At 40.9% G+C, this 121,896-nt stretch overlaps 1 protein-coding gene across 1 annotated transcript; it reads left to right on the forward strand.

Moving 5' to 3' along the window:
- Window positions 1-36,412: 36,412 nt before the first annotated feature.
- Window positions 36,413-120,912, forward strand: ACVR1 (activin A receptor type 1). Its single transcript, XM_087710295.1, has 11 exons — window positions 36,413-36,862; window positions 64,655-64,820; window positions 85,245-85,318; window positions 94,971-95,231; window positions 97,097-97,314; window positions 105,156-105,255; window positions 107,524-107,670; window positions 110,847-111,122; window positions 112,852-113,049; window positions 117,244-117,374; window positions 119,268-120,912. Exons 2-11 carry the CDS (start codon window positions 64,777-64,779, stop codon window positions 119,400-119,402), a joined length of 1,584 nt encoding a protein of 527 aa, XP_087566421.1. The 5' UTR covers window positions 36,413-36,862; window positions 64,655-64,776; the 3' UTR covers window positions 119,403-120,912.
- The last annotated feature ends 984 nt before the right edge of the window (window positions 120,913-121,896 follow it).

Raw genomic sequence — 121,896 nt, forward strand, 5'->3', positions numbered from 1 at the left:
GTTCTGGGAGGATGGTACGGGCTATGGAGAGATTAGTTGTGGGGGGGGGGAGACGGTTATTTCTTTGTAGTCATCTGATTTTAGCACTCTCCCTGAGAGCTCCACATTCTGGATAGGGAGGACCAATTGGTTTGAAAGAAGGGTAAAAGAGCCCATTTATGTTAACACTAGCCGATAACCCAAGGTTGCCCTGGTATTTATTTATAGGGGGTAAATTTCCGGACCAAACATAATTTCTAATATTGGATTTTCCCCCTTACCAGAAGGAGCACCCTTGTGGAGTACTGTGAAGCTCTTATCGTGGCAACTCCACTGCGTTGTACAGTAGAATCCATTTTAAGGCACAACAGGCTGTATCTTAACAGAACACACACCTTGAGCGGTTTTAGGGGTGTGTTGCCCACACAGTATTTGTTTCCAGAGGGTAAGAAATCTCTGTACCAAGTTTGGTTGAAATTGCTCAAGGCGTTCCAGAGTTATGCTGGAACATACACACACATACACACATACATATATATTGAGCAGCCCTCTCTCAACAGAGGGGGAGGGATAAGACAACACTTATCTCCTTTCTACAAGGCAGTCCTTTCAGCAGTTCTATTCCATCTTCCTTTGCACTCTGATACAGGTGACCCTGAGGGTACAGATAAACCCCAAAGTGGCCTCAAGAACTCTCAGGAAGAGAGGGCTGCTTGAAGATAAATTGAAGATGCTACATCATGCCTTCCTGCCCACCAGAAACCATGGTGGCTTGTGTTTACCCTGGTGTGAATTGGAAGTCTGAATCTGCCCAGAGATGAAAAGCAGTTTACCTAAAATATAGTGAAATTGGCCCATATCAAAATTCTTAGTACAAAGGGGAGAAAGGGTTGGTGTGTGTGTTTGTGTATGTGTAATAAAATAAAGGCATCATTCTTGACTCTTACAATGGACATTCAAGAAGCACTGGACAAGGTTTTCAGCAGCAAGCAAGAATCAGAACGTGTACTGCAAGCTTGCTTTTACATCTGCAATAGTAAGTGTTTCCAAGCAGGTGTGCTTAACTCATTTGAAAGTCTTGCTTCATCCAGCTCAACTTCAGCCATCTATTTGTAGTCAAAGGTGTTTCTCCTCTAGGCTTGAGAGGATAGGAGTCAATATTTTCTCATTCCTAGTTGTTTGCACACCTGGAGAAAGTTGTGTCCAACAATTCCTTTACAGGTGGTGTGAGTCCACTGTTCTCAGTGGTTCTTGGTCCTAAAGAAGCAGCAACTCCTCCTTATCTAATTATGTCTTGGAGGTAGTCTTGACATACTGTATCCATATTAAATATTGTTGACTTTCTCTCAAAACTGGTCTCCAAACATTCTGATATCCACTAGCAGTCAAAAAGAAATATGGGTAATTGGTGTCAGATTTTTGTAGTCTGAAGACAATAACCCTGTTCTTCCACTTTTTAAATAATGTGATCAGATCTCTCCTTCACTGGACCCTTAATGGTTTTGTAAATAAAATATTGAGGTAATCTTGGTTAAAATCTTTAGGGCTAGGACTCCAAAACAGTTTTGTTGTCTTTCACTTTTGCACTGAAGAAGGAAAGGAAAAAAAGAGAGAGAGAGAAATGGGCCAACTATCAGGACATACTGGCCCAGTAAACAATACTTGGAATTATGTTGAAATAAGGTTCAGTTTGAAAATATGCTGTACTTGAATGAAAACATGTGCTGCTCTGGCACATAATGTTAAGCCATGACCAACTATGGTTACTTCTTCTTATTTGTTTCTATATCTAAACCCATTTTAAGAATGTTTTTACATTACAAACCATACTTACATAGCCTGTTTTTTTAATCTAGAATATTTGCACCATAATTAACCATGATAGATCAGACTAAAGAAATTCTTTGTCCTTCCTTCTATTTAAAATATTTTATTTTCATTTCCATAACATATAATCACATGTATATTATTACATAGACAATATCATGTTGTAAGAGAGGACAATATACATATGCAATCATACTACTTTAAAATCAAACCTGGAATAGTTCCCCCCTCCCCCCCACAACCTACCCCCCCCCCGACTTCCCATAACCCATACACGGTATAGATATTTAACAACCACAGTCTAAGATATATTGATACAAAATGAAAGTAAGAAATTAATAACCTCTTTACATTGAACTTAGCTCCTCCTTACTAAATTAACTATAAACAGTTCAAATCATTCCTAGTCTTAAGCATACGCTATCTGGAATTTCTTAGTTCCATATTTATTTTGTATATAATCGATCCATTTTTTCCGGTCTTGTTTGTATCTCTCATTTGAATGGTCTTTAAGATATGCAGATATTTTCGCCATCTCAGCTAAATTTGTGACTTTCAGTGTCCATTCTTGGATTGTAGGCAAATCTTCCTTCTTCCAGTATTGCGCCACCAACAGTCTTGCTGCCGTTATTAAATGCAAGATCAGATTAACCTCTACCACTGTACAATCAGTAATTATACCTAACAAAAATAACTGAGGAGTAAATTTTATCCTTTTTTCAAAGAATATTTTGTATAATCCACTATATTTTTATCCAACATGCCTTAACCTTTTGTCCTTCCTTCTAGACAGTGGGTTTATTTTCAATTATTCCATCTCCCTTCCTTTAAAAGGTTTAGGAGATAGGATTACCTATCAGTTTTTAGATATGTACCTTTATTTTATTTTTTCCCTCCTGTTTGACCATCAGTTATCTTAATCCTATTAACGTGTTACATGTTTAAACAACTGAATTTGTAGGAATAAAACCTTTCTATTGGGCAGTTCTGGAAACACATTCAGAAACTGAGGAATACACTGCTCTAATCCTACAGGGAACATAATGCACCTTACTTAGGAATTTGCCCTGCTTACCAATTGTTTTCTGGATTCAATTCAAAATGTTGATTTTGGATTTGGATTTGGATTTTATTCAATTTGTAGGCTGCCCTATTCCCCGAAGGGACTCAGGGCGGCTGAACAAAGCCAAGGGAGGGGAAATTGCAAAAAGTGAGACAAAGACAAACAAACAATACAAACAGTTTAAAAGCACAACAGACACAGCAAATTCGAGTGGGGGGGGGAACTCAACCCCAGGCTTGCTGGGTCAGCCAGGTCTTCACGGACGTCCGGAAGGCCTGAAGGGTGGAGAGGGTCCGAATCTCCACGGGGAGCTCGTTCCAAAGGGCCGGGGCAGCCACAGAGAAGGCCCTCCTCCGAGTAGTCGCCAGCCGACATTGGCCGGCAGATGGAATACGGAGGAGGCCTAATCTGTGGGATCAAATGGGTCTGTGGGAGGTAATCGGCAGAAGGTGGTCTCTCAAGTACCCAGGTCCAATACCATGTAGGGCTTTATAAGTAATTTTGTTTTTTGGGATGACGTAAAGGATAACCTGTGGCTAGGTCATACTAAGAAATGACTGTTCCCACATCTGCTTCATGAGCTCAGATGCCATCAAAGGTGTAGGCCTGCTTAGAGTTCCTTTATATATAGATAGTTCTCGCCTTATGACCACAACTGAGTCCAACATTTCTGTTCCTGAGTCATTTGTTAAGTAAATTTTGCCCCATTTTATGACCTTTCTTGTCACAGTTGTTAAGTGAATCACTGCAGTTGTTAAAGTTAGTCGCATGGTTGTTAAGTGAATCAGGCTTCCCCATGGACTTTGCTTGTCAGAAAGTCACAAAAGGGGATCATGTGACCCCAGGACGCTGCATAGGTACATGCCAGTTGCCAAGCATCTCAATTTTGATCACGTGATTATGGGGATGCTGTAAGTGTGAAAAACGGTCTTTTTTTCAGTCCTGTTGTAACTTCAAATGGTCGCTAAATGAACTGCTGTAAGTCAAGGACTACCTGTACTACATTAATGTTGAGCTGTGGATGAAATAAGGCAAGCTTTCACTGTGACTGAATTTTCTCTAATATGCTGTCTTGTCAGTTTGGGAAAAACGGATCGCTTGTTGAGAAAGCTTTTGGAGTCTATTTTAATCTTGTCTGTTGCTGCTATTTTGCTACCTTGCCTTTGTTGTACCTTCAGTTCTCTAGCTTTTGTGAGACTCTGTCTTCTGAGCAAGTTGCTTAAGATACAAACAAACAAAAAAAAATCCAAAATGGGATTTGGAAGTTCATATAACAAGGAGACAAATCACAATGGAGTTCAGGGGAACACAGTTACATTTGGCTACATATATAATTTGGGGCCGTGACCCGTCAAAAGCGCGGTCCACAAAAGCGCGCTTGACGAAAGCGCGCATTTGACGTCATCACAGCGCAACGAAAAAAATTAAAAATTGAAATAAAAATAAAATTAAAGCAAGCCGATTCACATAAAGGTAAGGGTTAGGTTTAGGGTTAGGATTAGGGTTAGGTTAAGGGTTAGGGTTAGGTTTAGAGCGTTAGGGTTACGTTTAGGGTTAGGTGAAGGGTTAGCGTTAGGTTTAGCGTTAGGTTAAGGGTTAGGTTTAGGGTTAGATTTAGGGTTAGGTGAAGGGTTAGGTTTAGGGTTAGGTTTAGGGTTAGGTTTAGGGTTAGGTTTAGGGTTAGGTTTGGGGTTAGGTTTGGGGAGGTTAGGGTAAGGTTTTCGCTTTATTTTTACATTTATCGATCACAGCGCGATGTTTTCATTGCGCTATGATGACGTCACGTACGCGCTTTCGTCGAGCGCGCTTTTGTCTACCGCGGTTTTGTGGTGGAACCATTTGGGGCTAGAGTTCCATAGATCTCTTGAATAACATCTCTCTTGAAAGAGATAGGTATCATATAGATATAAAGAAAATACTATCCTATGAGCTGATGGGTGGGCAACTTTTTTTCCAGTCATGGATGGTGCCAAATTTTGACAGTCTCCATTTCCAATTTTGTCAACAGACTGGTGAAGGAGCGATATGCCCTGTATATGACATTCACTTAAATATGAGCCAGCAGTGTGCAGCGGCAGCCAAAAATGCTAATACATTCCTTGGTCATATAAACAGAGGCATAGAATCAAAATAATGTGACGTATTAGTACTGCTTTATAAAACCTTAGTAAGAACACACCTGGAATACTGCATCCAGTTTTGGTCAACAATTTACAAAAAAGATGTTGAGACTCTGGAAAAAGCAATTAAGAGCCGAGGTGGCGCAGTGGTTAGGGTGCAGTACTGCAGGCCACTTCAGCTGACTGTTATCTGCAGTTCAAGCGGTTCTAATCTCACCGGCTCAAGGTTGACTCAGCCTTCCATCCTTCCGAGGTGGGTGAAATGAGGACCCAGACTGTGGGGCCGATATGCTGATTCTGTAAACCGCTTAGAGAGGGCTGAAAGCCCTATGAAACGGTATATAAATCTAACTGCTATTGCTATTGCTATTGCTATTGCTATTGCTATTGCTATTGCTATTGCTATTGCTATTGCTAATTAAGATGATTAAAGACTTGGAGACTAAAACATATGAAGAATGGTTGCAGGAATTGGATATGGCCACAAGTCCAGAGAAAAGAAGGACTAAGGGGTGACACGATAGCAGTATTTCAGTATTTGAGGGGCTGCCTCAAAGAAGAAGGAGGCAACTTATTTTCCAAAGCACCGGAGGGTAGGACAATGGTTGAAAACTAATCAAAAAGAGAAGCAAACTGGAATTAAGGAGAAACTTCCTAATAGTGAGAATAATTAACCAGTAGTTGTGGGTGCTTCCAGAAGTTGTGGGTCTCCATCACTGGAGGTTTTTAAGAAGAGACTGGACAGACATTTGTCTGAAATGGTTTAGAGTCTCCTTCTTGAGCAGGGGGTTGGACTAGAAAACCACCAAAGTCCATTCCAGCTCTATTCTGACAATATCCTATATGTCCAGAAAAGTGCAATCTGTGGATTAGCTACTTCTTTACTAGCTGAAAATAATATTACACCTCAGATAACAATCTTATGCTCAATGAATCAATAGTTTATTGTTGCTGCCTGAGAAGAAAACATCGAGCCAAAAACAAACATAGCCAGTGCTGTTTATTTGGTCCCTCCAGAACACTTACCCTAATTATCTCAACTAGTATTAAAAAAATTTCCATTAACTCGAGTACCCTCTGAACAGTCCAAAATGCTTTTGGGGGGAAAAAACACCTCCCCCTTGCTTGGAAGCAAGGGTGTATGTGCTTCAAGGATAACATAAATATTACAGGAGATGCATTTATATTCTCAAACTAATCCAGATGCTATAAAATTACTCCTCCTCAGGTCAGTGAGGGGTTTAAAAAGCCTGTGGTATGTGCCAAATGGACTGTACTGAAGTGAACACGCCCTGGAATGTTTCAAAGGAAAAGAGGAAAGAGAGATAAACGTAGCCTTTCAGCCTTTAGTTCCATTGTAATAACTGCTGACTTTCTCAGTTCTTCTGAAGGCCACCCACCAGGTGACCTGAGGAGAGGATAAACAGCTTATTTTACAAAAAGGTGTTTCTTAAGCAAACGGGCTTGTGATTGATCGGGTTCAAGCTCAAGAACTTTTGCAAGTGGCTTATCCTGCGAGTGTGCCAGTTATGAGTATTAATAACTATCTTAACTCCATAAATCAAAGCCATGCATCCCGACATATGCCTACACCCATGCCGTTAATAATCTTGTTTACCTCAGGTGCTTTTATTAGGGATTTCTGAGGTTTACATCCAAAGTAGGAAAGTTGTGTGATGTCAGGAGGACACCCTCAGGGCACTGCCTTTTACTGCAAAGCTTCCCAATTGCAGCAAGAAGCAAAACAAACTTGCAGCTGTCCAGATTCTACAGCAAAACAAAACAAAACGATCTTCTCAAGGTTGCAAAACCAGATTAGGCCAATTCTGTTGATCTGGGTATTATTCTGTTACTGATTAAACATATGGACATCAAGAATGAAAGAAAAAAACAGAACGCTTTTTGACTGCTTAAGGAATGTATCAGATTATTATTATCAAGTAACTAAGTATATTCCACTGTGGAATAGCGGTCACTATTTTGACACTAGTGAAAATCTCTTTCCGTCCAATTTCCAGTAATTGATTCTAAGCCTGCCTCTGAAATTAGAATAGAATAGAATAACAGAGTTGGAAGGGACCTTGGAGGTCTTCTCGTCCAACCCCCTGCTTAGGCAGGAAACCCTACACCACTTCAGACAAATGGCTATCCAAACATCTTCTTAAAAACTTCCAGTGTTGGAGCATTCACAACTTCTGGAGGCAAGTTGTTCCACTGATTAATTGTTCTAACTGTCAGGATATTTCTCCTTAGTTCTAAGTTGCTTCTCTCCTTGATTACATAGTTTCCACCCTTCTTGTTCTACCCTCAGGTGCTTTGGAGAATAGCTTGACTCCCTCTTCTTTGTGGCAGCCCCTGATCTCTAGAGAGACCAGCTCTCCTCTGTTTTTTGCCCAATAGTCTTTTTAAGACCAGCTCTAATGTTAGATAAATTAAAAACCTCAAGTAGTAGACTAATGTTTTTCAACCTTGGCAACTTTAAGAGTCATGGACTTCCATTCCCCAGCCAGCATATCTGGGGAATTCTGGGAGTGGAAGTCCTCTTAAATTTGGCTAAGGATGAGAAACCCTGCAGTAGACCCTTGTGCGCCTTTGAGAGATTTTCCTAGAGAGGCAAATACCATAGAATTCTTCGTGATGGCTGCACTCACTCTTGCTACCTTTAGATGTAGGAAGACCCTTATCCTATTACCAGCCCAACTGACTTCAGTACAAGATTGATCAAAATAGGATTTTTCTTCCCTTTCTTCAGGAAAGAAATATGGTCAGTTGGCTTAGTCCCTATTTAATTTATCCATGCTAAGTTCTCTTGGACCTTCCAGGTTTCTTACTCCCCTGTGGTCTGCCTTATATGCCCTACAAATAATCATTGTCTCTATTAAGTGACATTCCAAAGTGAACTCTGTATCTCAACCACAAACTAGGCCAGGGGTCGGCAACCTTAAACACTCAAAGAGCCACAAAGGTCCTAAACAGAAGCCCCCCGTTCACTTCTGGAGCCGACTGGAAGTCCAGTTCCCCTACCATAGAGTCCCCTCCTAGCGCAATGTCCCTTTTTCCTCTACCTGTCCTAACCAAAAGTCCTATCAATTGTGGAACCAACCGATGACAAGGAGCTGCAGCAGCAGAAGGTTGTTAGAGCAACATGCAGCTCCAGAGCCATGGGTTGCTGACTCCTGCGCTAGGCCAACTCATTTTGACTGACCATCTTGGTATGAATTGAAAAGATGAGCTAAAACAGTAAAAACCATCATTGGTTAATTTATTTGTGATTTACTAAGCTATTACGGAAACTCTCCGGGCGGAGTGGGCTAGTCAGCTTCTCAGCCTAATCAACCTCCCAGGGCTGTTGTGAGAAGAAAAAAACCCCCTAGGAAACAGAATATTGTGTGCACTGTTTTGACCCCCTGGTGGGAAATAGTATATAAATTTAAGAAAGAAAGAAAAATAATAACCATCAGTTTGCTAAGTATATAATAAGGAAAGAGCTTGCAGGATGCTTGGCTGAAATTGAAATATAAGATGCCATCCCCCATTATTTTGAGCTGGGAAATCAAAACAAAACAAGTAGTATAAGGCCTCAAGTATGCAAGTCTCAGTTAAAAAACAAACTACCTTAGTTCCCCTTGATACAAAACCCACCCACATGTGTGATGGGGTCCTGGTGCGTTGTGTTTTTGACCCCCACCAATACTAAACATGCTTCTTGGCCACAAAAAACCTGACCACTGCTCTCCCTATGCCTTTCACGTTCCCAGGGGCTTAAATATAGAGGTGGCCATGGTGGCAGCCTCTAAGTGTTCATAGTCCTAAGTGGCATCACATCTGAAATGAGCAATTAAAGTGACCTTTCTCCTCCGATTTGGTCCAGAGCTATTTTAATTTTAATTGAATATAGTGATAAATGTTAGAGACTGTTCCAGAATCCGGAGCTCAACGTGTGGTATTTCATCATAAGACAGTATCCAGATTTTTTAAAAAAATTAAAGCTTAAGAATTGCTAATGAGGCAAATGTTTGGGTTTTTTCTGGAATATGATGATGAGGGTAAGATTGATGCAATATAGATGAAGTGATATGGTATCAAGCTACCAACTCTATTCCTTTCACATTTTTAATTGGGATTTGTGACTTGTTTGGCATCTCACCTGGGATCAATAGATAGGACAATCATTCTTCATCATTTTCTCCTGGCTATGGCTAATACTAATTATCCTGGAGAACCACATAATGAATTCACAATTGACTTTAGTTGTGTTCAACCTGAAGGTGAGGTTGGATCAGGGGTGAAATGCTACCAGTTCAGACCAGTTAACCCAAACTGTAGTAAAAAATATTACTGGTTCAGGCAAACTGGTATTTCCGACGATCAGCTGTGACATGCGATTTATATTAGCTAGAATCGTTGAAATTTCTGCTTTCTAGCTAATTTAAATCATGTGGCACAGTGGATCCCCCCCCTCCTCCTGTTCTACTTACCTTTGCAGGCACGCTTGGTAGCAGGCTCCGCCTACCCACCTGGACATCATCACATCCCGTTTTTGATGTCTCCGCATGAACGGAAGATCCTGCGCATGCGCGCGCACACATTTGCGAACCAGTAGCGAAGGTAAGTTGATTTCACCCCTGGGTTGGATGAGGGTTTTTTTTTTTTTCATTTCTTTCAGGAACTGTATTGCAATTGTTGCCATGTGAATTGCAATTAGAATCTCAGCAGCAGTGCTGTTTTTTAGTACAATTGCTGTTTAGATTCTGTACTACGTGAGATTTCAGTTTTAATTTAATTTAAATCCCCCTTCTTTTGGTTATCTGAGTTCCCTCTTCTACATTTTTTCTTCCACATACTGGATCCTGATTTTTAAAGACAAATCAAACAAACAAATCAAACAAGAGTGCTGAGCCATAAATTAATCCCTCAGGGTAAAATGTGTTCTCCAGCAACACTTTTTCACTGAGACAATTTTTGTAAAAATGGAAAGAAAAAAAAAACAAAAACCCAAGGAATACATTTAATGCTATAAAAAGTTACTTATATTTAATATCTCTAATATTGCAGAGTTGAATAAAAGTTGAACAGAAAGCTTAAACTTCTTTTTCTATTTTTCAGTTCACGTTCTATCTCTACTGAACTGTTTAGGCTTAAAGCAATTTTCACAGCCAAGTACAATTTTAATTTAACACCATTCTCTTCTGATAAGCAAAACGGCTTTTCTAAACCATGCTAAAGTGCGCCATCTTGTGGTCAAATAAAAATTGCTATAATATGTTCATTCTGCAGAGTGAAGGACTTTCTTGCATTTTGAGAAATTCAACTGAATAATTTTAGTTTTGTTTAGTTTACTTTATTGTCATTGCACATCGTACAACGAAATTAAATGCCATCTTAAGTGCACATTATAACTATAAAAATAAAAACACAAACACACATAATGTCAATAAATGTACGTGTAGGTAATGAATTGTATTTTATGGTAGGTAATAGTAAAAGAGTTCTAAATCCTTGTAATTCCTTTGAGTACGGAAGAGCAAAACAATGTTGCACTGGTGGCTTCTTTAAATAAAGTGCAGTTTAACATGGGGAAAAAACCCTGCAATTTTTCAAAACCTAGTCTAGGAATAGAATGAACCCCCAAATAAAACATAGGTTGGATCACCTCCAGATTCTGTATATCATGATCTATTAGGACAACAACTTGGCTTGTGTTACTAAATGACTCAATGGCCATAAACGTCAAGGAAGTTCTTGAGTCAAGGAATTTGTGTTAGATAGAGCAGTACATGCCTGCCTGTATATGCTCAGACAGAGCCCCATTTAATTCAGTCTTGCTGTAAGCATATATCATCTTTCAGCCTAATGCTTTTGGGGTGAATTCCAAGTCAGATCTGAAAAGGAAAACTGCTGTCACAATTATTTCTTACCTCTGTTAATGAGCTTTAACTATTTTCAAAGTCTATTCCAAACACAGCTGCAAACATTGATTTTTTTCTCTTATCTATCCATACCACCCAGGACTGGATTCTTTCAGTATATAATTTAAATCCTATTCCATCAGTTCCAAGCTTTGTCTTTCATCTCCTCAATTCATCAAATGTCTTCTGTTATGTTTCCCTTCTCTGTGGTCTTCCTTTAACTTTCTTTTTTTTAAAAAAAAAAAGTGTGCCTATTATTTAGGCATTTCTTCCCCTCCTTTTAACCCCATACCAGGCTTCAAAGCATCTAATAAAGAATGAAGCATTAAAATCAGCAAAGAGCATTTATAAAAACAGCAGACATGAAAAGGGTTAGGAGCTATTTTATTCTTCTTGTCTGTTAGCAATTTCTTGCTTCTTTCAAGCTCCTGATAAATTTACCTCATTAAATACGCATAGATGGCAGCTATTTTTACAGACATCCTTACCAGTGGTGGGATTTACTTACCTTTCCTACCGGTTCGCAAATGTGAGCGCACGTGCCGTATCTGTACATGTGCACTGCCTTCTGCGCATGAGCAATGCTCGCGCATTACATCAGAGTGGGTGGGTGGAGCCTCCCGCAGCTGCCGCTACCAGTTCGCCTGAACTGGAGACAACCAGCTGAATACCAACTCTGATCCTTACCCATGGTTAAGTTAAGGATGGTTTCTCAGTAAAGCTAATTTTCTGGGCTTCTATGTCACACTGAACTAACCTAACTACATAAGACATTAAACCAAAATATGGAGGGCCAGCTTATGATTCAATATATTGTAAGAGCACAAAGTGTTGGGTTATACTTTGACTGAGGAGCCTGGCTGAAAAATGATCTGGACAAATATAGGAATTCATTTTCCACATCCTTTGATACAGGTAGTCCTCAACTTACAACCATTCATTTAGTGACCATTTGAAGTTACAATCGTGCTTTAAAAAATGACTTACGACCATGTTTCACACTCACAATTGTTGTAGCAACGCCATGGTCACATGATCAAAATTGAGATGCTTGGCAACTGGCATGTACTTATGCAGTGTCCTGGGGTCATGTGATTACCTTTCGTGACTTTCTGACAAGCAAAGTCCATGGGGAAGCCCGATTCACTTAACAACCGTGCTACTAACTTAACAACTGCAGAGATCCACTTAACAACTGTGGCAAAGAAGATCATAACATGGGGCAAAATGTCTTAACAAAATGTCTCACTTAGCAACATACATTTTGGGCTCAACTGTGGTCGTAAGTCAAGGACTACCTGTATGGTATTTGACCATCAGAGTCTATATTAAGTAAGCTCTTCTGCAAGCATTTTACTTCTTTGTTTCTTAGAGTAGTAATACCTACTGAGAAAATGTTAGGTGCACTGAAGAGTAATTAAACAGAGGGTGGTGTTGGCTAGGAGGAAAACCTTGTTGAACAAGCTTGCATTTATCAGATCTAGCTGTGCCTCTGTAAATAGGGACTATTAAATTACTGATAATTGCCAACTCTTTTTCCTTGAACATCACACAGCTTGGCTCCTACTACTACTTTTTAAAAGCAGCCTTTTAAAATTTTTTTTAAAAAATCCATCTAACTTTTGATAGCCTCTCTCTTCCAGAAAGCCAATCCTGCCTATGAGTCATGGATTAATGGTCTGTTAGGAACGTAACAGTGGTGGGTTGCAGACGTTACACCCGGGTACGGGCATACCAGTGCCTGCTGGGAGCAACAGGTACCGTTCCGGTACGGTGCTCTGGAGGGCCCACCCACCCACCCGTCCTCCTTACCTGTATTTGCGCTCTTTGGTGCTTCTGCGCACGGAGCGTATGGCGCCTGCATGATGTTCCACCGAGCAGCTGGAGCATTGCGGAGGCATCGCAGGAGGTACAGATGCATGCGCGTGCTGCGTGTGTGCGTGTACTGTGCGTGTGTGCATGCTGCACGCGTGCTGTGCGCATTCATGTGGTGGACGCCGGGCCCCATTGCACCGTACCGGTTGCAACGGGATCCAGAACGCACCACTGGAACATAACAATGCTGTACACCCTGTTGGAGCAGGGCTAGGAAGGACCAGAGCAAAGGGATAAACTGGTCAGCCACCCCCAACAGACGAGTCCCTATTCATAGGTGAAAGAGGTCTGTTCAATCCAGCTGAGGGGTCTTTGGTGCTCTCTGAATTTGGTTGCACACCTTTCATTACTCAAACTAGGTAACACCATCAGTGCTAGCTCAACCAAGCTCAGAGAATACCAAAGACGTCTCATTTCAACCTTGAGTTACAAATATTCTCCTTTATTGGTTAAATCCAGCTTGCAGATGTATCTTTTTTTAAAGCAGTTACTAAATATTCCATGCAGATATGAAAAGAAAAATTAATTTAAAAACCAATATGTACCAGCTAAGAGTAGATCATCCTGTCAGTTCACACTGTATTAATTAAGCAAGTGTCACTGTGGTTCCCATGGGAGAAAATGAGAAAGAAATATAGAACATTGATATGTTGGTAAAAAAAATAAAAAATAAAAAACTTGGGGAGAAAAAGGAATATAGAAGACAAATTCCCACTGCCTCTGTATTATAAAGCTGGCATTTGCAGAAGAGTGCCCAAAGGAAGCACAAATTACAAAATCCAACTTGGAGTAATTGGATTCTTGCCTTGTCTCAAACCAAATCAATAGCAATAGCACTCAGACTTATATACTGCTTCACAGTGCTTTGCTGTGCTCTCTAAGCGGTTTACAGAGTCAGCCTATTGCCCCCAACAATCTAGATCTTCATTTTACCCACCTCAGCAGGATGGAAGGCTGAGTCAACCTTGAACCTGGTGAGATTCAAACTGCCAAATTGCAGTCAGCCAGCAGTCAGCAGAAGTAGCCTGCAGTACTGCAGTCTAATCACTGTGCCATCACAGCTCTTAAAATCATGGCCTTTTCCTGAAAGACAATAAGCTCAAAATGCCCAAGGAGCTGCTGATACAGTTCTACAGAGGAATTATTGAGTCTGTCATCTGCACCTCCATAACTGTCTGGTTTGGTTCTGCAACCCAACAAGACAGACACAGACTTCAGAGGGTAATCAGAACTGCAGAAAAAACCTGTCTTCAATTGAGGGCCTATACACTGCACAAGTCAAAAAGAGGGATGTGAAAATATTTACAATAGCAATAGCAATAGCAGTTAGACTTATATACCGCTTCATAGGGCTTTCAGCCCTCTCTAAGCGGTTTACAGAGTCAGCATATTGCCCCCAACAACAATCCGGGTCCTCATTTTACCCACCTCGGAAGGATGGAAGGCTGAGTCAACCCTGAGCCGGTGAGATTTGAACAGCCGAACCGCAGAACTGCAGTCAGCTGAAGTAGCCTGCAGTGCTGCATTTAACCACTGCGCCACCTCGGCTCTACAGACCCATCGCATCCTGGACATAATTTTTTTCAACTCCTACCTTCAAAACGGTGCTATAGAGCACTGTACACCAAGACAACTAGACACAAGAACAGTTTTTTTCCAGAACGCCATCACTCTGCTAAACAAATAATTCTCTCACCCGTGTCCAACCATTCACTAAGGCTGCATTACAACTAATGTTAGTCGTCTCATCGTTTCTATCACCCATCTCCTCCCATTTATGACTGCAGGAATATAATTTTGTCGTTTGTATCCTTACAATTTATATTGATATTGCTTGTTTCTTGATTGCTTATTTGTACCCTATGACTGTCATTAAGTGTTGTGCCTTATGGTTCTTGACAAATGTATCTTGTCTTTTTATGTTCACTGAGAGCATATGCACCAAAGACATATTTCTTGTGTGTCCAATCACACTTGGCCAATAAAGAATTCTATTCTATTCTATTCTATTCTATTCCTAGGAAAAAAGGAACAACTGTTGTGATTAGAACTTTCTTAAAGATAATGATTATGCAACCACCCCAAAAGACAATTATCTTGGATTACAGGCCATATTTCAACAAAGAGTTCCTGACTTTTTTGAATGAGGCACATTACTTAGATCCATTCATAAATGTTGGATTTTGTTTTAATCATAATGTACTGCCTTCCTCCTGCACTTGATGACTGATGCTTCCTGCCTCTGCTCTTTTTCAATCAGCCTTTACCAAGTATGATTCAAAACTGTGACGCTTTCATCTAAACAGCTTGAGCATTCCTCCTGCATGTATCTGGATTGTCTCCAGAATCGAGGCTCTATGGCAGGACTTCTAGTAATGACGAAGAGATTCTTCTAGAAACATCCAACCACCACCATGCTGGCAAAACAGCAATAAAAACAAGGTCTACATTGCCTCCACAATGTGTGAATCACTAGCAAGGATATGGACCAGGTTTTTGTGCTTCTCACTATTGGCAAGCTGGTGTCATTTTCTATTTCAGTGCCTCAACCGTCTTTTAGACAACTGGTGACTATTGCTATTAATGTCTTTAGAGCGGTGGTGGCACAGTGGTTAGAATGCAGTATTGCAGGCTAACTCTGCCAACTGCCAGTAGTTCAATCTTGACAGGCTAAGGGTTGACTCAGCCTTCTATCCTGCCGAGGTCCGTAAAATGAGGATTCAGATTGTTGGGGGCAATATGCTGACTTTGTAAACCACTTAGAGAGGGATGTAAAGCACTGTGGAGGGGTATGTAAGTCTAAATGTTATTCCTTTAGTGTTGGACATATCATCTCCACCTACCAACTTGTTTTTTTCCATGATGTAGTATAGGAGAAGGATCACCTAGTGTCCTACTTTTTGCCTTTATTCTTTGTCTGCTGTGTATTTAAAAGGGTTAAAGTTGGCATAACCAAAGGCCCTTCAGTATTATTTCCAGTGGTTCTGGAAAGTTCTGTGCCTTTTGATAGATATAGATTGATCATATTAACTCCTCAACTTTTTAATATTTTTGCTTTGCTGTCCACCTCTTTCCTTGGTTTTTTCCTGTTGTGCCAAGTAACTGATTTTGAGGTTTATAAATAATAAATAAACAAACTATATTTTCTGCTAGCTGAGTTGAATAGCATCTATGCTTGCTCTGATTGAAAGTAGAGATTCACTGGGAGCACTCTGGATGCAAATTAAACTGGAAACTGCCCATAGAGATTTTCCATCACTTAGATCTCTGCAATGGCAGAGAATGTTTTTTTTTCATTTGTTCAGGCCTTTTAGACCTTTTTGAGTTTTAGACTTTTTCCTTATCATTCTGCTGAGTTCCTTTGTTAACAGATTATTCTTCAAAAGAATGTGTGGATTCTTAATTTTTTAAAGTCCTTGAAGTTAAGATGTTTCTGTTCACAAATGGTAACAGAATTCAAGTACCATTCAAAAATGGTACTTAGACATTTAATAAATTTTATGATTCATATTTCATATTTTTAACCACCCATTGGAGAGGGGCTCCAGGTGGTGAGGGGAGCCTGTACTGTACAATAAATACATTTTTAAATTAATGATATTTTTTTATATAATGTTCATTATCTACGCTTTGATATAGTTCATGCCCAGAGGTGGGTTGCTCCCAGTTCGGCCTGGTTCAGCCAAACTGGGAGTGAAATTCAGGCTGGGTCACAGAACCTGCAGCAACCAAGGCCTACCATGCCCTGGAATTGCTTCCCTCGCTGCCGCTGGGCCGCCACCATTTTGGTATTTAGCAACTACACATGTGCAGTTCACTGTAAATTGTTCTGCGCATGCGCAAAGAGCAATTTACATTGAACAGCGCACACATGTACAGCGCACATCCGGCATGCGAGCGAGTTGCGAACCGGTAGTAAAAGCGGCAGCAACCCACCCTTGATCATGCCATAGTTTATTACTAAAGCTACAAAGCCTTAAGCTGTGTTTACAAACCACAGTGGTTGGGTTATGCAATGTGCTAAGGCAAAACCCAGCAAACCACAGTACATCTTTGCCCAATATGGATGAACTCAGAAGTGCACATCAGTCTATAAACCCAACTACCTTTTCTTTCCTACTCAGATGTAGAAAAATATTGTCACCTGTGCTTAGGTGCCTGAATATAATTATGTAACTTTATCGGTCTTTGTGAGGCTGTTTGGATGAGTTATCAAAGTTTAAGACAGTCTTCCTGCTCTCCAGAAGCCACTTTAATCAGCTGCTAATATTGGTCATTTTTGTGATATGGGGGAGTAGCAGAAGAGAGGGGAGGAAATGAATGCTTTGGAACCAATGCTCTAGGCAGAAGGGAATTCATTTATTTAAAACTGAAGTCATAGGAAACACTCCCACCCACTGATGAGTCTAATCAGAAAAAAAGAGAAAAACACCAGAAAGAAGGTTGTATGGCTTGAACGCCTCCATTCGTACTGTATGTATTATTCCACTGCTACAACCAGCCAGCCACCTACAAACAGCCTAACGTATCTCAGTGGCTGGTGGCAACCATAGCAACTATTAGTTTAGGTATCAGTTTTTGTTCTCTGATTTCATCACCGTCAAATGGCTTAAAGGCAGTACCCATTCCTCATTTAAGATGTGTGTGCCTCACCTTGCTAAAAGCAGGAGGGAGGGAATGGCATCCAGTGGTCAGTCGCAGATCTGATCAAAAGCATTAGACCTCCGTTTCTGAGGTCTGGAGCCATAATAAAATGGCAACAGGTAGACAAAAAGTGAAACATAATTTGAATGATTAAAAATGTTCCATATTGTCTGTCTGTCTCTCTCCCTCTCCCACCCTCCCTCTCCCTCTCCTTCTCTCCCTCTCTCTATGCTTGTGTGTGTTTGTGTGTATATCTTTCTCTTTCTGTCTCTCTCACACACACAGGGAGATACCTGCTTCAGATTTTCGGACAAACACTTTTTCTGACTCCCACACCAGTTCTTGTCCCTCGGTTGACACTGCTTTCTTGATACACATGATTGCCATATTTTTTGGAGTATAAGACATACTGGAGTATAAGACCCACTAAGATTTTGAAGAGGTAAATTTTTTTTAAAAAGTTTTTGCCCTCTGCAAACCTCCCCAAAATGCCAGTTTTTCATGAAAACGGGCCTGTTTTTTCCCCAAAAAAGGGCATGTATAGCCCTTAGGAGGCTTGTAGAGGGCTGCTGAGGGGTGACCCCCGCAAAAGGAAGCAAAAAACGGTACATTTTTTGCAAAAATTGGCTCATTTTTTTGTCCCAAAAGGGGCATGGATAGCCCTTAGGAAGCTTATAGAGTCCTCTTGGGGGCTGGGTGTTTGTGTGAAAATTGAACAAAAAAAGGCCCTTTTTTGCTCATTTCTGCCCTCCCCACCCCCCAGGAGCTCTCTAAAAGCCTCCTAAAAGCTATGCACGGCCATTTTGGTGAAGGGGGCGGGGTTTTGGGAGGCAAAAAATGCTGCATTCAGTATATAAGATGCACCCAGATTTTCAGCCTCTTTTTTGAGGGAAAAAGGTGCGTCTTATTCTCTGAATAATAGTCTAGAGCAAGACACTTGTATGAAATAGTCCTATATTGCTGAATGTATATTTGTATAGATGGCTACACGAGCATTTCCATCCTCTCTGTTAGTAAAAACCACAAATGCTGGAAGGCCAGGATTGTTAAATGAGTTGTTCCTGATTTATTCAGTAGTTGTACTAGGAGGAGGAGGGTCAGCAAATATTTGACAAATGAATTTTGTCTGGTTCACACTTCTTCTTTGCCTCCCTGTTATTATCCTGTGGAAACCTAATCACTCATGAAACCATACTGGACAAGGCCTCCTGTGCTTAAACAAATTGTCACCTTTTCTCTTTTTTTGTATTTTTGGGTCACTGTTGACTCCTGGCAACTGCTTGGGCAAGTCTCTGAAGTTTCTTTGTCAGGGATTTTCAGAAGTGCTTTGCCATTGCCTCCTTCCTAGGGCTGAGAGATAGTGACTGGCTCAAGGTCACCCAGCTGGATCACGCAGGACAAGAACTCACCATCTTCCAGTTTCTAGCCTGCTGCCTTGACCATTATATTAAACTAGCTCTTAAATTATTGTTTCAAATTATTGAAGGTATTTTTGTTTTAAAAAACCCTTCAAATCTCTTTAGAATGTGTACTTTATAATATGGGGACTGGATTTGCTACATTGCTAGAACTGCTTGGGATGCTCTCTCAACCATGAAGAAAAGATGCTAATAGAGAAAGATAAACCCATTTTTGTTTTACAGAGATTTACATTCCTGGAAAAGCCACTAGGGAAAAAGATAGAGGGACCTTTTCATTCACATAGAATAAAAGCCAAGGATTTCTTAAAGATAAGAGAATGTGCCCTCAGGTATCCTGGAGACCCAAGATGAAAGGCTGCCACACTGCTTATCAGTTCCAGGAGCATATCCCCATATCATGCCAGTCAGAAGACAATCTTAACAACTTTAAGACCCATTGATGGCTTCAACTCCCAGAATGAGGGAGTTGAAGTCCACAAGCGTTAAAGTTGCCAAGTTTGGGAACTCCTCTTTTAGAACATGGAGCTCAGGGACAGGAGATGGTCCTGTCCCAAGAAAGAATTAATGTGTCTTTGGTCACTTTTTGTATCTTTGTGAAAACTTTCCCTCCCCAATAAATGCTTCTTGACGATTTAGCAGCAAATAGTTGCCCATTCTTGATTTGGGCATTGCAAAGTTCTGCTGAAGCTTCTCTCAGAAGAGCATCAGTTTAGGAATGTATCCTAAAATGAACTTTAAATGTATTTTTATAAAATGGTGAAAGCTAACCAGTGCTGGAATTCTCTGCAAGAGACTCATGTAAGAAATAATGAACTGTGAAGTGGTACTTTGTCTTCTGACTCAGCATTGCTTTGGAATTTGGAAGCATCATTTTTGGATAAAAAATAGGATTCAGTTCCTGACCATCTGTGGCTATTTAATATTCCATGTTGTTTTTGAGTAATGAGAGATAGCTTAGCAAAATGCCAGTATGTTTAATTATTAGCTTCCTGCCTACTTAAAACTTGCAGACCCTTTAATGCAAGTTGAATTACGCTTGAGTTGTAATGTACCGTGCAGGGTAAACACTTTAGGAATGTTTCTTTCACAGCAAGAAATGATATGTGATTAAAATAATTATTAAAGTAGCCATTGGTGTTGTTTAATGGGAAATTAGTTTAAGGAACGGATACTTCTGGGTGGGTAGCCCTAACGCTTCCAGCTAAAAAAGATACAAGCTGGTATTTGGGGATTTGTTTTTCTAAAGTAAATGGCTCATCTATTTATTTATTTCAAGGGACGCGGTGGCTCAGTGGCTAAGATGCTGAGATTGCTGATCAGAAAGGTTGGCAGTTTGGCAGTTCGAATCCCTAGCACCGCGTAGTGGAGTGAACTACCATTACTTGTCCCAGCTTCTGCCAACCTAGCAGTTCGAAAGCATGTAATAATGCAAGTAGAAAAATAGGAACCACCTTTGGTGGGAAGGTAACAGCATTCTGTGCTCCTTCGGCATTGAATCATGCTGGCCACATGACCAGAGATGTCTTCGGACAGCGCTGGCTCTTCGGCTTTGAAACGGAGATGAGCACCGCCCCTAGCGTTTGGAACAACTAGTAAATATGTGCGAGGGGAACCTTTACCTTTATTTATTTATTATTAGATTACATTACATGTGCTTTGAATTTAATACTAAGTGACAATTGCCTGCATTAATATAAAACATAATTCAAGGTTTAGGACTGGTTCTGTAGCACAATCCCCAAATGGTTTGGGGATTTGCAGACCAGTGCTACATGTGTGCAGGAGGAACTTTTTTGCCTTCAAATGCAACACTGTACACAGTCCAAAAAGCACTACAAAATGAAATGTCTATGTAGCCCATTTTGCAAATATGGTTGCTGTACATTCCACACGCACACACAGAGACACATACCACCTCCGAAAATGATGATTGGTGTAAGCTGTACTGAAGCATTATTATCTCGTATTAATTTATTAGCCTGTGTAAGCTTAGAGGACATGCTGGCTGGCGAATTTTGAGAGTTGAAATCCGCCCATCTTCAAGCTGCCAAGGTTGAGAAACATGGAGCTAGGACCAAAATTCATTCCCTGCCCTCCAAGTAACATGCAGTTTAAACAAAAACAACAGTATCCAGTTTTCAGCCCATTTGTCTCATGATATAAACCAGCTTCTTCCCTTGCTTTGTGAGATTTGGGGCACTATTTTATTTTAAAATTCTTTTTAGCCGTATTCCTGCATGCCATTTGTGTAAATCCTTTCTAAAAAAAACAACCTTGTGAAAAGTCAAGATAACTACTGAAATGTTAACTCTAATGTGAGATTTTTTAGAAAAAAATGGCAAAATACTTTGATACCTCACCTTCTATCAGTACATGGCATTTTTTCAGTTTGTTATATTAATTTACTAACTTAAAAAAACTCTATAATGTGGGGAAATAAAGCATCCCAATGTTGTTAGGTTTGCTGTTCTTGAACAGTGTGAAAAGTCTGCATGTCCAGAGTTTGCATAGCCACAAGTATGGGACATACATACTTACATATTTGTATAGGACATACCTGTATAAACCAGAAACAGACTTGGCATCACGATCTCTTGATTTTGTTAAAATCTTGGCTAGTTGCTACGTCCCTTGGGGAGAGGCCAGATGGGAGCCAGCAGGCAGCCTTATCACACTGTGTTGACAGAGTTAATGTCCTGACATTAATTGATCCCCTCTTCCTCAATTCTAGTGGATAACTCTTGGTTATACGCTTATTAGGCAGCTTACTTATGTTATGACAGTAATGAATGCTCCACAGAGGCATCTAAAAGGTCAAATTGAAGACAGATCACTCTAGGGAGCTTCGTACCATGTGGTTGCTCAAACCTGATGCCACATAATCAAATCAGGTGTTTTACTCAATTGAAACCATTCAGCCTAATCTTATATACAATATGTTTAATCAGAAGAATTGGAATTTGGCTTAGTTTGAAGTATTCACAATATTTGCTTTTATGAACTTGTGTCTGGGGAAGGCCTGTATGCATGTATCTATGTAGGGGTATGTGTGTGTGTGTGTGTGTGTGTGTGTGTGTGTGTATTTGAAGGATCAAATCTGTGTTTGCTACCTGAAAAGCTCCAAAATAATCTCTTTGATATAATCACATAATACTAAAAGTAATGGTAGCTGAGTAAGAGAATGTGTAAGTAAAAGAAAAGTCAAAGTCAAAGAAAAATAAAAATACTAAAAATAATGGTAGCTGAGTAAGAAAATTTGACCTTGAAAATAGAACATTGGGTTTTGTTTTATTTATTTTTCACATTATTTGATCGATGATCTCTGGAGAGCCAGGGATGGAGGTCATGCCTCCATCCTGGTACTCCTTGACCTCTCTGCGGCTTTCGATACTATTGACCATGGTATCCTTCTGCGACGACTGCGGGAGGTGGGGGTGGGAGGCACTGTTTTACGGTGGTTCTCCTCTTACCTCTCGGACAGGTCACAGTCGGTGTTGGTCGGAGGGCAGAGATCGACCCCTAGGCCCCTAACGTATGGGGTGCCACAGGGTTCGGTCCTGTCCCCCCTCCTCTTTAATATCTACATGAAACCGCTGGGTGAGATCATTCGACGGCACGGGATAAAATACCACCAGTATGCGGACGATACACAGCTGTATCTGTCCGCCCCGTGCCAACTCAATGAAGCGATTGACGTGATGTGCCAGGGCCTCGAGGCTGTTAGGGACTGGATGGGGGCTAACAAGCTTGTACTCAATCCAGATAAGACCGAGTGGCTGCTGTGCTTCCCTCCTACTAATTGGCCAAGTGTTCCATCTCTCAGGCTGGGGGGTCAAACAGTACGCCCCTCAGACAGGGTCCGCAACTTGGGAGTCCTCCTGGATCCACAGCTGACTTTTGAACACCATTTGTCAGCTGTGACCAGGGGGGCATTTGCCCAGGTTCGCCTGGTCCACCAGTTGCGTCCCTACCTGAACCGGGAGGCTCTCACAACAGTCACTCGTGCCCTTGTGACCTCCAGACTGGATTACTGCAACGTGCTCTACATGGGGCAGCCCTTGAAGAGTATTCGGTGACTCCAGCTTGTCCAGAATGCAGCCGCGCGAGCGATTGTGGGTGCGCCTCGGTTCACCCACATAACACCTATCCTCCGCGAGCTGCACTGGCTACCTGTTGATCTCCGGGCACGCTTCAAGGTGCTAGTTGTCACCTACAAAGCCCTTCATGGTATTGGACCTCGGTACTTGAGAGACCGCCTACTGCCAATTACCTCCACTAGACCAATTAGATCCCACAGACTAGGCCTCCTCCGAATTCCATCAGCCGGCCAGTGCCGACTGGCGACTACCCGGAGGAGAGCCTTCTCTGTGGCTGCTCCGACCCTCTGGAATGAACTCCCCGTGGAGATTCGTACCCTCACCACCCTCCAGGCCTTCCGCATAGCCCTTAAAACCTGGCTGTTCCGACAGGCCTGGGGCTAAAGACTTGCTGCCCCACTCGAATGGTATGATTGTTGTGCTTTTAACTATGTATGGTTTTTTATGTTTTTTGTAACTCTGTTTGTATTTCCCCTCCCTTTTGAGTTGTAAGCCGCCCTGAGTCCCTTCAGGGAAAAGGGCGGCATACAAATAAATTCAAATTCAAAATTCAAATTCAAATTATTTGATCTACAAATGTTCTTTCAATCCTTGGCTGTAAACTTAATAAATAAAGGAGCCACAAGACAAAAATATAATTGCCATAACACTGATTATTCTCATTTACCATGGGAGTTTTAATTGTTGATTTACTATTGTAAATCTGCTGGAAATCGTAGGCAGATTTAGGGTTAAACAAATGGAATCATTAAATAATCAGTAAACAAATTTTAGTCAGACACAGGCCCTTCCCTTCTACCCACAATCAAAAGAGCCTTTGTAGTTCTTAGTCAGCTGGAATTTACTTTTTAAAAAAAATTACGGTACGGTGCTGTCCAAACTTTTGTCTGCATACTTTCAGAGTGAAAAGCAAACAGGAGGAGTGGAGATATTTCTACAAGCTACTCCTTCACTGCACCTTACTTTCCTGGAGAACAATATATAGCTTAACTGTAAAACTGACATCTAGACTACAGTTAAGGCCTGTTACTGTAAAGCAAATCATACAAGCAAACTGTGGTTAACAGTAATTTCACCTATGGGCTTGTCTCAGGTAATGCAATAAGCACAGTCCTGAAATTTTGTTTGACATGTATAAGGCTGACTGACTTTACTGTGACTCTGGATGGCAGACATAATTAAAACAATTTAAAAATAACAAATAAAAGAACAACAGACATCCAGGAAAACACACACACACACAAGATGTGAAAAAACCCACACAGAAGGCCTGGGGGAAGAACCAGGATTTACAAGTTCTTTGGAGTAAGATCAGGACGCGAGCCAAATACATTGCAGGGATGATGTTTGATCCAGAGATCATGCAGTCAACAAAAAAGTTCTATTTCCTGGGTCCCATTAGATGATCATCATTTTAACCAACAGCATCATCACTATTGACAAACTACCAAATGGCTCTATATTATCTGCTGTTGTCCCTTGTCTTGCCAAGGGCGCTCAACACAAACACCAGGCCTCCGGAGCCTGGGGGAGGCAGTTTTCAGCCTCCCAGAGGCTGGAGGAAAGCCTCTGGAGCCTGGGGAAGGTGAAAACAGCCCCCCCCCCCGCCATGGTGCAGGAGGCCAACTAGGCCACACCCACCCAGCAACCGAGCAAAGAACCAGTTGCTGAAATTTTTGAAGCCCATCCCTGACATGCACCCTTTATTTTAAGTTTCTCAAGAAAGCTTATAGGGCTGTTTTGGAGTCCAAAGATACTCTGGGAAATAAGGCTGGTACTTGATTTGGTTTGTCAGGTACTCAGTTTTTTAAAAAAAAAAATGTAAAAAAGGAGGAAGAGGAGGGAATATGCTGAGTACCAAGAGCAATACACATCAGGTCTTGGAATTCCTACACAGCGCATCAGGATGCTAAGATTGAATTAATATTAGATACTACATTGTGCTTGTCTATATGTCACCAGTATGGTGTCCTTTTGCCTTTGTTAAATATGCTGATGCAGCCAGGCTACATAACTGAGAGATATTTATTGCAATTAAAATAACAATTCATCAAGTTAGCCACACAGTTACTCAGAGGTTGGCTCTTTCAGCAGAGTTCTTGGCTTATGATAGTAAGATTATTCTGCTGTGCTGACTTTTGGCATTCTGTAGTGCTTCTCTTAGTACCTTATTATGAGCTCACCTTCCCTGCGATTTAGCAATGTTATTTTCAATGGTCTCAATATACCATTCAGGAAGGGTTGCTTTGCACAATGGTCCTTATGAAAAAGGTGGCTCAGTGGCTAAAGACACTGAGGTTGTCAATCAGAAAGGTCAGTAGTTCAGCAGTTAGAATCCCTAGTGCTGCGTAATGGAGTGAGCTCCCATTACTTGCTCCTGCCAACCCATGAAAGCATGTAAAAGTGTAAGTAGTAAAATAGGTGGGAAGGTAACAGTGCTCCATGCACCTTCGGTGTTTAGTCATGCCAGCCACATGGCCATGGAGACATCTTCAGACAGCTGCTGGCTCTTCGGCTTTGAAATTGAGATGAGCACCATCCCTAGAGCCAGAAATGATTAGCACGTATGTGGGGAGGAACCTTTCCATTATGAAACAAATGACTACTTCCCCCTACTAGAACTCTAAAATATAACTATAAAAAGTTCTGGCAGTCCTGAATATTGTCCTGTACTATGTAAAAACTGGAGTCGCTCTAAAAGAGCCTAATACTGTGAACAATTGATGGCAAAAGAAGAAGGGGACGACATAGAATGAGATGGCTGGATGGAGTCACCGTAGCAATAGGCGTGAGCTTAAATGGACTCCAGGAGATGGTAGAGGACAGGAAGGTCTGGAGGAACATTGTCCATGAAATCGCCATGGGTTGGACATGACTTCACAACTAACAACAATAAAATGTAAGAACTGTTTTATTCACTCGTAGTTTAAACAGGACATACAAATGGGACCCTGAATACTTTCTCATACCTGAAGATGCTTCTCTTCTGATGTCTTGTCATCTGTAAACAGAGATGCAGGAAGGAATCTTGGCTGAGAGTCAGAGGTGAAGAACACTCCTTTTTCTGTAAAATAAGGGAGAGAATAGACTTAAACCGCAAATATAGTCCAGAATTGGTCATCCTTTAGATCAGGATTCTCCAACCTTGGCAACTTATGACTTGGCTGAGGAATTCTGGGAGTTGAAGTCCACAAGTCATAAAGTTGCCAAGATTGGAGAGCCCTGCTCTAGATGATGATGGATTGTAGTTTAATCATGTTTAGTTTAATCTCTCAAACCCACACCTGAACTAAATTGTTGCATAGGAGTCCCAGTTGTTAATGCTTGTTAATACTTGTACCTTGTTAGTACAATTGGTAAAAGTAATGGATGAATTCCAAAGAGATAGGTAAAAGATTTCCTTTTTTATAAGTTCTCTGCCTTAAAAAAAAATCCTGCAAGTAAAATAATTAGCACAAAAAGGAGAGAGCTGAACTAGAGCAGTTCTTCCAGGAAGAAACTTATTTGGATCTTCTAGCTTTGAATAACTATTCTCTTTATCAATTTTTGCAACAATTTGGGGCAGCATTTAGTAGTCAGCATGGATGGCTTGGCTTAATTTTGTGGTCCAAGCTTGTCTATCTGAGCAATTTCAGGTTTTCTTCTTAGAACAGAGTCAATTTGAAATGTTCCAAAAAGCCTGTTTTATCTTAAACTTGAAGCAAAATATATTTCCTGTTTTGTGGGCATGCCTAAAAAACGATTGCTGCTCAAATACAAGTCCTTTTGTCCGGGCAATTTGGAGGATTCATAAATCAACAATAACATATTCTTATGTTAATGATTTTACTTATTTTATCTTTTGAAGCTTAGACTCCCAGAAACAATAGTGCTGCATTGGGCGGGGGGGGGGGGAGGGGGAGGGAGAGACACACTGAACATAGTTGTTCTTAAACTTGCGTTCATCATTAACTATCTAGAAGCCCAACAGAGCTTCCAATGAAACGAACAGATGCTGCCTGACAGTTACACTCAGTGAATCTTGAGCAATATTAGGACAGGAGTAAATTAATTCACTTTTCACGATATGACTAAATTGGATGTTCTTTGCTGGCATAGATCAGAAGCAAATATGGCAATTAATTTGCATTCAGCTGTGCTCCTTGCCAGCAGGGCATTAATAATGTGTTTTAAAATGAACTTTGGAACCTAAATGATTTTGCTGTTTGAGGAGAAGATCAAGTGCAATGTTCAAATGCTAGATGGCAGAAGCGGTAGCCAAGGAAAGTATTTTCCCTAGCCAAATTGGAGGAGATATGAGTAGAAGTAAGCCAAAAGAATCAGTGATGTACAAACATCCCATGGTTAACTGGCTAGGTGGGGGAAATGCAGAATATATACAGGAACAAACAAGGTGAAGACAACTGCATTCTGGTCAATGCCCTCCCCCCCCCCCCGTTTCTTTTTGGGATTTGATTGTATATATCGTAACTGAAGGGACATGATGGCTCAGTGCCTAAGACGCTGAGCTTGTCAATCAGAAAGTCAGCAGTTCGAATTCCTAGCGCTGCGTAACGGAGTGAGCTCCCATTACTTGTCCCAGGTTCTGCCAACCTAGCAGTTCGAAAGCATGTAAAAAATGCAAGTAGAAAAATAGGAACCACCTTTGGTGGGAAGGTAACAGCACTCCGTGCACCTTTGGCATTTAATCATGCCAGCCACATGATCATGAAGAAGTCTTCTGACAGTGCTGGCTCTTTGGCTTAGAAATGGAGATGAGCACCACCTCCTAGAGCCAGAAATGACTAGCATGCATGTGCAGGGGAACTGTTACCTTTACCTTACCTTAACTGATGTGGGATGTAACAATCTGTACAATCTTGTACAATCTGCTCTTGGCAAGGTGAAGTGAGAGCATGCAACTTTCTTCCTGCCCAGATAAGTCAAACTCTGCCATGCTATCTTTCAAAGTGCCCTGAAAAATGCTTCTTTCCTATTACAGCTCTCCACCTCCATTTGTAGTAGCAAGCATTTGGGTGGGAGTGTTGTCATATTGAGCTGCACAAATCGTGACTCAGATGGTTCTAGGCAAAAAGTACTGTGCCCAAAAGTGACTCTCCCCAAATTTAACGCAATATGAATCTGAACTACTCACGAATATTCACATGACATGAACATGTTTTTAATTAAAAACAATTACCAAGAACACAATATGTTTACTATGTAAATTGAATGTTTCTTTCTTTCCCAACCTTACTTTCCAAGTACAGGTAGTCCTCGACTTACAACAGTTCACTTAGTGACCATTCAAAGTTACAACACCACTGAAAAATGTGACTTTTGACCATTTTAATTGGATTGTACTTACGACAATGGCTGTGCCCCAAGGTCATGTGATCACCTTTTGCAACCTGTTGACAAGCAAAGTCAATGGAGAAGCCAGATTCACTTAACAACCAGTTTACTAACTTATCAACTGCAGCTATTCACTTAACGATTGTGGCAAGAAAAGTCGTAAAATGGGGTATAACTCACTTAACAAATGAATTTGCTACTGAGATTGGAGGAAATACAGTAAGCTTCAATGCAGTGGAAACAAATGCCCGTCTCTTAGTTTTCTTGCCTTAATCTCCACTATCTAGAAGAGGGTATAGAGTAGGACTAGCAAATATATTTATATTTACTTCAACACTGAGGAGATAACATTCACAGAAATGATTGTTGGGGAAGGGGAGGGAGAAATAGGCAGGTATTTTGTGGTACAGTGGTAGAAAAAAACGACACAATTTAGCCAGTTTGTTAGTGAACTTTTGAAATACAGTTTCAGTTTCAGACACATTTTAATTTTGGATATCATGTTTTAGCAAACGTTTGACCCTTTTCCATAAAATGGCCTTGAAAATCCACACTCCATATTTCTCATTCAAGTTCCCCTTGTTTTGGTTTAACACTGATTGTGTCTCCAGTGACTGATATGGATAACTCCCAAATGTGTGATTACTCACTGCTGCACACATTTGGGGATTTTGTCAGTGATATGATCATCCCCAGGGCTTATTTTCACCATGCATCCAGTAAGTGGGATAAGTACTTCCTCTTAACTTCAACAAACGCCCCCCCCCCATTTGCAAAACAGAAAGGTGTAATAACTGATAAGGTTGTCTTGAAAACTAAGGAGATCAGTAAATAATTCACATTGTTTCATCATATCTGAATTAACAAAAGACCCTCCCAGTAGCAATGGGCCAAGGGCCAAATAGACACATTTTGTCCTGAGGTCTCAAGTAAGGATTGCAAAGGTAGATGAGTTTAGTCCCCACCCCCACCCTCTATATGTGCATAGCCATTATCTCAGCTTTTATAATGCAGACAACAACAGTAACACCTTCTTCCTGGAAGAATGGGGTTGATTAAGCATTTGTAAAGTGGATTATCTTCAAAGGATATTGGCAAGGCTGTGGGATCCCAGAGTTGTAATTTTGCATCACTTTTGTCATTGATTTTCCAAATGCTACAAAGGACTGCTGGCAAGAAGCAGATGCCCTCTTACAATTCACATCAAAATCTAAATGAGTTACATTCCAGGGATGTGCATATCACAAAAGTGCTCTGTGGCCAAGTTAAATCTCTCTCTGCAAAGTAACATAAAGAGCTCTTCGGAAAAAGCCTTTCATCAATTATGTAATCCTTTCTTGATGATTACCAACCCCCCTCCCGGCCTGCCAAAAGAAATCCCAAAACCACCAAGCTTCCCATTTTAATAATAAACTTTCTTTGTCAAAGAAAGGATTCCTGTCACTTTAAAAACAATCAGTGCCCTGCTCCAGAAAACCAGAACAAAACCCCCACAAAAAGTGAATTTGCAGTTTGGGCTAGGCTACAAGGGAAGCAGAAAGAAGCATCCATAAAGAAAATGTCTGCAGCTCAGAGAAGTCCTTTTTCCTCCTAAGCTTCTTTGAATTCGTTTGTTTGCTTTTCCTATTCTTCTTTTTCCTCAGAAATCTCCAAGGCTAACATGAGAAGAAATAGGTAAGAAATGGCAGCCTATGGGTTACACATTACTGCTCTTAATTCTGCAATGCCTTTGTTCCAAAACGAACTACCTCCCTCCCTCCCTCCCTCCCTCCCTGGCAAAATGTTCTGATGGATTTCTGATTGTTTTTGTACAACATATTGAAATGCAATGTATCAACATGGCAGCAAATCACACTATTCAGCCTTGGTCACAGGCTATTTTGGATGCTACAAAAGAGATATGAGAGAGAAAGAGAAGGGAAAGGAGGGAGTAAACTCTGTCAGATGTCAGCAAGTATGTTTGGCAGTCCTACTGGGCATCTTGCACTTTTTGGCAGTTTATAAGATGACAAGAAGCAGAAAGTGTGGTCATGATTGAACAAAAACATCACATTGTCTGTCTGCCTGTCTATCTTTCACATCTATCTACCTACCTACCTACCTACCTACCTACCTATCTATCTATCATCTATCTATCATCTATCTATCTATGTATCTATCTCTATCTATCTATCATCTACCTATCTACCTACCTACCTAATCATCTATCTATCTATCTATCTATCTATCTATCTATCTATCTATCTATCTATCTATCTTTCTTTCTTTCTTTCTTTCTTTCTTTCTATCCATTTTTCTTATTACGTTTTCATTAATTCAGCTGTCACAGAATGAAAGTCTACAGTAGAAGGTACTGATGGTTAGAGTTGTATCAATCTCAATGAATCTGGCCAATGTCTTTTTTTTTTTAAAAAAAAATAGATATTGGTCAATTTATCCCAAAGAATTGTATCTACCAGAAGATACACCATAATATTCCAGTACAAACTTGCATAAATGGTTAGATCCCTTAGAAAAAACTAATGATACTATTTTAATTACAACATTTCCAGTTGTACAGATTCTCGTATGTCCAGTAGATCACCTTCCTTTTTATTCTTTCCAACCCAATGCAATGTAGGTAGTGGTGGGCTACAATGTAACTTTCTCATGAATCCATCTAGTTGCCATAGGATAACTCTTCAAAAACTAAAAAGATTTGGACCATATTTTGTGTTGGAGGAGAAGCCAAGGGTGGGGGTGGAGTTTGAGGTTCAAAACTGATTGGGAATTGTCTTGGTGCTTGGGAGAAAAAAGCACTCCAGAAAAAAATCCCTCAAGGCATCCCTTTGGAAAAGGCTGCTGGGTGATGGCTGGGAATATTGCTGACTATTCCATCCTAAGACCCCCTTCCCTTCTGGTCACATGACCCAGAGAAGAATGCACACTCTGAATGCACACAAATAAGGAGAAAGAGGAGCACATACCTTGTTTATGCTGTTAGGATCTATAGGCCTGGCCATGTCTTTTCACATAAGTTGTATGGTTAATGATCAGTTTCAGCTGAAATCTAAAAAGATTGATACAATTTAATGTGAGAGGAAGACCAACTTGTTCCTGGAATGTTGACATCAGATCCGATTAAAATAATAAAAGCAGAAGGTGAGAGTAGCATTGTAGATATTTTCCACCATGAAGATTATACAAATAAGATCCTAAATCCTGTAGTTTTCTTGGCCAGATTTCTTCGATGGCCATTTCTTGTTTCATAGGGTTGAGAGAGAGGGACTAGTCCAAAGTCCTCTAGCTGGCTTTGTGCCTTAGGTACAATGAATTCATGGTCTTTTGGTTCCCCGCCTAATGCCTTAAGCACCCCACTAAACTGGCTCTGTAGGTTATTTCTCAGTTAAAAGATAATACATCTATTAGGGTAAGTCCAGATAATTGAACAAAACAAAAATCAAAACAGAGGCTTTGGAGAAAAATATCTTACAAGACACTGCATTAGCAGAACACAGTTGCCTTTCAAAATCCACTGTGAGATTTTGCTTACACCATTGTTTGCTTTTACCAAAGAATCATTAAAATGTTTACCCCTCCCTCCCCCACTTTCTTATCCTATTATCTCAGGAAACAGCTCTCTGCGGGAGCTTTTAGCTCTACACTTGAGATTTTCCACCATTCCTTTCTTTTATAGAACTCTGTACATTTCATTCATAAAATCCAATCTTTCATTCTAATCATGATAGATGCTCCTTATATCCTAGTAGTCTAAGGAGGTGTTGCTTCATACCATGAATTACCGAAAAGAGATGGAGTCTGTATGTTTTGCCATCTTTAGCAGAAATAGTATTCTTCAGGAATTATTTTTCTTTTGAGAAGAACTATTATTGGCAAATCAACTTGCACCATGGACCGTGAAGCAGCTCAGGAATAATTTACTATTAGTACAGTTTCTAAGAAACTAATTCAAGTGCTCTTAAGAGGCAGAATTCTTATTGAGTTTAGGAGTGCTAAAGCAAGAATTATTAAGTGGAGGCTATCTGATCTGATTGGGGGATACCAATTTTGAAAAAGCAAAGGGATGATCCAGTGAAGAACTTGCAACTTGGGTACAAAAAGGGAGACTTGGGTATAACACAGTTGTTCAATGAATGCATTGCAGTTTGTGCTTTTGGAACTGTTTAAAAATATACCTTGATGTGGTAAAGTCCTCTGTTTTGCACATAGAAGAACCAAGAAAATGAGTACTTGTTAGAAGTGATTCAGTTGCAAGTAATGTTCCATAATAAACTGAATTATCATAGGATCTTCTCACCCATGTGGTCATTGTACTTATTTTAATTGAAAGTTTGTTAAGTATACAACAAGCTCCCCCTCACCCCCACCCCACAATCTAGAGAATGGACAAAGGTATTATTTAAAATAGTATATTCCAGTCCTGGCAACTTTATTTTGTGTGGACTTCAGTTCCCAGAATTCCCTAGTGACATGGGCATTGCTAAGAATTTTAGGAATTGGAGCAAGTATGTCTTAAAGTTGCAATTAATGGGAAACATTGTCTGGAAGAGTTCATCACATAATGTTTTGCATATAATTTAATTGGGAGCAAGGGTTTGTAAGAGGACAAATGGACAAAATGACTGCACCGGAACCCTCTTTCCACCTTAGAGACTCAACTTTCTGGGGAAATTGGTCCTAGATTTAGAACAGGAGATATGTGTTGCAAAGACTATGTTGATGGTATTTAGCAGCAGTCCAATTTGGCAATCAGTTAGTTCTTCCAGAGTACAAAATGCTAGTGAGTAGCCTAGGTCTCTAGATGCAAAATGGGAGCAGGCCAAGGATGGGAATGGGGACTGGGAGATAAAATTAAGACTGCTGGCTTCTTCTGCTGGTCGGGCCTGATGACCTGTTTTTTGACTCTCTCCAGACAGCTCCCACTACTGAAGTGACAGCTGTCATGGGAGAGACTCAAAAAACAGGTCATCAGGCCCGACCAGCAGAAGAAGCCATTGGGTTATGAGAGCCTGCTAGAGCAGTCTGCTGGAGAGACTACTAAGAGCCACAGCAATGGAGGCAGAAGGAAGGAAGACCAGGTGACCCAGAGAATTGTATCAAGAAAAGGCAACCTATTAAAAAAAGCTTCTAATCTAGACCATCAGGAGTTAGCGTGGATGAAAGTCCATGAAGGGCAACCTGGCTGAGTAAAGGTATTGAAGTGCTCCAGATGGAAGGCACCAAGGCAAGTATCAGTAGCCTGGGCAGAGGGTTACCCAAATCCCAACCCTCACAGCCAAATGCTTTCAGTAGTCTGAAATGAGGGAAACTTTGGAAGGACTCAAAGTTCTGGTTACAGGAAAAGTGTCGAGCAACACCAGAGCAGTTCTGGCACAAATTGGCCAGTTGCAAAGAGCCAGCTGGCAGCAGAGAGCAGCTTCAATTCCAACAGCAGTAACTGCTGGTGGGGAAGACAGTTGGAGATGTGAGGCCAGAGGCCAGGAGAAAAGAACATAGGATAGGATAAAAATTGGAAAAAAACAGAGAACAAAGTTCTAAGATGGAATTGATATGTAGTAATGACAGGAACTATAGAGATTCTAGAAAGGAGGGGAAAAAGCCTACAGAAATTTTAGAGTAGGTAAACAGAAATCTTAGATTAACCAAGAATACTCTGTAAAATAAGGCATTCATCAAGAAAGTAGGATATACAGGTAATTCTCAATTTATAACCATTCATTTAGTGACCATTTGAAGTTACCACAGCACTAAAACGGCACCTACAACTGGTCCTTGCATTTATGAGCATTGCAACATCCCCATGGTCACATGATCAAAACTTGGGCATTAGAAGCCAACATGAATTTTCGATAGTTGCAGCACCCCGAGGTCATGTGATTGTCCTTTATGACCTTCTCAGACAGTATCCAATAAGCAAAGCCAATGGGGGAAGCTGGATTTGCTTAATGACCACATGATTCACTTAACAACTGTGATAAAAAAGGTTATAAAATTGGGCAAGACTCACTTAACAAGTAACTTGCTTAGCAACAGAAATTTTGGTCCCAATTGTGGTCATAGGTTGAGAACTCCCTATAAAATAGAGATATCAAAAGAAAAGAAAAATGAGGGTGCAGGTTCATTCTCCAAGCTTGTGGGTTGGTGTTTGAAAGTTTTGTTACCAGGCTACGTAACTTCTTCAGTGGCGTTTAAGCGATGTCAGTGTCAATGTTCTTCTGTTTATAACTTTGTGCCCTTTATAAACAGAAGCCCTTATAAACAAGAACACTGACACCCCCTAACTCTGCTGAACATGTTACCTAGCCTGGTAATGAAATGATCTGACCAACCCACAAGCTTGGAGAACGAACCTTCACCCTCATCCTACACCTGAGCTACAGCTATTCGCCACTATTGCAGAAAAAAAAGGTCTGAGGAAATAAACAGAAAAACAGTGAAACTACTGTGTAAGATTATAGGCAGAGTAAGTAAAGAGAATTGATAAGCAGAGTGATACATAATAATTGATGGGAATAATAGAATACTGTATACAGGAGAGGTAAGGGTAGCCTATGATATTAACAGAAAAAAATTTGTGTTTTCACTTTTATTTTCTTACATTCTTCTTATATGTTGAACATGTATGTCCTGTCTGCCTTTACATCATAGCTGAACCAATGACAATATCCCAAGAATTTATACGGATGAGGCTATGATACCACTATAAATCAGGACATATAAGAAAACCAGAGGAAATTCTGTAGAGAAGTATTTAATGGGAGAAAAAAAAAGACACCCGATTTTCAGAGTTACAATAAATGAAGTGTTATAATAAAAGACATTTACAGTATTAAGAAAGGGAAGAAAATTGATAGCCACTAAAATAGCTTAATCCCCTCAGGACTAAATGAAGACATTTAATATGGCAATTTGAATCCTGGATGTTTTTCCTCCCCCAACTTCTCCTAAGTATTTACCACAAGAAAATGGTTATCTGTACTTTTCCCCAGGCTTATTATTTTGTTCAGCCAGATATATTAAATTCATTCCCCCTTGAAAAATAGAACACTTTTTCATTGACTAAAAAAAAAAGCATTAACATTAAAACAGCTGTTTCTTTTCACGGCAAGTTTGCTAAGTAAGATAAAAGCATTGCCTAAAATAAACCTTTTATCTCTTGCTTTATTCTTAATTAGAAAAAGAGCAAAACTATGGAACTGTTGTAGAAATTGTGGGTTTGGATTGTTTTATATTAAAATGAAAATATAATAACAAAAAATGAAGCAAAAGATGTTTTGGAAACGTCAGTTTAATCAGCTTAGCTTTTTCATCCTTAAAGGTGGATGGTTCCCCCCACCCCTTTGTAGAAATACTGGCGTGAATCAGCTTTCGGTTCTTCTACAAGTTGAATAAAACACTCATTCTAAATGGGTCTTTTATATTTTCTGACCATAGTAAGTAATTTCAGGGATAAAATTACATCTATCATTAATATTGCTTGCTTCCCCCTCTCTCCCCCCCAAAACCCCCGTGCTTGGAGCTGTAACACAAGATTATTTCCTGCTAACATTTGAGTGAGTCTCTCCCCTCCTCACTCCCGCCATTTTCTGTTTGGGTTTTGAGTGCTTATACTCTTTTTTTCTTCTTCTGTTCAACACACATGAATTAGTAGGTTGTATGTTCACACTTTGGCAGGCAAAGCCCGAGTCCTAGGAGATGCTTTCTTGGAGTGAGACAGTCTGTCGCTCCCAAATAGGAGCAATAGGTCATGACTGGAAACAGAAGAGAAAGCGTGGGTAGATAGCTAGATAGATTCCAGATATCTTGAACGCAAGGGAGCCACAAGGGGCTTCGTGGAAAAGACCAGACCACGAGACAGACAGACACCCGAGCCTAAAAAGCACGCTGCTGCAAAATAGAAACACCCCCCCATCCCACGCGTGTGGGCGGGTCGCGTCGCGCGCGGAAGGGAGGGAGGATGCTGTGCCCCTTCGTCCCTGCAGGGGGCGGGGTGGGGCGGCTTTGCCGGCGCCTGGATTTGCGCCGGGAGGAAATGATGTGCCTGCCGCCTGGCTCATTCCAGCTCCTGAAGCCCATTGGCAGAAGAGGGAGCAGCCACTTCCTCCTCTCTCTCTCTCTCCGTCTCCCTCTCTCTCACTGCAGCTGGATTCCCGGCTGAGTAGCCCCACCTCCTTCTCCCCCCGCCGGAGTCTGTCTTGTCTCGGCTCGCCCGGCTGCTCTCTGGAACTTTGCGCTCGGCTCGCCTTCCCTTTTGCCAACTTTTTCCCCGCCGCCGCTCGACGAGAAGTTCTTCTCCCGCCTTGGCGAAGGGCGCCGCCGCCGCGGGAGAGCGCAGATCCCGCCAGAGGTGGGGAGGCGGCCCGCTGGGGAGATGCGGTCGGGGAGTGATTAGAGCGCGGGGCTCCTTCGTTTGGCCGCCGCCGCCTGCGCTGCAGCAACTTGGAGCGGAGCGGTGGTCGGCGCCGCTGCGGCAAAACCGGCGGAGGAGAAATTCTTGCTGCTGCTGCTGTTTCTGCTCCTCCTTTAACTGCGCCTGAAGCTCCCGCGCCGCCCGCTCGGTTGCTTTTGCCTTTGTCTGCTAGCAGTGCGAGAGGTGAGTGGATCTCCCTGTCTGGGAGAAGAATCGCCCTCTTGGCCGCCATCTGCCCCTCTCCCCTTCCAATGTTGGGCAGCTTTCTCTCTCCCCTGCGGGTCTTAAACGAGGAGGGGCTTTCTCCACCACCACCCTCTTCTTCTTCGGGACACAACCTGCCTTTCCAAACGGGGGGGAGGCGGTCGCTCGCTCGCTCGCTCGCTATTTTTGTGGTTTAACCTTGCTCTTTAATCCGTCTCCTCTCCGCCCACCTTTCTTGTCTGGACAGAGAATCTCCCCCCCTTTTAATATATATGGATCGTTTTTTTTTAAAATGCACACAGCGATCGGAAAGGGAATCCGTATGGGTTGCTCCAAAATAAAAAAAAATAAAAAACCAGCTCTCAGACATGGGCGTTTCGGACGTGCCTTTACAGTTCTCCCAGCCAAAAAAAAGCTGGTAAACTAATGCTGCATCTGTATGTCCAGAGGTGTCTTTGGAAAACTTAAGAGATGGAGAGATGGAAGGGGGGGGGGGGAAAGAGAGACATCTTTTAATCGCTTCAGGGAGGCTGCCTTCCCTGAAAGTGGGGGGGAAGGGGGGGAGGCTGTGTAGAAAGGAAAGAGAATCTGTATAAACTTTCCTTGGCTCCCTCTGGCTGGCTGGCTGCAGTCTTTAGGAGCATCAAAGGAAGGCAATGCCCACAGGGCAGCTGTGGTTACAGATGTTACTCATTACCCTGCCAAGTCTAAGCCCGCCCCTCTGTGCTGTAACTCTTGTAGGGGAAGAGGGGTTTTGCTTGGGGAAAGTCAGCTCTACGAAATGCAGAGGTGATGGATAGTTTTGATGGGAAAGAAGGAAGGAAGCCTTGTTACACAACACCTGTCTGGCTTGGTTTATGGACTTTCCCTGCACCTATAAAACCCCGGGGAAAGGAAGAAAAGTTGGGGCTGTTGTTTGTTTGCTTGGATTCTCATTTCTCTGTCTGGATATGCAATTGTCATTAAAAAAAGAAGAAAGAAAGTTGGAATGTGACTAGCAGACTTGGCTTACCCTCTCGTGAGGCTGACCAATTTTTGAAACAGCAGAGCCTATGAAGGACATTTAATCCGTTCTCTGAAGTTCGTTTTTTTGTTGAAATAGCCCTTTGTTGAAAGCCTTTTTGATTGCTGTCTTCGGGCTACAAACACATGCTTTTTCAACTTGTTAAAGAAATAACTATGCCAGCATGATGTTTTGGCAGAATCCTTTTCCAGCATTCCTTCATTTAAACTGAGATCTGAAATACTTTTGATCTCAAGAGAAATAACTGCGCAAGTCTATTCCAGATACTGTCATGGGGTTCTAAAGGCTTCCTAGTAGTGGGATTCACACATCAAGTAGTGCAAAGATGCAGAATGCTTGGGTTTAGTGGATGATAAGTATTCCCGGGGGGGGGGGGGCTCAGTGGCTCAGTAGTTAAAGATGATATTGAGTTTCTCAATGGGAAAGCTGCCAGTCTGGGTTCAAGACCTGAGTGCAGCATATGATGGGGTGAGTTCCTGTTACTTGCCTCAGCTCCTGCCCACCTAGTAGTAGCTTGAAAGCATGCAAATGCGAGCAGATTAATAGGTACCACTTTGGTGGGAAGATAACAAAATTCCGTGCACCTCAATGTATAGTCATGCTGGCCACTAGACCACGGAAAAGGCTTCCTGTACAGTGCTGGCTCCTTCAGCTAAGAAATGGTGATGGACACCACTCCCTAGAGTCAGATACAATTGGAGAGGGGGAAACCTTTACCTTTATACATCCATCCATTCTGGTTATAACTACTGCTTATAATGTATGATGTGAACAAGGACATTCAGTAAATGAGGGGTCCCCTCCCCTGACTGCTTTTTGGAATTGGCCCGTGCGAGTGGCTGGCTGGAGGATGTGCATGCAGCTCAACTTGTGCAAGCATTGGCCCGGCAGGCCCGCTGTTCATGCAAGTTCAGCTGCATGTGCATGCTGGCCTGCCATTCACACAAGGGCTGCATGCGTGTGCACTGGTGCACTGCTTGCACTCCCAGTTTCCCCCTCCCTGGGCTGCCATGCAGCAAAGGTTGGGGATCACTGAAGTAAACCATGGTTAAGTGCTCTGAGGTTAATGCACCATTGTTCATAGTAGCTAACAGTTTTGTGTAATGGTTAAGGCAGCAGACTTGAAACTGGTAGATGCATGAGTTCTAGACCTGCCTTCGGCCCAAAGCCAGCTCTCTCCAATAGGAAGGAGGCCATGGCAAGCCCCTTCTGAAATCTTGCCAAGGAAGTTTTCTAGGCAGTCGCTAGGAGTCAACACTGAAGACACAACATAAATTATGCATTGGCCACTAGCAGTTGATCTGCCTTTTCAGAAGAACATAAAATGTGTGTGCGTGCACATGTATATTTGTGGGAGTGTATTAATATTTACATGTTACTCCAAATGTTCCAGACACCTGGAATAAAAAAGCTTTCCCCCCCTCTAGTAGTCCATGTATTTGCATAGTAAACAGTGACTGATATGTTGTGGTATGTGTTCTTGGAAGCAACAGCTCCTTTTTGTCAAGCGCACTTCATGCTGACTTATAACAATTGTCTTCAAAACTACCAAGTTTGTATATACTTCATTATGCCATTATTTCTGCTCTACATTTCTTGTTTTGATTTTTAGAAGGGCTCACTAATTTTCTTTTTGCAAGTCTATATTTTAAAGAGCAGTGATAATCTCTAATTGAAAAGGAGAACTTGACATAGTTTATTTGTACGCTTTTCAAGTAGTTAGTCTTGAGCAGGGTGGATAAAAATAAATGATTTTTTTTTAAAAAATCAGATTTTTAAAATTTAAATTGGATTTTTTAAAATTTAAATTGGATTTTTAAAATCAAATTTATTTTAATAAAATGCTTTTGGAGTAAAAATCTATCTAAAGATAGTTTTCCATTTAAGATTCATTAATAATTTAGTTTATTCAGCATGAAATGGAGCTTAGTTATGTAGCATGAGGCTATATATTCTGCAATATTGGGACTGTTGGTGAGTCAACAACGGGTCAGAGGAGGAGCTGCTGCAGGACAGAGGTGACATTTGCTCTTTAAAAATTACAATTTAAATCAAGTTGATTTAAATCAAGCCTTTTTACTACTGATTTAAATCATGATCCACAAATAACATTTAACCTGTTTCCCCAGCAAATAAACATGGAAATGAGCATGGATGTTAGTATAACTCAGAGAAGCAACTGGCAGTCCCTCTTCCTTGTATATTATTCGGATTGTGATGCTCTAAATTTGAAACCAGTTTTATGTTCTGCAGTTTTAAGAAGTGCAGAACTGAGTATGCTCTAATAAACGTTACCACTTCTGTGGATTCATGTTTATGATTCCGAATTGGAAGTTCTGTTTTCATATAGCTGTCTATTTCAAGTCTTTTGTTAAGCCTCATGTTACTGGTCTTACCTGGACCTGCTTTCTTGAAGTTGTGGAAATGTTGAAAGGCTGGATTGCACAGCCATCAGTCTTGGTTAGTGCAAGTTTCAGTTGAGCAAAAGATTCTCCCCTTTGATTTGTACGGTGAGGTGTAGGAATTTAGGAAAGAAATTTAGGCTTGCTATGAATTAGGACTAGCCTCATATTTGGTTTCAGGGGAAATTGCTTTTCCTTTACTTGGGAAGTGAATAGAAGAAGTCTGTCTTTGGAAAGATGTCTCTCCAATATTGCTGTAGTACACTCTTAACACATTGGGAAGGCACCATTTTGGGTGAAGCCATTTGAGAGGAACATCTTTAGACACATAGAATTCAAATCTATATATACACGGAATGATCTAAGACCAACACACATACCTTCCCAAAACAAAGTGTATTCTGACCATTCTAAAAGTTATGAATTTCCATCAGTTCTGAATGTTTCTTTTTCTTTTCCATCTCTTGCTCTAGTTTAAAAGTGAGGGGAACATTATATTGACATAAACAATAAATAAATACTCTGTGTGTGTGTGTGTGTGTGTGTGTGTGTGTGTGTATGTAGGTGGAGGATATATAAAGTGCTCCTTACTCTTAGCATTGCTTTGTGTATGGTGGGAACACCATTAGCTTCTCCTGCAGCGCACATAGAACAAACATTCAGGTAAGCCAACAGTCTTTCTAGACAAAAAAAAAATGATAGCATACTGGGACATTCTTGTCTTCTATTCTTAGTGCAGAGGTGTCAAACTCAAGGTGCGCGGGGTGCTTAGATCTGGCCCACGGGGTTGCCCTGGAAACTATGAAGGACCGGCGAAAATGGAGCTTGGGAGGACTGCATGTGGCCCTCCTGAGCTCTGTTTTCGCTGCCAGAAAACATGCAGCCACGATGTGAGTGACACCCCCCCCCTTCCGAGATCAAACACAACCCTGATGTGGCCCTCAATGAAATCAAGTTTGACACCCCTGCCTTGGTGGCTTTCAAAAAGTTTGTCTAAAGCTGCTGCCTTTGCTAAATCCTTTAATGTGGCAATCAGTTGCTACGGGATATAATTTGAGTCTTTTACTTTGTAGGTTAATGGCTTTTATTTTATATATTTATTTTTGTATTTATGTGTTGGAACTAACTTGCTCAGAAAAGTTCTGAGTTTTTTGACTGATGGTTGAAGATCACATGACAAAAGAAAATACACATACAGATGTATATTATTTATATGCTGCATGTTTTCATTTGGGTTATGCTTACATAAAAGGAAAGTCAGCTAGTGCTAATAAGATGAATAATGTGAATTAAGATTCAAATTCCAAAACAACTAGCTGGAAGGTTTCAAGCACGGAACAAAAGAACCATATTCTGGAATTGTTGGGTCCTGAGTTCAGCTCAAATTGGGATATATTGTTCTATATTGCCTGGAGTGTTCCTATAGATTGTAGTTAGCTTCTGTTCTTAAAATTCCTCTAAGCTATGGAGACTTATAAGACCACATTAGCCAGTGAAATAGCAGAGCTGAGTTCTCTCCCTCCTGCTGCTACCATTTAAATGTGGCTGAGTAAAGAAAGGTTAGTAATGTGAGGGTGAGTTAACCCTACAGTAGGAGGTAGGTAAATTTTGGAAACAGGGAATTTAAGGGATCAAGGCTTATAATATAGTCTTTTTGTGTGTTCATTGTGTCTTTTTCAGATAGATTGTTATGAACTGTGCTTTACAGAAAAAGGATATCTGTGCTGGTAAACTTTCAGGCATTTGGGGTATACTGCTTTGTCTGAAGTTGTCTGTATTTGCTGAATGCAGAAATGTTATAGTGACTACGCATTAGGAAGAAAGTTATGGCCATGACAATTTTATCCCCCTGCTGTTAAATTGTGTGGGGGTTGTGCTGGAGTGATTCTATTATGTTTTCTTTTTGCTGGGCTAATTTCTGTGATTATTTGTGCAGACAGGCTATAAAAAGGTATATACTCAACTTGTTTACTTTAGGAACGTTTAAATATTTACAGTCTTTAAAAATAATAATCTTTCAGTCAATGTAGTTATAGTTTGAGCAGTAGACAGCAATTAGCATGGGCTACTATTTTGCTTACTTTTATGACCCAATGATGAAAAAATAAGGGGCTTATTTTGTGTTGCCATTGTTCCCTATGGCAGAGCACTTAAAATGTTTCAGGTTTTGTTATGTGGGATCACAAAGCACTTCAAAATGTTTCACTGAAACTTTCAAACTCCCTTGTTACAAGTTTCTACCAACACCAACACCACCCGCGCGCCATTTTATATACCTGTAGTGGGATTGCATATCATTGATTCCTTTGGCCTCTTCATTCTATCACCAGCAATAGCTAATTGAAAGGATTTCTTTGCACTTATGTAGTAATTGGTTTTGCTGAATCTGCATTCTAGGAATGTATTCTAGAGCACTTAGCGCTTTCAGTATATTGGAAAGTTCAAAGGTTTGCTCCTATTTCATAGTTAAGTTGACATATGCATTCTAATTTGAGCTATGAGAACTTGTATTTCTTTAAACTTTTCATTGTAGTTTGAGCTAGAGAGTAGTTGTAGTTATGGGTGTGTTGTGTATGGAGTATCTCTGAGGTTTATCTCTAGTCTTAATTTATGTGTACCAAAGTAGATTGGATTCAGGTTACTTTATAATTTGAAATTCATACTTTTTCAGAGGCTATTCTATTTTCCTATGGCACATGGTTTCTTATTTGAGTCTGTGTGCTCAAAAGCAGTGTGATGAGAAAATGGTGGTTATATTTTATCCCTCCTTTTATATACACACACACATACACACATGGGGGGGGAGATTAACTGTTCGGCAGAGCTGAAAGTTTGAAGAGCAAGGAGTTAGTGGGCACCACAAATTACAATTGTAAATCAGCTTGTGAACATGTGATTCCCACTGTCTCTTTACCTGACAATTATGTGGCCAGATCATCTAAATATTGGATGTGTGGGTTGACTATTTCACTTGCCATCTATAAATTGCTGTAAGTTAATTTTTAGAGTTATAGAGTTGGTCAAATTATATACAGCTCTCTAGAAGTTATTTTTCTTTGGAATAGAACATTTAACTTTCTTAAATGTGAATTTGGAAAATGACATTTTTAAAAAAAAAATGAAAAGGCCTCAACTAATTTCATTCTGAAGGTATTTTTCAGACAGTTATTGTGCATACATTGAAAACATATGGTGGGTATATGTGGATGGATTTGATATGCATGAAATTGAATTGTCAGAAAGTAGCTCCTTCAGGCTTTTAAATGATGACAACTCATTTAGGTAATCTTGTGAATACGTCCTTGATTATGGCATGAAAGTTCATTACGGCAAGCTCTATTTCATGCATGGAATGGAGAGGAGCTACATCTGAAGCCCTTAAATGGAAACAAACCTTACAATTCTTACAGATTTTTAAGTACTTTACTAATAAAAAACAGTTCTATTTAAACTAAATTGTGTTGTTGGAATTTATGGGACAAAATTTGTCCAAATTTGAAAAATGATCGCACTAAAATGTTCTCACGTCCTATCTCCAAATTACCCTTCCTGTCATCTTTGTCTATGCTCAGAATTATCTTGATCTACTGCTGCTTCTGTTGTTATTATTGACAGCCTTGTCACTGGCGGTTCCAGCTTTTTCATTCTTCCACAGGAGGCGAGATATGAATATAGTTCTGTAGAGTTTGAAACAAGAACATTCTCTTAGGGTATGGCAGTCTATACCAAAGCTTTATGTCATCACTGATAATTACTTAAGTAGTCTCAAGGAGACACACCTAGATTTGGTTCATGCTATGTTGATACATAAGGTTGTTCATTTGATTTTCATTTAGTACGTTGTGTGAATTCAGCCAATCATAAAACTATTCTTTGGGATGCAAACCATAGATTTGAATTATCTTGGAAGTTGATGTAAAAGTATAGACTGGTTCTTTAATCGATTAGGCATATTAAACAACATTTTTATACAAATTGGAATAAAGTAACATAAAACAAAACCACCTGTCCATATTTGCTAGGGCTGTTTAGCACAATAGAAATCTTATCAGAAAACTGAAATTAAAACAAGTTTTGTTGTTTTAGTTAAATATTGCTATGCAGTGTTTGGTTTGAAAAGATGTATGTTTGCCACAGTCTTACATCATGCTAACTCATGAATTGTTAAAGCCCTGAATCATTTCTGATTTGTTTTTCAGACTGAAAATAGTCATACTTTAGTTAGCCAGTTCCTAGTTTCTTCTTCACAGTTGCTCTTACCTTACATTTCTGGATTGGTTTGAACACAAAATCAAATCACAAGTAAGTAAAAAAACTGCAATGTAAGCCATGAGGTGTTACTTATATATATATATATATATAGTTTGTATCTATGTTAATTTGTACCTAAATCTATTTTGTGGTGTCTTACCTTTCTGATCCGATGGATGATTGATATTTCTGGATGTTATAGGTATATGAAAAAGGTGAAAGTGATACTGGCTTACCAGTGGCTGATTTGATATTTGTCAAGAAAATGACAAATTTAACAGGAAGTGGTTGTGTGGCCTCATCTCTTAATCATTTTCTCAATTCCCACCAAGAGTTACTACAGGCAGTTTCAGGAACTGCTTTGAGCAAGAAAGTAATGCCAGGTCTCAGCTTTCAATGCTGTTTTCATACTGAGAAGCTTATAAATGTCTGACTCATATACCTGAGCACAAACACTGAGGCCTCAGTTTTATTTGCTCTTTCACTCTTGAATTAAATGTTTTGAGTAGGAAAACCATGTTGCCTGCTTCAGGATTGCAGATCCTGCTTCAGAAAGGAAATTCTGCTGCATTTCTGGAATTGGTGGCTTCCTTTGGACTCTAGCTCTTGGCTCTTAGGATAGAAATCTGTAGAATCTAAAAATCAACTTCCAGTAGTTCATTTTCCCTTTTATTTTGATATGAAATTACCCAGTCTGTAGAGCATCTTCAGTACTTGCTTGAAATAAAAATGATATATATTTTAAAAAATATTCCTAAAAATATACAGTATCAGTTAAAATACCTAAGCAGTATGAAGGAAACCTTTAAAACTTATACCAAAGTGAGGTTTTTTTTCATTACTAAAACTTTTGTAGACGATATCGTTTTACCATTGTTTAAAAACTAAGGATGTGGTATATATTTTCTCTGAGATGCCATTATCCATAGGATTATTTTCAGTTATCACAAGCCTCCAGATTTGCCCAACTGGCAAAGTAGATTCCTCACTATAGTATCCAAGCATACTCTTCAAAGGCTGATTGCAATTCACGGCTATTTTTACATTTTAAAAATTCCGTTACCATTAAGCAGTTCTTTCGGCCAGGTGACTTTTTCAAAATTAATTTATTAATGTTCATCTGACTGTGCTATATTGATTTCTAATTCAGATTAAGATCTCAGGAGGCACTCCTTGTACAAACATATTCATCTAAATATTCGTACTCAAGAATAGTCTCTAATATTAATAATATCCTTTCATGGGATATGTGTGGCCTAGGCTTAATGTGTAGGTGGATTTGTCTGCATTGAGAATGTAGGTTGGAAAAGTTTGATTTGGTTGACAGTATACTAATTTTAACTATGGCTAGTGAATAAAGTAAAAATATCTGGGTACACCCAATATACTAAGCTGTAAGTAGTGGCTTATCAACTATAGTAGTTGACCTTAGATAAAATCCCAAATCCATCATGCCATGCAGTATTTGGCTGTGCTCTTTTGGGATGATGAGGTTTCTAGTACATCCAGTACATTTGAAAGGCACTGATTTGTGAAAAACTATAGTTGGACAAGAAGATGAGTGACATTTGGGTATATTTGATTGGCACATGACAACAAAAATAGAAAAACTACTTTTCATTTGATGTGAGCAGTTTAAATTGAAGAGATAAGCATCAGTGAGAAAGTTTTATTGTTCCCCTTACCTGTATGTAGAGGTACATTGTTCTCTCTTTTAAACTACTATCTCTAACTGGGGACTAATGCATCTGTTTATTACTCTAACTTGTCTTGTTTGCTTAGCTGGTTCTGGGGTACTGGATTTGAAAACCAGTCTGTCTGAATGCAGCTAATTAACAGGATTTAGCAAGGAAGAATCTTTTCTACAGGGCAAGGCAGGAATCTGGCTTATTTCAGGAAATGGAAATAATTTGGTGTAATGGTGAAGGCATAAGGCTAGAAACCAGGAGATTGTGAGTTCTCGTCCTGCCTTAGGCCCTGCTGGATAACTTTGGGCCAGTCACTCTTTCTTAGCCCAATTCACCTCACAAGATGGTGGTTGTGGGGAAAAGAAGTGATGAAAAGATGAAAAGAATATTAGGTATGCTCACTGCCTTGGGTTTTTTATAAAAACAATAAAGGGATTGGGGAAAAAAACTGTAAAAATATAGCTGGAGTTACTTGTGGAAAAAGCTTTGTCTTTGCTTTTTTTAAAAATATCAAAAGAAAAATGAAAACTCTGAATCCAGCTGAGTTGCTTTTCCATTCAAACGAGAAAAAAAACTCAGCTTTTTTCCTATCAACGTAATTAGAAAAGGAAAAATTTTCATCTAAGAACAATAAAATTACCTCCCCCCCCGCCCAAAAAAAAGCCAGGGTGAGTTTTAATCAACTTCATGAATTGTCAACTCCCCTTTCTCTTAATTTAAAGAGTTATGTGCAGCCATGCTAACTGGGATTAATTTATAGAAAACAATAAAGTAATTGTATTTTTGCAAGTGCTTTGGGGGCTTTTATGGTGAAAAATGTTTAGATATGGCAACCTGATGAACTAAAATGAGGTGACAATCTTTGATGTTGGTGTTTCTTTTGTGGCCTGATGGATACTGACTTAGATCACATAGTGTTAACATTGCACTGTTTTTAAACATCAACCGTTCAAAGATTTTATAGATCATATCAGATGCAGCCTTGAAATAGATTAAAGTTTCAATTTAAATGCAAACCACTTGTGGCGTAGGATGTTAAAAATAGGTCACCTGGACAGTCTTTTTCTGTAATGTTTAATCAAGATTCTGTCACATTTAATTTTTGTTATCTAAATTCTTCTACTTAGAAAAGAATGAGAATTTTTAAAAGTAGCCATGGATTTGTTTTAAATTTTGTTTTTTTCCTGGACAGTAGTGTCAAAACACTTTTTAAAATTTCTGTGTAAAATGGAATCAATTTTAGAATTCTTAGGGTAGAGTAGATTTTTAAACTTTTTAATTTTGTTCATATTGTTTTCTTTTTCCTTCTTCACAGATTTGATATATATTTTTAAAAAGATATTTGAGTTAGTCAGAAAGAACCTCCCAAGTGTTTTACAGGGAAATCTAAAGCAATCAGCACTGGAAACAGTGTATTGAGAAGGTACAGCACAGTAATTAAATATATCCTCTGCAGCAGGGTGTCAAACTCGATTTCATTGAGGGCCGCATCAGGGTTGCTCAGGGGGCTGGAGTGGACGTGGCCAGGATGGGCATGGCCAGCTCAACGTCATTTGTGTCAGGGGTGCATGTGGTGGCTCGAGTGCTCTACCAGTGAAAACAGGCTCCCGAGTTCTGTTTTCGGCTGACCCTCTGCCAGCGAAAACGGAGCTCAAGAGGGCCACCCACAGCCCCCCTGAGCTCCGTTTTTGCTGGCAGAGGCACCACAGGCCAGTCCTTTGCTGTTTCTAGGGCAGCCCTGCGGGCCAGATCTAATCACCCCGCGGGCCGAATCAGGTCCCGGGGCCTTGAATTTGACACCCCTGCTCTGCAGAACTGTATTTTGTGTTGCAAATGTGACTGCAGTACTGAATTTTGTGTTTTAAACTAAGACTAAATATTGGACCCCACTTTGAGAGAGTCCTTTTCTTTTAATTATAGCTTTGGCTCTAATAGCTGCTATGTTATATGGCAGAACTGTGCAGAGCAGTGTAGAAGTAGACTAAAAAGTGTGCTGAGGCATCGTTTTTTTGCGAATACAAACATGTTATTGTGTTGACGTTCGTTAATTTTGCTTCTATAGAGCTGAATTGGTGGTGAGAACAGGCCTGAAGGCCTTGTCTGAATTATAGCTATAAAAATGAGTCATGAGATCAAGTTTCAACACAGCTTTCTAGCTCTCTGCGGAGGCTGCTGCTGAGCAACTAAAATGTGTAGAGTCATAGAGCCTCTAAAGAGATTTGCTAAACTTTTTTTGTGCTGTGCGTGCACTTTCTTCCCACTTCAGTCTGTTGCAGCCGTCAATTGTATTATGTCTGGAACCCTTGGCTCTCTTTATAGTATGTTTATTCAGTTTAATCCTCTGAGCAGATTTAGAATCTAAGCGTATGCTATTAAAAGTGAATGGCAGGTACCTCAGAATTGATTGGGAAGTCTGAAATGAGGCGGGGCAAATGGGCTTTTAAGATGTACATAGGTCTTCTACCTCTTTTTTATTTTCCTTTTAAAGACTGCCCCTTTTACAGTAGAAACAATGATTCTTGTTGACTTTTTAAATTATTTCTGCAACCAAATAATTTGTAATGTGGAAAACATTCTGGTATTAATTTGAACATTTGACCTGAAGTCTGATTTACTGGATGTAATCTACTTGACTTTTAAAATAAAAAAAGCAAATATAGGCATGAATTATTTGTGCTCTTTGTACAGAAAACTGTGAAGGTAATGTTGGGAAAGGCCATGAAAAATTCATAATCCATGTTTGGACCTTAGTATCGTTTAGTTCTCCTCTGGAGTATCAGACCTTGACAGGCTATTTTGCAGGGCAGATCTTCCTGGAAGAAAACAAAAACAAACCATAACATCCTTCATCTGAAGATGCTCATTTGGATTAGACCTGATCCTTTTTTATAGTGGGCCAAGCAGCTATTCAAATCCACAAAGTTGGTTGGGTTGATAGTTCTGAATACTGGTCCTTTTTCTTTAGTGCTATTCTTGCTATTGTGTTTGCAAGTATTGAACCCAGTTATAAGCTCAGCAAACATGTGCCTGAAAAGGGTGCAATATTTTGACTATTTTGACTGTGTGCCTTGTTAGTATGAAAAAAAGCCTTCTCCCTGGATCAAACCTTTGCATGTGAAGGTGGTGATGTAAAAGAGAATGTCTTTTGTATTACAGTTGTCCTGGACAGATTGTCTCCTGATTGCTTTTAGATTTACAACTAGATTGGCAATTCTAAAAAAGGGAAGGGTTGGTTAAAATTATTCAAGATAAGAGTTGTTTTGTTCTGGATATAATGGAGAGAGAACAAGACAGAGAAAAAAGCCAAGAATATAAGTGGATTAGGGGGCAGGAGGGAGTGGAAGTTGTAGGATACATGTAGGAGATTAGTGGGGTATTCCTTACTGGGATATTGGCAGCAACTAAAGAGGGGTTTTAATACCATCAATCAAGTCATCCTTCTGAGTCATAAGGATACTGTTTTTCCTATCTGCTCATGTCAGCACCAGGAGACTGTTTTTGAGCACTTAGGTCATTGGCTTGCAATGTCTAATATTGTCACGTCTCACAAACCAAGGGTGACACATGAGTTACCGGTACTTCTGGGTAGCTTCTTTATTATTGTTTGCCTACAGACAGAATCTTGCCAGACTAAAAGAACTATCTGCACAATATAAACATTTTAGTTAACTCTAAACTGTATTTTGTGAACTACTAGGGGGAGTTGTCTTTGCTTCTTCTAGCCTACCATACATTCCAAAGTCGGCTGCCTCTTTGCCTTCTGAGAAGCAGTTTCTCCCTCCTAGGACTCCAGACTACATTCTACCGCAAGTAGGATACTTCTGTGTTGTTCAAAATCTCCATAAAACTGTGGAGAAATCCTTTGGAGTTTTGGAGTAAAATGCTATCATTATAGTGATTACACCCAGTTCTACAACTCTAGGTCATTAAATTCCAGGGAAACAATAAGAATCCTTGAATGGTGCTTAAATTCTGTAATCAGTTGGATGAAGGAGAACATTCCATAATTAAATCCAAACAATATGGAGATACTGGGGGTAAATAGGATATTAAACCTCAGGGAATTGAGGTTCAGCAGCTGGTTGCAGTCTTGTGAAAGTGCAGGTCCACAGTGGGACCTTCATCTTCTGGATTTGCAAATGATGTGAGCAATGTGTTTGACTAATTCAATGCCAGTTGAAGCCATTCATAAAGACAATTGAATTTTGGTGACACTTAGTCAGTTACCTAGTTACATCCTGCAAAATACCCTATGTGTGTCTAAAAATTGTGATTGGTGCATGATGTGGGAAAGGGACTTGTCAAGAAAAGGTGCAGAGATCACATTGTGCTTGTACCGATAGATTTCTACTACACACCCGTTGGTACTACAGTACTACTCCTCGACTTACAACCATTCATTCAGTGACTGTTCAAAGTTACAGCGGCACTGAAAAGGGGATGTATAACCCTTTCTCACATGACAGTTGCAGCATCTTCATGGTCATGTCATCTCTCTTAGCAACAAGAATGTTGGGCTCAATTGTGGTTGTAAGTTGAAAACTACCTCTAGGTGATAATTGACAGAAACGTAAGTTCTTGGAATTGAAGCTCTAAATGACTCAATCTAAACTGTCCAAGAGAATTCACGTCTTTTCTGTTTAGATCTGCAGAAGTGGCACTTTTGAAGATGCCATAATTGCTCATCGCTCATTTTTGTAGTATAGCAGTCTTCTATATAGATACACTGTTCAGAAAATCTGCGAACAGGCATCTGTTCCACCAGACTCTTAACTGTTAATTTATTTTAGTGTTCATTTTAATTGTTGTTTTTAATTTTCTATGTACCGTTTGCTAACCTGCTGTTAGCTACTGTTATTTGCCTTTTAAAACATTTATTTTATTTTAATTTTTGTTAATGAATTCAGAAAGCAGAAAGAAAAAAAAATAAAGTTATAAAACAAGAAGGGAAAGAAAAATGGCATATTTCAGGGGTCCTCAACCCCCGGTCCGTGGACCGGCACTGGGTTGTGGCATGCCAGAAACAACAAAGCTTGCAGGATGAAGGCAGCATGCAAAACCACGCCCCCTTGAGTCCACGGAAAAACCTCTCAAACCAGGCCCGGGAGCCCAAAAGGTTGGGGCCATTGGCATACCTTCATATGAGCCAGTTTTGTCAAGTGGTTAAGACTAGAAATTGTGAAACTCTGCATTCTAGTTCCACCTTAGATTTGAAAGCACAGCTGGGAGACCTTGGGCCATTCACTCACCCTTTCAACCCAACCAACCCCATAGGATTGTCATGGTGGGGAATATAGGAGGAGGATGACAAAATAGTATGTTCTCCTCCTTATTTATAAAAATAAAGGTAAGATGAAAATAAAAAATTAAAGCGTGTATGTGTGTATATATTCTAAACAAGATGATAACTTTCAAAACACTGACTTCTACAGAATTCCATACTCCATTATAGTTAAAGAGTACTGTATTTTTTGGTGAATAAGATGCACTCCCCCCACCCAAGGTGGGTGGAAATGTCCGTGCATCTTATAGAGCTAATGTTGCTGATGCCCCACCAACCTGCCAGCCCACACCCTTCGGCTTCTGCCTCCCAGCAATTTACCTCTTTGCAGCAAACAGCCTGGTCAGCTTTAGCACATCCTAATTTAGCATGAGCAGCTGATTGGCGGTTGGATCTGCCTCCCAGAATACTATCTATCAGCTGTTCCAGGCTGCGGGGATTGCCACCGCCCATTGCCGCTGCCACATATCACCGCCTCCGCATGCCCCATTTTTGGCCTCCACGCATACTGTTTTCAGCCTCTACGCACACCATTTTCAGCCCATTTCAGGCGGCGGGGTTAGGTGAAAATGGGGCGCACAGAGGTGACGATGGGCGGTGACGATCCCACAGCCTGGAGCGGCATTAAGCGGTATTCCGAGAGGCAGATCTGACCGCCAATCAGCTGCTTGTGCTAAATCAGGCAGTGCTGAAGCTGATCAGGCTCTCTCTTGTTTGCTGCAAGGAAGCAAATTTCTGGGAGGCAGAGGAAGAGGCAGATTTTTTTTTCTTGTTTTCCTCCCCAAAAGCTATATGTGTCTTATAGCCCGGAGCATCTTATAGTCTGAAAAATATGGTATTAAATTGAGGGCTAGTATTCTGAACAACATTTGTAAATGCATGGTTGGATTTTAGAGGTCTATTTTGAAAGAAACCTGTCAGCTGAGAAATAGCTCTAAATTATTTTAATTTGAACCAAATGAACTACATTTGTGAACATTATAGAATTGTTAAATAAGATTTTAACAGAGGACTATTATGTCAAATGCTAATCCCCATCCCAGGGAATATTTTGCAGAGCCCTGTAAAGAAAGGATTTTGTGAGTTAGATTTTCCCATCAGGTGAGCTGCTGAATCCTGCTTGTTGGTATGTACTTTCTGTTAACTTGGAGTTTTAAGAAATACATATAAAGTATGTCACAATACAGTTGATTTTCAGATCATTTGTTCATTTTATAACCTTACAACCATTTGTTTAATGATTGTTTGAAGTTACAATGGAACTTAAAAAAAAAATTAACTTAGGATCATTTTTCACACTTATGACTGTTGTAGGATCCCCATGGTCGTGTGATAAAAATTCAGACATTTGGCAACTGGCATGTATCTAGGACAGTTTCAGTGTCCTGGGGTCATGTGATCCTCTTTTGCAACCGTCTGAAAAATTCAATGGGGAAGCCAGATTCATTTAACAACTATGTTACAAACTAAACAACTTCAGTGATTCACTGAACAACTGTGGCAAAACAGGTTGTACAGTGGGGCAAAATTCACTTAACAACTGTCTTAGCAATGTTGAGCTCAATTTTTTACTCGTAAGGTGAGGATGACTTGTATAAGGGATTAAGTAAATTAAAAGTGCAATTTTGTACCATATGCCTGGGAATATATTCCATTGGACTTGGTGGGTCTATTTCTGAGTCAATATGTTTACAGATTACATTGAAAGCTTATTAGATCATTATATTAGCAAGGATAAGTGCTGGCTTTGAGTGGCCTATTCAGCCAGAAAATTCACAGGACGACTGTGGCCCAGCCCTGTCCTTTAAGCTAATTTACTCATTGACTGATTTTACAGGCAGAGTTTTACTATATGAAAGCTGTGGTTTTGCTTAACCCTGATGCTGAATAAGTAACAGTGTCTGAAGTCACAAAACATATTAAACTATCAACCATAGTTTAGACCTGAGAGAGATTGGGCTGAAACAATATTCCAAAACCAAAGAAACCACATCATAGTATAGCGTATGTTCGCCCTTCCTATTGGAAGAAAGATGGTGGTACAAATGGGGAGAAGCAGGTAACATTTTAATGCTAAGGCAGGCTCATGCAGCCTAGAACTGCAAACTATACAGTAGTCCCCGATTTACAACAGTTCACTTAGTGACCTTTCAAAGTTACAACGACAGGGAAAAAGTCACTTATAACCGTTTTTCACACTTATGACCGTTGATCAAATGATCAAAATTTAGACACCTGGCAACTGACTCGTATTTATGACGGTGGCAGTGCCTCAGGCTCATGTGGTCACCTTGTGCAACCTTCTTACAAGCAGTGGAGAAGTCAGATTTGTTTAACAGAACCATGTTATTAACTTAATAACTGCAGTGATTCACCTAACAATCTGTGGCAAGAAAAGTCATAAAATAGGGGCAAAATTCACTTAAATGTTTCGCTTAACCACATAAAATTTGGGCTCAGTTGGAGTCGTAAGTCATTCTGTAAACAGAATGAAAATTCCTTGTCAGGTTATATTTATTGTTTCATGTGCAGCTCTTGGGACTCTACAAAACAGCTTCCATCTAAGGTAGGTCAATAGGAGTCAGTCTTCAAATATCCAATGATAGATTCAGATTACATAGCCTGTCATTGAGGATATGGCATAATGCTCTAAACCAGGAGTGTCAACCTGTTTTCATTGAGGGCTGCATCAGGGTTGTGTTTCACTTTGGGGGCAGCTTGACATCACTTGTGTCGTTCCCGAGCTCCATTTTCAGCTGTGATGGCCTGCTCCAGCACTCTGCCAGTGAAAACGGAGCTCAGCCCCCCCACCCCGAGCTCTGTGTCAGGGTTCCAAATAGCATCCAAAAGTAAATCAGAGTCCAAGGCAAAGTATTGCTCAAAGTTCCAATTTATTTAGAGACCCATGTTGGTGCATCTGGAAAAACCCAAATCTGAAAGCTTCTCAGTTTCCCCCACCCAATTGAAAGTTCAAGAACTTGCCCCCACACCCACAAGCCTATCACATGGTCCAATGTTCCAGTGCCATGTTGGCAGCTTCCACTCATCCAGTTCCGGTCAGGTGCAGAGGTGCAAAGACAAATAATAACCATGGCTTTCTAGAAAGAATTTTGTTATGGCTACATAGCATCTAACTCCATACAATTCCTTCCTCCCATTTTCCCACAATAAGAAAACGCATAGTAGAATATTAGAAAGCATGGCAGGCCTGAGATCCTGCAAATATGGCTACATATGGCCTGATGCTCTGTTTTCACTGGCATAGGCACCCTGGCCAATCCTTTGCTGTTTCCAAGGTGGCCCCGTGGGCCATATGAAGTACCCTGTAGCCTGAATCCGGTCCACGGGCCTTGAGTTTGACACCCCTGCTCCAAGTGATGGACCATGTCTCTGAATAAAGGTACTTGCAAATCAGGTTTCAGGTTTCCCCACCAAACAATGGATCACAAAATATGTCCCACTCTGGAGTAGTTTTCTATAAACCTGCTTCAAGTTAAAGCGCCTTGAAATGTTTATCGATTTGTCCTGGTATGGCTAAGTGACCATGGAGGAATTCTAAGGAAGGATTTTAATTTTTTCTTTCTGAAAAGGAAGAAGTTGAGATGCTTCATACCTCAGTCTCAAATAGCTTCCCTTTGAAGGAGGGAGTTCCCCTAAGTTTAGGATTTTTAGTAAAGACAGGGAGGCCTGCCTTTCTTGTAAGTCATATGGAGTGGGATACAGCATGCCTAGAATTGGTGGGTTAGGGTTAGGGTGAAGCTGTCTTGATGCTGTGGTTCTGATTGCCCTCTTCTCAATTCAATTTTTTGCTGTAAGCTGCTCAGAACTACTTCAAAACGAGACAGGCAGCGAATAAATTTAATACACAACATACATAAACACACACACACACACACACACACATACGTGCCTGCTCTGGCTGCTCTTTTGCATTGGTTTTAAATACACCCATGATTTCTAGTTGACTCTGGTTAGCTGCCTGCATAGCTTCTCTATTCTATATTGATTTTACAGAGGCCCTGAGGTTTGATTTTGATAGAACTGACACCGGAGACAGCTGTCTGTTAAGGAGGGTCATGCATACAAGCTACATTGATGAGAAAGATGTCTGGCGCCAGGGTACACATTAATAATAATATTTCAGTAAAGGGCTCTTTAATTTCCTCTTATTAAACTCCCTGACATGGTAGTCAGCATTCAAAGGCTTTTAACTCCTCCCTCTCAAACACTTCTGTCTGTAATGTTGGTGTTGAAGACGGAAGTATTATATTTATCTCTCTGTTTTGAAAGGAGGACAAAAAAGACAGCATATTTTGAGACTCTTATCAAGAGCTAAAAGAGAAATAAGAGTTTCATTAAAAATCTAGCCAGCCAGCAGGAAACGTGTTTATCTAATCATTTGTTTATGTGGAAAAGAATAAAAGTTTTGTTCCCTCTAAGCAAATGCAATTTTTCTCCTTTCCCTCTCGAGGATAGCTATAATTCCAGATGTTGTTTGGATTCATGATAGTGAATAGGGGGGAAAAAACCTTAATGATAATAACAGAGTCAGACTGGCTGGTTCTGTTTTGTCAGGGAAATAGAGAGATAAAAACTCCATTAATGGTGTGTGCTTTGCCTAAGTAGCTAATAAAACAATGCCTTCTTCACTGGAAATACGTCCAGAGATTGGCAGAGATCAGTGCCAAGAGCATAAAGTGACAGCTGGACAGGCTGATGTTGTGTTTGTGAGGCAGAAGTGATGGGTGTGAAGATAAGATTGTTAATGATGTAAGAACCTTGCAAGTTTTTCTGTACAACCTTTTGCTATCCCATTAACTAGTTATTAGTGATATGTATCTATCACTATGTGCAGCTAATTCTCGACTTATGACCAAAATTGAGTCCAGAACTTCTGTTGCCAAGCAAGGTAGTAACTGAGGCCCAATTGTATGACCTTTTTTCCATGGTTGTTAAGCGAATCACTGAAACTCAATGAAATCATGCAGTCATTAAGCAATGTTTGTCAGAAGCTGATTGGGAAGATCATAGATGGTAAATATATAACCCAGAGGACACTGCAACAGTCATAAATGCATGACAGTTGCCAAGCAACCAAATTTTGATCACATGACCAGGGGATGCAACGATGGTTATAAGTTTGAGGAACAGGTGCAAGGTCACCTTTTTTTCTGTGCTGTTGTAACTTTAAATGGCTGCTTTCACAGGACTAGACCCAAAAGTTGGAAACCCTGTTCTTCTAACATGTATTGGATTAGCATGTTAGATAACAGTCTGTAACCTCCTTCAAAGAATAGCCATCCTGTAATGGATTGATTTTAGGATAGCAGTAGCACTTAGATTTACATACCACTTCTAAGTGGTTTACAGAGTTAGCATATTGCCCCCAACAATCTGGGTCCTTAGATTGGACAAAGCTAAAGCAATAGTAGTGTTAATAGTAGCACCAACAGTAATAGACATCTTGGGTGCAATCTCCAAACAACTGAAGCACTACTCAAATACCATCAGCATTGACAAATTCACCACCAGTCAATTGCAAAAGGCAGCTTTACTCAGGATAGGTTATATTCTGTGACGATGCCTCTAGGGCCATAAAACATCAACATCTGCCTATTCCAGTTCTTGGGAAAGACTTGATAGGTGGATAAAAATGCCAAATCCAGTCTGAACATCTGGCTGACTGTGTGACAAACTATATACAAACAAAAGTTGTATAAAAGTAAGCACACTCTAAAACAGTAATCAGTTATAGAATAAGCTTCTAACTATAGGTAGTTAGCATCTTACAACAGTTTGTTTAGTGACTGTTTGAAGTTACAGCGGCATTTAATATAGTGACTTACAACCAGTGGTGGGTTTCAATTTATTTTACTACTGGTTTGCTCGTGCATGCACGCTCGCACGATGCTTCTGTATATGCCCAGAAGCATCCCACTACCAGTTCGCCCAATCCAAGGGGAACCAGCAGAAGTCCACCTCTGCTTACAACCATTTTTCACACTTATGACTGTTGCAGCATCCCTATGATCACTAGATTAAAATTCAGATGGTTGGCAACTGACTCATATTTATGACGATGGCAGTGGCCTGGGGTCATGTGATCACTTCTGCGACCTTCTGACAATCAAAGTTAATGGGCAAACCCAATTGACTTAACAACTGTGCTATTAACTTAACAACTGCAAAGACTTGCTTAACAACTGTGGCAAGAAAGATTGTAAAATGGAGCAAATGCATTTAACAAATGTTTCGCTTAGCAACAGAAATTTTGGCCTCGATTGTAGTTTTTGAATATAATTCTATTTATAAAAAAAGCAGACCTAAAATATAAAGCGTCTTTCATGCTGAATTCGACTTCTGATCATTTTATGAATACATCTGTGTAGTTTTCTTGATATCAATATAAATTAAGTGGCTACAAACTATAAATGGCTTTGCCATTGCCTGTTTCTGGAATATTTTTGGTCTTTCCACTTTGCACAATGCCTGCAGCATTGATACTACCAGTATATCATTCCAGTACTAACTAAATCCAATTCTGCTTAGTGTTTTGGGGGTCAGCCATCAAAATAATCTTAGATATGTCAGTACAGACCTATATCTAGATTTATGAACTTCCATTAAATGATCTTGGAAGAGTTGCTAAGCCACAATGGGTTAGGCTTGGAACATCATCTGAACCCAGACCATTAAGGGACTCTGCCAAGATTAATCACAGTTTATCCTTATGCTTGTGGTGCATTTAACTGAAGCATCACATGGCATATGGCCCAAACAAGAAAAGGGGTGGTAGCTTTATTGCTCAGTTTCCCTTCTCTCCAGACCTAGAGATGGGAGTCAGAAATGGTGTAAACTGTGTGTGCATTTGTGTGTTTCTGTTTCTAGTATTGCTTCTACAGTTTTCCTCTACCACATGCACAATTAGTCTCAACTCCAATTAGACTACCCTTAGTAGGGTAGGATGGGGGAGGAGTACACAAAGTGATATTAACCATTGGTGGGCACCCAAAGTAAGATAGCTTAGCATTCATATCTCCCACTTGCTTTATAAAGTACCCTTTTCCCCTGAAAATAAGACCTCCCTGGATAATAAGCCCAATCGGGCTTTGAGTGCATGCACTAAAATAAACCCTCCCCCAAAAATAAGCCATCCCTGAAAATATTGCAACACAGCAGCAGCAACGAGGTGACCATGCTTGCTGCCTCCTGCACCTGAAAAATAATAACACCTCCCCAAAAATAAGGCCTAGCGCTTATTTAGGTGGGCAAAAGAAAATAAGACCCTGTCTTATTTACAGGGAAACACAATAATTGTGAGAAAACATTGTGGAGAAAGAGCTGTACTATATACTAACATGAACTTCCTTTTGTCAAATGTTTAATATGCAGGTACTCCTTGGGTTACATAATAAATTGCGATTGGGATTGCTGTCACTAAGTGATGCACTTTAAAGCAAGATGGGATAGGGAGCGCTGCTGGAGATGGGGGAGACTGGGGCAAGGTCAGTGAAGCCATGTTTGAGTGGGAGAAAGAGTAGGAATGACATATTGGAGTGACTTGTGACCTTCCCTGCTGGCTTCCACATTGACTTCGCTTGGTGGGGAATGACGATCATGTCTCCACAGCTTCTTGCAACATCATAATCATGAACTGAGCGTCTGGATTGCAATCACATATGCTGGTGGGGGAGAGATGCTGTGATGCTAGATTAGCAGTCCCCAATCTTTGGGGCTTGGTGGGCCACCTGGGGGAGAGGAGGGAGCTGCATACACGCATGTGTTCACCAGCCTTCTGCTTGTGCACCCCGGCCCGCCACTTGGACAGCCTGGTTGAGACTAGGCCGATATTAAACTGTGGCCAGGGGGTTGGGGACCCCCTGGGTTAAGAGGACTGGTCATAGGTCCATTTTTTTTCAGCACTGCCAGAACTTTGGGTGCTGAGCGAATGGACATAACTGAGGACATGTAATAAAATGTGATGAACTGTATTTTCCTTTGGGAGGACTTGTTTATTAACATTCAATGAAAAATTCAGAGTGAGGCATGCTGGTAGGTTTTCTTATTTACTGTATAGGTAGGTCAAGGATTACAACCACAAATGAGACCAGAATTTGCATTATAAGTCGCATGGCTGTAAGTCAAGTTGGACCCAAAATTACAACAATGTTTATGGTAGTCACTAAGAGAATCGTCACAGTCATTAATCAAATCATGCAGTTGTTAAGTGAATTCAGTTTCCCCAATGGATGTTTTTTTGCTGGAAATCGCATTGTGATCAGGTCACAACAGGATGCTGAAACCGGTTGTAAATACAGGCTGGTTGCCAAGCCCGCAAGTTGTGATCATGTGACCATGAAGGTGATGTGATGGTTTTAAGCTTGAGCACAAGTGATAAATCACTTTTTCTAAGGCCACCATAACTTTGAACTATAACAAATATACTAAGTTGTTGACTGCTTGTAGTCAGAACTTGTGAATAAGCATTCTGTAGGGAAGTGTTTTTAAAAAACTTAGCTTGTTTATTGTCTTTTTGGGGACAGTATACTGCCTGCTTCCCCGCTCCCCCCCAAAAGTGGGAAATTGGGCATTTTTTTGAACCAGAAAAACTTTCTTCCTTTTGTCTGGGGAATAAGATTTCCCAAATAATTTTGAAATGTAGGAAGAAGTTATGAGAACTGGTCATGAACTTTCTGTATTTTGAACACTGGTTCAAGGTTGTTTCCTTGCAAAACTACAAGACAATTTCCTTTGTAATGGAGGAAAAAACATATTTTTATTGGTTTTTCCAAAAGCTTCTACAGTTCTAAGATAAAAGGGAAATGAAAAAGCACACATTGATTTCTGGGATGAAGTCCTATTTTACTCAAGTGATAAGTTTTTCATGCCTTTTTAAAGAAGAATTTCAGCTGCTGCCAATTTTAAGTTGTATCTGTTGAAGTCCTCAGCTAAGGTAGCACCAGGATTTTCTGCTTAGAAATGGAATTTGTTTATTTTATTTTCATAATTACATGCTTTGTTCCATAGTCAAAAACCAAAGAATTCAATAAAATCTCAATAAAAATAATTGTAATAAAAACATTGAGAAGAGGGGCTGCTTTTTGTAATGTGTTCTAGATCTAATCAAGACTAAAATGACAACCAAAACATTTATTTACTTACACATAAGTAATTAGGAATTGCTGCTATTCAAAAGTTTTTAAAAGTCTATCTTGAATAGAGCTAATAACTTCATGGATAAAATCCATGTAGAAATACTTAATGATTTATAGCTCCTTGCAATCTGACAACTCATAATGACACATACAATATAAAGAAAAATTAAAACATCTATATGGTATCTTTGTGGTTGCTAAGAGTTGTTAGCACACAATCACACAATGATACATTTAAAATTACACTGTAATCAGAAAATCAATCGACACCAAGAGATTAAGATCAAAACATATTTTGATCTTTTAAGTATGATAGTTATATTTATATTAATCATCAATATGGATATAAAATATGGGCAATATACAGCATCAATGGAAGCTTCTCCAAAATATCTCAGTTGCCATTTTAAATTGAATGTGATTTTTTTTTATTTAATTAATATCAACTAGATATTTTGGAGAGACTTCTAGAGATGCTATGGATTGCCCATTTTTATATCTGTATTGATACTTTATTTGTTATTTGTCTGTCATACTTAGTTGAGTGAGTTCAATTTCCTAGAGGCTATTAGAGAGGGGGCGGTCTATTCGCCACCAAAGAAATAGTCGAAAGCAGTCAAACCATTATGAGGAGCAGTTCCTTTTTTTCTTTGGCTCTCCTCACCTCCTAAAAATATGGAATTAGAATGGGTTTCTCTCTTTTTTAAAAAAAATATTTTTTTATTTTTACTATATAAAAAGAGAGCAACAGTTTCAATGTCTATATAAAACAGTGTGTTGTCTGGTTACAGTTAATTTGAGGAATAATCATCATCATAATAGAGGAATGCGGTGGCTCACTGAGCTTGTCGATCAGAAGGTCGGTAGTTCAAATCCCTAGCACCGCGTAACTGAGTGAGCTCCCATTACTTTTCCCAGTTTCTGTCAACCTAGTAGTTCGAAAGCAGGTAAAAATGCAAGTAGAAAAATAGGGACCACTTTGGTGGGAAGGTGACAGCGCTCCGTGCACCTTCGGCGTTGAGTCATGTCGGCCACATGTCCACAGAGACGTCTTCAGACAGCGCTGGTTCTCCAACTTAGAAACAGAGATGAGCATTGCTCCCTAGACCCAAAAATGACTAGCTCGCATGTGCGGGGGAACCTTTACCCTTAAATAATAACAATAACAATAATAATGTTCATTAGTAGTGATCATATAATAACAGTATTTTCTCATAATATTAATATGTAATTGTTGATATTAAATCATATTAATAATAAACCTTATAGTGAAATTAATCCTTTTCTTACAAGATATGGAATATTTTGAAACATGGGGTTCATTTTATCAATGGTTAAATAACAGAAACAGAAGTTAGAACATTTCGAATGGGTTTCTCCTTGAGCTGTCTCCTAAGATGGGCTGATTCAGGTTAGAAGTCTCTTGGAAGCAACATTGAAATGGCTTGCAATTGATTCCCCCACCCCATCATATTGTTTCAATCAGTGACGTGCGGTGAGGGATACCGTTGGTGAGGCAAGAGCGCAGCAGCGGCGAGAAGCAACGTCCCCGCCGCTGTGTCCGACAGGCATCTCTCGTTTATGATGGGACACAGCGTGTCGGACACAGCGGCGGGGGTGTTGCTTCTCGCCGCTACCGCGCTCTGCCGCCTCGACCCCGCCTCCTCCGTCCCCGCTGACATTCTTGGGAGCAGGTCGGGTGGCTGGCTGGCTGGGAGGAGAAGAGCGGTGAGTCTTTGTGCCGGCTGGCCCGCCAGGCAGGGAGCAGGTCGGGTGGGGGTGGCTGGCTGGCTGGGAGGAGAAGAGCGGTGAGTCTTTGTGCCGGCCGGCCGGCCAGGCAAGAAGCAGGTTGGGTGGGGGTGAGTGGCTGGCTGGCTGGGAGAAGAGCGGTGAGTCTCTCCCCAGCCAGCCACAAGGGCTCACCGCTCTTCTCCTCCTCCTCGTCACCCTCCCCGCTCGGTGCTGGGCTGGCTGCAGAAGAAATGGCGGATGGTGAAAGAAAAACCTCTCCAGAATCACCCTTGCACTTGCGCAGTCGCTCAAGTGCAAGACATGATTCGCTGCTCTCAGATCAGGAGGCGGGAGAATCAGTGCCTCTTTTGCCTATTAAATTTTTTGCTTTTTAACTCCTCCTTAACTTTTAAAAGGCGAAAAATTCCTTAAGCAAAAGAGGCCCCGAGTTCTCTGGCCTCTTCCTAGTTAACACTGAGAGCAGACACCAAGCCACTGTGACTTGAAATCTGGTAGCAACTATCCTGGCTTTAATTAATTAAAAAAAAATATTTAAAACTCTTTCCTTTCTCTCAGGAGACTGGGGAGGCTCCGCCTCCCTTGCCTCTAGTGACTGCACGTCCCTGGTTTCAACTGATATTGCGTATAATTCAGGTATTAAAATTTAGTCTCCAGTTCCGGTCATTTATTTTATTTTATTTTGTTTAGAAATTTTATATTGCCACCTCCTTGGACATGACGACTCAAAGATATAAAAACGCCACATTTAAAAATAAAAATAATAATAAAATAAAACGCTAAACTTTTTGACACCAACCAAGGATGAAAAAGACTTGGTAAGGATCCCCCCCCACCTTCCTTAATCAAGCGGCACTTTCAGAATGCTTTGAACCGCATTAACAGCAAGAGATTTATCAGTGATGCAGAGAAAACAGTTGGGCTGAAGCAGTTTGTGGGGGTTTGTTTGTGATTCTGGTTATCTTTTTTAAATCTCTAGGCGGTTAGTTAAGCCTAGCAGAGGCTTACAAAAGTTCCGTGATTAATCTTTCAATGGCAGTGAAAGAAACAAGGCAATAATCAGCCTGTTGAAAAAAAATGGAGGTTCTTTTCCAAATTTTGGCAATACAAACTTGGGAGGCGGGGGCTTCCTTGATCGTAAAAAATGAAATTGGGCCATATGGGGCCTGTGGATTGCCGATCCTTTCTCCAAAATAGGAGTTCAAAAAGAGCAGCTTGGGACCCACATGAACAAAACCAGATATATTTGTGCTGCGTTTTGTGGAGGAAAGGTTGTTGCTATGGGTGGTCCCCCCCCCTTGCATTTTGTGAAGTAAAATGGTGGGCGGGGAGTCCTTTGCAGATTCACTTTGGGTTCTGGTCCCACCCATTTTAGTTGTCCAGCGTATGGCAAGCATTCAAATATGATGGGGACAGATCTGAAGGTGGCTGACAGGTAACTTTTAGCTTAATCTCTTTTTGGAGAAGAGAAAATTCTGCAGTCTGAACTTAATTGTAGAACAAATTTTGTCTCATCTCGTTTTCTGCTGAATTTCTGCTTCAAAGTTCACCCGTGGAAGAGCCTGTGATGATAGCCATAAACTGTAAACAGGCTTTCATGTGCAAAAGTATCCCTTCATATAAGAGAGGATAGTGGAAGGAATTCTGGTCACCACTGCGGCTTTTCACAACTTAAAAAAAATTAGCAGAAGTCAAATAAAGTAGTTCAAGAGACATATATAGCTTATGGTACCCTTTATTTAAGGGGACGGGATGGCTCAGTGGCTAAGATACTGAGCTTGTCGATCAGAAAGGTTAGCAGTTCGACGGTTTGAATCCCTAACACCGCGTAATGGAATGAGCTTCCGTTACTTGTCCCAGCTTCTACCAACCCAGATGTTCGAAAGAACATAAAAATGCAAATAGAAAAATAGGGACCACCTTTGATGGGAAGGTGATAGCGTTCCATGCGTCTTCTGCATTTAGTCATGCCGGCATTTAGTCATGACCCCGGAAACGTCTTCGGACAGCACTGGCTCTTCAACTTTAAAACGGAGATGAGCACCGCCCCCTAGAGTCGCGAACAACTAGCATGTGTGTGCAAGGGGAACCTTTGCCCTTTACCCTTTATTTAAAACAGTGTTCTTCTTTGATTAGTCACTCTTTTATTTGTAAAAGGAAACTATTTGTTCTCAGGGACAATATTGATCAGGTTATATATGTTTTTTTGCCTTTGCTGCAGAAAAAAAGAAGCTTTACTTCATGGCAAGGAGTAATATCCTGCAACAGAAATTGCCCCCCAAACTGGGCAGAAGGAATCTTCATAAATTGTGACGTGCAGACCTTCAATCAGATTTTGCTGAAATGGGTTATACAGCTCGCAGTTCAGTCCTGGGATTTATTCTTAAGTAAGTATATATAGAATGGAAACTTCATTAAGTAAACAATACAGTGTGTCAGTCATGTGTGTGTTTGTGTGTGTGTGTGTGTACAGCATATGTATATGTATGTGTATGTGTATGTGTATATAAATACAGTATATATACAGGGCGGGGCATAACCTTTTCCTAGGGGGTCACAGCAACACTTGTAATAACAACACAAATAATTCATACACCATTCGAAAGCCCATCAAAAACTGAGTTTATTGACACGATTTAATAGTCAGTATGACCACCATTAGCCCTTCGAACAGCATTCAAACGAGGTGGATAAGAACACAACAAATCTTCAAACAGTTCCGTTCGATTTTCCAGATTTTTCAACACAGTTTCCAAATTCATTCTCAAAGTTTCAACCGAAACAAATTTAACATTTAATAGCTCATTCAATTCAGTTTTTTATGGGCTTTAAAATGAGGTGTCGCGGAAGTTGTAAACTGCTGTCGATCTTGCTGTGACCCCCTAGGAAAAGGTTATGCCCCACCCTGAAAATTGAACGGAACTGTTTGAAGATTTGTTGTGTTCTTATCCACCTCGTTTGAATGCTGTTCGAAGGGCTAATGGTGGTCATACTGACTATTAAATCGTGTCAATAAACTCAGTTTTTGATGGGCTTTCGAATGGTGTATGAATTATTTGTGTTGTTATTACAAGTGTTGCTGTGACCCCCTAGGAAAAGGTTATGCCCCGCCCTGTATATATATATATGTATGTATGTATGAATGTATGTATGTGTATACATACATACATATACATATATATATATATGCTGGTCTTGTTGTATTCGGGTCTTTTCCCATGTAAGACCCGAATACAACAAGACCAGCATACCTACACCCGCGAAAATCTACGAAAACACACACACACACATGTATGTATGTTTGTATGTGTGTGTGTGTATATATTTGGCGAGGTCTCACTCGCTATCTTCAGGCTGGGTTTTGGGCTTAAAGGTTTTTTTGGGGTCTGATTTGCCATTGCCTGTTTCCCAAGGACAACCAGTTGCCTTTGTGCCTTACACTAGAACTCAGTCTGAAGTTCTAGTCTGAAGCCTTAAGCACTACACCAAACTGGCTCTCACTATTTCTTAGGGTAAAAGTAAAATATATTAAAATTCATGTCTCAGCTCTTGAGATATGTTATACTCCAGGTTTCACGGGGGCTAAGGCAGAAGCAAAAGTGTTTTAGCACAATATATCTGAAAGATATAAGATCAAAAATGGTTGCTTCAAAGTGAGATGGAATAAGTTTGACTTTCTATGGTAGTCAATTAACCAGTGAAATAAAATCAATTATCCTTTGCACATTATGAGAAATTCAGGATACCATTACATTCAATCCAAGTCAATGTTGAGTTGAATGGTCTTCTAAATCTAATCTATAAATATTTTATTTATTTATCTTTTAATGTATATTATGGCATAGCAAAATAACAATGAGGCTTTGTAGTGTAATTGTACCCATCTGTACTTCGCTTCTTATATTACTGTGTTCGATCATTTGATGTGTGGGAATATACCTGGGTGTAACTCCTGAATGATTACTTATGTTTCTAATGCCATACTACTATTATAAATAATTGACCACAGTTTAGGATCTAATATGTGCGTCTTCTCTGGGCAAACCTGGTCTTTATTTTAACTTCAGCCATGGAATCCTAATGTTTCTTCTTTCAGGGCCTGTTTTCTTTTTTTCCTGAACACGCAGCTCAAGTTGTCCTTTATGTCACCCTTATCAACATTGTGATGGCTCATTGGCTAAGACACTCAGCTTGTTGATCAGAAAGGTTGGCAGTTCGGTGGTTCGAATCCCTAGCACCGCATAACCGAGTGAGCTCCCGTTACTTGTCCCAGCTTCTTCCAACCTAGTAGTTTGAAAGCCCATAAAAAATGCAAGTAGAAAAATAGGAACCACCTTTGGTGGGAAGGTAACAGCATTCTGTGCGCCTTTGGTATTTAGTCATGCTGGCCACATGACCATGGAGACATCTTTAGACAGCGCTGGCTCTTCAGCTTTGAAACAGAGATGAGCACTGCACCGTAGAGTTGGGGACAACTAGCACATATGTGCGAGGGGAACCTTTACATTACCTTTACTGTTCTGATCCCCCTCCTCCATCCAGGAACTAAAGCCGAGACAAGCGTAAATGAGAATGTTTTCAATAAGTCCAGACTCCCGGTGGCTGAAAGCCAAGTACACAAACAGATAAGCACTTTGGCAGCAAGTCCTACAAACCTTGGCAGCAATGCAAACAAACTCTGGCAGCAATCCAACCTGCCAAGTTTGTTTCTCGTTAGTCCCTATCGTTGACTTCTGCAAGAAGGGCGTGGCACAAGCAGTCTCTTTTATAATCTGGAGAGGAGCTTAATGAGCACCAGCTGAGCGTAATTACCTCCTGTAATTACGTAGTTGTTCTTGATGCCCGAGTAGCCCTTCGACGGCGTGCATCCTGGAACAACTCACAGGTGGTTTCTGGATCACTCTCCCCACTGATCCAAGACTCAGGCGCCACCTGGTGGCCAACCAGTCTCTCTACACCCTGCTCGGAGTCGGAACCCTGTCCAGGGTCCTCCACATCCTCCAGGGCCGACTCATAAGGCCCCTCGCTGTTGGAGTCTGGTGGCAGCTCCAACGGCTCCTGCCGGGCCACAACACTTTACTATCAACATTGCGAGGCTGATTAGAGTCTTGTGATAATTTCAAGGGCAGAGCTTCAAAAGCTCTCAGTAAGGGGTCTTTAGTTGGAGTTAAACCTGCAAGCCTATGGTTTCTCATCTATTACAGGGGTGGGGTACATTTTATGCCTTAATGGATAAATAGGAACCTGACCAAGCATGTTGAAGTCTCTCTTGGCAGCAAGAAAAGGCGCAGCCCGCTATTGGTATGCAAGCCTCCCAGCGCACTTGCACAGATAGCCCTCTCCTGTTGGCATATACTCATATTCCTATATAACAATTGCCTGTGGTTCTCCTTAACAGTGAAAGGAGAGAGGAATCCCCGAGGGTTGCTCATCTAAAGTGTTCTACAATCTTGAAATAGCTTCACTTTCGAATTTTCCAGTTGAATAAAATGTGGATGAAATCTTCAAGGAGTACCGTTTCATGATGATCCAAGCACCTTGAAACCACTGAACGTTAGTTTTAAATTAACTTTAAGGGAAAATCATACGCTGGGAAATGATTGTTTTGAGTGACTGGAGTGGCAGTGTCTCCAGCGAAGTGCTTTTTGGTGGAGAAGCAAGAATGAAGTGAATCCCTGGGACACCTCCTGAGAGAATAGAACAGTGTTTCTCAACCTTGGCAACTTGAAGATGTCCGGACTTCAACTCATTTGCTGGCTGGGGAATTCTGGGAGTTGAAGTCCGGACATCTTCAAGTTGCCAAGGTTGAGAAACACTGGAATAGAAGAAATTAGCTTTTTTTTTGGGAACCTAGATTGGATCCTTGATTGATTGTGGGCCACCAAATTATCAGTTCCTAGCAACAGCATAACCTAACCTGATCTTTCAAATCCTCCAAGGGTGCATTTAGTGTTACTGTAACTTGAGTCTAACTATCTTGCTATTGGTCATCCTCTTCCTCTTTTTCCTTTCACCTTTCCCAGCATTAAGGCTTCTCCAGAGAGCTAAGTATTTGTACAATGTTTCAAAATAAGATAATTTGAGCCTCGTCATTTGTACCTGGTATAAGACCCCTGGGTTGATTTTTTTTTTTTTTAGTGATCTATTTTCTGGAGTGGACACTGTATTCTCAGGAGTCTTTTACAACACCAAGGTTCAATAACCTTCCTAGCTTATTTCTTCAAAGTCCGACTTTCACTTCCATAGAGTGTCACAGGGGATACATGGCTTACATGATTCTGATTTTTATAAAGACATCTTTATAGAGATGTCTTTAAAGACATATGGATATCTTCCCCAAGGCCTTCATAGCTGCTTTACCTATTGCTAATCTGCAGCATATTTCTTGAGTGCTTGTTTCTTTATTATTGATGGTTCAGCCTAAAAGGTAGATACTATCTACCATTTTGACATCTTTATACCTGTTGTCATTACTGTGATATTCTTTATATTGAATTTTAGTCCCGTTTTTTTTTTCAGTATAATCCTTGACTTTTATTATTGCAGTTTGCAAAAAGCCAATGTTTTCCTCTAAAAGTGCTGTGTTGGATTGATGGCCAAGCTGTTAGAGAATCTTGTAACTATTGGTTCAGTAAGCAGGTAGTGCCTAACAGTCATTTGGGTTGCTTTACCTAATTTCATGACAAAAGAAAGGCATGGAGATAGCCAGTTAAGATTTGCTTTCCCATTGACTTAATGTGGGTAACTGGACTACAAACTTGTATAAAATATATACGTTTGGAATTTATTATGTTCCCATTATACTAAGAAAAGATCTTGTGTTGAGCAGCGATCCTGATACAGTGAGAACTTTAAGCAGGACAGATCCTTGCAATAATGAATGCAATTAATGAATTAGTGGATGGATACCTACATGTTTGAGAAGTGAACAGCAGAAATTAAGAGAAATTTCCTTATGTATTGCATGTATTGCTCCTCCTAGGAACATTTAGTACATTTCAGGACTTAGACTATTATCTAAGGACTTTGCAAAAGTACTGAAGCCTAGTAACAATAAACCTAATAACAATATTAGGGTAACTTTGCACAGCGTGATGATAGTCACAAGTATTACTAATACAGTATTCCTTTTATTTGTCATGTATATATATTTGTCTCTAAGTCTACTGACAAACTAACAGAGCCAAATTATTGTATAGAGCAGCTTTAAAACAAGCTTACATATTTCTTTCTATTTTCCCCAGGAAAAAAAAAGACCTCCAGAGACTTGGGGATCTTGTACAGAAATTGACTGATGAAAGGGCTCAATATTTTGTAGTTTAAGTACAAGTGTAACACATATAGTTGAGAGCATTCTTACACTCATATGTGGTAAGAACTTTTATCCAGTGGTGTTTGCTCGCTTTCACTAAGTCCAGGCTGATAGGTATTTTTGAAAGTAAAATAGCTGGGTGTTTTGAAAGCTTTTGATGGAGTGTCAAAGGATTTCTTGTATTACAGGAAAGCTCAATACTTTCACATTCTATCACTGTAGATTGATTCTAGTTTTTTGTATTTTTATTAAAAGTAATCCTAATGTAGGGATTTGTTTAATGCAGAAGGATATAAAAGATGGGTTGAGTGTTACTTTTATGTTAGAGTAACCTCACTTTGAAAAGTCTTCCCCATTCCTTATACAGTAGGAGGAAAGTTAGAAACATTGATATTATTAGTGGCTTCTTTGCTTGGATTCAGCCTGTGCAAAAATATGCTTGATTTCATCCAGATCGGGAATGAGAAATTGATATTTTTTGCAAATTTTGTATACCATTTTATAATACTTCTATATAAAATTGATTGGACTTTTGGAGGACTTTGATCCCTACTTCACCAATGAGTACCATTTTGTTTCTCGTAGTACCCCTCCTGCTTGGTATCTGGTCCAGTGGTGGGTTTCAATTATTTTACTATCAGTTTGCTCATGGGCATGCTTGCGCAACACTTCTGCGCATGCTCAGAAGCCTCCGGGTAGGTAGGCGGAGCCTCCCACCACAACCACTCTGGTTCACCCAATCTGCGGTGAACCGGCAGAAACCCACCTCTGATCTGGTATTAGGACTTTTTCCTTTTACTTGGCCCACTTGCTTCCATGTACTTAGAATGATGGTCCTTCATATACAGCATTCTCAGCCACATTTTCATTTGTCAGGATTCAAACCAAAAAGATAATTGTACATAAGGAAGACTGCTGTAACCACAATCTTGTATCCATTATGTAGCATAGCTGCGGTCCAGCTCAGTGCAGCCATGTGGACAAATTGCAAGCTTACAATTGAGTAGTCTCTATTCTTCTGGGAAAATGAGATAGCTAAAGAGCAAACACAACATTAAGAACTTCTCCTCCTACAGTGTCTCTGCTCATCCCCCAAGGTTCTTTTTCAAAATAAGGGATTTAACCTTCTGGCCGGGGCATTGTCCTATACCTGACAAGTTTACTGAAGAATTTTTTCTCCATTGTAGTTAACAAACATAAAAAAGAACTGGTAGTTGACTAGTATCACAAAGGTTGCTGGGCTACGGTGAGAAGAGACAGCTATCAAAATCTAGCTTGTGGCTAGATTGTATTTACTGTGCAGCATTCACTAAGTAAATCTCTTGCCCATTGTCAGTGTTAACCTTACCCTTAGTATGCCACAAAATGTATATCTATTATAATTCTAAGACAATAAGTTGGTCAGGCAAGGGTTGATAATAGAGCATGGTTATTAATCTTTAATTACAGGCTTAAATGCCATTATTTACCAGCTGAGTTGATTCTATCTCTTCTTTCAGATTAGTTTGAGTCTTCTTGCATTAAAACCTTCTATAATATGGCCTCTCTTTGGATTTCACTCAGGTTAGGAGATTTATTAAAGAAAGGCTTTTAGTCATTGAAGCCCAGGATGAAAGAGGATTCATTCCAAATTCTGTCCAAACTTAGTTTAACCATGTAAGGTGGCAACCAGCCAACTACATCAACTCACTCATCATTTCAACCCAATAAAGTTTCTTCTTCTGACACAGATATAATAGTATACACCCTCTGTGCTTTTACACAGTACATTCAGCACATCCACAATGAAACCTCTCCTTATGTTTGTGGTTCATGTTGAGGCACTGCTCCTTTTACAGTGATATTTGAGGAAGACTCCTCTTCCATTTCTTACTACATACAACTGAATTGTCCTGAGGAATTTCTTATCATTTTTCTCTTTTCAAACAAGAAAACTGCTATCACCCTTAAGGTAGCAAAGTTCTATATTGTTGCTATGAATGTGCACAAACAATTGACTATACTCAGTGGTGAGATTCAAATCTCTTTACTACCGGTTCTGTGGGCGTGGCTTGGACGTGGCGTGGCTTGGTGAGCGTGGCAAGGGCAGGATACTGTAAAATCTCCATTCCCTCCCCACTCCAGGGGAAGGTTACTGCAAAATCCCCATTCCCTCCCGATCAGCTGGGACTCGGGAGGCAGAGAATAGATGGGGCGGGGCCAGTCAGAGGTGATATTTACCAGTTCTCCGAACTACTCAAAATTTCCACTACCAGTTCTCCAGAACTGGTCAGAACCTGCTGAATAGCACCTCTGACTATACTGCACATGACTGATATCCGTATACCAGGTTCATTTGTCTTTTGGTTCTGTGGATGCTTTGTTGGTTTTCTCCTCTCTTTCTGCTGTAATTAGATTATGTATGTTCTATTTTATTCAGTCCCTGATCAAATAAATATCTCATCCCCTAGTACATCAAGCAGGTTCATCTGCCTTGTAATCCCAAAGCAGCTTTTCCTCTATTCTAGAAAGTAAGCATTCATGGCTGCTCTTTTCTAGCATTATATACTGTGCCTCAAAAAGCTTGTTGTGACAGGAAAGTTACAGGAAGAAAATGATTAAACTTTCTGTTTAATCTTGTGATGTGGCAGAAGTTACAACATTAGGGCTCCCTAGAGATTTCATATAAAGTGTCATGAATTTTAAGGGCAAGTAGAGAAAGCTGTTTATATGAAAGAACTTTCAAGAATAAATAACCAAATGCCCTTTAGTGTGAGAATGTACCTTTTAGATGGAATGTTCCCCTTCTACATCCCAGGGCCTTTTGTTTTGTTTTTCCTGGTTGAGACAAATAAATAAATAAATAAAAGAGTTTTTGTAGCAATTAAACCGAAAAAAGGACACCCTATTTTCAGGTGCCGAGGAAGAGCGAAGTAGCACGCACAGAGGCTGCATTGCAGCATTTAGATTTCTAAATGTGTTCTTGGCTTAGTCTATCATATTTGCAGATGGCCTACTCTCTGGGGATATGCTGCAACCTTTTTAAACTGGCTTCCCTCCTCCCTTTACTATTCTTCTACAATTAGCTCGCTTGTTGTCTCCCAAGACATTATACTGCCTTTCCCTGCACAGATTTGTATTTTGTGGTGAACATATTTAATGAACAGCTGTGCATCTGAGTCACGCTGCAAATTATCCATCCCCCCCTCCCTTTCCCTCTCCGCCTTTAGCAATAAGGTGAAACGTCTCAGCTGAAGTGTAAGTAAATTCTATCAGCTTCCCCAGTGGGATAGCATTGGGGAAACTGGAAAGAAAGGATGGAATTGCGGCAATTGCATGCATCAAGAGGCTTCTTCAAGTTGAGCTCAACTCCTAGTGACTACATAATACATCCAGGTAAGCCTTTTGGCCACATACAGCATTGGTGTGCCACTCCTTCAATTTCCCAGTGTAAACTGCACCTAGGAACTTTTTAGTAGGGTCCCTTCTAAGTTATAACTGACACTGACTCTGGTTTTCTTTTTCCAACATCAGCCAGCGTCCCTACGTGCTGCCACTTGTGTTGTGTTGCATTCTCTGTAACCTTTTTCTTTTTGACGGTGAGAAGATAGGACATATGAGATTACCGTCTTCCCCCAAACACTCAGGACGCAAAAGTTGTAATTGGTAATTTCTTGGAATGGGTGTTTGTATGTGTGTAGAAATTCTACTGGCTAGAATTGTTCAGGTTTCTATTTATGGCAGCAGTCCTTCTGTAAGTGTGAATGCAACACATTGTTAACACATTTTAAGTATCCTGCTGGCTAAAATAGCATGTCCTTCATTTATGGAGCAGCTATTCCACCAGAACTCAAGAGTGTCTCAGGTTAAAGGATGTCATGGCACCTGATAAAGGCTGACTCGTATCAGTAGAAAAGCTGCCTTGCCCTTGTTACAGCCTGCCAGAATCTGTGTGCTTTTAAGTTTGTTGCATTACAACCTGCGAGCATTGGGAATTTGAGGGGCTGAGCCCTGAAATGCTCTCTTGGCCAAGAAGAAAACATCTAGGGCACATCTTCAACAGACTGTTTCTTGGCTTAAATATTCCCCAGCCATCAGCACCCAAGGCATGAATGTCTGCATTCCACTATGTGCAAATGCTTGGCTTAACAAATTATTGATGCGTCTAAATTGTTCACACAGAGGGAGGAAGACCAAGAAGCATTAGCTCATCTTGCAAGAAAAGCAGCCTGTTAAATTCTTCACGTTGATATGGTACTGATAATGCTGATATTTTTTGCAGAAGAACTCATTTGCTCTTTTTTCAGACACGCTGCTTCTATTGCTATGCACGTCTTCTTGTATTGGAGGATGTAAAGAATTCTGGCCCCATAGATTTTAAGAAGCAGGAGTTGTGCATGAAACAAGTGTAAAAATACTAGAGAGTTATAATTAACATAATGGTGCAGACCTCTGTAGAGTCAAATATGTCCCTTTTTAAAATATTTTTTTTATTTTATTTTAATACAAACAATCCATCTTCCATTAAACAGTGTGTTGTCTGGGTACAAATATCTTGTGCAATAACAATTAGAATTTACAACCATATTCATTATTTATCTGCTCATGACTTAATACTGATATATATAACTAATCTGATACTATAACAATCCTCTTCTTAACTTATTTAATTCTATTAACATATTTTCTATATTTCACTTATCTACTTTCATTTCTAACTTTCATATTTGTTCTCTAATCATCGGTAGAATAGTTCCCATATGATATAATATTCAGTTTGTTCCTTCTCTTTAATTGTAAGTGTTAACCTATTCATTTCTGCACATTCTAATATGTCCTTCAGCAGTTTGGGAAAGAATCTGAAGTTAAAGGTTTTCCATCCTGATCCCATAAATCTAGTGAAAAAGGGAGAAACATCTACATTTTTGTTTCATCTTCAGTTGGTTTTCCTGAGTATCCAGTTGTACTACTACAACCTTGCAAGCATTGAATTGAAGCCTATCTGGAAATAGAATTGATTAGAAGCTATTAAATTGTCTTGCGCCTTTGTTCAAGGAGGCATCTATCCTTTCTCTCCTAAGACAGGAATGCATTGTTGTGGCATTTCCTTTGTTGCACTAAAATAGCTTTCCCTGACCCGGTGCTGTCTTGACATGTTGGGTCACAGCTGTGATCGTCCCCAGGTAGTAATACAATACATCTGAAAGGCGCCAGGTTGAGGAATGCTCTACTAGCTAACACACAATACTGGCTTAAATATTGCAAGTTACCTATGCTTGTGTACATTCTTGGGGTAAATGTGGAGTGCCAATTAGCTTTTTTGACTATCTATAGTTACCCATAAACTGACAAGCATGCAGGGGTCTTGAACCATGGCGGACAAATGATTTGTAACATGATGACATTTCAGAAGCCTGTAAGATTTTTCTGGGAAGAGGTTCTCTTCCACAGACTTAGTTAACAAACCAGCAACCCCTAGAATCAAAGATACAAGCAACATCTAATGTCCTTATGCTTATGAAGTATTATTTTTGGAAATAATGATATATTAAGTGTACTTATTAAGGGGATAATCCATTCATTGCCTTGTAACAGCAATATCTTTAGAGTAAAGGATTCTGTCAGTATATTTCTCCATAGTGAGGGGGGAGGAGTATCCAGGATGGGTTTGACCTTATCCTCTCGTGATTGGTTTGAGTCAGATAAGCTCTTTGGGCTCCGCCCCCTGGAGGTGAGCCTGCCCAGTTTTCTGACTCAAAACGATCGTGAGATGTTGCTCATTCGAGAGCTCCAGGAATTTACTAGGATCTAAAGGAAAATTCATTTGGACCCGTCGAGTTTTGCCTCCCTGCTTCACTCCTCCTGCAGGATTGGGTCTGCCACTAGCCCCCTGGGGCGGCAGGCTGCCCTGGACACTGAGGACATCCGAAGACTCTCAGTGAGGAGCTTGGCCAGGCAGCAGAAGGAAGGGCAAAAGCCTCTAGCAGGTAGCCCTAACCAGGAGGACGGGCAAAAGCCTCTAGCAGGCAGCCCCAACAGCTGAGGCTTGTAAGAGCTGGAGATTTGACTCACCCCAATCAAGGGAAAGGTTGCACCTCTCCAGACCTCCAGTAATTTTCAAAGGATTAAAGAAAATAAACTTGGACCCGGCGAACCCTGCCTCCCTTCATCGCAGCCTCCTCCTGCAACGACCGGATTGCCACAAGCCCTCTGGGGCGGCACGCTGCCCTGGCCATTGAGTGAGGTGGAGTCACTCTGTGAGGACCGTTGCCGGGCAAGCAGGAGAACCGGGCACACATGCCTCCTAGAGGCAGCCCTTGATGAGAGGCTTCTCAGGAGCAGAAGCGCTCCTCCGCTCCCCTCAGCCACGAGGTTTTTTTTTTTTAAAAAGGAAAACCTGTGCTGGCAGCTATCACCAGTGGACAAGGTGAGAGCCGGAAAGGCTCTAAAACAGCTGCGGGAGATGAGCGGCAACCGCATGGCAAGCTTGAAAAGGCAAAAGCCATTCCCATGTGCTCCAGCAAAGAGGAGCCTTTTGAATTTGGAGCCGGGGGCCATCTTGAAGCCACGTGGCCAAGATGGCGGCCCCCAGCAGCTCAGGAGGCCGGCAGGACAACAACCACCACTTGAGGAGACCTACAAAGGTGAGAGCCGATCGCAGAGGCATTAGCCAAGAGCGAGGGAGGCAGCAAAGGGCAAAAAGGAGTTAAAGAGGCAGGTGGTGGATCAACACCCCCCCCAAGCCGGAAGAACCACCCCCCCCCCCTACCTTTCTGGCTGCCAAGTAACAGGAGAAGGCTTCCTCCATAAGAACATTCTCCTTTAATTAGGAGGCTGATCGACATCCCTAGCAAGCTGGGTTTGTCACGGCTATTTCTTGATTCCCCCTTAAGAAAACTCCCCTTTAATTAGGAGACAGAGGGGGGGGGGGCGAGAGGCTGACCGGCATCCAGCAAGCTCTGTTTGTCATGGCTATTTCTTGATTCCCCCTTAAGAAAACTCTCCTTTAATTAGGAGACAGAGGGGGGGGGGGCGAGAGGCTGACCGGCATCCAGCAAGCTCTGTTTGTCATGGCTATTTCTTGATTCCCCCTTAAGGAAACTCTCCTTTAATTAGGAGACAGAGGGGGGGGGCGAGAGGCTGACCGGCATCCAGCAAGCTCTGTTTGTCATGGCTATTTCTTGATTCCCCCTTAAGAAAACTCTCCCTTAATTAGGAGACAGAACGGGAGAGGCGAGAGGCTTACTGGCCCCAGTAGCAAAAACTGTGTTTTGTTTTGTTAATCCCAAGCCGGCAGCCCGCTGCAGCCTGGAAAAACGCAGGGGGGGGGGAGAATATTCAGCCCAGCTGCTAAAGTGCAGCTCCCAATGGAGCCCCCAATCAGGTTACTGAAGACCTTCCAAGGGTGGGGGTGACTAGGCAAACGGCTAATGCAATACAATACAATACTATGCAATACAATAGCAGAATGGGAAGGAACCTGCAGGCTTTCTAGCTCAATCCCCTGCCCAGGCAGGATATCCTATACCATCTCAGACAAATGGCTTCCTATGGTTGATTAGGCTGACTCTGTAAACCACCTAGAGAGGGCTGAAAGCCCTATGAAGCGGTATATAAATCTAACTGCTATTGCTATTGTCATTGCCACCCAACAGCCTCTTAAAAACTGTTGGGGCTCTCACAATGTCTGGAGGCAGGCTGTTCCACTGATTAATTGTTCTAACTGTCATGAAATTTCTCCTCAGCTCTAGGTTGCTTCTCTCCTTGTTTAGTTTCCACCCATTGCTTCTTGTTCTGCACTCAAGTGCCTTAGAGGATAGTCAGGCAGCCTCCTCTCTGTGGCAACCCCAGAGATATTGGAACACTGCTATCACGTCTCCCCTAGTCCTTCCTTCCAGTAGACTAGACCTACCCAGTTCCTGCAACCGTTCTTCATAGGCTTTAGTCTCCAGTACCCTGATCCCCTGTTGCCTTCTCTGCACTCTCCTTAAGAGTCTCCACATCTCTTCTACATCATGGGGACCAAACTGAGTGCAGAATTCCAAGTGTGGCCTCCCAAGACCTTAAAAAGTGGGATTAACACTTCACGGGAGATTGATTCTAGTCCTCTGTTTATGAAGCCAAAAACTGTGTTGCTCTCCTGGCAGCGGTTGCACACTGCTGACCCACATTAAAGGGGTTGTCCACTAGGACTCCCAAGATCCCTTTCACAGTTACTACTGTGGAGCAAGGTATCCTGTACCTGTGCACTTCACCTTCATTGCCTAAAGGTAGAACATTACTTCCTTGAATCCCATTTTCCTAGGTAGTGCCCAATGTTCAAGGGTACCAAGATCCTTCTGTAGCTTTAGCCTGTATTCTGAAGTGTTGGCTATTCCGGCCAGCCGGGGGTTCATCTGCTAACCTGATGACCCCCCCCCCCCCTCATCAGCCGTTAACAAACAAAGAGCTAACAGTCATTCCGGCTCCTTCTTATGACCACTTGAGATAACAGCAGTTCTTAAAGGAACAGTACTACTATCATGGCATATATTTTGCTATCCCAAATGTTAGCTTACACACCTAACACCCTCATTCAAATCACTGATGAAGATGTTGAAGAGTACTGGGCTCAACACTGGACCTTGGGAGACTCCCTGCACTCTTCCCTCCATGAAGAGGCAGTTCCACTGAGGAGTACAGGTGGGTACACCAGTTACCAAGGCACCTGGGGTGACTAGGTCTAACCCACATTCTTCTACTTACCTAATAGTAGGTTATGGTCTACCTTATCAGGACTTGCTGAAGTCCAAGTTAACTATATCAATGGCATTCCTATGGTCCACTAGGGTTGCCACCGTAATCTAATATGGCCAGTCTGGTATGATGTGTTTTTGACAAACCCATGTGGGCCTTGGGCTCTCGAGACGGTTTTTTCTTCCTTTCTGAAGGGGGGGGGGGAAATCACATCAGCAATTCTATAGTGGTTCTCCAGCACTCCAGGATCTCTGATAGATATAGTTTCAGTTGTTTGGAGAATTTGTCCGCCAGCTCCTTCAGACCCCTGGGTGTAACCCACCCGGTCCTGGGAATTGGACCTTGCCTAAGATAGACAGGCTGCCATTCTTCCCTATCTCATCTTGGGTTCCTAATCTGAATTTGGGATGCTGTTTTTGATAGGTTGGATTGTTTATCCCTTCGGGTAAAGACAGATGCCAAGCACGAGTTAAATAGTTCGGCTTACCCCTGCTGCTTGTCACCTTCGGGCCCCTTCTCCCAGCAAGGGACCAATCGTTTCCTTAATCTTTTTTGGTTTTATCAGGCGGGAAGATGCCCCCTTTTGTATTTTATTCTATTTCATTATTATTATTGTGGTTGTGGTTCTTGTTGTTATTATTATTAATTTACCTTTGTGGCAGGCCTTTATTGTGAGCCTTAGCTCCCCTCACTCCATCTTTACACTCTAGTGGCCACCCATTAAACTCCGTCTGTGTTTACATTCTGAATATCTCTGCGCTAATCCTAGCCATAGAATCATAGCACCCTTATGGCTGGGGGGGGGGGGAGAAAAAGGGTCAGACAGGCTGGTCCCCATGCCAGAACCCACCACAAACTCAGAATGGGATGCCCGACTATGAGAGATCGCAGAAGCACCTCAGATAGCCTATGAATTTAGACAACATTCGCTGAGGGCAGAACATACAGCAGGGGTGGGTTCATCAGAGCCGGCTGGCTCAACCGGACCAAGGGGACAACTTGGAGCGGAAGCTGCAGCCAGTTGACCGCTTGGCGGTGGAGCGGAGCATCCTGAGGAAAGACCTCTTCCCCCCCAGGGTGATAAGGACTATCCAGGCCGCCCGCAGGCCCTCCACAGAGCGCTTCTATGGCTCCACGTGACGGGCCTTTGACTCTTGGTGCAACTCCCGGGGGTCCAACCCCATCCAGGCTACGGTGCCTCAGGCTCTGGACTTCCTCCAGGCGGGCCTGGATAGAGGGGTAGCTCCTAACACAATTAGGAGACAGGTCTCAGCCATCTCATCAGTTCTCCCGTGTGGCAGAAATCAGTGCCTGACACACCATCCCATGGTCAGGCAATTCCTTAAGGGGGCCTCCAACCTCAGACCACCTACGGTACACAGGTACCCTTCCTGGGATTTACACAGGGTATTGGACGCTCTAACGGGTGCCCCATTTGAGCCATTACAAGCAGTTTCCCTTAAGTTCCTGACCCTGAAGGTGGCTTTCCTGGTGGCCATCACTTCCGCCAGGCGGATATCCGAACTGCAGGCGCTGTCCACCAGGGAGGATCTCTGTGTCTTCCACCAAGATAGGGCGGTGTTACGGCTGGATCCATCCTTCATTCCCAAGGTGTGCTCCTGCTTCCATCGAGCCCGGGAACTGATTTTGCCCAACTTCGGTCCAGATCCTTCTCACCCATTGGAGAGGAAGTGGCACACTCTGGACGTTAGGAGGGCTCTGAGGATTTTCCTCAGGAGAACCAGGCCAAACAGGAAATCCGAAGCCCTGTTTGTCTCCTTCCAACCAGGATCCCTGGGTAATAAGGTAACTTCCACCACCATCGGCAGGTGGCTGCGAACCTGCATTGCCACTGCTTACCAATCGCAGGGGTTACGGACACCAAATCATATCACAGCCCACTCCACACGGAGTGCAGCCACATCCACGGCCTGGGCCACACAAGCATCCCTGGCCGAAATCTGCAGGGCAGCCACGTGGGCTTCCCCCTCTCCCTTTGTTAGGAACTATAAGTTGGACTCCTTTGCCTCGGCAGAGGCCTCGTTCGGCCGCAGGGTGTTGCAGGCGGTTCACAGGGCTGGACCCATGCCTCAACAGGCCTGAGTGGGGGACATATGGTCTCAGGGATCTCCCTCCCTAGGGACGTGCAGGCTTTGGTACGTCCCATCCTGGATACTCCTCCCCCCTCACTATGGAGAAAGGGCGTTGGTACTTACCTGATACGCCTCTTCTCATAGTGGGGGGAGGAGTATCCAGTCCCTCCCTGACTAGGTTTGTACAACTAAGTGTTATGTTCATTGTTATATTGTTATTTAATTATTGATGTTGAAGACAAAAAAAAAAAAAAAAAAAAAAAAACAACAACAACAACAACAACAACAACACCTGAATCAAGAGCCTGGAGTGAATGATGCAATGAGTCAGAGAGAGCTTTTCGTCATAAAACTGGGCAGGCTCACCTCCAGGGGGCGGAGCCCAAAGAGCTTATCTGACTCAAACCAATCACGAGAGGATAAGGTCAAACCCATCCTGGATACTCCTCCCCCCACTATGAGAAGAGGCGTATCAGGTAAGTACCAACGCCCTATCTCATATTTATATTTTGCGAAAAGACAATTAATTAAACAAAAGTCTTGGTTTACATTTTAGTAATCACATTTTTTTAAAAATAAAAAATCTTCATTCGTATGACATTGTGATTCATGTCATACATGGAATGAAAAACAAAATATGCAGTGGTTTAATTTAGAACAAGCATTATTAACTCGTCAGTCTTTAAAGACGGTGTCAAATGAATGTTAATGGTTTCATCTTAAATATGCAGAATGGGTTTTTTTATAATAATAATGAACTCTATATTTTGATTATTCTCAGTGATAAAAGATGAAGCAGATTAATTTTATGTGGATATTTTCTCTCTGGTAAGTCCATCTATGGAAAGTTGTTCTGTAGCATTTTGCAAAGGGCTTTTAAGAGCAGCAATTTCATACTGTTCTTGCTCATCATTGCAAAAGGTCCGATTAAAAGGGAGCAGAAAGCCTAGTGGCACCTTAAAGACTGATAGCATAACCTTTTGTAGGCTAGAGTTCGCATTATCTAATGGTCTGACTCTGACTGTATCTTGTATAGATGTCATTAGCAATGCAAAATAAATGGACAAGCTTTACAGGAAATTCAGAAAGTTCAGGTCAAGGACACTTCAGTCCATAACAGTTTATATTAAAATTCATTTTACTAGTTTCTAAAATGTTAAAAGAATGTTTGCGTAACTCTAGAACCATTTCCTTGGTGTGATTATATAATCCAATAAAATGAACAAACAATGCCTTTTTTTAAAAGGTGTTTGCTTGTCAAAGGTAGTATGGCTTGCTTGTTGACCTGTCTGAATTGCCTTTCTAATGTAGATAAAAGAGCAATTAATAGGTAATACAGCAATTAATAGCAATTAAATTTAATCTTGGAAATAGCCTTTGTAAAAAGACAAATCCAACCCTGCATACTTAAATAAACACAAGTATGGAAGGTATAGTGGATTAGTAATTCTACATAAATTTAATCAAAATTGTATCTAGTAGTAATATATCGTGGAGAATGGGTGTTTGGATAACACTGCTGTCTAACACAACATTAGGTATGTTTAGCTCATAAGGGCTTTCTAGTCAGGACCAAAATACTAGGCCCAAGCCAGCATCACTTCCTGAAACAATTATTATTGTTATTATTCAATTGTGTTAAGCCTGGTGCTAGAATTTACAACCTTAGAGGTAATATATACAGACAAAACTCGATATTAGCATTTCAAGTGATGTTATGGATTATCTGTAAATTTTGCTGAGGGAAGATGATGGTCATGGCAATGGTAGATCTATGTAGATGCTACTGTTTTTCTTCCAAAAGGACATATTATGCATATAAAAGTTTAAGTTGAAACCAAATATAAAAACCAGTGAAAACAATTAATTCGCATAATAAAACCAAAATTGTTTTAGGATAATGAAGATGCCACACATGGTGCTACTTGATGTCATACATGGTGCAGTTTTGGGTCTAGTCTGGGTTATCTTAACTGCGTAGTTGCGTTCTTTTAACTTTAGGGGTTAAATAAGGGATTTAAGGGGAAAAACATTAGATACTTAATACACTGAAACCCCAATTATCCTTCCAGAATGTGTATTATCCTTCCAGAATGTGTCTCAGTACATCTTTCTAACAAATGAGGCTTGCCAACCCAACTTCTAAAACATGTCTTGGATTCAAGCCATTTCTATATTCCAGTGCACCCTAAGTCGTTGTCTTCCCCTCAGAAGAAGGCTCAGTTTTCATTGACCCAGAGGGTTGTATTTTCTAGGCTTTGATGGTCTCTTTTTTTTTTAACTTAATAATCATCCTCCTGGTTGTTTCATGTTTATCTAGGTGAAAGGCAGCAATGAAATTTGACTTCTTGGCTAACATTCTTGGCATCTGGGGAGTTGATATGTGTTTTCAAAATTAACAAGCTTTCTTTTAAGATCTGTTCGTACCTTGCTTGAATATAAAGGCTAGCTGCATATCCCACGTTCTCCGAGCAAAACGGCAGCCGGCAAGAAATCTTGACATCCCTTCCAGAAGTTTCTTGGCAGGACTTCAACTGCCTAAACAGTTTGTTGGCTTTAGTGTAGTAAGAGAGTTGAGCTCTATTTCTTCTTAAGCATTATATATCAAGAAGTGCTTGACATTTGCCTCCCTAAGGGTATCATTTAAACAGCTTGTCTTGATCAATAGAAAAGCCTTCCTGATAAAATGAATACAAAATCTGTATTTTTGGCAGACTAAGGCTGCAAATTGTTCTTTCCTTTTGCTTTTGCTTCTGCAAGGTCTGTGCAGTAACCTAGCACTGCAGACCTGGTTCGTATTTTGCTGGGTGCATAAAGGTTACCATTAGTTTGCGTACATTTGGCTCACAGTGAAAATCATATATGTAGCATTTCAGCAAAATATTCAAATGGCGTATAATTAGCTAGAACACATGCAGACCAAAGCATCTATGAATGAAATCTCCTACTGCACAATTGGAATTTGGTAATATGATTTTCCCTTCCTGTTGCCCCTTCCCCACTTCTCCTTTTTGAAGCATACAGATAGTCCTCAACTTACGACCACAGTTGAGCCCAAAATTTCTGTTGCCAAGGGGGACGTTCGTTTAGTGAGTTTTGCCCCATTCTACGACCTTCCTTGTATAGTTGTTAAGTGAATCACTGCACTTGTTAAGTTGTAACACACTTGTTAAATAAATCAGACTTCCCCATTGACTTTGTGGTCAGAAGGTCGCAAAAGGTGGTCACATGAGCCTGGGACACTGCAACCGTCATAAATATGAGTCAGTTGCCAAGCATCTGAATTTTGATTACATGACCATGGGGACAACCATGCAGTGGTTGTAAGTGTGAAAAATGGTCACTTTTTTCAGTGCTGTTGTAACTTTGAATGGTCACTAAGTCGAAAAGCACCTATATTTAAGGATTCATACTAAAAAAGTTGCAGCATTCTTTTTCCTTAAAAAAAAACTATTAATGTAAGTTCAAAACGTGATCTAAGATTACACTTTAAAAAGAGGCCTAGAAAATTACAACGTTAAACAATTTAGTGTGTCCAGGTTGATAAAAGTTTTCTTCTTTTCCCTTTTGTCTAAAATATTCCGGATATTTTGATGGATTCCAAAACCTCGGAATGCACTGTAATCAACAGGCCTGCTTGATTCCCAGTGATGGTTAATGTAATTATGGACCAAGCTTGCCAGTTTGAACCCCAAATGTGGTAATTATAAAACGAGCCCAGTTCATTGACAGGAGATATCACAGTGGGCCAACTTCCAGTCAGCATGAAATTGCAAACTCTTACATTATGGCCTGATAGGAATGTTACTGCTGACTCCACTGGGGTGAGTAGATTAGACCCCCTGGTGTTAAAAAGGGGGCAGAAAACAGGCCAAAGCAAAACAGATCATTTTGTCTTTTTAAAAAGTGATTAGTTCGGCTGCTACTCACAGTTTTCTGCTATGCGATTTTTCTAAAGTTGATCTGGTAAGAAATGTGGAATTCATACCTGTAAGACTAGTGTTGGGAAAAGCCTTTGAACAACAACATCCCTGGTGGGCAAGATCCTTTGATATTGGATGCAATGCTTTAGGTCTGGTTTGGATTATTATTTTTTTAAATTGGTCAAAATATCAGCCTTTGCTTTTGGAATCCAAATATTACACACTAAGCCAGTTTGGTGAAATGGTTAAATTACCAGGCTAGAAATTGGAAGATCATCAGTTCTGAATGACTTTGAGCCAGTCATTCTTACTCAGCCCTAGGGTAAAGGCAACGGCAACCACCTCCCAAATTTTGCCAAGAAAACCCTGGGGACCGGTCAGACAGTTTTCAGGAATCAACACTAACTAAAGGCAGGCACACTCTCCCCCCCCCCCCTCTCTCTCAACATACCTCTGTTTACATTAACTGCTGGTAGCAATGGCTTGGAAAGCCCACCGTCTCAAATTTGCAAGAAGGTTTCGTATTTGTAAATGCATTATTTTGTAGACATTTGGCTGCTCTTACAAGTTTGTATTTTTTGCTATTCGGGAATCTAGCCTTTTACAAACTCTTCATGTTAGTCAAGCGGCTGTTAAATGTCGTTGGGAAAATACTCATGCTTGTTGATTGAACAGTGCAGAACTATCAAATACAATTGGTATTCCGCTAGAATATGCTTAGTTCTGATTTCATTTTTTAAAGCAAGAATATTTTTCCTCTTTTTTTAGATCTACAATGATAAATGGACTTATGATTGTTCCTGTTCTTGTGATGATAGCTTTTCTTTCGCCGAGCAAGGCTGGTAAGTATTTGGGTTTCAGATCATATTTTTCGATAGGTTATATTGATTCAGTGAGAAGAGCTAACTACACAGTGGGACATTCATGTTGTATATTCTTTTTGCTGTGGCGGGGGTGTTATTTGCTCCAATTAGCAATTCAAGGTTGCAAGTCCCATGTTGTCCCAAGTCCCTTCTGACTCTTGTCCTTCACGGGTTCATTATCATTTGAATTCCTGTGCTAAGCAGAAGGGTGGACTGGCTTGCCTAAATGACTGCTTCCAGTTCCACATCCTGGAAAAACAGAGAATTCCATTTCTGTTTCTAGATCATTAAAAACAAAATGTTCTTGGGGCCATGCCTTAGATTTTGTGTGTGATCCTCTCCCAACTACTATGAGATTTAGTTCTGTCAGCAAAGTTGGCCATGCTTTTGATGTCATTTTGGAGCATAGTTAAGATTTAACTCTTAGCAGGGCCTTCAAAAATTAAGAGTGAAGAGATGAGGGAAGCTACACCCGGAATATTGAATGGCAAATGCAGTGTTGAGTTTGTCTATAGTATAAAAGTAGGTCCTTTGGGATATTTCAAATCTATTTATTGTACACGGTTGTTATCTGAGGGGTCCTGGTGCTCTCTGAGCTTAGTTATTTTTAGATGTTTCATTACCCAAACAGGTAACATCATCAATGCATGGGTGGGTTCCTCTATCAGTTAGTACTGGTTCGCTCGCGTGTGTGCACCACGTGTTGCTCGTGCATGCACAGTTGACTGTAATTTGTTCTGCGCATGCGCAGGAACATGCCAGCAATGGCAGAAGAGACTGGGGAACCAGTTCGGGGGCGTGGCCAGCCTGGGTCACTGATGGTTCTGCGACCCAGGCCGAATCACCACTACCAGTTCAGCTTAATCGGGAGCAACTCACCTCTGAATCAGTGCTACTTTACTCCCTGCTAGGCCTGATTACGTTACCTAGTTTGGCTAATGAAATGTCTGCAAGAAAACAACCAAACACTTCACAGGCTTTACAGCCCTCTCTAACCAAAGTCAGCCGATTGCCCCCAACAATCTGGATCCTCATTTTATTGACCTTGGAAGAATGTTAGGCTGAATCAACCTTGAGCTGGTGAGTCTTGAACTGCCAAACTGCTGGCACTCAGCAGAATTAGCCTGCAATACTGCATTCTAACCACTGTGTGCCATCATGGCTCAGAGGGCCCCACAGTTCAACCCTGAACTACAACTATTCTCCTTTATTAGTACTGTTGCTATCTGCTTAAAAGCTAGGGATTGAAGGCACATGAAAACCCAATGAATAAATAAATTTGAGCTGGAATCCCTTTATGTCCTGCTGTGCTGCTTTTCCTAAAAGAAATGGTTTGGGACAAAAAAGCGATGGCATTCAGCCCAGAAGAACTTGTCAGGTTATATAAATAGGTTATTGGCATAAACACTATTGTGCCATAAGTTAAATATGTCACCAAGACACAAAGCATGAACAGTTTAGCTAAAGTTAATGTAGGCGTAAAATTTGGTTTTTCCTTTCTCAAGAGTCCTTCATGTTTTGAGGGAGTTGTGTTTTGAGTATGACTATTTCTGTAGTATGAAATGAGTATGTTATGTTTTCATATTCCCCTCCACCCTCTTTAAATTAGTGATAAGCTTTATTCTTTGAGTGCAGATTTGCTTTATTCTGAGCCGAACATAACTGAAAGTCTTCGATAGGGGAGGAATGTCTAGTGGTACCCATTGTACAAACTTCCCTTTATCTTGCTAGATTCCTGATGTTTATAAGGTCAGGTATTACTTAACCCCAATAAGAGGGGCCTTTTTGCTTGTTAAGAGTACTCAGCCTTTAAAGTTGCAGTAGCATAAGATTGCAAAAAAGTAACTTCTGGGATGTTTGAACAATGAAGCCTTTTATTATCTGCACTGAAGCTCTCCATTAGAAGTACCGGTAACTTATAAAATAGAAATCAGTGTCTTCAGAAATGAGGCATGTATCAGTCATACATTGCATTGGAATTCTGATAGTTGTAAACGATAATTACCGTACTTTTCGGAATATAAAACGCACCTTTTTTCCTCAAAAAAGAGGCTGAAAATCTGGGTGCATCTTATACATTGAATACAGTGGTTTTTTGCCTCCCGAAGCCCCGTCCCCTTCACCAAAATGGCCATGCCTAGCCTTATGGAGGCTTCCAGAGAACTCCTTGGGGCTGGGGAGGGCAGAAATGAGCAAAAAATGGACCGTTTTTTGGCCCCAGCAGCACTCTATAAGCCCCCATAAGGCTATGCATGCAATTTTTTTGACAAAAAACGGGCCCAATTTAGGTGCTGCAGGTTGTCAGTGATTTCCTTCTCCAGCATATGGATAAATACACCTGGAAACATCTACCTACCTACCTACCTACCCTCTCTCTCCCTACCTACCTACTGTATTTCTCTCTCTTTCTCTATCTACCTACCTACCTACTCTCTCTCCCTACTTACCTACTGTATTTCTCTCTCTCTCTCTCTCTCCCCACCTACCTACCTACCTATCTACACACTCTCTTTCCCTACTTACCTACTGTATTTCTCTCTCTCTCCCTCTCTCTACCTACCTATTTTTTTTATTTGCCTTTTCAAAACCTTCGTGCGTCTTATACTCCAGTGCATCTTTTATATATATATATATATATATATATATATATATATATATATATATATATATATATATATATATATATATATATATATATATATATATATATATATATATATATATATATATATATACACATACACACACACACACACACACACACACACACACACACGTAGTATTTGTGCTGATAAATAAATAAAGGGAGCCCTTACTGGGATTCGATGGTATGGCTAGCTGATGAGAGCTAAATAGCTTGAAATAGATCTATACTAGTCTCCCTTTATTTATTTATCAGCACAAATACTACACAAATGTAACAAAGGCAACAGTAAAATATTGGGCTTTCTGTCTGGATCGTCTCTTGTGACGAGCCGATGGACAGAGAATGGAAGCAGTTAGCTTCCTCCCATAATTTGCATACACACACACACACACACACACACACACACACACACACACACACACAGAGAGAGTATATGCATGCGCACTCGTACAAGGAGATTATTTTAGATCCCAGATCAGGGGTCCTCAACCACTGGTCTGTGAAACCGGGCTGCGCAAACAAGTGAAGCCCCATCCATGATATGCAGGCAGCACATGAAACCATGCCCCCTCCGTGGTCTGCAGAAAAACCCCTCTCCACAGAACCGGGCCCTGGTGCCTGAATGTTTGGGTATCACTGTCCTAGATGTCTTCCCTTACTCCAGGATCCATAAAGTATTTCTCTCCTACTGTTCAGACAGATACTTGAACAGCAGAGGTGGGTTGCTGCTAGTTCGGCCAGACCAGTAGTGGAAGTCAAGCCTAGGTCGCAGAACTGGCAGCGACCCAGGCCTGCCACACCTCCAAACCGGTTCCCTCGCCACCACTGCACCACCGCCATTTTGGATTTTAGTGACTGCGCATGCGCAGTTCACTGTAAATTGTATTGAACAGCGTGTGTGCCTGACGCGCAAGGGTTGTGAACCAGTAGTAAAACCGGCAGCAACCCACCCCTGTCGAACAGTATCTGCTTTTCTTTAGGACAATTAAAAAACACTGTGCAGATAGTCCTCAACTTACAATCATTTGTTTAGCAACCCATCAGAGTTACAATGGTATAAACAGAACGATTATGTAGCATGTTTATATAACATCTGCTGTGAGGATATTCCCCAGTTTGTCAGGCTGACCCACAGTTTTCACTATTATATTTTAATGCCCTATTCACAGATTAATATAGACAGGCTTATCACACTGCTTTTAGGCATAATTTTTCTGCTGTGCTTTGCTCTTTCCCTTCAACATATCACTTTCAATAAATGCAGATCAAAAACGAGTATTTGCCAGGATAGAAAACTTAAGCAAAAAAGCTACACTATTCAAATACACTGCAGAGCACTGCAAACTGTGTCACAGCATGAAGGATAGAGTAATACATTTTCTAATGCCTGCTGTGTTATTTTGTACAGCATTTGTTAGTTCAGATGGTATGTTAGAACAAGTCATGTTGCTCTTTAAGCCTAATTCCACAGATAAGAAGTACTAAAATAAAAGTAGAATGCCTATTAAAGCCAGGGGTTTTATACTTCCCTTCTCCCAAGACAAGTGCTTAAAGATATGCCCAGGTGTTCTTTTACAAAGGGGAAAAAAGACAAGAAAAATGATTAAAAGTTTGTCAGCAGCAAAGCAAGTTGAAATATCCAAAGGACCTCTTTTTTAAAAGAAAAAATTATTAAAACATAAGGAATGTGAATCAATACACAATCTATTCAATGATCATTTATTCTGTTATGAGAAACACTGTCAAAGGACTTGAGCGGCCACAGTGGAAAGAACAATTTTTTCAAATTTCCATTGAAGTCCTTTGAACACATTAAATATTTTCAGAATTGTATATTGCTGCAGACTGGCAAGGGATATGGAAAATTCAGTGGTAGTGTCAGAAAGTTATATTTATAAAGCCAATTATTGGCCAGAGAGTTACAGATTCAAAAAAGTTATGGATTAGGTCAAATATGCCCATGAACATCCAGAATTGAGGCACAAAGCTGACAAGGCAACTTTGCATATTAGTTGCCTTTATATCTTTCCAAAGTTTGGGCAGCGAGGAGTGGGATTTGAGGTTCTCCAAACTGCACAAAATCTTAGCTAGAGGATCTCCCGAACTCCTGCAAACCCCCAGCAGCCCACCCTGAATGTTAATGATTACTTCCATTTACAGTATTAACATTTCTGTGTCTACCTCTCTTAATAAGGAGACGTAAAGATGTGCTACGTTCTGTCAGATTCAGCAGTATATTGCGCCATTAAAAAAAAATCTTTTCAAGCTACATTCTAATCAATAACTCCATAATTATTGGCTGAGAACAAACTATGCTCATAAATATAATATACCAAACATTTTTTTATTAATAAGCCAACTTGTAAATAACAAATTATGCAAAGTAATGCGGTTTTATATCTGTGAAATGTGCTAAACGTGTCACAGGTTTATTTCCATTTGTTCCTCCACAAAATCTTCCAGATATCCCCCCCCCCCCCCTTCAGCATTTTTGAAATTTTACATCTCTGCTGAAGGGGAGGTGTTGGCATCCCGTAAACTGAACCTTTTTAGTAGGGGAGAGTAAGATTTCAATATTTATATCAAAGCCCCCTCATCAGATGATACAGCCAGGATTTTCTGGCCCTCAAGCTACTCTGGCTGTATTTTAAGGGTTATCTGGTTGCATTTGAAAGTTACATGTTGAACTTGCATTTGTGTTCCTGATGGGATGTTGGTAAACTTGTGGAAGAAATAATGCCACATTTACGCTTATTAGAACCTCGGAGCTGTGAAAGAACAATGGAGAGGTTATTACTATAAGCCTATAAAGCGGTGGTCCCCAATCTTTTTGGATTTGCAGACTGGTGGCGGTGGGAGAGGGAATAGTTCTGCGCAAGCAGTGGGCACTTGTGGGCCCAGCTCCATTTGTGCAAGCGGTGGCCCATGTGCCCGCAGCTTGAACAAATGGAGCTTCAGACACAAACACTAGCATCTGCCACTTGTGCAGTCTGGGGGTTGGGAACCCCTGCTTTAAAGGAAATAAATAAGTTTAGATTTTTTTTAAAAAAGTTTCCCTTGCAAGTTGTGTCCAACTCTAGGGAGTCGTGGTCATCTCTGATTCACAGCTGAAAAGCCAGCGTTGTCCAAAGATGCTTCTGTGGTCATGTGGTTGGCATGACTATACTCTGAAGGTGCACAAAATGCTGTTAACCCACCCACTGAAGTGGTACCGACTTACTTGCAGTTATATGCTTTTGAACTGCTAGGTGGGCAGGAGTTGGGGCAAGTAAGGGGAGTTCACTCCATCATGTGGTACATGGGTCTTGAACTGTTGACCTTCCAGTCGACAAGCCCAGCGTCTTAACAGCTTGGCCACCATTGCCCCCAGGTTTAGATTAACAGAGGGCAATTTCTGCAGGCTCAGAAATCACGCCAGTCTTTGCCAGACTCCAAAGCTGGACCTTAATGGAAGAGGTAAGGGATTTTGACCCTTAAACTCCCAAATTTCTGAAAAACAAAGATCTGCTACATATATATGCACCATAGATCTCAGTGAACTTCAAAGCAAGGAGTTTCCACGTTCATTTTTAGAGTAGAATAGAATAGAAGAGAATAGAATAGAATAGAACAGAATAGAATAGAATAGAATAGAAGAGAATTCTTTATTGGTCAAGTGTGATTGGACGCTCAAGGAATTTGTCTTTGGTGCATATGTTCTCAGTGTACATAAAAAGATACATTCGTCAAGAATCATAAGGTACAGCACTTAATGATAGTCATAGGAATATCAATAGCAATCAGGAAACTATCAATATAAATCGTAATGATACAAGCAACAAAATTACAGTCATGTAGTCATAAGTGGGAGGAGACGGGTGATAGGAATGATGAGAAGACTAATAGTCATAGCAATGCAGCCTTAGTGAATGGTTTGACAGTGGTGAGGGAATTATTTGTTTTACGTGATTCACTCCAACAAATCCTCGAGTTATGAATATAATTGTCAGCATCCATTACATTCGTAACTCGAGGACTACCTGTATTCCAGTAATGAATATTTGTAGCTGAGGGCTGAACTGCGGAGTCCTTGGTGCTCTCTGAGCTTGGTTGTATGCTTGCAGATGTTTCATTACCTGTTCTGACCCACCTTTTCATACACCAAAGCACACTGAGACAAAGATACTTCAAGGATTTATTAACACACAGACTAGACCTTGGCAGCAATCCAGCCTGCCAAGATAGCCACGATAGCTTCTCCAGCTCTAGTAAATACGTTGATTCCTGCGACGAGCGACGAGCGTGTGGAAAGTCATTCCTTTTGTAGTCTTGAGAGGAGCCTAATTACCACCAGCTGAGTTCAATTATCTCCTGTAACTGCATAACTGTTCTTTATGCCTATTAGTCTCCATTGCCAGGCATCCAGGACCAACTCCCTTGTCTCCTCCCCACTGCTCCAATGCATGATGTCAGGATCACACTCCCTTGTCTCCTCCCCATTGCTCCAAGGCATGACTTCAGGAGCACACTCCCTTTGGCTTTCACTGCTGCTCCATGCCTCAGGCACATCCTGGTGGCCAACCAGCCTCTCTGATCCCTGCTCGGAGTCGGAACCCTGTCCAGGGTCCTCCACATCTTCCAGAGCCGACTCATAGGGCCCCTCGCTGTCGGAGTCTGGTGGCAGCTCCAACAGCTCCTGCTGGGCCACAACAATTACCCAACTAGTTAATTTTCCTAGTTGGATAACAAAATGTCTACAATCAAACAACCAAGCTCAGAGAGCACCAAGGACCCCACTTTGATTGTTTATTGACAAATCAGATTTGTTTTGGAGTTGTAGTTTTAAAATACAAAGTATGGAATTGCAGTCAGGAAATAAAACATGTGCCAGAACTGAAAATCAGGGTCCATGCCATGAATTATTTTTAGATGTTGTTTTATGTAATTAGCTCTGTTTTTCCTTCAGAACCATATGTTCTTTTTCCTCAAGTTTAAAACTGTATAGCTTTGATTATATATAAATACACAGACATGTATAGATATTGATGCAGATAATGTAAGTTTCTATTGCTTTGCCAACAAGGCACCTTGCAGAATAAATTTCACTGTTTCCAAACATAGCTTAGCACTCATTGGATAAAAATATAATTTGGTTAATTTCCAATTAGTTTCAGTCTGTACATACGCAATTCTTGCATATCTCCAGAACCCCAGATGTATAGGATCATTAAGTGATCAACAGAACACTTAACTACACTTCTAAGGTGTAGGAGGCATCCTCACATTCCTGTTCCCTTGGTCCCTCTTCCCCAAAGATCTAAAAACCACTATTTCATGGGACAATTTATCTCCTCTCCTCTCCTTCCCTCTCCTCTCCCCTCCCTCTCCCTCCCTTCCCACTCCTCTCTCACACAAAAGCAGGTGATTTTTTTCCCAGTAGATGCCCAGAAGGCTGGGATTCTCAAGAGTCAGCATATTTTGGTTGTCACAAAAGAGTATTATTTGGCTGCGTTGTTTTATTTTTAGACCTACTTGGGAGGTATTTGTTTAATGTTCTGCTTCATATGCCAAGTACAGTTGTCTTTCCTTGACAATGGTGTATGTAAGTGAGTAGATAAGGAGTGGCGTTTAGTGCTACATCTTGCATGTTCTGTGTCCTATTCCAAGTGTGCCAGGTGGATGCCTTCTCTCTTTCTCCATGCTGTTTGCTTGATTATATTTAGATAAATCTATTCCCTTCCTCCTGATTTTTTTAAAGTGTAATTTAATATATCCTTTGGAGAAGATATTTGTTGCATGCATGTCGTGATCTCTTGCGTGGAGCTTGATAGTTACATTATTGATAGTAGCAGGGGTAGGTTCTGGCAGTCACTACTGCCAGTTTGCTCGTGACCATGCATGCTTGCGCTTGATGTGTGCTGTGCGTGCATGTGCAGTGCAATAAAAATTGCTATGTGCATGTGCGGAGCCATCTTGTTTTTTGCTTCTGCACATGCACAGAGCAATTTTGGAGAACCGCTTCAGGGACATGGCAGGCCTGGGTCGCTGGCACTGGGTTCCAATGACTCAGGCCGCCAAACCACTACCGCTTCTGCCAAACTGGTCTGACCCAGTAGGAACCCACCACTTGATAGAAGCCAGAAAAGCCACACAAAGCTGTGGAGACAAAGGGAGAAGATGGAAGGTTTTCTGAGAATGCCAGTGTCCTTGGGCAATGGCCTCCTTTAAACAATGTTCTGAACCATCTTTATGGAAGCTTAACTATGGTGAGATGTGATATCAGCATCATCTACAGTGTGCTTTACAAATGGATGACAAGCTAGGATTATGGATGGACTTACATATATTGAACCGTTGTCTGTCCAATGTTGGTTTATTGAATAAGTTTTTAATGAAAATAAGCCTTTGTGCCTAAACCAAGAAAGCTATACATTATGGCTTAGTATGGTGTTTGATTAAGGATAGCTTGTTGAGTAAGCCTCAGTTGACCATGAGTTCAAGTCCTACATTAGCCATGAAAGCCAGCTGGTTGACTTTGAGCCAGTGACTCTCTCAGCCAATTAGCCTCCCAGAGTTATTGTTTTGGGGAAAATAGGAAGAGGAAGATGTGTTGGATATGCCTTGAGTTATTCGTAAAAATAATAAAGGCAGGATACAAATAAAAATAAATGCATTGGGTTTGTACATATATTAAATTCTGAACAGTGGTTTGCAAATCTCTAGTTGACTCCCTACCCTCATGGTAAGCCAAAGCCAAACAAAGCACATTTTGGCTTAATATGGTGTCTGCTTAATTTAACCTTAAAACATAAACTCAACAGAGTTATACACAAATGCTTTGCAGTTTGCATTTTCATGGAATTTTAATGCACTATACCTGAACCAAGAGGGGGAAATGGATTCTGCAAAAATGTCCACAAAACTGATGATATTTTTTGATGAAATGACTCTGAATGTATGCATGCACGTGGCTTAATAAAATGGTCTGTTTCCTTTTCTCCACAGACGACAAGCTAAAATTAATGACCGACTATGAATGTGTGTGTGAAGGCATGTCATGTGTGAACGGAGTCCGCTGCAGAGGACATAGGTGCTTCTCCTCCTTGAGCATCAACAATGGAGAAAGAGTTTATCAGAAGGGCTGCTTCCAAGTTTATGAGCAGGGGAAGATGACATGTAGAACTCCTCCATCCTCAGATCAAGCAGTGGAATGCTGTCAAGGGGACCTGTGCAACTTCAACGTAACAGCAGAGCTACCAACGAAAGGTGAGACTTTTTTGTTTCATTGTTAAAGAGACCTCAGCAGGGGTGGGCTTCAAAAATTTCAGCAACGGGTTCTCTGCCTAGTTGCTGGGTGGGCGTGGCCAGGGTGGGCATGGCCAAGTCGGCCTCCTGCACCACGGTGGGAGGGTGGTGCGTTTTCGCCTTCCCCAGGCACCGGAGGCTTTCCTCGAGCCTCTGAGAGGGCAAAAACTGCCTCACCCGGGCTCTGGAGGCCCTCTGGAGGCTGCATTATTAGCCTTCCAGAATTTCCAGGAGGCCCAGTTTCCCGCCTCCCCAAGCTTCTGCACAGACCCTGCACTTATCTCACATTCAAAATGGGTCGCGTGGGATGGGTTGGCAGGGGTTGAGTGGGCAGAGCCAGCCAGGTGTGGAATTTGGAGATTCTGCAAACCAGCCATAACGTTAGCTACCGATTCTCCGGAATCCATAGCAGGCCATCTCTGGACCTCAGAGAGGAAGGCCCTTCTACTGTTTAGTCCAGTAGTTCTCAACCTTCCCAATGCCACGACCCTTTAATACCGTTCCTCATGTTGTGGGGCCCCCAACCATAAAATTGGTGTCTCGGTTCCTAAGACCATCAAAAATATGTGTTTTCCGATGGTCTTAGGCGACCCCTGTGAAAGGGTTGTTCGACCCCCCCAAAGGGGTCGCGACCCACAGGTTGAGAACCACTGGTTTAGTCTTTCATTGTTCGTTCGGCAGCCTTCATAGGAGATCCAAGATCTGTATGCTTGCTCAGAGCACAAGTGAGTTTGGGCAGCGTTCCTGCTTTCTGCCCACACAAGGCTGATGAGGGGGAAAAAAAACATTGCTATAAATGGCCTGTGAATTCATGAGTGAGTGAGTGGTCACAACCCCTAATTTACACATATTGGTGAATAATGCTGAATTGCAAATTTAGAACACAATGACTAGTTGTCTGAGAGCAATAAACAACTGGAACATAAAAAATGGTAGCTTCATCTACCATATTTTTAAATTATTGTTAGTTTATTGATCAAAACAAATGTACAAGCCACTGTTTTCTATCAACAGAAGAAAAGCTGCCCACCTCATGATTAGAGCAAAAGGTACAAGTGTCCAAGCAGGAGAGTGATAATCAGCATAACTGACAAGGAAGACTTGATCTTAGTAATGGATGTTGTTACAAACTCCAAGATTAGTGGAATATTGAGAGAGAATGACTTTTTCTGCTTGCTTGCTTTATTTTCTCACTGATAGTAGCGTAACTCCTCATTGCACCAGGTTTGCCCTACTGTGCGTGAATTTGAGTATCCATGGGGAATTTTTGTACACCACTTTGCCCCCTACTGTCAAAACCCAGAGTATTCTTTTCCAGAGAGCGGCAGGAGAACAACACATGGTTTTTGATCTCCTTTCTCAGCGCTCTTCCATTGCAAGGGGAGACACCTGTCCTTGGGCTCCCCTTCTTCTAATTAGTCTTGCTCTTAGACCAGGGGTGTCAAACTCAATTTCATTGAGGGCCCATCAAGGTTGTGTTTGACCTGGGGGTGTGTGCGGGGGGGGGGGGGGCTTGGTTAGCTTTCCGTCAATCGTGGTGGCCCAAGCACTCCACCAGCGAAAAGGGGCTCCTGAGCTCTCTTTTTGGCTGCAACGGCCTCCTGCAACCCTCTGCCAGTGAAAACAGAGCTTGGGAGGGCTTCCTGCAGGGGTTGGTCCTTTGCTGTTTCTAGGGCGGCCCTGCAGGCCAGATTTAAGCACCCCATGGGCCGGATCCAGCCCCCGGGCCTTGAGATTGACACCCCTGTCTTAGACCACGTTTCTCAAAGCCATCTCCATCAAGCTTTTGCCTAATCATATTTTTGGTGTTGTCTCTCTTTGTGAAGGGCATCCATCTCAAGGGAAAGCCGTGGGTTACACCATGGAAATGCTTGTCATTTTCATACTGGCTCCCGTTATGGTGCTGATCATATTTTCGGCAGCAGCAGTGCTGATCATCAGAAAGATCCGGCAGCGCCATATGGAAAGGCTGAATTCAAGGGACGCAGAATATGGCACAATTGAAGGGCTCATAGCCTCAAATGTTGGCGATAACACATTGGCAGTAAGTAAGCCTTGTCTTGTGATCTGTTGCTAAGCATCTAATAACACTCTTTTTCTTTCTAATCAGATTGCCCGAAATGTGATGTGTACAATACGAGCACTGCATAGTCCCCCATTTATATTGCCTATACAGAATAGTGCCAGAACCAACCATAGGAGAGCTGTCAAAGATGTGGCACATAGGAAGATTTGGTGGACACTGAGACACACTTAGATGGATGCACCATTAAGTAGTTCTTGCTCAAGCCTTGCTCAAGGGCTATTCCAAGGGCTGTATTGGCACTGGCCTGACTTAGAAGAAAAACAGGTTCCTACTTATTAACCCAGTTTTCCAAGTTTATCCACTCTTCCTTTAGTGAGAACCTCAGTTAGCAACCTTTTGTAAATACCATGGTAATAAAAAGATTCATTTCCCGACCAATGTGCACATTTACAGCCAAAATGTGTGTGCCTTGACAGCAACACACATTGCGGTGAGATTAATGCTAGTGTAGCTGTATGAGAAAACCTTTTCTGAATGAGACAGTAGCAAACTTTGATTTACACATGGATGGATGGATGGATGGATGGATGGATGGATGGATGGATGGATGGATGGATGGATGGATGGATGGATGGATAGATAGATAGATAGATAGATAGATAGATAGATAGATGATAGATAGATAGATAGATAGATAGATAGATAGATAGATAGATAGATAGATAGATAGATAGATAGGTGATAGATAGATGCTGTAGGTAGATAGATAGATAGACAGAGGGGGGAATGTTTCTGTATTTTAATTTCTTTTTCCATCTTTTTTCTTTTTCAACTTACCTTGCTAGATTTTTTCTTCCTTTCTTATTATCTACTTAAACTCAATTAATACAATTATTTTTAAAAATGAAAGGCCTACAATGATGTCATGTAGGAAAGAAAAATGCTTCACATAATAATTAGCTTCCTACATTGGATTAAGCCAGTGATGGCTAACCTTTTTCTAAAGGTGTGCCAAAATTGTGTGCATCTGCACACATGTCCCAGCCACCTGCACATGCGCGTGGGGAGTTTTTACCCTCCCCAGGCTCTGGAGGCTTTCCTGAAGTCTTGGGAGGGGAAAGAACAGCCCAACCAGAAGTTCAAGAACAAATTCCCTGTTGGCCCATTGGGCCTCTTTTTTTGTCCTCCGGAGGTTCTGGAGGCTTTCTTGAATCCTGGGGAGAGTGAAAATGGCCTTCCCTGGCCCTCCACAAGGCCGAAAATCAGCTGGCCAGCGTGTGTCGTAGATTCACTATCACTGGACTAAGACATAATGGGGAAGGTTTAATTACATACAATGCATTGGGCAAATTTCAGTTATTTTGCTATGCAAACAATAAGGTTTATTTAATAAATCATTCTTGATGACTTCAGGTGAACCCAATTGATCAATATGCAGGTATATATTATATGTTTGCATCCTATTGTCAATCCACCATGTGTGTTGCAAAATGCAAGGAGGCAATTCCTTAATCTAAGATCCGGCAGTATAAAATATGTCACAGCAAAGTTAAACAAATAGGAGGCTTAAGGATTAATAGGAAAACAATATAGTTCTGTGTTAATAACTGTGAGGTTGGCTCCCATTAACAGGTTTATAGTGTTGTGAGTATGCAAATCATTGCAGTAAATTCAAGTGAGTTTTCTCCTGACTTTTGTGAATTCCCCAATGGAGCTATGCCCTTATAACTGTACTTACAAGGTGTTGCAAGTGGCTCAGAATAGCTCTGGGTAGTGAGATGGATGGCATACAGATTTAACAAACAAATAAAATAATTGTAGCATCACAAATCCTTAGGGTGGGAACTAACTTAGCGTGTAGCAGTGGTCCCAGAACCTCAAGAGTTTGTGAACTTCATGGAAGAATACAGAGCCCTCTAACAATAATGATTTTCACCCCAGATTTTTTTTTAATCCTGTAGAGGCAGCTTTCCTCTTGTAGCAACTTTATGTGATCATAGTTGGCTGTTATAAGCAGCAAACAGGTAGCGTTTCCATAGTTACTGCAAGGTATCTCAGAAGTGTCCTTAAGGGAATAGATTAAGCAGTGTACACAGTTACATTTCTGTGGAGCAGGGTATATTCTGTTTAATGAGAACCAGGGAGCCCCAATGACTATCTAGGGAAAAAGGCTCGCTCTGGGAATTTAACATTTGATTCCTCCCTATTCCCAGCAGATTCCTGATCCAGTATATTTCTCTTTTCCACACCATATTCCTTTCTAAGAAAGCAGCAATGTATGTGTATGGAAGAAGGGAATGAAAGAAAGCATACAGGTGCACCTAGTAGGTGAAGGAGAAGCATGGCTCAAGGAAAAACTCTGCAAAATCTGTTGTTACGGGAACGGAACAATCTAGAAAGTTCTGGAATGTTCCATGTGTCCTTGACGGATCTGGCCAACACTCCATTTTGAGGGTGGTCTAGCAATTTCCAGAAGTTTTGTCCCTTGAATTAGAAACTTTTACACAGTGTTCCATTTTCAGAGAAAGTGTGAACACTATAAATGCTTTTGATTATTGTGAAGCTTCCAGAAAATGGCCAAGTGACTCCATAACAAATTGGTATGTCCAAAACAGGCTTTGCACATAATCAGTATCTCCCCCACATACAACTTGGAATTCTGTTTGAAGAGAATGGAGAAATTTTGAAGACAATAATGTGGCCCGTGTAGTATGTACAAAGAGATTGCATTTCTAGGAATCAGCAGTGGAGTACAAGAAGTCCTTGACTTATGGCCACAATTGGGACCAGAATTTCCATTGTTAAGCATGGTAGTTGTTAAGTGAGTCATGGCCAGTATTATGACCTGTTTTGTCTGGTTGGTAAGCAAATCATTCAGTAGTTAATATTGGATCATGTTGTTAAATGAAATCAGCTACTCCCGTTGACTTTGCTTAGTAGAAGCTGGTTGGGATTACTAAAATTCACCAATGACTGAAAACCTCTTATGGACTTTTTGCATGAGAAAGAAAATGACTTTGTGATTTATATTTCTGATGATTAGAAAGAATAGGTTATAGAAAGAAGAGAGTTATAATGAGAGCCTGGTTGAATGAGAAATGTATGTAACATTGTAATACTGGCATATTGGAACTCATATCCCCCCCCCCAATGTGATCGGACAACATGCGACCACATGCCCCCTCCCTATCATAAATACATGCCAGTTGCCAAGCGTCCAAATTTCCATCGATGCCATTGTAACTTCAAGCAGTCGCTAAACCCAGTGGTTTACCGTGATTAAACCAAATGAGCCTGGGCAAAAATTCTCTCTGGGTTTCCTTGCTGGCAACCATTTGGCAACCAATTGTGCAATTGAACTTCTAATGTTGTGCGATGGTTGTTGCTGTTAGCTACCCTCTGCTTTTAGTTCAGACTGCAGCAAAAGAAGGAGAGTAAATAATTTTGAATAAAAGGAGCCAGTTTTCTATAAAATTAAGAGAATGGGCTTCAGTTTTTGAGTTCGAGCCCAAGGCAGCTAAAGCAAATTCTGAGAATCTCTGATTTCTATTAAAGTACTTAGGCGTTTTTGGCAAGGTTTGGTCTCACTCCATGAAACAATGCCGAATAGGATGGCTAAAGGAACATTATTACTTTTATTATTCCCCCAAAATCTGAAGGTTGCATACTAATTATATCCTCAAAACTCTCCTGAATAGAGTATGGGCAGAAAGATATAAACTAATCCAGAGGTGCTATTCAGCCGCTTCTGTCCTGTTCGGGCGAACCGGTAGTGGTGACTGCGGGAGGCTCCGCCCACCCGCCCCAATGGAATGCACGAACACTGCGCATGCGCAGAAGGCGGTGTACAGGCACAGATGTGGCACAAACGAAGCATGCACACTCATATTTGCAAACCGGAAGGGAAGGGAATCCTACCGCTGGACTAGTCAAATCACCCAGATCATGAACTACTCGGACACTAATTTCTCATCTGGCTTTTGGCCATCTTAATATAGATTAACTTGGTCAGATATTCAAAGTTTCTTGTGTTCCAGTTAAGAGAGTTTTGATTCAGGTTTCGGTTAATATTGGCCCATTTCTCCCAAAAATGGTGAGCTTGTTTTGAGAGTTTATAGTGCATACTGAACTCCAGTTTGAGAATGTTTTTGTATACTCCTTGATCCTGTGCCATTCTTTTAATAGTGGAAGGCTTTCTTCCCCTTACTCCTTTACTTTCAAATAAATCATTTTGCTGCCACCTTGTGGCTATGTTGATATGACTTAAAATAACACATGGTTTATGACATGAGGTTGAGTCAATACTTTCTCCAGTTCTGACCTGTCAATTTTTTTTAAAAACAAACAAACAAACACTTTTTATCAAAATGCTAAACTCAAAATGTTTTCTGAGTTATCACATGTAGTCTTCTGAGATTATCTAATGGCTTTTTATGCACAGCACATCAATAGTTAGGCTTTGACAGCTTTTAAACAAATCTAATGAAAAGAATGAAATCCAGGGAAATAACAGTCCTTTCAGGGCTCCCCTCTGTATGGATATTTCTTCAGGAAAAAGCAAGACACAATAGTCATTGAAATTCATTGCATCTCTTCTATCTGGCAGACCTCCTAAATCGAAATCTTGACAACTAGGTGGTTATTAAAGCAAGCCTCCTTTTATACGTCGTGAATGAATGGGAATGTATTATCGTGCATGCTTGAAGCTTTAGCAGGATTGTTCATTGGACTTTGAGATGAGGGTCTTAATTTATTTCTTAGCAAAGGATAATTGTATAAAACACATTTAGATTGGTATGAAGAGTTGTGTACAACCTCCGAATGCAAAAGACAAAATTGGGAAAAAAATACTGTCCAAAGACATGGCAAAATACCTACCGGAATTGGGGGTGGGGGGAAAAGCACAAAATGTTGAAAGGGAAGTAGCCCAGTAATTGGAAGTGGGTGGGTATTGAGTTAAATGAGAATATTTGGCAGGTCGGTTTTACCCGGTGAATAAAACGGCAATCTCAACAAAACATTTTGAAGGCCTTGCATAACTTGTTTTTGAGACATTTAAAAGGGAATAGCATGGAAAATTTAGTAACATATTTATGCTGAAAATGCGTGGGTTCGAGGGCAGACAATTTTCATCTGTGGTGGGTGTGAAAAAAATGGAAGCATATTGAAAGGAGGCGGTTGATATCATGAAAAGACTCATTACGTGTGCTGTCTCCATAGTGCCTAAAATTGCTTATTGGATGTATCAATGATGCAGCAACAAACATATATATCTATAAATGCCAAAAATAATGTCTAAATGCCTCCCTATGGTAAGAATGCAAATGTCTTCTTTACCAATCAAGTTACATTTACCATTAATGATTTAGATGAATAGAAGGTGGACTTTACTAACTTTGGTAAAGTAATTCATAGCAATACATTGATGTCATTTTGTTTTATTTTATATATAGCATGAAAATAATTAATTTTAAAGCTGTTCCAGTTTTGTAAGTTTAGGTAGTTAGGTAGGTAGGTAGGTAGATTGATAGATAGATAGATAGATAGATAGATAGATAGATAGATAGATGATAGATAGATAGATAGATAGATAGATAGATAGATAGATAGATAGATAGATGATAGATAGATAGATAGATAGATAGATAGATAGATAGATAGATAGATAGATAGATAGATAGATAGATAGATAGATAGATCTGGCTTATTGAAAAGCTGCAGCCTCTTAACGTTGTCTGGAAATGTGGGGAGCTCCACTGAAGCTTCATAAGAATTCTTAGACCATAAAAGGGATTGTTAGTTGCTTCCAGCAAATTTTGAAGCATGTTTATACAGGAGATGAGCAGGTTGCAATTCTTTGTTTTTGTAGTATGGTTTTGTTAAGTATTTTTAGCATATATATTATATTCAAATTCATATTAAATGGTAATATGACACAGCATCATTGCCATATTTACTTTCTGACATAAATATACCGAGTGTAACTTGATGCATATCACTATAGAAGTACATTTTAAAATTTTGTTATAGAACCTCTATGCATCTCCAAACTAATGAGATTGATCCGTGTTTTTAATGATCTTTAAATTGTATTAAATAGGAAGGGTTTTCAGAATTGAGTAATACTTTGCATTTGAAATCTGAATAAATAATTGGAAAGAGTTACATTTTGTTATCTATATCTGGCATTCATGAAAGGCAACTGTGTTCTATTTGGCAGATTTCTGATAAAATACAATAAGTCTGTTATTTTCTACAATTGCACAGTAATAAATTTTGTAGTTTTGGAAAATCTAGAAAAACTTCCCTTTCATTTAAGGGGGGGGGGGGAAATTGGCAGAGGGTTCAAAATTAGTAAACCAGAAATGAAAACTGTATATGGTACGTAAATCGGAGAAATAATATGATACGGAAAAGTTTAGCTACAACTGTGATGAATTAAAAAGCGAGTAAGAATCTCCATTAGATCAGTAGCTCAGTAGATACTGAAAAATAATTACACAAACTTGTGTGGGAACTAAGGCTTCTATAGAATTTACTCACCAATAAACCTGTGTAAGATTGCAATGTTTCAGTATACTACTGAAACTTTAATCATGACCTTTAATTGGACAAAACGGTGCACCACAGGGCAGCAATTTTTGAATCGGGGTACCTCCAATGGACTAATTTACAGAATGAGTTCAAAATCTAGGACCAAGAGGGAATTAAATTTGGTGAAATTGTGGCTGCTTCAGTGTTACAATGTTGGGACCACATGATCTTCATTTTCAATGTTCTATAACAATTTCCCAGCCAATTTTGCAATCCCTTGCTCCCACCCCCACCTCACAGCAGCCACCCATCTACTGGGAATGGAAGGGGTAAGAAAGGAACAGGGAAGAAGGAACCTCCCCACAACCTTCCTCGCCCATGCCACAAACGATCTATGCCCAACATCTTGCATCTTCCCAAATTTATGCTGATACCCCCATTCCCTCCTGCCTTCCATGATTTATGTAGAACTTTCCCTGGCCCACAAAACAACTCTTGCTCACCCTCATGCATCCTTCCAGATCCATGCCACCCCCATGGAGCTTACCTGACCTGTTGGCACATCCCCACACTCCATTCCGAACCCATGCCATCCCCACACCCAATATTCCTGGTCTGCATGGTACTTTTCACATAAACCCAAATACCTCCACCTTTCCCAACCTACACCATCGCACCACCGTATGCCATACCTGACAGGCAACTCTCACACCCATGACCCCCCCACACCCTTCTTTACCTGTTCCTCCCCCATGCGCACAGCATGTCTTGCACACCCCTACAAGACTCTTCCTAACCTATACCACCCACTTGCATCCCCTCTCCAACCTCCTTGCTCCCTCCCCCACTCAGCAGCAGCTATTTACCTGGCTCCTGACCTTGGACTTTGTACTTCCTGCTGACTTGCCCAATGATTTTCTACCTGCAAACTTCCCACAAGGAAAGTAAATGGGTAAGCTGACACTAATTCGAGGGAGGAAGGAAGGAAGATTGGTTCTGATGTTTCCTGCTAGCTTTTCATGAGGAAACTCATTGGGGAAGCCAGTTGGAAATTGTTCCCGCTTTCACTGCTTTTTTGCCAACCAGCTGTGGTCATTCTGTTTCTATGGAACAGAAATATCTCTGAAAAGATGACCCAATGGATTATAGGTTGTCAAAGATACTCTATAAACTAGACCTGTCTGTCTGTCCATCCTAGTGCTAAATGCTCTTAACTAGTAATATTATTTTCACGTCTGTCCAATAAAAAAATGTTGCCTAAAGAGATAGAATGGCACGAGTACTTGCTTCCGTTGCAATAATAATGTTTTGTTATTTCTATACAGGACCTGTTGGACCATTCCTGTACTTCTGGGAGCGGCTCAGGGCTGCCTTTCCTGGTACAAAGAACAGTGGCTCGGCAGATTGCCCTGTTGGAGTGCGTAGGTTAGTCATCGTTTGATTTGTTCATCAAGAATAGCTCTATGAGCAATGGGACTTAGGTAAACGTTACAGCAGTCATCTCAGACTCCTGATTATTTGATTTTACCTCCCTTCTTTTAGCTTAAGGAAGATTGTGCTAGATGAATATAGGTGGATCACTCTTTTTTTTTCAAACGGAGTGAATCCAAATGGTGGTCTTCCATCATTTTAAGTTGCTGTATAAGGCTACCCAGAGAAAAAGCAGACCATTTTTTTCTTCTCTGCTTTTCCTGAAAGTGAAGTGTTTGGAATTAAGTCCTTTAAAAAAAAAAACTGGCAAGATTCAGCCTTAAGGGGGAAAAGTGGCAAAAAGGAATCTACTACTGAGTATTGCTTTCTCCACTGCTATGTATTTTAATTTTTGTATTTAGGATGTAATTGTTTTTATTCAATTGGCTATTGCTCACTGTCCAAAGCCACTAGTTGAGATGGACATTTTTACAAATTGATTAACTAAATAAAGACAATCCCCTGGGTTAAGAATGAAATCCATTTACACAGAATTTATATGTAAGTCAAGTACATCATAAAAAACATAAAAAGCAATTAAAACAATATAAAATATATATATATGGTCACTGAATAAATTTGTGGACATGGGGAGTAATATAGCCAAGAAATGGGACTCATAACACACACCCGTATCCATGCCCCTAATGGGACGCGTAACACACACCCATATCCATGCCCCTAATGAGATCCATAACACACACCCATATCCATGCCCCCAATGAGATCCATAACGCACACCCATATCCGTGCCCCTAATGGGTCCCGTAACACCCCCCCATCAGAGTTCCATGCACCTTGGGCATTTAGTCATGCCGGCTACATGACCACAGAGATATCTTCAGACAGTGTTGGTTCTTTGGCTTTGAAACGGAGATGAGCACTGCCCCCTAGAGTCAGGAACGACTAGCACATATGTGTAAGGGGAACCTTTACCTTTATTGAATATAACAAACAATACTAAACCTTGCAATTAACTTTGGACACTTACCGTTTTAAAAGAACAAGTCGTAAAGAAGACTTTGTAATATTCTTTATGATTTAACAGGTTGAATATATATAGTATCAGGAATTGATGGTTCTTAAGTGGTCTTAGCTAGCTTTTTAAATATACGCACTGCACTCACCTATATCTAAAAACACTAGGAAACTACTGCAGCTCCATATAGGCTTGGAACTTGGCCTTTTCCTAAGATAGACAGCATCTGTTTTTAGAGACTAAATGGTTAGCCTGTATTACGTTGCTATTTTTGGATAGGAAGTCTCGTCTGGGTATTAGGAATTCCTCGTAGGGTGTCACGTGTCTCTTTTCCTTGAAACACATCTGTTGTTGAGGAACATGTGCCAAATATGAAGAAATGGGAGATGTATGTTTCTGAGAAACAGAGCAGGTGGCACTGCACTGAATTAAACTTGTTTGGGTTGACCAGGGATACTCTTATGTCAGGAGACTCCAACCTTGGCCACTTTAAGACTTGTAGACTTCAACTCCCAAAATTCCCCAGCCGGCATGCGAAATGAAAGTGGCTGTCTCAAAAGTACAATCCATATTCCAGGCCTTTCCCATTAGACCAGTGGTTCTCAACCTTCCCAATGTCGCGATCCTTTAATACAGTTCCTCATGTTGTGGTGACCCCCAACCATAAAATTGATGGTACCTAAGACCATCGAAAATATGTGTTTTCCAATGGTCTTAGGCGACCCCTGTGAAAGGGTCGTTCGACTCCCAAAGGAGTCCCGACCCACAGGTTGAGAACCACTGCATTAGACAATCATTTATTTCTAGTCAAAAGACTTTTTGTTGTAGACAGAACAGATTAGAGAGGGCTGTAATTGTACTGTGAAGCGGTATATAAGTCTTAAGTGCTATTGCTATGATTTATTTGATCTCTGGGATAAAGGGTAACTACTAAAAGTGACTTAATTTGTTTCTGACCAGTTCCAACCCTGATGATACCATCGGGTTTATTCATGGGATAGGTGCATACAAGCCTGCCCTTCTTTTTTTAGGGGGTGTTCATTAAGTCCCTGCAAAGTTGACAATCTCTGCCATAAGTAGATGGTAGAGATTCAGAGGTCCACTCAGTCCAGCAGCGTAACCTTTGAAAGTTCATAAATATGGATGTTTAATACAATTTCTGGCGATAAGCCCAAAAAACTTTCTCTTTGAATGAAGAGCTGTTGATAAAAATAAAAAAAATCTCCTTTGTTTATGCTTTCTAGGGAAAGGCCGATACGGAGAAGTCTGGCGAGGACAATGGCAAGGAGAAAGCATTGCTGTCAAGATCTTTTCTTCCCGAGATGAAAAGTCCTGGTTCAGGGAAACAGAATTATACAATACCGTGTTGCTGAGGCACGAAAATATTTTAGGTGGGGAAAAGAATGGCATTGCTTGGGGGGGGGGGGTAGATAGATGGGGAGAGAGCTCTGCGGACGGTCTGAGAGCCCAAATCTGCCGAGACCATCCAACTCAGTCTTTTCTTTAGTCCTCCTTGAAGAAATAGAGAAGTAAACAGTTGCTGGAATAAAAGAAAGGTTAGATGACACCCAATGATAGAGAATAACTTTTAGTTTAGAAGTAATATATTCTTCAGCCTGATCTCCCCAGAAAGCAATTTGAACCTGCCACTTTATACACATTTGTATGATTCTACAATTTTTTTTTAAAAAAAGCAGACCTCCAAATGGAATAAAGCATTTATGCTGCAAATAAAGTGGAGTCTGTTGGTTGCCCTAAAAATGCCACGCAGAATTATCGACCGTGCTTGTCAGGTGGCATTCAAATAAAGTGTGGTGTTTCAAAGGCAGATCTTTTAAATCCAGATTCAAGGTCTGTGTTTTATCCTTTGCAGGCATTTTCTTCCCTTTGTGTAATAAGTTACAGGTATTTGGGTGATAGAGCAGTAGAATGTCTCCTCCTTTCATTGGACAGATGAAAAATCAGAGTTTAATCATAGGCAAGCTGGGCTGTTGAATTGATGCCATTTTTTGGTCCCATCTCAGTTCAGACCTGATCCTTCTAGGCTTTCTGCCTTTCTGCAGTTGTCCTTTGGCAGTGATGTGTCATGTGAAGCCATGGATCTTCACTAAACCCTCTGCAAGGCTTAGCCCAAGGGTCAGCAACCCATGGCTCTGGAGACACATGTGGCTCTTTCATCCCTCTGCTGCGGCTCCCTATCACTCAGAATATGTGTCACAACCGCCAATGTGCTACACCCCATAGCACGCAATTTATTTAGCTTTTTGACCCCCAGTAGGTTATGTGGCTCCCGGTATTTTCTTTTCTGTGGGAAACGGGTCCAAATGGCTCTTTGTGTTTAGGGTTGCCGACCCCTGGTTTAGCCCATTATATAGAGGCAAGAGGAGGATGAGTGCAAGGGCACCCAGCTTAGCCTAGGAAGGGAGACTTGCAGTGGGACATTGCTAGGGGTAGCAGAGATAAGATGGACTTTACATTGCTGGCTTAATGGTGTATATGTTGGGAGCTATATGCATAGTATACAGCAGTGGTAGTCAACTTGGTCCCTACTGTCCACTAGTGGGCATTCCAGCTTTCATGGTGGGCGGTAGGGGTTTGCTGTAACTCTATTTTATAAGGTAAAGTTACTTCCCTACTTTATAAATCACCATTACTGTGGAACTGGTGGGCGGTTAGAAAATTTTACTACTAACAGAGATACAAAAGTGGGCGGTAGGTATAAAAAGGTTGACTACCCCTGATGTACAGTATATATTTAAATGCTTTCTGTACATTTGTTTCCATATTTCACTGTGGTGGTAGCTAAAACTAATCTATATTTACTTAAAGAGCCACTTGGAGTTATGGGGAAGCATTCAAGTGCTTTTCTGTTATCTGAGTCCTTTGGTACATCTGGTAGATTTAAATGTCCCTGTTATCCTCCCATCTTTGTTTTTAATGTAGTGTTCTTTCTAGTGGAACTGGTGCTCTAGTTTCCATTGTCAATAAAGGAAGACCCTTTATCAAGCTATTTCTCCCTCAAGTTTTAAATCCAGTTCAGTATCTTATTCCTCTAGTCTACACAAGCCTTTTCTCATTTCTGGGAAATGCTTTGGCTGTGCTTCCAACTGAGCACTTAAGCAAATGTAAGAGTTGGCTGGATTGGGTAGTCTGTGTGTATGTTTTGGTGCAGAGAAGAGCTCCCCACACTAGTGGCAAATTGTAGGTGCTGGAAAAAAATGCTCTTGGGGTTTCTGCCAGAGGAGATGAGCTCCAAGTTCTGGCATTTAAATGCTAGGTTAATACATCATTCTGTAGATTTCAGATTCAATTGAGAAAAAGTGCTTCAGAGCCCACAGAGGACTTGGCTGTGAATTCATTGCTACGCAGGCCATCTTGGAAAGTGAAGCAGCTGCTTCAATGAGTCATAAGCATTTGGTTTATTCATACTCCTCCAGTTTCCAAAAAATCTTTTCCAGACTGATCCCAAAGCATTGCACATCCCGATGATCATTTAACACAAGAATTGCTCACTTTGAAAAGGAGAGGAATTATACAAATAGTGCTCGACTCACAACCCACAATTGAGCTCACAATTTATGTTGTTAAGTGAGACATTTGTTAAGTGAGTTTTGCCCCATTGTATGACTTTTCTTGCAGAGTTGTTAAGTGAATCCTTGCAGTTGTTAAGTTAGTAACCTGGTTGTTAAGTGAATCTGGCTTCCCCATTGACTTTGCTTAACAGAAGGTCACAAAAACATTGATCAAATGACCCTGGGACACCACAACCACCATAAATATGAACCAGTTGCCAAGCACCCAAATTTTGATCACGATCATGGGAATGCTGCAACAGTCATAAATGTGAAAAGTGGTCATAAGTCACTTTTTTCAGAGCCGTTGTAACTTTGAATGGTCACTAAATTAACTGTTTTAAGTCAAGGACTAGATGTACTGATGAAAAGAGCAAGAAATTGCAGTATTTTGAGAGTTTCCATGTCTTTAGTCCTAACTGTTTCCCTGAAAATACGACCTCCCCCGATAACAAGCCCAATCATGGTTTTGAACTCATGCGCTAAAATAAGCCCCCCTCCAAAAATATTGCAACAGAGTAGCAGCCATGAGGTGACCACACTCATCACCTCCTGCACCTCAAAAATAATAAGACCTCCCCAAAAATAAGGCCAAGTGCTTATTTCGGGGGTCAAAAGAAAATAAGACCCTGTCTTATTTTCAGGGAAACACGGTAGTAGAGAACACTTAATACCTTTTTTTATATAAGTCTGGGAGTAATAGAATTTGGCTTTTGTGCTGAGAATAGCTTGCATTCAGTTCTCACTGGTCTTAGGGATAATGGAGAATGATGCAGTTTGGGAGAGTTTAACTCCGAGTTCATCAACCTGGTGCTTTGGAGATGTTTTAGAACTCTTCCTCAACTTGACCATGTTAGCTTCATTTGATGGGAACTAAAGTCCAACTCATTGGGATCCAAGATTACGTATCCCTGGTTTGTATGATGAGGGTTATTAGAAGAAGAAGGAAATATCGGATGATTTGCCTTTCTTAGGAATGTTCCTGTCCCTTTCAGGTTTTATTGCTTCAGACATGACGTCACGGAATTCCAGCACTCAGTTGTGGCTAATCACACATTACCATGAAATGGGCTCGCTCTACGACTACCTGCAACTGACAACGTTGGACACTGTGAGCTGCTTACGAATAGTTTTGTCCATAGCTAGTGGCCTTGCTCATTTGCACATTGAGATATTCGGGACCCAAGGAAAACCTGCCATTGCTCATCGGGACTTGAAGAGTAAAAACATCTTGGTTAAGAAAAACGGGCAGTGTTGCATCGCAGATCTAGGTAAGTGGCTTCCTGGTTTTCCCCCCGCGTGGCTAGCATGAGTAGTTTATCGCTGGGAGAGTACCTAGGTTGCCAAACCAACCAACCAGCCAAGGAGCCGAGGTAGCGCAGTGGTTAAATGCAGCACTGCAGGCTACTTCAGCTGACTGCAGTTCTGCAGTTCGGCTGTTCAAATCTCATCGGCTCAGGGTTGACTCAGCCTTCCATCCTTCCGAGGTGGGTAAAATGAGTACCCGGATTGTTGTTGGGGGCAATATCCTGACTCTGTAAACCATTTAGAGAGGGCTGAAAGCCCTATGAAGCGGTATATAAGTCTAACTGCTATTGCTATTGCTAAAACCCATGGAGGATAAAAAAAGGAAAGCAAGAGCAAATGCAACAATAACAGATAGCTTTATATGTAAAAATAAGGTTTATAGGCTTTGAAGAGGATTAAAGATTATAAAGATGCTACATGATTTATGTAATGAACCAGGTATATATTGAAGAAATGTCATTCAGGCTTTCCTTGGCGTCACTCTGTAAGCAAGCTAGGAAGATTCAGCAGCCAATAGAGGGCACTTAGCACCCAAAAGTTTTGCTGCTCCTGGGTGTATCTTGTACTATTTTCTGAACATGGAAGTCTGCCACAAGAGACTTCTTCCTCAATCTGATCTCCTCCAGGGGTGTTGGACCTCAACCCCTTGAACTCCCTTCCAGCATTTTATGTGGCAATAAATAATTACTGTTGGAAGAGCCCTGTGCTAGCTTCCTTAAAGCCTATAACATCACAGCATGCAATGTTGAGCCAGGTTTAGGATTATTAAAACAGACTTAAAACAGACTATTAAAACAGACAAAGTTACGGACTCTCTCCCTTCCTGCTGATTACTGTAAGGTCATATTTTTTGCGTCTTTTTATCATAGTAAAGTGTTGCATACAGATCAGTAATTGTAGTTAAAATTCATCATGGTTGTTGAAAACAAACCACCTTAAATCAATCGTGGTTTGAAATTTGCTTATTTCTACTATGTTATCCTGTTCACCTAACAGTTCCAAAAGCATGCAAATGCGAGTAGATTAATACGTACCACTTCAGTGGGAAGCTAGTAGCATTCTGTGCATCTTTGACGTATAGCCCATGCTGGCCACCTGACCATGGAAAATGTCTTTGGACATCGCTGGCTCCCTCATCCTAGAAATAGAGATGAGCACCGTGCCCCAGAGTCAGACATGACCAGAGGTAGTATTCAGCTGGTTTGGACCGGTTCAGTCAAACCGGTAGTGGAAATTTTAACCGGTTCGGAGAATCGACAAACACTTGCTGGCCCCCTCCCCACCCCTTCCAGGAGTCCCCACGCATCCTTTTTGTCTCCCAGGAGGTTTCAGGACGGCTTGTTAGGCCCAAATCAGGGCGTGGCATGTGTGCGGTGGCGATGGTATATGAGCCCAAGGCTTGCTTAAATTTCTTTCCACAGTAGTGATTCTGTCTGAGTACCTGTGGGCTATTCAATTGCTGCTGCATTTGGTGTTCTCTTTCTGTTTTTCCAGAAACAGTCTGGAAAAACAGACTCTGGAATCTGCCTGTTTTCTGGATGGTAAACACTTAACTATATTTCTGAAGTATATTTCACATAGTAAACTCGGCCAACATCTTCAAGATTTTTTACCCTTCCTAAACCTATTACAGATCTAACTTAAAAGAAAAGGGAAGCACTTCACAATAACTCTTTTCCTTTGTGATTATAGGTCTCTCCGTCATGCATTCTCAAAGTACCAATCAGCTGGATGTTGCGAACAACTCCCGTGTAGGCACCAAGCGCTATATGGCCCCAGAAGTCCTGGATGAAACAATTCAGGCGGACTGCTTTGACTCCTACAAAAGAGTCGATATTTGGGCATTTGGACTGGTCCTCTGGGAAGTAGCCAGGCGCATGGTTAGCAATGGTAGGTAAATGTGAGTTTAGCTCAATCTATAAAGTTTAAATCCTTCATCTTGCTTTTCCACTTAAAAGCACTTTAATGTCCGGATTGAGCAACTGCAACTACTTGTGTATGTCACGTTCCGGCTTTCACAAGGAATTCAGACAGAGCCAAAGATGGTTAACTGACAAACTTTATCCAAAATGCTGTAATAACTGGCACAGAGTGACAAACAGGAAACAGGCAAAGTCAGTGCTAACATGGTTAATCCCTCCATCCTTTAAACAGTGTCTGCTCCATGGCTCCACCCCTTGGGTCAGCCCCTATGACTCCCCACCCCTCACGTGGCATCCTTAGGTGATGCCATTGCAGCCCAGCATGCAGGCCATGCATGCTGCTGTTGCTCTGCGCAACCCTCGCTGCCCCTCCAGCCTTGGCAGGCATCACACAGTTCTGGAGTCCCCCACAGCAGGGGGCCCTCCAGGGCCGCCCCACAGCCCAGTAAGTCCACTGTGAAGCCCTGTGCCGTTCAGCTGTGCCGCGCGCAGGACGACATGCCGGCGAGCTCAGTTTCTGGTGCGGCATGTGGGCGTGGACACATCATCCAGCTGTCGGCTCCTGGTGCAGCATGCATGCATACATGGATGCATCACTCAGCTTCAGCTCCGGATGTGGTGCAGTGTGCTCCCCGTCCGATTGGCAGCCTGGTGACCCAAGGGCTAACAGTGTAAACAAATAGTTTATTGTTGATTGCCTCTATTACAAGAATGTCACCAGACTTGTCTACCTTCTCTTGGAAAACGATAGATATAGACCTAAGGATTTGACCTCAGTCATTTCCTCCCCTGTATAGACTCTAAGTTGGAATCTCTCTTTATTCCCTCTAGCAGGGGGCCTTCAGCTGGTGGTTCCATCACATTTAGCTGGCTATCAAGATAAAATATGCTGGAAATGTATATGCTACCAGATAGCCAGAAGAATGAAAATTTAAAAAAAAAATCAACTAAAGGAGGGAAAGCAAAGGGGGAATGAAAGACAAATCTTTATCTTTACATCTGAAAACTGATGGAGTTGGGATGAGTAATCCAGGCAAGAAATTCCACGAAGCTCAAGGATTTCTCCTCCTCCTTTCCACAAACATGGAAAAAGCTTCCCTTGGAACAAGTATTAGGATTTCACCAAGATGCCCTCCAGCTCTTCCAGGACCCGGATTGTTGTTGGGGGCAATATGCTGACTCTGTAAACCGCTTAAAGAGGGCTGAAAGCCCTATGAAGCGGTATATAAGTCTAACTGCTATTGCTATTGCTCTTCCAGGCCAGAAAAATTCACGTGGGAGCAAAAAATCTTCATTCCTATGGCAAGGCTGTTCTGTGGAACCTTAGGGCTCTATGAGAACTTCTTCCATGAGACGCTAGGGTGACAATTGTTGTTTAAATAAGAACAGCAACAATAATTGTTAGTTTATTGAGGTACTGTGGCAGATAAAAAGAGATCTAGAATGATGCCATAAATGGGCCTTATCGTGCACCTGGCAACAGAAAATAAATACATAGATTAATAAATGACTGTTAGGTCTCTCAGCTGTGGCAGCCTCCTTGGACCAGGAAGTACTGAAGGTAATGACTCTCATCCTTGTCATATTCGTGTTAGACTGTTGCAATTTGCCTTGCATGGGGTTGACCCTGGATATAACCCGGCAAACTTGTAGCTGACAATGGATTGATTGGATTGCTTAGATCAGTGTTGGCTAACCTTTTGGACACCAAGTGCCGAAAAAGGAGCGTGTGGCGGCCAGCTGTACTTCCAGGTTCCGTCTTGCTCATGTGCGCCAACCAGCTGGTCTTCGCGCGTGTGCATGACAGAACCCGGAAGAGAGTGGCTGGCCACATGTGCACCAGACCAGCTGACTGGTGCACATACGTGTGATGGAACCTGGAAGTGCAGCTGCCGACGGCGCACATGCCCAGAGAGAGGGCTTTGCGTGCCACCTCTGGCATGTGAGCCATAGGTTTGCCATCTCATAGGTTTGTAGGAACTGTATTAGTTGCTGAGAGGCTTTTGGGCTCAATTCAAGTGCTGATTACCTGTATAGTCCTATATGGCTTGCCTTCTTGCTATATCTGGCACAATGACGTCTCCCTGCCCAATGAGAACCAACTGGGAGAAAATGCTATTGGTGCCCACACCCTGAAGGGAGCGTGGGGTCACGATAACCTCCTCCATTTTGACATTTAGAAAGACTGCAAAAAATGATCTTCTGTAGGACCTTGAGAGAAGGAGAATCTAATTAGGCAACCAAAGTGCTTTTTCAAGAGGCCACCGGCCCCTGGTTTTTCTTTGAAGACATTTCACTTCTCATCCAAGAAGCTGCTTCAGCTCTGACTGGATGGTGGGGAATGGAAGGATCCAGTCAGGGGTGTGTGTGTGTGTGTTTGTGTATGTGTGTGTGTATGTGTATGTGTGTGTGTGTGAGAGAGAGAGACTGACTGACTGACTGACTGACTGAGTCAAGCTAGACTTGGAAAGCTGTCTGCAAGAGGAAGAGAAGATGGGTAAGCTATTTTTGGGGCCATTTTCAGGCTGTTTTTCTGGCCAAAATTTGTCTGAAAACAGCCCCCCAAAAAGCCCAAAACTCAGCCAGCTTTCACAGTCTCTCTGTCATACACACGCACATATATGTGTGTGTCACACACACTCAAACAAGTTGAATCTTTCTTCCCCCACCCCCCAACTGGAGGCCCCTGGATTCCCTCCGCTGTCCCATACAGGTACCATCCACACAACTGACATAGAGTTGGGCACGCCCACTCAGTCACATGACCACCACCCCAGCCAGCCCCTCCCCCAGCTAGTCATTAGGGCAGACAACTGGTTGTCAAAAAATTGGGAGCCCACGACTGCTTCTCAACAGTTAACTTTAGCCATAAAGGGAGCAGTGCAATAAAATTTAAAACAGATAAATCATAAAAATAAAATAGCAGCAGTACAAGAACTCCCATCAGCAATATTGATGACATCCCCTTCATCCTCTTAGACTCTTCATAACAGTTCTGTTGTTCTTGTTTTTTTTAAAAAAACGTATAGAAAAGCCATACGGGAGCTAGTCAGATTCCAGAGGGTGACTATTTCATAATGCAAGCACACTTAAGAAGCCATGCCTGTGACATCCAGGGCCACCCCTCCTCTTTCTTGAGAAATAGAGAACCAGTAGTTTCTCCCAGGTGGGAAAATTCACGCAGATTGAATTTGGCTGGAAAAGATGGTCTTGCAAAGTATCTTGGTGCCAAGCCATAAAAGGTTTTATAAGTTAAAACTCTTGTTTTGAATTGTACCCAAAAACCAATCAGTGCCAGTACAGCTTATACTGACGTACATGAACCAAGAACAGTAGTGCTGAATAGGGGACTTCAGCTTCAAAGTCATCTTCAAAGGCAGACCTACTTACGGTACCTTGAAGTGATCTAAGCAAAGGGGTGATTCGGGTGAGGTCCTCTCGTTTCAAGGACGACCCCAAAGTGGGCAAAAATCCTCATAGCTACCATCTGCCCCTGCTATCCGTCAGTAGCCATAAGTGCAGAGGACACCCCCCCACCCCAAGTCAGAGACTTGTATTTTTGGGATATTGCCATTCCACCAAGAAGCAACACCAGAATTATCCAAGGGCCTTGATGATGTGTCACCCAGTAGTAGCCAGTAAAATAACTGCTTTGTTTATAGGCAGTTGTGACCAACTTATTCTGGACTTCAGACTTGTTCTTTTGGGGAAGAGCACAATTAATCTTACACTGACTTCATCCTTTTCTTATAAAATTACTGCCCCACCCATTCAGCATCTTCTGAATCCTATGCTAGCTAATTTGGGTCTAGATAGTTAATGCCAAATATGTGAAAGTATAAAGAAATGTTAAGTTTTCCCTTCTTTCCAAATCTGTTAATAGTTTTGCTGCTTTGCCATATGTATGATTTGTGTTCTGTACATGCACATGTTTACAGAGTCAAACTTTTCTCTAGTCCACTGGGAGACCAAGTTGATTTAAATGCTTTGGTTGTATTGTGCTCTTAGGGTTTCATTTCACAATATCAGTGAGATGTCACAAAAGCTTCCAACTGGCAAAGTTTAATCCCTTGGTAACAGCATGCGAACTTTGTATTGCTAATGGACGTCTTAAATCTATATTGGTGCAATAGTAACATATCCCTTGTGTTTTCGGTCACAGGTATAGTGGAAGACTACAAACCTCCATTTTACGATGTCGTTCCTAATGATCCTAGTTTTGAAGACATGAGAAAAGTAGTTTGTGTGGATCAGCAGAGGCCAAATATTCCCAACAGATGGTTTTCAGACCCTGTAAGTGCACTTGCTGAAATGGGTTGATGTATTTTCTACTCGATCATCTGTTAAGAATTGTTAAAACCATCTGCTGTTTAGGCTATAGGCCAAACTAGATGTGGCAGCAGTAATTACATTTGTTTAATCATCCATCTTCCCCATTCATAATACAGCAGGAGGTGACCATATATTTACAATAAATCAGGCATGTGGGCAAAAGGAGCTGAACCTCTCACCCCTGAAATCTATTCACCTGTAGTACTTTTACTTGATCTAGAGCAGTGTTTCTCAACCTTGGCAACTTGAAGATGTCCGGACTTCAACTCCCAGAATTCCCCAGCCAGCGAATGCTGGCTGGGGAATTCTGGGAGTTGAAGTCCGGACATCTTCAAGTCGCCAAGGTTGAGAAACACTGATCTAGAGGCTATCTGGAATACGAGGGATTTGGGTGAAAGTGCAAAGAATGTGGGGAAGTATTGGCTGCAGCTCTCGCTTCTGGTACTTGCCAGTCTGTTTATATTGGAATTGGCAAAAAAGGATCCATATGAAAAATCATCGTAGAAACAACTGTTCTAGTCACGATTAAGTGCTAGAAGAGAAAAATTTGCAAGCTAAATCATCTTTAAGAAAAATTGAAAAAAGCTTTTAGGGGTTCAAAAAAAAATCTGATTTTTTAAAAGAAAAACTTACATTGTTGCTACTCCCAATATAAAATATCATTACCAAGCTCTCGATACAATTGGCAGAGACCTATAGCCTATCACAGCCTAGGTCTGCGTAATAGTTTTACCATAAATATTTATAAATTCTAGAGCGGAAACGGAATATACCTATCTAAGGTCAGGGAGGGGGCCTCTCAATTGAGTGGCCCTGCAGAGGCAAACGAAGGCATAATCCATTGGGCAAAAGGAGACAGGAAGAAGATCTTGATCAGGTGAAAACCATCCTGGACTCAATTTCTCAACCAAAGATAAAGCTGTTATAAAAACCTTGAACTTTTTGCTCCAACCACCAGTTATCCTGGGGCCACAGAACTAAAGGAAGTATGCTTTACAGCAATTAAGGACTATTCAATTATATGACCACCTGGCTTCTGTGTTATCTGTGTGCAACTCTTCCCCTATTTTGCATCTTCTCTTCCTACCGGTGATCTCTTTTCTCCTTCCCCATAGCATTAAGACAAATGCTTTTAGAAGCTCTTTGAAGAGGCCTTGGATACTCAGGGATAGCTGAAGGCTCCATTATTGCTTCTTTGCTTTAAGTATTGAAGCAACTTTTTAAATTAAAAAAGTTATTCATGAGTACTGTAGATAGAAAATGCGGAAGACCAAAAAAAAAAAAAAAAAGACAAAGAAACAAGCTTTTAGGGTGAACCAAAAGGTCACTTGTAAAGTTCTCAACAGATTTGAATTATTTTTCCATACGGCAAACAGGCCACTTCGTTTTCTTGAGCACTCTTGATCTTCCTGAATGTACTTTCCAGTTCAATATGAACTTGAGGAAAAACTGCTTTTTAATATTTTTCCATTTTATATTTTCATCATGTCTTATATTGGGATGGGGGTGTACTAAATGAAATGAATTGAATTGACCAAGCGTGATTAGACACACAAGGAATTAGAAACAGCCATGAGCCACCACTGATCATGTGTGTGTATGAATTAGCTTCAGTGTCGAAATTGGTTACATGTCCCAGTGTGGATCAGACCTTTGTTTATAGAAATGATTACTAAACATACAAACAATAGGTTAAGCCTCAAACTGTGGTTTGAGGCCACTGCTTTTCTGTATATTGTTTGGTCAGCAATTATTTTCCATGCTGCAAACAGAGCAGTGATAATCAATGTGGGATGGAGTAGTGCCATTAAAATATTCTACTCTGAATATATATTTCTGTGCTTACCTTTTCAGACATTAACTTCACTCGCTAAGCTCATGAAAGAATGCTGGTACCACAATCCATCGGCAAGATTAACAGCTTTGCGTATCAAAAAGACGTTGACCAAAATTGACAATTCCTTGGACAAGCTCAAATCTGACTGTTGATTTTTTTTAAAGCCACAATGCTGGCAGACACAAAGAAGGACATACAACTTGCTGGGATTTGATTCCAAGTGGCTTCAGGCATCGGCACAGTTGTATACCCAAACCAGCCATTTGAGAGGAAACAGAGCCATGCGAATCTTAATTAGCACCTGCCATGGCATTTTTGCAAATGGCCAATCATTAAAGACTTCAAGTTGAATCTCTGGTGGCCTATGGAAGAAGAAGACGACAAAGGAGCCCTAAGACAAAATCGGGGCATTACAACCATGGCTTTTAATATATATTTTTTAATTCAGAAAAAGAAACAGAGTTAATTTGTCTGTTTGATGCTCCCAACATTGACCCATGGGACTGGACAATTACAATCCACAACTTTGCCTGCGTGTCTCTTCTTTGTTGCACTAAGGGATTCCTTGCATTCCTTCCTTGCACTGTTACAGTTTAATTTTAAGGAACTGACTTGCCAAGAGTAGGATTGGCTTTGTACACTTTGATCTATGTTTTTGGATATTAGGAAATCAGTTTGGGCAACTGAACCCATAACTGAGTCTTCTCCTCTTTCTCTTTTTATTTTGTTAAGATGCATTTTACATACGTGTACTGTTTACAGTAAGGCTGGACACTAGGAATTGTTGATGAGGAAACATGCAGATTTTATTTATTACTGGTGCATTTAACAGTTTTTTAAAAAACTGAGGAAAATGCATACAGTTAAAGTTTATTTTTATGTAGCTTCTATCACTTATTACTGTCTCTTTTTTGTAATATCATATAATCAGAATTGGTTCTGTTTCTTTCCCCTGTTGAATCATTTAGACATTTTAATCACATTTTTAAGTGCTTCACATTTTATATGTGTATGGTCTGTAACATATATTTTCAGTTCAAAATATGCAAAACATTTATATATAAATATATATAAATATAAATATATATCTAAATATAAAGCCATTACTCAAATTATGTCACATCTTAGTACCTTATTGATTTAGAAGAACGGATTAGCAAAGCAAAAGAGCAAACAATAGTTCATAAGAAAGTGCTGCTTCCTCCCTCCCCCAATTTATACATAATGAGTGTTTAAATGTGGCAAGGAAGAAATTGTTTTAATTTGCTTTTTTCCATATTAAGTAATTGCTTGTATAAATGAAAGAGAATGTTTCCCAGTGAAATGATAGGGAAGCATTCTGCTAGTGCCTCCTGGGCTTAAGGTAAAGGTGGTGTACTTAAATAGAAGCATCACCAACATATTTATCTGAGGGTGATTCCCATCCTGGACTGAGCTGTGCTGGAAAATCTGCCATCATACATTTTGGCCTATGTGATGGAAGAGTCTCTTGAGGTTTGCCATGTTGGAACTGTCCCTCAGACAGGGGATGCCAACATTGAATATTCATTCTGGAGCTGTGATTTCCTAATGGCATGGTTATTGAGTGATGTATGGATAAAACATGATGTCTTCTGGCTGCTTTTTTATATCAAGTTTCCCAAGTAAAAAACTTTGATTCTAGTGCCTTGCTTTGTACTATAGTTACTCTCCTTCGAAGCTTTACAAGTAAAAAAAAAAATCTTGGAATGCTGACCTTTGAACATTAAACCAGGACAATGTCTGGAAAAAGGCTGAATGGACTTGGTTTAAATTGAGAGGGTTTTTTAAAAACAATAATAATAGGATAGGACAATTGAGGCTTCCATTATCCCCTGTCCTATCTTATATGCTTCAATAACAATTATTTGGGGGATGTATACAAGGTTTGGTTTGGACAACTGTATGCTGAGTGAAATACTGCTGCTTTTACTAAATGGAGACGTCACTATTATTCATATAGTATTGTATAGATATCCTGTGATTTGTTAGGATTTATTCGCATCCCCTATGCAATTCAGATTTTCAAATGTTATTTTTGCAAAATTTTGCCAGGTGATCTCAAAAGTAGCATTCGAATTGATTGTAGATAGGAACTAATTCCCCACCACAAAAATTCCCTGCTTGTGGAAAAATAGTTCAATCATTCTTCCTCATATTTTACACCAGAAAATACATATAAGGGCAACTTATATGTGAGTAAAGAGTAATGCTGGAAAGGGCGCATAAAAATGTTGTTTGATGGCCTACATCCTAAGCTTTCTATAGTTTGATAAGCAGCTTGGCATTTTCTACGAGAATTGTAACTTGTCCAATTAACTTTCACTTGTTAAAATGCTTGGTGACAACCCAAATGAAAAAGAAATGAGAAATTACCAATTTTTAACAAACTCCATTTAATAATGATGAACTTTTCCATGAGGACTGGTTATCCATCTAATAAATACTCATCATTTGACTTCTTGTATGGCTATTTCACAATACTTAACAGACTGGTGGGTTTTGGTGCATCCATTATTTCTGACTTGCAACTTCAATAGTTTTTAATACACAAATTAATCTTGGATATGTATTTTTCAAGTACTCTTAGGATGAAGAGGATTGCAATGCATAAATGTGGAAAATATC

This window comes from Thamnophis sirtalis, unplaced genomic scaffold, assembly GCF_051295495.1.
Source record: "Thamnophis sirtalis isolate CommonGarterSnake01/CBP01778 unplaced genomic scaffold, rThaSir2_p1.2 scaffold_1, whole genome shotgun sequence".
Taxonomy (NCBI): Eukaryota; Metazoa; Chordata; class Lepidosauria; order Squamata; family Natricidae; genus Thamnophis; species Thamnophis sirtalis.

Coding starts and splice junctions, on each gene's coding strand:
- ACVR1 (XM_087710295.1), top strand. CDS start 64,777: ATGGGTTATACAGCTCGCAGTTCAGTCCTGGGATTTATTCTTAA. Junction 95,232..97,096: donor AGCAGAGCTACCAACGAAAG/GTGAGACTTTTT, acceptor CTCTTTGTGAAG/GGCATCCATCTCAAGGGAAA. Junction 113,050..117,243: donor CAGGCGCATGGTTAGCAATG/GTAGGTAAATGT, acceptor TTTCGGTCACAG/GTATAGTGGAAGACTACAAA.